This window comes from Xyrauchen texanus, chromosome 30, assembly GCF_025860055.1.
Source record: "Xyrauchen texanus isolate HMW12.3.18 chromosome 30, RBS_HiC_50CHRs, whole genome shotgun sequence".
Lineage (NCBI taxonomy): Eukaryota > Metazoa > Chordata > Actinopteri > Cypriniformes > Catostomidae > Xyrauchen > Xyrauchen texanus.
The window spans coordinates 15,779,467-15,923,645 of NC_068305.1; the positions used below are offsets into that span (position 1 = coordinate 15,779,467).

The 144,179-nt window shown below is 38.8% G+C and overlaps 7 protein-coding genes across 10 annotated transcripts in view; 2 read left to right on the forward strand and 5 right to left on the reverse strand.

The window, feature by feature from the left end:
• The window catches only part of pcsk9 (proprotein convertase subtilisin/kexin type 9), a 20,329-nt gene extending 9,662 nt beyond the window's left edge, over positions 1–10,667 (reverse strand). Inside the window, exons 1-11 of the mRNA XM_052098353.1 lie at positions 10,287–10,667; positions 8,450–8,641; positions 8,181–8,304; positions 7,793–7,926; positions 7,537–7,678; positions 6,389–6,585; positions 6,125–6,308; positions 5,817–5,993; positions 2,924–3,072; positions 2,567–2,732; positions 1,660–1,832 (exon numbers count right to left, since the gene is read on the reverse strand). Of these exons, the coding sequence (XP_051954313.1) occupies positions 1,660–1,832; positions 2,567–2,732; positions 2,924–3,072; positions 5,817–5,993; positions 6,125–6,308; positions 6,389–6,585; positions 7,537–7,678; positions 7,793–7,926; positions 8,181–8,304; positions 8,450–8,641; positions 10,287–10,463 (1,815 nt within the window). The 5' untranslated portion in view covers positions 10,464–10,667. The remainder of the gene's footprint in view (positions 1–1,659; positions 1,833–2,566; positions 2,733–2,923; positions 3,073–5,816; positions 5,994–6,124; positions 6,309–6,388; positions 6,586–7,536; positions 7,679–7,792; positions 7,927–8,180; positions 8,305–8,449; positions 8,642–10,286) is intronic.
• A 688-nt stretch (positions 10,668–11,355) lies between these two features.
• Positions 11,356–15,447, reverse strand: LOC127624378 (barttin-like). The gene is made up of 3 exons (XM_052099174.1): positions 15,175–15,447; positions 14,828–14,910; positions 11,356–12,572 (listed from the first exon to the last, which is right to left on the reverse strand). The coding sequence occupies exons 1-3, from the start codon at positions 15,349–15,351 to the stop codon at positions 12,446–12,448; spliced, it is 387 nt and encodes a 128-aa protein (XP_051955134.1). The 5' UTR covers positions 15,352–15,447; the 3' UTR covers positions 11,356–12,445.
• A 143-nt stretch (positions 15,448–15,590) lies between these two features.
• On the reverse strand, positions 15,591–29,561 carry si:dkeyp-51f12.3 (uncharacterized protein LOC107988041 homolog). Its single transcript, XM_052098927.1, has 3 exons — positions 29,211–29,561; positions 24,975–25,428; positions 15,591–17,466 (listed from the first exon to the last, which is right to left on the reverse strand). The coding sequence occupies exons 2-3, from the start codon at positions 25,226–25,228 to the stop codon at positions 17,292–17,294; spliced, it is 429 nt and encodes a 142-aa protein (XP_051954887.1). The 5' UTR covers positions 25,229–25,428; positions 29,211–29,561; the 3' UTR covers positions 15,591–17,291.
• A 19,930-nt stretch (positions 29,562–49,491) lies between these two features.
• Positions 49,492–52,114, reverse strand: si:dkeyp-51f12.2 (uncharacterized protein LOC100151460 homolog). Its single transcript, XM_052098240.1, has 2 exons — positions 51,729–52,114; positions 49,492–49,732 (listed from the first exon to the last, which is right to left on the reverse strand). Exons 1-2 carry the CDS (start codon positions 52,019–52,021, stop codon positions 49,492–49,494), a joined length of 534 nt encoding a protein of 177 aa, XP_051954200.1. The 5' UTR covers positions 52,022–52,114.
• A 1,396-nt stretch (positions 52,115–53,510) lies between these two features.
• Positions 53,511–88,975, forward strand: LOC127624318 (delta(24)-sterol reductase-like). Of its 3 annotated transcripts, none has more exons than XM_052099097.1 (10): positions 53,511–54,057; positions 54,375–54,530; positions 55,097–55,202; positions 63,637–63,755; positions 64,183–64,446; positions 65,353–65,496; positions 71,656–71,853; positions 73,128–73,306; positions 73,501–73,665; positions 87,974–88,975. In XM_052099097.1, the coding sequence occupies exons 1-9, from the start codon at positions 53,827–53,829 to the stop codon at positions 73,652–73,654; spliced, it is 1,551 nt and encodes a 516-aa protein (XP_051955057.1). In that variant the 5' UTR covers positions 53,511–53,826; the 3' UTR covers positions 73,655–73,665; positions 87,974–88,975. The 3 variants fall into 3 exon arrangements, with proteins under 3 accessions (XP_051955057.1, XP_051955058.1, XP_051955056.1); XM_052099098.1 differs by having other exon boundaries at positions 53,512–54,057; positions 87,971–88,975; XM_052099096.1 differs by lacking the exon at positions 87,974–88,975 and having other exon boundaries at positions 53,514–54,057; positions 73,501–73,970.
• ftr85 (finTRIM family, member 85) lies at positions 84,307–94,244 on the reverse strand. 2 transcript variants are annotated; one of them, XM_052099099.1, is made up of 6 exons: positions 93,884–94,244; positions 91,030–91,125; positions 89,438–89,671; positions 89,180–89,339; positions 87,314–87,373; positions 84,308–87,178 (listed from the first exon to the last, which is right to left on the reverse strand). In XM_052099099.1, exons 1-6 carry the CDS (start codon positions 94,220–94,222, stop codon positions 86,640–86,642), a joined length of 1,428 nt encoding a protein of 475 aa, XP_051955059.1. In that variant the 5' UTR covers positions 94,223–94,244; the 3' UTR covers positions 84,308–86,639. The 2 variants fall into 2 exon arrangements, with proteins under 2 accessions (XP_051955060.1, XP_051955059.1); XM_052099100.1 differs by lacking the exon at positions 87,314–87,373 and having other exon boundaries at positions 84,307–87,178.
• Positions 94,245–137,255: 43,011 nt separating this feature from the next.
• LOC127624273 (adenylate cyclase type 1-like) overlaps positions 137,256–144,179 on the forward strand; it is a 62,703-nt gene continuing 55,779 nt past the window's right edge. Inside the window, exons 1-2 of the mRNA XM_052099017.1 lie at positions 137,256–137,870; positions 144,007–144,156. Of these exons, the coding sequence (XP_051954977.1) occupies positions 137,265–137,870; positions 144,007–144,156 (756 nt within the window). The 5' untranslated portion in view covers positions 137,256–137,264. The remainder of the gene's footprint in view (positions 137,871–144,006; positions 144,157–144,179) is intronic.

Genomic DNA, 144,179 nt, shown 5'->3' on the forward strand with positions numbered 1-144,179 from the left:
TCAGGTTTGTGGGCCTCCTTGTTCGCACACGGTTTTTCAGTTCTGCCCACAAATTTGCTATCGGATTGAGGTCTGGGCTTTGTGATGGCCACTCCAGTACTTTGACTTTGTTGTCCTTGAGCCATTTTGCCACAAATTTGGAGTTATGCTTGGGGTCATTGCCCATTTGGAAGATCCATTTGCGACCAAGCTTTAACTTCCTGGCTGATGTCATGAGATTTTGCTTCAATATATCCACATAATTTACCTTCCTCGTGTTGCCATCTATTTTATGAAATGCACCAGTGCCTCCTGCAGCGAAGCACCCCCACATCATGATGCTGCCACCCCCATGCTTCACAGTTGGGATGGAGTTCTTCAGATTGGAAGCCTAGTCATTTTTCCTCCAAACATAACGATTGTCATTATTTCCAAAAAGTTACATTTTTGTTTCATCAGACCAAAGGAAATTTCTCCAAAACTAAGATCTTTGTTCCTATGTGCACTTTTTTATGGTGGTTTTGGAGCATTGGCCAATATAGGACTCGCTTACTGTGGATATAGATACTTTTCTACCTATTTTCTACAGCATCTTCACAAGGTCCTTTGCTGTTGTTCTGGGATTGATTTGCACTCTAGGAGACAGCATGAATCTCCTACCTGAGCGGTATGATGGCTGCGTGGTCCCATGGTGTTTATACTTGCATACTATTGTTTGTGCAGATGAATGTGGTACCTTCATGCATTTGGAAATTGTTCCAAAGGATGAACCAGACTTGTGGAGGCCAACCTTTTTTCTGAGGTCTTCTCTGATTTCTTTTGATTTTCCCATGATGTCAAGCAATGACTTTGAAGGTAGGCCTTAAAATACATCCACAGGTACACCTCCAATTTAGTGTACCTCCTATCAGAAGCTAATTGTCTAAAGGCTTGACATAATTTTCTGGAATTTTCCAAGCTGCTTAAAGGCACAGTTAACTTAGTTTATGTAAACTTCTGACCCACTGGAATTGTGATATAGTCAATTAAAAGTGAAACAATCTGTCTGTAAACAATTGTTGGAAAAACTACTTCATGCACACAGTAGGTGTCCTAAACGACTTGCCAAAACTATAGTTTGCTAATATTAAATCTGTTGAGTGGTTAAAAAATGAGTTTTAATGACTTCCACCTAAGTGTATATAAACATCTGACTTTAACTGTACATATAAATATATACCATTTAAAACACAAAAAACACCTTTTATTATTTATAGGCTTAGGCTACACATGACCAGCTTTTTGAAGAATCTGCCCCATATTGTGCAATAACACCCATCAATTTTGTTGCTATAACATAAGTAAAAGGCGTTTTTGTGTTTCAAATGGTGTTGCAATTCAATATCTTTTAGAGAGCATAAGTATACATATGCAGAAAGTGATAAATGGCTGTACATGTGATGTTGTGTGGAAAATCCTTAAATGTAGATAGTTTGAGCATGTAATATGGTAATTAATTACTAACTATGGGCACACATAGTATGCCAGGTTCATCAGTATTAGAAGGAGAGTTAGAATTTTTTTTTTCCACACAAGTAAGAACACTTGTAGACAATTATTAGTATAAGAAACCCAATGATATTGGTTTTGTGTGGCAAGCTGTCATTGAGTGAATGGAAACTTCTTGTAAGTATAAGTGACCTGCTTGCTGAAGCCCGTGGGGTCATGTACTTTCAGCCGGCACTCCAGAGTGGAGGCGTGGCAACAGGTGGCATATGACATCACACCCCTTCTAGCAGGACATGCCCTGCGATTGCCATGTAGAGGTCGATCAGAGGCCGATATGTCTCCAGATTCAGAGAAAAAACTACAGCCTGTAGGGACAGACAACATGTGGGTAGAAATATAATAAGACAATAAACCAAAAACCTCTAAAATGCATGGTCGAACAGAGAAATTGAGAAAAACTCAACCTAATTTTAGCAAATAAATGGACATGACATATCCAGTACGTGTTTATATGTGGAGTAATCCACAGCAGCTAGGTGAACTCCGCATTACTCTTAAAATGTCCTTAGTAAAACTTTCTCTTAGCAGTTTCGTGAATAGGTTTAAAGCAAAAACTCTTGCCTAAGAACTCTTTGGAGAACACCAAGTGGTAAGACAAAAATCTGTGTAAATACGGGCACTGATTCTATTAATGACATAATTCCTATGGGAATGAATTTACTTTATGTCCTTTCACAAGTGGATATCATGCAAAGGTTACTGAAATTATGTGGTTATAATAAATGCATTACTGTGCATGTAATTTGTTTGTTTTCAGTAATGCAGTAATGCATCAAAATTTTGCATTGTATGGACCTACAGAGCTGAAATATTCTTCTAAAAATCTCCATTTGTGTGCTGTAGAAGAAAGAAAGTCATACACACCTGGGATGGAATGAGTGTGTAAAAAAAAAAAATGAATTTTCATTTTTGGGTGAACTATCCCTTTAAGTGACAGATGCTGTCAGTCGACCTTACCTCTCATTGAATCTGAAACAATCCCTTAATTAATTTTCACCACAATTTGCAAACACTGCTGTAAGACATTGGCAGTTGTCACCTGTTAGCTGTTGGTCTGTGCTAGGACATTCTGCATCCATTCCCTTCTGAGGACTCTCCCAAATCTGGCAATGACCCTTATGCCCTGTGCAGCAGCGAGCTATAGCATACACACCTTGCCCTCCATTCCCATTGACAGCAACACACTCTTTCTGTCCATTTCTCTCCTGTTGGAGAGAATTAATAAATCTATCTTATATAAGCTGGTGAGATAAATTTTATTTACTTGAGGTTGACAAGTGAAACTTGTTGTGTGCATATACCTGTAAATAATCCATTGTCTCTCTATCACTGATACAATGATGGAGTAAATATGCACTGTTCAGAAATCATCACTGAACGAATCGGTGATACATACCTCTATTCTCTCTCCAGCTCGCACACCGTTTAATGAGAATGTAGAACAGCTCAGCATCTCTTCACCGGGCCGACAGTGGGCACCAGCTGTTTCAAAACTTGTAGCCCTTGACCTCTCAGACCAAATGGATCGACAGAGAAGCTCCTCACCTATAACAAAACACACACATCATCAACCTCATGAAACATACTCCAAATTATAAAAGAGTTCCATTCCTCGAATCTGATTGGAGGAGCAGGGTTCCAAGAGTGCTGATATACAGTCCAAAAGCACTGGAATGCTTCATCATTAGTGTCACTTCGGTTCTCCATGTTCTTGGCTTTCCAAGTAGTATTGGGGATTTTGATTCTGAACATTGCATATTTACTACAGTAGGTGTAAACAATTCAATTGAGTGTCTTTTATATTATAGTTCGAGTGAATCATTCAATCACCGACTCAACTGATTTGTTAAAAAACAAAGACTCGTTCACAACAGAAAAAATGGAAGTGAACAAGAGCATTTTGTACTCTTAAAAGATTTCTTCAAAAACATTGATTCATATACGAACAAAATTTAAAATAGATTTTTGCCTAAAACATACGTTTTTGGTTCATTATTAAAGCTTTCTGTTAAAAAATAACAAAATATTATTAATGAGGGAGTGCAATAAAAATCATGCATGTTACATCTTATCTGTTCACAGAGAAAATAAGCTCTGGCTACTGTAGCACATCTGTGGGAGTAGTGTCTGTGTGTGGAGTGAAATACAATAATTATACTGTAATCGGTGCAGAACTTTTCACTTGCTTGCACACATGTGTATTTTTCTTGTTGAACATGTTAACCACTGGTTGGTAACAATGACAATCTATAAATTTGTTACTACCGTGGTCTATTTGCCCAGAATATCCTGCAGTAATAAAAAGTTTACAACATTTGACCTTATCAGACTAGCAATAATTGTGTCTAATGCTCACGACCTTTGCCTAACTTTTGTAACGTATTTTATTTAAAAAAATTCATGTTTATAATAAGTCAAAACAACAGCATAAGATATGGCACTTACCTGCTCAGATGACATGTTTTCGGATAGCCATCTTTTCCCTTCTTTCATTATTTATTTGTCCTTTCGCTATGATAAGATGTCCTGTATCCAGTGGACACCGGTGTCTCGATCCACATTCATCCGTGCAGAGGAGCAGAGCCGATGCACAACTTACGTCATTACCGAAACAATGTTCTTCCGCAAGACACATACAGTTTTTTTTTTTAACCACCACAGGGCCAAAAGTTACATAGGGTAGCATTACCTTGTTTGATGAACTGTTGTATAAAAGCAATATCACACTTGCAATCATGCTGTTGTTTCATATGTATTAACTGTGGCACTGTACGGCCAAATCACAGCCATGCTGATATATGGAACAACAGCACTCTTGCTAGATTATTTAGGATGACTACATCAACCTGACCGCATTAGGTTATGCCACAGGGCCCGTACTAGGATGTGATCTTTGGGGGTGGGGTGGGGGAGTGGCTTGCACTTTGACCTTTAGTGTGGTGTTACGGTCCTGTCAACTTGTCAGGTTGGGTTTTTGTCTGGCGGGAACATGACATCATACAATGTCTTGTGTTTTGTGTACATTCTTTGTGTGATTGCACGGGTCCGGTTGTGAGTTATCGCCATGCACTCTTCGGTCGGTCTTGTACCATGTCTGGAGCATGGTGTCTGGATCCTGACAGCCTGTATGGTTCGGTTTTGGTCTGTGTCGGGATCCGGACACTCATACTCCATGTTCTGTATGTTTTGGTCAAATGGTGTTTACGTTTCTCCATTAAGTGTTACAGGTAACTTACCTCACTCTCTCTGCCAAGTTGGTCATGTCTTCTGTATCTGTTTGGTTGCCCGTATCTGCCCGAGTGCCGGGAGTGTGTGAGCTGCACACATGACTCTTCAGCAGAGGTTTCCTCACGGATCTGCCACTGGCATGCAGGAACACTCTGCATGTAGGATTCCTCACATTTTGCTGAGGTGAAGTAACTTACCTCACTGTCTCTGCCAAGTTGGTCATGTCTTCTGTATCTGTTTGGTTGCCCGTTTCTGCCCAAGTGCCGGGAGTGTGTGAGCGGCATACATGACTCTTCGGCAGAGGTTTTCTTGTGGAATTGCCACTCACCTGCGGGTGTGCTCTGCACGGAGGATTCATCACGTTTTGCTGAAATGCTATAATTTATTATAAATAAATCCTTTGAACTGTTCCTCTGCTCTTGTGTCTCTGTCTCGCTCTCGTTTTGTCTGACAGGTGGGCAATATGTTCTGTCTTTGTCTGAGGGTGGGGGTGGAGGGAGGGAGGGTCTTTAGTCATTTCGCGATCCAATTGGGGGAGGGGGAGGGAGGGGGGGTTCACAAGACAAATATGCCCCCCATAGCCCCCTCTGAGACCAGGCCATGTTACATCAACAATGTCATTTTCAATTGGGAGTTAAAAAAAAATCCTTTGTTATAATTTTAAGACTATTGTCACTATGGCTTCAACTTAAGTGGTTTCTTGGAACTGGCATCAGATCAAGACCAAATAGCATCTTATGTTAACAACTGCATGTAACTACCTCATACAGTTTAAGTCTTTGACCATTGCTCTATGATTTTTCTGTGTCTAATACAGGAGTGCCATGCCGTGTTTTTTAGATACCGTGTTAAGTTTAAGAGCCTAAGCTGGTTCAGCTTTTAAATATACTATAATTGAATAAATCTGGAAATAAACCAGACTCTTCAATAAGCGGTAAATGTATTTGCAATGAATCTGCTAATTACAGAATTAAACTCATCATCCAACAGACTGTAATATAAATAATTACTGTTATTATTCTGCAAGCTACAATATTCAGTCATTGAACCCCTGAACTGACCTGTGAGTGTGGAGGCTGGGTCAGGCAGGGCGACCACCATGTTGGGTGTAGTGAGACGGTGGTACTGGGGCAGAGACTCTGGGTTAATGACCTGTTTCAATGAATGATAGAGGAGCTGTTGCAGAACCTCAGCAGAGCTGGACTTTGGATTAAGATTCAGGAGCACCGCAGCTATACCTGAAAACACAAACAATGACCAGAGGTGTTTGTGTGTGTGTGTGTGTGTGTGTGTGTGTGTGTGTGTGTGTGTGTGTGTGTGTGTGTGTGCGCGCGTGCGCGCGTGCGTGCGTGTGTGTGTGCATGCTAACCAGTGACATGTGCCGCTGCCTGCGATGTTCCGCTCTTTGTGGTGAAGCAGGTGGGGCAATCACTGGATGCACTGATGATGTCATCACCAGGTGCGAACACATCCACACAACGGCCAACATTAGTGCCGGTCGTCCCTGTACTAAGCGGCTGATCAGCAAAATTAACTGCCCCTACAGTTATCACCTGCAGAAGGACATTAAATCATATTAAAGCCAACTCATATCAGTTGGAAGTTATATACCATTGGGAGTTCAGACTTGTACCTCAGGCTCTGAAGCTGGTGAGTACAGGCAGGCATCATCGTTATAGTTACCAGCTGCAGCAATAAGCACTGAGCCCAGTTCAACCATTTTCCTGCAGGCAGCATTAAGGGTGCGACTGAATCCCCCCACAAATGGAAGCAGTAGGATCACAGGTCTAATAGGCTGGGCCCTCAGAGATGACTGAATATACTCCAGACCTGAAACATAGTTGTGTCACACAGAGCTGAAGATCTGCAGAGATCTTTAAAAGTATACTCAGTAATTTTTTGTTTATGTTGCAATGGCTGACATGGCATTAGTCTTGGACTTACTGCCATACTGACACCTAGCAAGTAGACACAGCATCAAGCAAAAAAACGATTTGATTAACAGTGCCATTGTAGAAAACTCTATTCGCAATCAGCCGTGATTTCAGTTTTTACGTGGGAAAAATAGTCCAATAACAAGGTGATAAAATGAGTAGTACAAAAGACCCTTTCAAGGCAAGTCAGTTTACTCAGAGGCCATCTTTGGAATGCTCTCGGGCAGTTAATTTCAATGTAAACAAACTGCATAGAAGCTCCTATCTACTTGAAGCGGAAAGATGAACAAAACAATTGTTCAAGATTACGATCAAAGAACATATTTCAAATCAGCAGTTAAATCTGACAACAATGTTATCATAAATTGTGTATCATAAAAAATGTGCTTCATTAGATCAGATCACGCTAAAAATAATGCTATTTTTCAGGCTGATACAGCTAATGCACATGCGCGTCCTCGAGATGACTGATGATGTCTGTATCTGGTGGGACTTTCTTTTCTACATCCGCCATATTGGGCGCTCCAATTTCTCCCATTTATTTATTTAAGTGGTCCGTCTTGGGCTAAACAGTCTTTCGTAGTTCTTAGCTGATCATTTGACCTCAACATGAGGCAGCTCATCTCTGTGTAAAATAAAACTGTTTTTATTAGTCTACACAACCGATATGACTGGAGTCTTCATCTCATTTAAGTGTACATCCTTTTTAACATTTTCTTTTTGACAAAAGTCAAATCTTTTGGGGTATTAGTTTTAAATGAGAAAAAAAAAATTAATAAATATAGTAAACAATGCTGTTTCTGGCTTCATAAATGTCATATCTTTGTTTTTTTATTTGTCAGTTTACCTGCCAAAGCTCCCGATATGGTACCCTTGCCTTGGCAGTTCAGAACTCGAACACTGTTTACACTGGCACCTCGAGCCACACCCGAGTCCCGCCCACTCACCACGCCTGCTATGTGCGTACCATGACTGTCACACTGACTAGCCTGTGGGTAAAAGACTGTTGGAAGTGATGGACATATGATACTCATTAATTTAAGTTGTCAAGACTTCTGATTCTGACTTCTGATTCTCTAATTTTTTTTATCACTTTCACCTACCTGCCTGTGAATCCTGACCCCATCCTCTTCTGGCACGCTGTTAAAGTCGGTCACCATCACTCTGCCCTCAATCTCACGATGGCCCACTTGAATGCTTGTGTCCATGAGATACACTGCCACCTGTGCACCATCATCTATATATACACACAAATATGCTGGCTCAGATCAGATACCAAAGAAGAGAGAATACAGTACACTGGGGATAAAAGGCGCCTTGTGAAAAGTTTCGATACTTAAAGGTTCAATATTTTGGTTCCATAAAGACTTTTAAAAACAAATTTACAGCAGAAAAAAAGAATCTCTGTCTCTTTTGGATATCAAGAACATATTTGTGCAGAAGAAGTTATATTAAAGTGCTTGAGGGGAAGAATGTAGATCAAGAGCTCACTGAGTGGTGAGTATTTTCCAGTCTCATGTTTGTTTTGAATGATGCGCTCAAGGTTCCAAGGGATGCTCTGAGCAAAGATTGAGGAATCCTCTTCAATGTATTCCACATGGGGCAGCTTTACTGCCTACCAAAAACAAACAATGCAATTAGAGAGGCAGACATTGTACATTTAGACAGCTCTGACATGCGTACCTGAAAATTCTTAAACTAGAACATTCCTTAAAGGATGCAACAATGAGCTTTATTAAGCAAAAATGTGTGCAGATTACCATGTGAAGAACATCACTGCTCATTTTCACCAAAAACCCACGGAAGGCTCCAGAATAGGTCTGAATAATTTCGATCAGGTATCCGCGCTTTGCAGCATTAGCACGGAGTCTGCGTGCTGTGCGCTCCACCTGGTTCACGTGCGTCCCGTTCCGCATCACCACTATATATTGACCTGGCATGCACCATGCGTCCTGTGCATGAAAACATGAAATGCACTTGATTCACAATAAGTTTTACAGTTAATCAATTTAATGTGAATATAAATATTTCCCCCATATTTCTTGTTAATAAAGCTGGAAATGGGTCTAAAATTCAAGTTAAACACAGTACCCATAGTGTGCTATTCAGTCTCTGAGCTTCTAAGGCACAAATAATTGCTTTTAAGATGAAGGCTATAGATGCAACAATTTGTCTAATATGTCAACATCTTAGGTAAATCTATAAAAAGTGTAGGGTACAACAAGGCTAAAGGCGCACCTTAAGGAAAATTAGCTTTTTCTGGTCACAAAGTGCATCAAGATTCAAGAAATATATTAATTTTTATTGAATACTGATGGAGCAACATAATTTGTGAGAAAAGAAATAACAACAGAAGGTTTTTTTGAATATTTATTTATTTATATATTCTTATTTTTTAATGATGGCGATGGGACCTTTTACCCCACACCAGGGGTAAAAGGACCCCAAGCAATAGTTATAGGACACAATTTGTCAACTTTTGCAAATAGTGATTGGATCAGTCAATGTGAGCCCACATTGAAAATGTTTTCATAATAAATCTATTTGCTCCATGAAAGAAAGACAATGTGTTTAATAGGGTTCTTTAACCCCTACTATAGGTGGGCTTTTTACCCCAAATACTATCCTTTCATTTACTGGACAGTTATTGAAAATATATTTATATAATCAAGTTTAACTAAATTTAAAATGGTAAATAGATATTAAGTCTCTAAATAAATGTGATAATTTCCAGGAAATTCATTTACATTCTGTAAATTAACATTTAAAAAATTATTAAATATTAGATAAACTGACCTTTAGACATTACAGGCAATGATCTCAAGTAACAGCACATTTTTGCAGTTCATAGTGGAAAGTAGTTTAGCTCTGGTAATTTTTCTTATGCTATTTAGTGTTTTGGGAGAAAATAAAATCAAAGGAGCCTTTTACCTCGTGAAGCATTTTGCTCTGTTGTACACTATAAAGATTGGGAAAAATATAGATGTCTTTTATTGAAAATTGATGGAGCGCCATAATTTATATGAAAAGAAAAAATATCAGAAGGTTGTTTTGATTCAAATGTAAAAATAAAAATGCGAGGGAGCCTCATTTAGGTTAATAGTGATGTTGTGTAGATAAAGTGGTAAACGGTAAAGTGCATAATTTGTCATTTCTTTTTAATTTCAATCACATTTGGCATTTCAGAACCTTTTAAGTATTCGTTAAAAAAATGAATCTATATTGTTACTGGCCCCCTTTAGCCCTGCAACATGGGACTTAATTACCCCAAATACTTTTCACAGTTGAAAAACCTTTGATTTAATCAAAAATTATTAAATATTAGATCAAACTGCCTCAAAATCAACCTTTAGACATTACACACAATGATCTCATGGATCAGAAATATATATATATATATATATATATATATATATATATATATATATTTTTTTTTTTTTTTGCATAGTTACAAACAGGTGTTTGGAAAGTCCGAGGGCAGTTTAATCCCTGTTGTACCCAATATTTCTTTAAATTGAATAAATCAATGTCAATATCAGTTCAATACAGTTTATAGAGTATAATCAATATAAGGAATGTATATGGTCGTGAGCTTACCTTAGAGCACCTGTAAATCTGGGCGGAGGGTTCGCTATCTGCTTCAGGCTGGTTGTCATCCTGCAGAATTAGGGACAGGATCATCTCATCATCTTCAGTGTTGTCCTCACCCCCCTCAACTACAGCCACTAGGCACAAAAGTAAACTCAAACAGCATACTGTCACGACGCCCCTCATTTTGTGGTCACTTTGTACTTTAAAATAAGTAGTTTATGTGATGTTGCTTAAAAATCTCTTGTTCGGACTGTTCTTCGGCATGTAATATCGCAAGCGTTTGTGGCAGAGAGATTTTGAGTGGAAATGTGTCCTCATGTCAATCAACATTTCACATTTGAAACTCTTTGACTGAGTGAATCTTTAAGGTGGGGCCTGGTGGGTGACGTTTCACTGCACTTATATCGAACGATGTCTTGTAAATAAATACTGCAGGAGAGGAGTCAGATTACAGCGCAGCATTCCACCCACACAAACATCCTTAGGGGCCGTTCACACCGAACACGTACTAGAGCCAATAAGCTAGACGCAGCGCCGCGAATAGAGCAGAACGCAGGTGTCTCGAGACGCGTTTGACGTTGTTAAGTTGAACAGATGCTGAGAAAAATCCGCGGGACGCGGCGTAACGGTCAAATACGTCAGTCTTGCGAATGTTTACGTAGGCTGGGTAAACGATAGCGCATACGAACGCTAAAACAAGTTCGGTGTGAACGGCCCCTTAGAACGTTTACTACTGCGCGGGCTTTTAAGATTTGTTGATATGTACACTGTAAATTAAAGTTCATTAATTTTTAGTTCACTCAGACTATATTTTATATTTATAGTAGCCTATATTGGGATACTTTATTTATAATTGTATATCGATCGTTGTCAGAAATCAGCCTCAGCAACGGATTCTTCAGGTTGTTCAAACTATTGTTTGAATCTGCTTTTTTAAAAAAAAAAAAAAAAAAAAAAGCCTGCCTAAATTGAAGTGAGATGCTAGTTTTTATGTCATAGGCTAATTAGATCATATGCCATTTAGGCTACGCACTATATGCGAGCATCTGCGCAATTAGTTGCGCATTTCGGATGCTGAATGGTATTTCAAATTTGACCAAAAATGGCTTCACGTCGTCCTCTGTTGGTCAGATATAGTGGTTCTAGTGTTGGACGGCTAAAAGAGTCGTAATCAACTTAAACGAAGCCTACAAAACACAGTCTTATCCATATTGTTGCATATGCGTGCATTCATTTGTAAAAGATGGGAAGGCTCTGACATTTTTATTTTGCAATTATATTTAAATGATAGTAAAGCCACCAAAACATACATATATATAGGCCCTATATTTTTTCTTTTTTATTTAATCTGATTACTTTTTTGAAAGAGACAGACATTTTAATCTGGGTCTATATACAGTCTATGTGTGGTACGTAGCACATCATTTATGGATGGACTGGATAAATATGATTCACTGTTCAGTCCATATTTTAACCTTTATGCATTTGGCAGATTATTTTATCCAAAGCAATTTACTGTACACTCAAAAACTTTCACTAAATGTTTTTACTTAATCCTCCCATCCTCATATTACTGGGAGTTTAAAGTAATACAGTTCTACAAATACTGCATTTAATTGGTCTGAAAACAGATTTCAAAGCATCATTTCAAAGAAATTTGTTCTAATATTCCTGCTTTCTATGAGAGCTTGTGCTGAAAGTCTTTTATTTGGAAACAGCACATTCACATATAAATACCCAGAGCTGGACCTTCCAGGTGGTTCCTCTCTCAATGTCATCTCCATGGTAATATATGAGTAAAGGTCACCAATATATTTATTTTGTCAACTGATGTTGAAACTTTCCAGCCTTATTTTCCTGAGAGTGGAGCATTTATCATAAACTTGTGAGAAAGTCATGGCCAGAACTTGAGCCATAAACATGCCTCTCATAGGCTTATTTCTTATTGTTATCATTAAAGGGACAGTTCAAACAAAAATTTAAGTGCTATATGTGTCTAGCAAATGTTAAATAATGTGGTTGTTGATTTAGACATAGCAACAGGAATTATTCACTCATGAGTCCTCTAGATTCCCAGAGTATATATCTTTTTCTGAGTCTAGTCCTGCAGTTCTTTTATCTGGCAGTGGGGTGCTGGAGCAGGTTAGGTGCTTGCTGGAAGATCTTTAAGGCGTGTGGAGGACAATGGCATGCTCATTATGTTTGTTCTCTGCATGGAGTTGTGGATCTTCTGATATTTCAACTTCTTCATCAGAAAAGCCAGCCAAGGGAGCTCTTACTGGTTTTGTTGGACTGTAACAGGAAAAAGAAATGTCAGGCTTATGTATATAAGAGATATTTAGACTAGATTTAGAAATATGATTGAGTCTGTCTGTGTAATTTCTTGAAGAAAAAAATGATGCTGTTTTTACCCAGTAAATATATATCTTATAACAGGAGGGCGGTACGCATATTTTTTAAAAGAAAGATTTATGTAGGCCTACCTACTATTATTTGTTATATTAAAATGATTATGTGCCTAAAATTGGTTTAAATCTGCATAAGGCCCAAATATGTTCAAGAGGATTATTCAACCGCAAAAAAACAATTCTAATTTACTCACCCATCCCAGATGTGTATGACTTTCTTTCTTCAGCAGAACACAAACAAAGATTTTTAGAAATATATCTCAGCTGTGTAGGTCCATACAATGCAAGTGAATAGTGGCCAGAACTTTAAATCTCCAAAAATCACATTAAGGCTTCATAAAAGTAATCCATACCACTACAGTGGTTAAATCCATGAACCGATATGATATGTGAGTGAGAAACAGATCAATATTTAAGTCATTTTTACTACATAGTATAACTGTCTGCTATGTGCATAGAACACTATCTCATAGTATGTTATGTTTACGTTTTTAGAAACTGTCATCTTTTTGCACTACTGTGTAGTAGTCTCTCACTGTGCCTATTGTCCTGTTCATTGTCAGAAATTTCTTGTACTGTCCTGTACTTTTTGCACATGTTTGCACATGCACTTTATATAGGTATATAGGTATATACAGGTATTTTATATAGGTATTTTATTTCGTTGTGTTGTCTCATGTGGTCCTGTGTTGGTCCTTTGTTGTTTTTATGTAGCACCATGGTCCTGGAGGAACGTTGTCTCGTTTTGCTGTGTCCTGTACTTACTGTATATGGTTGAAACGACAGTAAAAACCACTTGACTTGACTACAGATTTGACCAGCCCCAACTATTAGGTGGTGATATGCAAGAAGAAAGCGAATTGCCCAAAGAATTGTGTTCTGGTTACCATTCACTTGCATTGTATGGACCAACAGAGATAATATATTATTTAAAAAAAAACATTGTTTGTCCTCTACAGAAGAAAATATAGTCACACATCTGGGATGACATGAGGGTGAGTAAATGACGAGAGAAATTTCATTTATGAACTATCCCTTTAAATATGCCTGATTTTGGATTCAGATGTATTCCCGACATTGGCTGTTGAGTTTTAAAGTTATAGCTCCTTCTCATCAATCTTTTTACAAATATAATGCCATAATACACAGCATAATCAGATTCTCTGGCTGGGGAAATTCAATTAGCCAGTTGCAGAACCTAGTCAGAGAGGAAGTGATTTTAGACTTACAGTAGAAAGACTTAATGAGACTTGGTGGACCCTCAGAACACACGTAAAAAGACAGATAACCGCCCCATATCTTGTATAATAACAGAAAAAGGAGGAGGAAGCGATTCCCACAAATTGGGAACAAGATAGAGCCTGAAACTCTTAAAAATGTATTTGAATTTATTTTTAAATGTAAGTAATTTCTTTCTTTTTCATCAAATGGTCAGTGCTTAACCACCAGAAGATAAATATTAATATGAATATTACATGAGCTATTTAAATTTCCATTAATTAACAAATCATTTTTTCTGTTACCCCAAAATCTGGGAAACAAATACATTTTGTTTAAAACACTGATTTTACTAAAATATGTGCAAAAATTGAAAAAATAGCTTGTTGTTATTTACTTGTCTCCCCACCATAGCACAGGTCTAAATAATACTGCATCTTCAGTGTCACAATTTTAAGCAATTTTGGGAATAGGGGGTATCTTGTAGTAATAGGGCTTCACACAATATGTGGTATGCACAGCTATATATTTTGTTTTGGTGAACTATATCAGTTCTATAGATTAGGATTTTAATAGTTGGATGCAGTCAAGAAGGTCAAAACCTCTGAGGTGGGTTAGACCGAAATTATTATAAATATCATTGATGTGTTTAAAACTAGCTTCTTTACATGCAAGATTATTTTTATGTTTCATAATAGTTTAACTTAACTTACAGTTCTCACAGCAAAAACATGTTATTTGTGCCTCTAGTGTACTGTGTTATAGGAATGTGTCTAATCTGTTCCCTTCAAGAAGCGTATTTATTCTATATTAAAAAAAAAAATAATAAAAATTATTAAAGTGCTATACTGTTAAAACATTCCTAAAGAGATTTATAAAGGTTATTCTTCCTGTTATTCTGGTATTCAAAGTTATTCTGACCTTTTTTCATCCGAGTTTCCCGCACACCAATCCTGTTTTTCAGCCCCACAAAGCTCTTCCTTTTCTGGTACTATTAAAATCACCTAGTGGACAGCCCAGAATGCAATGCTTAACACTCGAAAATAATTCAAACACCATCTTTAAGCATTAATAACCTTAAATATGGTGTTATGCTTCGACAACTCTACACAAGTACAAACCATTTTGTTAAGGAATAATAAAATGGGTCAAAATCAAATGTTCTTCAAACACAGTAATCCAGATAAATGCTTCATTCTCTGCTATGAAACTCTATGACATTACAGATTATCCATTACCATTCAGTGGTGACAGCTGAACCTTCTTACCCTGGGGTAACATTGACACACGGACCAGATGACTCCCAAGCCCATCATTAGGACCCCTATAGAACAGAAAGTGGCAAACACCTGTAGCTCCTCCACAGCCATCAAGAACATACCCAACGCCACCAACGCCATCCCCAGAATGATGAGTCCATAGCGGTATGGCTTGATCTCTGCCATGGGTTGAGGATTGGAGGTCCAATGTTGGTTAACTAAGTTAAATGGAAAAGTGCAGGTGAAAATGTGGAGCTTTATGGCTGCTCCCCCATAGAGGTGAAGGACAAACTTGAGGGCAGGAGTGAGTGGCAGGACGCAGGACCAGTGGGAAACTACGATCTGCATCATTGAACCTGTAATGGGTATCGGTCAGTGACCTTCCCCCAGGCAAAAGTAGAATTGGCTTGAGCAATCTTACTACGTTTCTTTGCAGAATACTGGAATTTTAATGATTTAGCAGGTGAGAAATACAAGTACAACAACAACAACAAAAACAGTTCACAATGCAAATCAACAAAAGAGTTTTAGTGTCATCTATTGGTATTCATGATAAGGTGATAACAAAACGGACAAGTAATACACTTTAACAACACAATATTTAAATGACAAAATGCAGCATTAATAAATCAATGTGATACAACTGATACTGAACAGAAGTGGTTATAGTTGGCCTTAAAGTGACAGATATTAACTGTAAAAACATTGAACTGTAAAAACATATTGCAAGTTTCAGAGCTCAAAACATCCTCCTCACTGCAAAAAGAGCATTTGTTGAAAACGAAGGTGCCAAAACAACTTATTCTTCTTCCTCCACATTGTGATGTCATACTGTGGTAGACATTTGCATCTGACTGCCTCCACAACAACACATCAACGCTTACATTTTCCATTCCGTAGCCCCGCCCAGTACAGTGAACAGAGAGATGACAATGAGAGAGCCGATCATTATACAGTGGGCATTTACTGTCAAGTCTTAAAAGAGAAGCAGCACCAAAACTGGGTGTTTGGTGCTGCTGGGTCAGAATGGGCTGGAAAATTATCATGTTTCACAAATATATGACATGACCCCTTTAAATACTATTCGGTGTCATATTTAGGGGGCCAAAAAGTAAAGCTGCTGGAACCCTATTGTTATTGTACAGATTTTCTTCTTTTTCTTCTTCATTTAAACATATTTTCAAACATAACATAAGTTGTGGAGACACCAAACTTGGCAGGATGATCCCAAGTTTTTTCAGCCATTTTGAATTTTTTGAAAAACATACTTTTTTGAACTCCATCTAGACCATTAGTCTGATCGGCATGCAATTTGGTATACCTCATCTACAGACCCTCCTGAAAAAAAGTTATCAAAAGAATTTAGATACGTCAAATAGTTCGAAAATATTAACAATAACATTCTTTAGGTTTAATGCGATTTGAGTAATTGATCAATATCTACTCATCGTAAACTCCAAATGTAACCAAATTCGGTGCACATACTCAACAGGACGTTTAGAAGATGTCAGCAATGTTTCATACAATTCCACCCCTAGGGGCGCTACAGCTAAAAAACTGTCATAACTTCATAACTAGTAGTTACTAATTGGTAGTTACTGTTGATTAAGTTTTCAATTTAAGCATTTCCAAAAATGTAGGGGTGAAAAAATTACAAATTTTTGATGAAAAATTTCATGCTGCGTTCTCAACAATGTAAAAAGATTCCTGTCTACTGCATCATATCATAATGTTTTCCAAATTGTGATGTCTAAAACTAAATACTGAAGTTGGAATAATAAGCCCATAGTATAAGATTCTTGTCAATTAAGGCACTTAATTACCTTCAAAATAGGTTACAAACAGGTTACAAAACAAGATTCTAAGACCAGTACTTCATTTATATAAAAAATAATTCCTTCTTTCCTAAAGCAAAATTGTATTTAGGGTTCAGTCCTTCATTAACATTGGCTTTTCTCTATCGGTATCAGTGGTGGAGCTAGGAGGTGGACAGGGCCTTTTGCAATTTTTTGTCTTGGGCACAATTTAGTTAAGTCTTTCTACATCTTAAACCCCCCCGCTGGACCCTCCCAGCCACCTCTGTGTAAAACTCCTGGCTCCGCCCCTGGTCGTACCCACAGCAGTGGTTATAGTTGGTCGATAGCTGTAGTGGTCTTCATAACAGTCTCATAGGATGGTGGTGGCTCCATTTGCCAGGGAGGAGGGGTTCCTGGCAGGCTGAGCTCAATGGGTTCTGAGAGGGGAGGCGGCTGAACTGCACTGCTTTGCTCTTTTATAGCCCTGCGGATCCTATCCAGTCTCCTGGGGAAAGGGAAGAGCAATAACTCTTGAGTAACTTCATAATAGTATTAAGTATTAAAAAGTATTATATGTGGCTAAATTATGTGATTAGATATTTATGTAAATAAAGAATATAAACAACACCCTTTCTTTAGTAAAGAACCAAAGTATATTTATGTCTCTGTCCACCCATGCACACCTTCTGCATACTTCAGAACTACTGTAGACGATGGAGCCATGGCCTTGGCTGGTTTTGATTGAACTGTGCAGTGGAAAATGTGCATTGGCAGCTAGACACATTTTGGGATCAATTGTGATGATTTAGGTGTGGTTTCGCACACTTTAGAAATCCCATTCCTTATCTTTTGTAACAAAATGGTCACACGGGAAGACGACATGGTCACATAGGATCGGCCACATTACGCTGACTCACCGGCAAGCAACATCTCCTATCAGACATATTTACACTGGCTCCAGCATGTTTACCTTCCCCTGTGGCATGAACAGATGTGTGTTATGTCCAGCCCATGTGCTCAGATCTCGCGTTGAAACCAGGATGTATTAGAATTTGCATAATCGCATTCATCAGTGACAAGCGTGATTTGGCGCGATTAGCATTTTTTCCTTTATCATTACAATTATACTCCACTGATGGTTAGGTTTAGGTTTGAGGTTTTGACTCCCCTGTGTACATTTCACCTGGAAAATGGAACTCACATGTGCCCATATGCCAAGCAACACTTACCACTAGTTGCAGTGTTTCACATTAGGGAAAGCACAGACCGATTTTAGCTAAAAGGTCAATCCACTGTTTCTAATTTTACTGTGAGATGAAAATGACTGTCCAAACTTAATCATTCAATCAAATCAGTGAGAACTAAGTGACAGGAGGTCAAAAGATTTGCTGCTGAAATCTGTGGCCGAAGCTGTGGTGAAATGTCCATAATGTGGTACTTTTTGTAAATTATGTAACAGTCAATAGAAATGCATATTTTATTAACCGTACTCACTAACCCAAACCCCAACCCTAAACCTAACTGTCAGTGGAGAAAAGAAAGCAACCTCTGAATCACTTTCACCATTATTTATTTGAATGTGATTGCTTCCTGGTTTCCATGTGACCAGAACCCATGCCTCTAAAGTTGCTTGTGCAACGTGGTATCAGTATTGCCGTAGGGAAAGGTGATCACATTTGAATTGATGCGAAAATGTCTGATGGGGGGCGATGCTTGTCAGTAATTTGGCAGATTTCAGGGTACACAAACAAACGGAAGCATAATGTCAATTTCCAGTGTGATCATGAAGGCCTGTTCCTGGATGTCCACACAGGCCTGAACATTAGATGAGTTCCATCCTACTTGACAGCTGTTTAGGAGCTTTTATTCTGCTACAGGCTAACTTAACTGACTGTACAAAGTTTTGTAAGTTGGAATTTGGAATGATCAATGACGTAAAAGTTAAGTCAGGCTATACGGCCTATATTTTATATGTTAATTCATAAATTACTAAATAAGAATAACATAACATTCTTTCATTATTTGAAAGTATGTTAAAACACCAATAGTGTTTCTAAATGAAGTTCAAAGCAGAGAACTTCTTACACTGTTTTTGTTAATCTTTGAAAAATGTGGATCCAGCTGCGAGTTCAAAAACACGGCAGAGTGATGCTGACTAAGTGTTTACCATTCCCTTAAAACTATTGTACTCCGGTCGCCAAAAAAGGAGGGGTGGGGAGAAGGGGGGACCCCTAGGCACTGATTTGATGGCTTCAGCATGTTGCATGAAACCAAAATTCCCCTCTCAAGCCCTCCCTCCTCCTTTTTGGGCTTGTGTACAATGTTGACTGCTCTGTTAACGTTTATGCTCTCATCAAGCAATTCGAATGAGCCGCTTTGATTCCTTTGATGATTTGATTTCCCTATCTTCCACAGCATGATTCTCAAAAAATAAAAAATAAAACATTCTAGTCCAAACTATGTCTAATCATGACTTAGTAGTATTTACATGACAATGAACCCTTACTCTTTCTCTCATTCTCTCTTTCCTCATGGAACATTGAAAGAATTTGGAGCCAGCTGCTCAGTCTTTAACGTAAACATTAGCTTGCCATAACATTTTATCTTATTTTTCCCATGAATAACATGAAAGAACTAGCCTATATTTATAAGTGTTGAAACATTTAAAATTTAAATTGTTTCTGATTGCTTTGATAAAATCAGCCTAGTCTGATAGAATGAACATTACAATATCTACATTTTTGCAAACTGAGTTTTACATGCCATGTTCTAAATTTCATTGCAGTTTCCTGGTAAAATTTACACCAGAGGCATTACAACATCTGTGCATTTTAATCATTTTCACAAAGGCTGGGAGTTGTTAAAAAAAAATGAATTAATCATACAATTTTCTGTGATTAATCGCAATTAAATTATAGTACATGACACATAACAACATTTAAAAAATCATTATAAATATATTTACATTATACTTGGTATCCAAGAACTTGCAAGAACTTAATTAAAATAAATAAATGTGTACGTGTAACAAATCAGGTTCTTAATGTGGAAAGGAGGAAGCGGGGACCAGGTGAACAATCCACGTTAGACATTTAATGAACACTTTTAAGTGTGTAACAAAAGCTTGCTTTGCAGCAGACACGTTCGACATAAAGACACACACAGACAGCTTCGTGCCTCTCTCTCTCGAACTGCGACTCCGGCTCCACCTCATCCCTCTCCTGGCTGATTGCGATCATCCTCCCCCAGCCTTCCCCCTTGGCCTATGACTCATGAGCGCGCATCACAGAGATGTACGGAAGTGAACATTTGTAGTTATAAAGTATATAAGTATTGTTTTGTTTCTAAAACTATTATTTTGATGTACCCTAAATATGTATTTTGGACTGTCAAAGAGTACATTCACAAAGTTGGAGGCCTGAAATGAAATCCTAAAAATTTTAAATTCTGTTTTGATGAAGAAAGAAACTCAGATACATCTTGGATGGCCTGAGGGTGAGTAAATGATAGGGTTGGGCGATGTCCCCTAAATTGGCAGTTGACGATGTTGACAGTAAAACATTGCGATGGACGATGATATCGTCGGGGAGGGGGATTATATAATTTCATATAATTAAAAAAAATTATAATTTCGTTATTTTACTAACCCAACGAATGGCTCGTCGGCGCTTTATCAGTAGGTTGCACGACACGTGAAGCATTTTTTTTTTTTTTAGCTTTCACTTAAGAAGAGTTGTGCACTTTTTATTTTAATATATCTCTTTACATAAATATATTTTCCACTTAAAAACTATAATTTCGTTATTTTACTCACTGATGAGCAAAAGGTCGAGGCAGAAATGACCATGTACCTGCAGGAAATGGCCATTGATGGGGAAGAGGACCCGCTGACTTGGTGGAAAACGAACGACAAAAGGTTTCCGTTCATGGCAAGATTAGCACGGAAATATCTGTGCATATGTGCTACCAGTACTCCATCGGAGCGGGTCTTCAGCACAGCGGGGTAGTGTAGTTACTCCAATCCGCAGCTTATTAAAACCAGATAAAGTGAATATGTTGGTATTTCTGGCCAGAAACATCGAAATTTAAACATGGTCTATGGTGAAAGATATTAGACTTCTTTACGCATTTTTCAGCCATCCGTTATGGAGCTATTCGATTTTGCATATTATTTTTTAAACGTTCATTTGTGTAGTTCATATGACCACTTTACAATATTTCAATAACATAATTTATTTTGTAGCCTGTGCTGAAGTTAATTGTGCTGCTAATTATAAGTGAAATGTTAATGCCGAGTTTCGGTCTGAGTGTTGTACCCATTTCATTTGTTGTTCTTCTATGTTTTAATAAATGTGTGTTATTCATATTCACCTTGTTTCTTTCATTTGATTTGACATTATGGATTTATGGCCAAGGAAATTTTTCTTTAAAAGTATTAACCAGACAAAAGTTATTTGACGTTCGCTGGTCTGGGTTTATCTTAAACTGCTGCTTCAGTGTATACAAGAGCTGTGTGACAATGAGCAAGATTTTCTGAGACACTACAACTACTAATAATTAATTAATAAAGGCTATTTTCTTGTAGCCTACAACATAAAATATTTTAATCTAAATGTACAGTGTAAGACATGTAAAAAAAAAGACAAGAAGCTAACAATGTCAAGATCAGTATTTGTGTAGCCTGCCTGACACGGTATTTTCACAGACTAACACGTCACGTCTCTGGCATATACAGTATTTAAAATAGCATATATGCATTAGTTATATTCTCAATTTAATTTACAGAGCAATCCCTGCAAAGTTTTTAGGTTAACTATAGAAGAGACTAGGATTAGTGAGTCACACTAGCAAGACTCGCAAAAGGGGGCGTGGCATCACGATGGTGGCTCTACATCGTGATGTTGGTCAGCCATCACGATGGACGATGATATCGTCCATCGGCACAACCCTAGTAAATGATCAGCAAATTTTCATTTTTGGGAGAACTATTCCTTTAAGTATACATTGCCGATGCATTATTAGACACTATACATGCAAATATAAACGCAGTGAATGCTGAAGTTTAATTTGCAGTTTAAAATCTAAAAAACTATTATTTTCTATGGCCGTTGTTCAGTCTCTACAAGTATACAGTCCCTGTCTGCAGCTTGCTGAACAGTCAGATCCTTCTCAGTCTCTATTGCGCACACATGGACTGAGAAGGATCTGACTGTTCAGCAAGCTGCTTTCCCTTTTGACACAGGTTCAGGTGACAGTAATTGCGAATTTACAGGTGATGTGAAGAGATACAACAGCTTGCCCGTATCTCTTGCAAACCTGGTTTATCGCTTGCAGGCAAAATCTCAATTCTCCATACAGTAAATCCGCTGCCGTCTTTATTATGCAGGAGACATGTGTCACGTGTAATGAATAAGCATGCACTGCTTCACACAATCAGTTTCTGTGCAAGTATGTGCAGTCGTGTCGAGCGTGTACCTCCTGAAAATTTATATATGCCAATTTTAGCCACAGAAAGTGGGGAAAACATCAATGTAGTTTTGTTCCTGGCAGGCAGCAGATGCCCTAACCCCACACCCACCCTGAGCAGAGCCTGTAATACTGGGTAGCCTGCCAGGAACATTTCAAGACACATTTCTCCCATCGCATGAAGGCTCAGGGAGTAAAGAAAAAAATAAAACGGATATTAGATTTATTGTGTATTTATTGTGTGATTAAATAAAAACTATTAATCACAGAAATTAAAGTGTTTTATTTCCCAGTCCTAATTTCCAAACAAATCACAAATACAATGGCTGATTATGACTTTATAAACACTTTACTCACACACTGCTATGTAATGATGTCAACACTTTTACTCTAACATGCAATTTGAAAACCAATAAATTTTAATGCTTTTATTACAAACCCACTAACATTAACACACTTTTTTCTGTATAATTAACGTCTGCATTAGCTCACCTGATAGAGTGTTACATTTTGGACTTTAAAAACCAAGGTCTGAGTCCAGCCAAGCACACAAGATAACATTTCAGACGAAAGTGTCATAGAAGCGTCACAAAATGACGTGGTCGCTTCAGAAATTGTGCTTTTCATGTCACATTTACTTTTAGAAACCTATTGGTTAGGTTTAAGCTAAAGTTTTAGTTTAGGGAGATACATTTTACTCATTTAAACCTCTTATCTAACATTCACCTTAAAACCTCTTCTGACTAAGACACCATTTTGCTTGCTTTTAGCATCCCCCGCTGGACATTTCACTGGGAAACTGCAGCGAAATGTGTAAGGAAGCACAAAATTTTGTTTTGTAAAAATATTGCGATGGTAACTTAATCTTCATGAGATCAGGCTTGAGTCAGTAAGCTCAAACAAAAAATGAATCATTCAGTATAACATTGTTTATAGAAGGAGAGAAAAAACATTGTTGAATGTACAATGTAAAAAAGTATAGGCCTACACTTTTAATGCAGGTTCTTTAGTCAAAAACTTAAATTCTATAACACAAAAACAAGTTTTACTGTACTTGAGACACAATGGCAGAGGGCAATATTATCAGTGAATAACAACTTAAATTTGGGTCTGTTTATCATACAAAGTGATCATATGCCTTTAAAAGACTTTGAATTGGAGGCTCACAAGTCATACAGACTACTTTTATAATATTTGTAAAATAAAATTTAATCTCCTTTCATTTACATTTTATGGAAATTAGCTGCTTCGTCAATATGCATAAGATTCCCTTTTATTTTTCCACTGAAGAAAACTGTATTGGTCTGGACTGATATGAGGGTAATCAAATTATTATAAAATTATTATTTTTAGGTTAACTATTCCTTTAAGTACAATCAAAAGTGCAGACACATTGACAAATCCATGCAAATCTCTAAACTCTTTTTGACATTTTTCATGGTCTACACTCTTATATCACAAATCAGAATCTCATTATTATAAACATGCTGCATATACTGTTCCTCGTTACTCTTGCTATAAAGAGGAATATATAGACCTTCTATTCCTAATAGTACATAGTGTTCGTCCTAATTACAATATGTTTAAATAGTGACAGCAACAGTTAGTTAATGAACAGGGACTGTACATCATCTAAGGCTGCAAACTCTCCCTTTCTTCATTGCTGACCTACTTCTGTAATCAGAACATTTGTTTCTTCTGCTTAGCTTCGGCTTTCAAACTGAGAGTGGACGGAGAAGAGACAGAGCACCTCCTGAGTCTGCTTGTTTAACAAAACTGAGATACACTGGTTAATACGAAACCACCAATGAACGTATAATTTTTCAGCATTCTTATGCTTTCCATTACATGTTTATCTTTTTCAGCAATCATAGTTGGGGTTATTACTGGTGCTTGCTAAGTCAAGCATCACTAGTATTGCACATACTTCCAGTTAGGGTTTTTCAAAGCCCCTAATTATTACCTAAAGAATTTCACTTCGGTGAATAACCACATTTTTTTACGTGTTATGATTTGTTTTTAATAAGTTTTATGTCTACAACTCTGTCTCTCTGTTTGTATCTCGTCTACACAGTGTTCTGAAAACTTGATTTAATAATCACATACACCATGAAATGCATCTTGTGTATAACTGCCAGGTTTTTTGGCTTAACATCTCCATCTTTATAGTATCTGCTCAATATCTGGTGCAACATTATTCTATTAAAACACAGTTAAAACCCCTTTGATCTTTGCCTACACTATGGCTGGCTGGAATTAGTAGTTCACACAAAAATATAAATGATAAGATTCTGTCACCTTCATGTCATTCCAAACCTTTTTAACACAAAAGGTGTTAGGCTCAGTCACCATTCACTTTCATTGCATCTTTTTTAACATACAATAAGAGTGAATGGTGACTGAGCCATTCATTTTGTCTAACATCTTCCTTTTTGTTCCACAGAAAAAAGAAAAGTCATACGGGTTTGCGACAACATGAGGTTGAGTAGATGATGATTCCTTTAACGCTTACCTTTGCACAAAATTGGTTCAAAGTTTGAGTCTTACCTCTGCACAGCAATGGCTTGATGATGGGTGTAGCGGGTGCCTGTTCGAGGGTGTAGCAGGAAGTGAACTGGCACAGCGACGTGGCTGGATTTGATGACCATGCAGAGTGCATGGATGAGGATGAAGAGGCCCAGGCACACCATGAACATGCCAAAAAGAACAAGGTACAAATGCATCGTGATCATGGCGAGTAACAGGCCTGCCACCGCAAGCAAGATCCCCAATGAAACTTGCCATCTGTGCTGTAAAGACATATTGTCTGTTCAGGCTACACCATCACAAGTATTCACACGTCCACCTAGCTTATAATACCAGGCGTATCACTGGACATGTGTTTATGAGAGTGTGGGTATGTGTTTGAAGTCGTGATGCATGGAGAACAGCACAAAAGTCCGGTCCAGCTCTGGTGTGAGCTCACATCCCTGGAAATTCCACAAAGAGATTGCAGACTGCCCTACACAGAGAGCAAAAAAGAGTGTGAACATTATACATCATAGAAAAACACAAATAGAGAAGATAACTTATGTAATGTCACATAACAAAGAATTAAAACTTAGCATTGATTTTTTCCAGGATGAACATGCAATTTTATTTAAAAAAGAATAAACAAAGCAATGCACAGAATACAACAATAGGCAACAAATATTAAAAACAAGAAAACAAATATGCATGAAACATATTGAAATGTTTAGAAAGAGAGTAAAAACACTAAATCTGCAAGCCATTATGGTAAAACATTCCATTAAGGTTTAAGTCATCAACTTTAGTTAATTAAAAGCATTCAGTCTCATGAACAAACAATGAAACAATGGTTAAAAAAAGAAATCACATCTACACTCCATACCCCATAATGACAAAACAAAAGTGGTTAAAGGAACTCCCTGCAGAGCTCAGAGACAGGATTGTTTCAAGGCAATGATCTGGGGAAGGCTACCATTTTTGTGCTGCCTTGACCGTTCCTAAGAGCACAGTGGCCTCCATAATTCTTAAATGGAAGTCTGGAACAACCAGGACTCTTCCTAGATCTGGCCGCCCGGCCAAATTGAGCAATCGGGGGAGAAGGGCCTTGGTAAGAGAGGTGACCAAGAACCTGATGGCCACTCTGGTTGAGCTCCAGAGGTCATGTGTGGAGATGGGAGAAATTTGCAGAAGGACAACCATCACTGCAACACTCCACCAATCTGGGCTGTATGGGCTATCAGTGCAAGACACATGAAAGCCTGCTTGGAATTTGCTTGGACTCCCAGACTGTGAGAAACAAGATTCTCTGTTCTGGTGAAATGAAGAACTGTTTGGCCTCAATTCCAAGTGTCATGTCTGGAGGAAACCAGGCACCACTCATCACCTGCGCAATACCATCCCAACGGTGAAGCATGGAGGTGGTAGCATCATGCTGTGGGGGTGTTTTTCAGCGGAAGGGTCTGGGGGACTGTTCAGGGTTGAAAGAAAGCTGAACGCAGCAATATACAGAGATATCCTTAATGAAAACATGGTTCAAACATGAGGCTCAGGACCTCAGACTGGGTCAAAGATTAACCTTCCAACAGGACAATGACCCTAAGCACACAGCCAAGACAATTCAAGAGTGTCTTAGGGACAACACCATGAAAAACCTTAAGTGACCCAGCCAGAGCCCAGACTCTAAATACTGATGTCAATGTGATATTTCAGTTTTTCTTTTTAATAAATTTGCAAAGTTATAAAAAATATTATTTTTTTTGCTTTGTCATTATGTGATAAGGAGTGTAGAATGATGTGGGGGAAAATAATGTACAGAATTTTAGCATAAGGCTGCAACATAAAAGGGGTCTGAATACTTTCTGAATGCACTGAATATATATATATATATATATATACATGTACAGGTGCTGGTCATATAATTAGAATATCATCAAAAAGTTTATTTATTTCAGTAATTCCATTCAAAAAGTGAAACTTGGATATTATATTCATTCCTTACACACAGACTGATATATTTCAAATGTTTATTTCATTTAATAGTGATGATTAAAACTGACAACTAATGAAAATCCCAAATTCAGTATCTCCAAAAATTAGAATATTACTTAAGACCAATTCAAAAAAAGGATTTTTAGAAATGTTGGCCAACTGAAAAGTATGAACATGAAAAGTATGAGCATGTACAGCACTCAATACTTAGTTGGGGCTCCTTTTGCCTGAATTACTGCAGCAATGTGGCGTGGCATGGAGTCGATCAGTCTGTGGCACTGCTCGGGTGTTATGAGAGCCCAGGTTGCTCTGATAGTGGCCTTCAGCTCTTCTGCATTGTTGGGTCTGGCGTATCGCATCTTCCTCTTCACAATACCCCATAGATTTTCTATAGGGTTAAGGTCAGGCGAGTTTGCTGGCCAATTAAGAACAGGGATATCATGGTCCTTAAACCAGGTACTGGTAGATTTGGCACTGTGTGCAGGTGCCAAGTCCTGTTGGAAAATGAAATCTGCATCTCCATAAAGTTGGTCAGCAGCAGGAAGTATGAAGTGCTCTAAAACTTCCTGGTAGACGGCTGCGTTGACCTTGTACCTCAGAAAACACAGTGGACCAACACCAGCAGATGACATGGCACCCCAAACCATCACTGACTATGGAAACTTTACACTGGACTTCAAGCAACGTGGATTCTGTGCCTCTCCTCTCTTCCTCCAGACTCTGGGACCTTGATTTCCAAAGGAAATGCAAAATTTACTTTCATCAGAGAACATAACTTTGGACCACTCAGCAGCAGTCCAGTCCATTTTGTGTTCTGACGCTGTGTCTTGTTCAAGAGTGGCTTGACACAAGGAATGCGACAGCTGAAACCCATGTCTTGCATACGTCTGTGTGTGGTGGTTCTTGAAGCACTGACTCCAGCTGCAGTCCACTCTTTGTGAATCTTCCCCATTTTAGAATGGGTTTTGTTTCACAATCCTCTCCAGGGTGAGGTTATCCCTATTGCTTGTACACTTTTTTTCTACCACATCTTTTCCTTCCCTTCGCCTCTCTATTAATGTGCTTGGACACAGAGCTCTGTGAACAGCCAGCCTCTTTAGCAATGACTTTTTGTGTCTTGCCCTCCTTGTGCAAGGTGTCAATGGTCGTCTTTTGGACAGCTGTCACGTCAGAAGTCTTCCCCATGATTGTGTAGCCTACAGAACTAGACTGAGAGACCATTTAAAGGCCTTTGCAGGTGTTTTGAGTTAATTAGCTGATTAGAGTGTGGCACCCGGTGTCTTCAATATTGAAACTTTTCACAATATTCTAATTTTCTGAGATACTGATTTTGGGGTTTTTCATTAGTTGTCAGTTATAATCATCAATTAAAAGGAATGAACACTTGAAATATATCAGTCTGTGTGGAATTAATGTATACATTATCCAAGTTTCACTTTTTGAATGGAATTACTGAAATAAATCTACTTTTTGATTTGAGTCAATAAATAAAGAAAATATCAGAATACAGATTGCTGCTTGTGCTATTACTCACAATTCCTAATTTCAAATGTAACACTCCCCTCCAAGTTTTTATTGATGGAAAATCATCAATGAATTTGTCATATCTGCCCCGCAATCACATGGTTATTTTCTCAAGACCACTGAATCGAACCTGTGTCACTGTGTGTCATACTGTTGATTATGGTTATCTGTTTGTTAAGAATGCATTGTGAACATCCATAATCCTGACCATTTAGAGCCTTTTAGGCTGAGTAGCCTGGCAGGAACAACTCGGGGCACCTTCCCCCCATCGCGATCATGCCAGCTCGGGGCTGGTGGCACAATTCGGAGAACCTTTCTCCCATCGCGAACTTGCGAGCTCTGTGCAGAGGCGATCGATCAGGTACCCTGTTGTGCCACCCCAGAGAGCGTTGCCGCCCTATAGGCGCCTGCTTATATCCCCTATGCCAGGATCCGCTACTGACCAGGATTACTAAATGCTGTAACTGTATTATTCATAGATCAAATTTATGTTTTCTATTGCGTTAATCTTAAGGTGAAAAAGTTCAACCTTACAGTAAAGTATTACCATTTTACTATTAATTAATTACTATTAATTAAAATAGACCCAATAGTCTTACAAAATATTACAGCCAACAACAAAAATAACATTACAAATCAATTGAAACAATTACAATTAGCTATCATATTCGAACGTTATTTTATTCCTATTTTAATAAAGATCGCAACCAATTTTATTCATATTAATGTATATTCATTAACGTCTTCGTGTGAAATGCATACCTTGTCTTGTTGACACAGTCTCGAGATGCATTTGTTAAAAGCATGAGGTTAATCATCAGTAGATGATTGTCAGCGGCGTCTCCTTTTCATATAATGAACTTCAACAGATCTAAGCGCAATGAATCTCTGCTTGTGTCATTATAACTCAACGTGGATAATCATTTCCTATGCACTCTTCCCTTTATCACGGAATTCCCGACGCGGTCAGCCATTTCCATAAAGAGAACGACTCATTCATGGAAACACGAAGTCGTCTAATAGCCTACCCATCAGTGTCAGTAGATGTGCAATCTATTTCTTCTGTTTCGAAGTGCATGTAGATATAAAGAGGAAGTGGCAGAGTTTATGGGCGGAGGTCGAGAAATCCTGGCCGGGCGTGGAAGAGTCGAGAGGGATTTTTAATGACATTCCCGTTCTGAGATTTCTAACATCAAGTTGCATTAAACATAATCAAGTGTTGCTGTCACAGTGTGCGAATTATAGGACGAGATGGGGCAAGACAATCCGTGAATCATTCGTTAATTTCATCACTTTGCAATTAAAAATTGTAAAAACAAAAACCGACTTATTTCATTGTTCGTTTACAAAACCAATATTGAAAAAAAAAAATAAATAAAATAAAAATGAAATAATGTCTTGTTTTTCGTAATTTTGATTTAATTGTCAAGATATAATTGGAAATTGAAAAAAATAAAAATAGCCACGGGACACTGTGCGTTTTGAATATTTGATTTCACTAATATATATATGGCTTGAATATTTGATTCGCACATATGGGTGGACCTGAAACACCCCTTTCTTCTGATTGGTCAACCGCCACCGTCAGCTTCCTCAATTCTGTGAGACAGAATAAAAGTTCTCTGCTGTTTAATTGTTCAGATTAATTCGTCTTAGTTAATATACAATTCGTTACCATTTGTTGGGACAGCACAACCAATCAGAGTGTCAGACTGGGTGACGTCATTCGATTCAATTTCCTGTGAGTTGAGAGCAGGATTATAGAGGAGGGTGGGCTCATGCTGTTTGTAGATTTTTACAAAGCATTTGACACCGTTGAACATCCATTCATTTTACAGTCCCTTAAAAAAATCGGTTTTGGTGAGTTTTTTTCCTCAGCTATTATAAGTCTATAACAATAGTAATAGCTCAATTAGACTAACAGGTGGTATGTCTCCCAGGTTCAATGTCTCTAGAGGCATCCGACAAGGGTGCCCGGCTTCGCTTTACCTCTTCCTATTGGTAGCCCAGCTTTTGTCTGATCATATTAAATCAAGTGAGATAAACGGCATCAATATATTAGGTAGAGAGCTTATTATATCTCAACTGGCGGACGACACCACTCTCTTTCTTAGAGATGAATATCAAGTCTCTGTTGCAATAAATACCATAGAAAAATTTTCCATGGCCTCTGGCTTAAGGCTGAATATCAATAAGTGTGAAATCATGTCTATTATGGACTGCATGAAATCTTCCATTTGTAGTATCCCAGTCAAAAGTGAACTTGTTCACTTAGGTATCACAATTACCAAGGACTAACAAAAAAGGACTTTATTGAACTTCAACCCTATTATTCAAAGAACCAGGAAAAAGCTGAACCAGTGGCTGTTACGGGATCTCTCCCTCAGAGGCAGAACCCTACTGTCTAAGGCAGAAGGTTTATCACGGTTAACATATCCAGCTCTATCTCTGTATGTGGACAAAAAACATATTACTGAGATTGACAAGCTTCTTTTTAACTTCTTATGGAAAAATAGAACTCATCATGTGAAGAAGTCTGTTCTAACAAACGACTATGGAAAGGGTGGATTAAACTTTATCGATTTCTGTACTCTTAATAATACTTTTAAAGTAAATTGGTTGAAACATTTCTTTAAAAACCCTAATTCTATTTGGAATGTCATACCATGTCATATGCTGTCAAAACTGGGTGGGTTGAGCTATTTCTTAACCTGTAATTATAATATTGATAAAGTCCCGATAAAAATGTCAGCCTTTCACCGCCAGGCCTTCCTTTCATGGTCTCTTATTTTCAAACACAACTTTTCACCCAACAAATATTACATATGGAACAACAAAGACATATTGTTTAAACACAAATCTTTATTTATTGATTACTGGTTTAATAATAACATTATTTTTGTTGACCAATTATTTAACAGGGATGGTTGTCTTTACTCTTATAATGAGTTTCTAGAAGAATACAAAATTCCTGTGTCTCCTGGAGATTATGCCAAAGTCTTTAGAGCAATTTCTTCTGGTGTTTGCATGTTATATAGAGCTCAACCAAGATTGGACACACAACAGCTAACTTTGTTATCGCTGACTAACACTTCAGTTGGTAAGATTTGTTTTTCTTGTAACAATGGTAAGAACAATAAACTAATTAAAGCCCAGTTCAAAACAGATATTATCACAGTCCCATATGTGGTTCCATACTGGAATAAATTTGTGAAAAACATTGACTGGAAGAAGGTCTGGCTCTTACCCAACCGATATTTGCTGACCAACAAAATTAGAGAAATATCGTTTAAAATAATTCATAAGTTTTACCCGTCTAATGATCATATTGTTAAAAAATGTAAAAAAGACATTGATGTAATGTGCACTTTCTGCTCTATGAGTATTGAAACAGTTACCCATTTGTTTTGGCACTGCCCTTTTGTCCAAAGTTTCTGGTCTGATATTTGTAATTTTATTGCAGAAAAAATTGAGAAAGATTTCAAGTTGTTTTGGAAGGATGTTCTTTTTGGCCTTTATGACCTCAACAGAACTAAGACTAGGCCAAATGAAACTTTCATTATTAATCTCATTATTCTCTTGGCAAAATTTTACATTCATAAATGTAAGTTTGCGCATTCCAAAACATCTTTTATTGCTTTTAACAATGAGGTCAAGCAATATGTCAACACGCTTAAGTATTCTCTTAATCAAAAGGCAACAAAAACTGTGAATGTGTGTAAACAATTTGATATCTTTTTGTAAATCCGTATGTACTTCCCCTAGCAAAATGTGATGATGTGAGTCTTTTGTTTATGTTTTTGTTTATGTTAAAACACCCGCAATGTTGGAAACTGCACAATGTATTATTTTTATAATGGAGATGAACGTTCCTGTAAACTGTGCAATTGTTGAATAAAAAAAAAAAAAAAAAAAAAAAAAAGAGAGCAGGAATATCACTTAGTCTTCCTAGCACATGTACTGAATTTAACTATTACTCCATTAAGGTGAATATGTGTGGAGTTTGTGCATCATTGACAACATGTAAGTCCTTTAATGAGTGTTGTTTATTGAATGTCATAATGATAGCAGTGGTTAATAAGTTCCCGTGAATTTGTTTGTTCGTTAAGTGATGACAGTAATAGTGCCTTGACTAAGCTGTTCATTAAACTCATATTTAGGGTATACTTGAGTTTATTACAATATTGGTTGTTGATTGATGCTTCCAGTACTTATACATTTATATGTTAGAATATTGTATAAATCCGTTCAGTTATATGGTTATTTATCAGATTGTGCAATGATTTAGCAAAGACTTCTGTACAGACAATTCCGTTTATGAGCGCCATGCGCCATCTAGCGGGGAAAGGTGGTACTAATGCCAAAGAATTCATGTTCCATTCAGTGTTATTGTTGATGGAAATTGTTGATATTTGTCTAATTATTATCTATTATGTATTATTTCAGAACACATACACTGCACTACCTCACATAGCACTACTGTGAAGATTATTTCAAGTAATGCCCTGTGGTCTGGCTGTGCTGTTTTTAAATTAAATGCTGAACATTTAATTAAAGACTGTTCATTTTGATATCCTGCCTCCTGTGTTCTGACCGTCACACCAGTGCGAATACAACTACCTTTAGACCAATGCAATATAGTCCCGAGTAAACTCGGTCACTAAATCTGATCCTTTGAGCTGGATCTGTGTGTTTACACTGGAACAGAATGTAATCCTAAACGTTCAGTCTGCCATCCAGCATACTTGGAAGAATTTGAAGTTCAGCATCCAAATCAAACTAGAGCTTCTTTGACTGCACAGCAGCCACATGGGCGAGAATATTACCAGCATAGTGATAAAAGGATGGCTCACAGGCAGGATTTCATCCATTATGTTTCTGATGAGGGACCTGGTAGGAGAACACCTGATTTGTTAGAAGCAAGGGGCCCACAAACAGAGCCATGGTATCTAATAAAAGACTAATGGAATGAGAGAGATAAATATTCTCCACAGATGGAGACCTATTCCTTACCTCTGGAATCCCAGGAAAGAGTGGATGTCCTTGAAAGAGAGAACAGATAGCTTTGTCAATCTCAGCCATCAATGTAGGAGGAAATCGGACAACTGTTGGAGATCCAAAAAGGTATGCAAGAGATGCAAATGAGAAACCAGCCAAGTCAAGCTACTACACTTTCTAAGCAACAGCCCTTAGCTCCAACACCTCCATTACACTCACCTAGAACTATCTACAGAGAGCCAGAGTAACCGGTTCCCAGACTAGCCCCTAGAGATCATCCGGTACCAGCCCCACATAAACTTCCTACACCATTTAGTAAAGAACATATTGATGCTACAGATATTGAGGCTCACCTTGCTTCATCATCAGCCCAAAGTCATTACCCTGACAGTTTTGCTCCTGAAAGATTAACACATGTCACTTCAAACACACTAGATCCCTTCAGAAACTACCTGGACTCACAGCAGGTGAAGACAGAGATGACAGCACCATCTACTTTAATCCCTGCTGCTCCTTTCCATTCTCAACCTTACGGGACACCAGCACACCCCATGGGGTGGCAGACAAGTGTAACTAGGCAGGAGACAACCTATAGGGGTACTCAACAATCCAACAATCCTTCATGGTGCAGATCAATCAACTCTAGCTCAATCAACGTTAAGACCGCAAATGAGGGCACATGTCTGGTGAGTTCTACCACTAAACCACTATACATGGACGGACCTCAAAGTTCTAAACGAGTCCCTTTAAAGGTGGTTAGAGTAATCTTGCAGCATAATCGTCAGAGTTTGGACACATATGCAGTGCTTGATGATGGCTCTGAACATACCATCCTCCTGTCATCAGCAGCACAAAACTAGGACTCGCAGGAAAGGCAGAGGTCTTAGCCTAGAGGACTAAAAGGTACAGAAGAATCTTTCAGAATCTCAAAACCCTTCCATCAAAGCTGCTGCATAAAAGGAATAAGTAAAAAATATTAAAGTCGCTGGCTATGCTGTAAAACTTTCTCCTGGAAAAGTCAGCAAAGAGGTTGAGGCTGGGTTCCTACCTCACCATCTTGTTCAGCATAATGGTAAGACCTGTGTAGACTTTAACTGCTCTTTTCAGTTTCAAGGCCAAATTCTGAATGATTACCGGCTGCCAGGACCAACCCTAGGTCCATCCTTACTTGGCGTCCTTCTATGCTTTCATGAGCATAAAGTAGCAGAAAGCTGTGACATCAAGGGGTTGTTTCACCAGGTCCACCTATCCCTAAAGATACACATCTCCTTCGCTTTGTGTGGCGTGACCTAGACAAAAACTGGTCTCCAGACATGTTTGAGTGGCAGGTATTACCCTTTGGTACAACATGTAGTCCGTGTTGTGCCATTTATGCTCTACAGGGACATGTCCTGGACCATAGTGAACCTGGAGATGATGTCAGATCCACAGTAGAGAGAAATTTCTACGTGGATAACGGAGTCTTCCATCGCCTCAAGAAGCTTAACAATTAGTGGATAAACTCTGTGGACTTCTGGCCACGGGAGGTTTTGATCATCATCAGTGGGCAAGTAATGTGCCCAGTGTGATTTGAGAACCTGCCAACAGAAGCACAATCTAAAAGCACTGAGCTGTGGTTGTCCCAAGACCGAACTGACACACAGGAAATCACCTTATGATTGAGATGGCACTGTCAATCAGATACATTTGGATATAAACATGTATGTAGCCCGTCGTTGTATGCCTTGTGAATTATTCTCAGACCAGGGCACAAACTTCCATGGTAGGACATACATAAAACATCTTTCCAATTTAACCCTCCAAATGCTCCACACTTTGTTGGTGTCTGGGAAAGAGAGATTCGCTCTAAAAAATGCCCTTCGTACCACCATCGGCTCGCAGTTAGTAACCGAAGAGGTACTCCAGACGGTCCTCATTGAAGTGGAAGGGATCCTGAATAGTAAACCTCTGGGGTACGCTTCTTCCAATGTAACTGACTTTGACCCTGTTATGCCCAGTTACCTGCTCATGGGGTGGCCGGATAGTTCACTACCTCCAGTTGTATATCCAGCAATAGATCTCATGCAGCAGAGGAGATGAAAGCAAAGACAGGTGATCAGTTCTGGTCAAGCTTTATTCGCCACTAATTACCGACACCCTAGTATGCAAGTGGCATTCAGATGTCAGTGCCATTTCCACTTGCTTGTAGACCCACAGCTTCCATGTGCCATGTGGTTATGGGGCAAAGTAGTTAAGACATTTCCTGGTTCAGATGGTCACATCAGAGCAGTGGAAATCCAATTGAAGGATAAAATCTATATCCGGCCAGTCGCTAGACTAATCCCTCTTCCTGCCCTAGCGAATGATGAACCTGCCAAAGATTCAGATTCCCCTAACTGACCATGCCATTAAAGTGGCAAATATGTTCAACATATTTGATGTGGCAATGTTGGGAAGGCACAATCAATCAGAGTGTCGGTTACTGGGTTTAGCATTAAGACAATCATTGCCACATTAAGCTATTGATTAGAGCGACACACACATGCACACATTATTAAATTGTTTATTTAGATTAATCCCTTGCTCTGTATGCCAAATGCCTTTTCACATTTATAATTCTTTGTGCCACACAACTTGTTTTACTCATTTATAAGTGGTACCATGCAGTGCAGCTGATCAGTTGGGCACTGGTGCTCCACACTGCACTGGAGAATCGGCTGCAGTTAGATCTGGCATTCGCAGATCAAAAGTTAAACCAGGGACCGTCACGATTTTACAAATCATATGCCATGTCACAGTAGACTTACAGTTGGGACAACTTTTGTCCTAACAGTTGGGACACCTTTTGTCCTAATAGTTAGTCTAAGGCAGCTATAGTTTGATTGCTTTAAGTGTTTTAAATTGACCTCTGTGTTTAGTGCATTTGTGAAATGAGAAATCATCAGAGTATTGAAAGAATCGTTTTATTTTCATTTATACGTATTGCAGCGCAATGAATAAAGCAAGATGCGGTTGAGGGAATATACAGACAACATAGGATGCATCCAAGACAGATGAGCATTCATGTCAGGGAACTATAACAGCTACAACACTAAATAACAAATGCTAAATAATAAAAAAAAAAATTGAAGATATTATTACATTTTATATGTAATATAAGACAAAACTAATTTACATGGCAGTGAAGAGTACTTATTTCAAGATCAGATCATTCTGAAATATGGAAAGCCTTTACCTACTGGGTCGTATTTGTTGCAGTTTTGTGTGCATTTCATTATTGGATAAATGTGAAAGCTATGTGTAAATGCTGATATTAAATTCACTACTTGCTCATTGACACCATCTTTAATGTGGAACACAGGCAAGAAAACAGCAATGCCCAATTACCCCCTGTGGCGGAGGCGGTAGTGGCAGCGGCACATGGAAATCACGCCCCATACATCTTCCAAACCGTGTTGACAAACGTTCGCACTGGTAGGAAAAGCTTACTTGGTGGCAGCACAAGCTGGATCAGCACTCCACGCAATGGCAACGCTCCAGGTATTTCAAGTCAAGCTCTTCAAGCAAATGGAGAAAAGCGTGGCTTCAATCCAGAGACATTCAAAGAGATCTGCAATGCTACAGACTTAGCGCTGCATACCACGAAAGTCACTGTGCAGGCCATCGGCAAGTCCATGCGTAATCTGGCTGACCCTCACAGAAATGAGTGATAAGGGAAAAGCCACTCTTTTGGATGCTCCAGTGCCTCCAGCTGGCCTCTTTGGCAGCTCTGTGAATAAGTTTGCTGAGCGTTATGTCGTGACTCACAGCAGTAACTGGCTATGAGACACTTTATACTCAAATGGAGTATAGAACTGCCAGTTCGACCATGCTCTGTTTTGAGCCAGTGCCCGACTAAATGCCCCATACCTGTTGCATCACCAGCACCTGTGTATCAGCATACGTAGCAAAAAGCGCTCCTGATGGGCACAACACTTTGAAGCGGAAAGCAGAGCATGCGGTTCCCTCTGGGTCTGCTCCAAAAAAGGCTCGATTGGAGGCACAAAACACTGTTCCTCATCTCCCCACTACTGGTTGTCGGGAAAGGAATATTGTTGTTTTCTATATTGTTCAAAATGTTGTTTCGGTGTCTTATACTCATATAAATGCAATAAAAAATACAATAAGTGCAAAAAAGAATACAGCAATCATTGCAAATGCACGAGATGCTCACACATTCTCAAAAAGAGCCCTTTTCCTCTTCAAAGCACACACATTATGCACAACCACTTCCCTATAGTGAGCGTCACATCATATCATACAGTGAGCAAACCAAATTGCCCTCTGTCCTATTACATGAACACGTGGCAAGCCCTAATGGGTATTTCAGAATGGGTGCAAAAAAACGATCAAACGTGGTTATCTGATCCAATTTGCATGCCAGCCACCACGTTTCAACGGTGTTCTGTCTTCCACGGTTTTGTCCAAAGGCATACCTGTGTTATGAGCAGAAATGCACAATCTCATCATGAAAAATGCAATGGAGATTGTGCAAAGTTGTCAAGCACAAAAAGGGTTTCACAGACATTATTTTCTTGTTCCAAAGAAAGATTTGGATCTGAGACATTTAAATCATGCACTCATAAAGCGCCCATTCAAAATGATTACTCAGAAATTGATCTTATCGCATGTATGCCTACATGATTGGTTTGTGTCAATAGATCTGAAGGATGCGTGCTTTCATATCCAAATTGTATGACATCACAGGATGTATTTGAGATTTGTGTTCGAGGGAACAGCGTATCAATTGCCCTTTGGACTGTCTCTGGCTCCTTGCACATTCACAAAGTGCATCAATGTGGTTCTTGACATTCTGAGACGGAGCGGCATATGCATCTTGAACTACCTTGATGATTGGCTGTTACTGGTGCAATCAGAGGCTCTGTTTTGCCAGCACAAAGACTTAATGCTTCAGCATCTTAACAGTTTGGGCCTCAATTTGAACTGGGTGAAGAGCATGCTCTTCCCCCAGCCAACAAATCTCCTTTTTGGGAGTCCACCTTGACTACATGAGCAGGCGCACTCACCTCACGAGTGAGTGCGTTCATGCCATTCGACAGTGTCTGTCTCAGTTCAAACTGAGGAGAACACTTCCAATGAATGGATTTTACCTGTGAGGTGTTGTGCTGGGTCAAGTTGTCAGGTGGAATGTGGTGACCACGAATGCTTCTGAAGGGTGAGGGTCAAAATCCCTTGTCTCTTCAGATATATCAATACATATATATATATATATATATATATATATATATATATATATATATCCTTTTATATCAATATCTATCTGTATTCTGTTGCTTAACTTCTTTAATAAAGTGATGAATTAACTATATGCATGATCACATAATCAATTCTATTTTCTTATGCATAACTGAAATATACTTTGAATCATATGTGTGTTGAACGCTAACTAGTCTCTTTTAGGAACATTCCAGAGTCTTTCTCTCTGTCCTGCACGTAGGCTGAAGGTCTTTTGGGGATAAGCTTATCTGTGATGCTTTCCAGCCTCTCAGGGGAGGGGGGCAGGGGGAATGCGTTAAACATAGGTTCCAGATGTATTCTCTGTTTGATTGTTATAATTATATGGTTTAAAGTCCTATGTAATAATACCTGAATAGTAGAAGTGTGATTTTCTCTTATTATTTCTTTAGGGAAGAAATGTATGTTATTTCTACCCCTCTCCTCTGCCCGAGGAGTGAATATTTTATCTCTCTGTTTTGGTTTAAATGGCCTGATAATGTTGTGCTCTGGCTCTCTTGTGCCCAGAGAAGAACTGTCGTTCGTCAGTGTTTTGTGTGTGCGTTTGATTTTCTACCCAGGTTTTGAACACAGGGATGCACACCAGGCCGACTCGAAGACGCCCCGCGAACATCTGCGAGGTCACTTCAGATGTAAATCTCGGGCTCGGACGACAAGTGCGCTGATTAATGTTGATAGGCCGCATAGCTGTCTATATGTTGTGACTTTATGGTCTTTTAGCCAATCAGGAGTAAAATAATGGAATGTACGTCCTTGCAAATGGTATAATTGATGTAAGATTTTGTGTAAGGTACGAGTTGGCTTTCGATCTCCTCGTGAGACTTTGCCGCTGGCTCTACCAATTTCACTGCAGACTATACTTCAGTAAATTTTTGATTCTTTAATTGAACTTCTCGACTCCTGGTCTTCTTTCTCCATATCTGGTCCGGGTCATAACTGTTATACCCCTAACACTTCCAACACAGGTTGGGGGTGCGGTGTGTGATGAACGCCCGAATTTTGGCATCTGGACGGGTGCAAATGAAGCATGGCACATCAACTGCCTAGATCTATCGGCTGTATTTCTAGCTTTAAAGGCTTTTCAGTCAGAAATAACGAGCGTTCATGTCCTGGTTCGCTCAGACAACATGACAGCAGTGGTATATATAAACCGTCAAGGTGGAATTCATTCACCACTGTTGAATCTGAGGCGTCACCTCTTATGGAGCGAGCATCATCTCCTGTCCCTGAGAGCGACATATGTCCCTGTGACCTACTGTCACGCCAAGGGGTGATACAGAGCGATTGGAGACCTTATCATCAAGTTGTTTTGAGGAATTGGGAAATATTCAGCAAAGCTGAAATCTATCTATATGCCTCAGTGGAGAATGCCCACTGTCCCCTCTGGTAGTCGATGTACCAAGCCCCGCTGGGAGTGGACACAATGGCACACAAATGGCCGGCGAAACACAAATATGCGTTTCTCCCTGTATGCCTGATTCACTGTGTCATATGCAAAGTCCGAGAGTACAAGGAAACGGTCCAATTAGTTCCAACAAACTGGCCCAACTAACCATGGTTTCCGGAAATGATGGAGATGCTGTACAGCTCCCCATGGGAAATACCGCTGAGGAGGGATCTCCTCTCTCAAGCGCATGGCACAATCCCTACCTGTGGAACCTGAATGTGTGGCTCCTGAACGGGATGCTCTAGATGTGCCAGAACTGATGCGTTTAGTCTTGAACACCATTTTACATGCCAGAGCACCGTCAATGAGACGCCTCTACACGCTAAAATGGAAAGCGTTCACTGATTGTGTGTCTCTTACATGGGAAAGACCCAGTAAACTGTCCCATATATGAAATTTGAATATTTCTTCAAGAGCAATTATACGCAGGACTCACCCCGTCAACACTCAAAGTGTATGTGGCAACTATTTCTGCATATCACATACATTAAGCTGGCACCTCTATAGGCATGCATGATTTAATCATAAAGTTCCTTAAGGGAGCAAGATGATTAAACCCACCTCAGCTGGCTACAGTCCCGACATGGCACTTAACTTTAGTCCTAAAAGCTCTTGCAGGGCCCCCCTTTAAGCTTTTGGACTCTGTTGATTTGTGCATGCTCTCCATTAGCAGTCGACAACTCATGTCTGGAATTTGGCTCCAGCCTTTCAAGAGCCACTGTTAAACCCAGGAAAGGCTATGTGCCTAAGATCATAACCATGCCCTTCAAAGTGCAGACGGTTCACATTCAGGCCTTCTTCCCTCCTCCATTTAATTCAGATGAGGAACCATCATTGCATTTGCAAGTCCTCTCTGTTTAGATCACTTGCTATTCATTAGCCAAATATATATATATACTAATGCCCCTCCCTTTAAGTACGGGCTCCCCATCATTTACACAACCGCATGCATGCAGGCCGTTATAATTTACCATAAAATCACAAGCACTTTCATTATAAATATACTCCCTTCCCAACTTGGTTCATAAGAAGTTAATTCATACTATATGACTATAGTTCATATATTGTTATGAGTGCTCCCCTCCTGGCCAGCACAAGGATCGCTCACTGTGGCATACTCATGTTGGTCGCTGTGCCATGCATGTTCCTCTCTGGGAAGTTATGTCATGTAGTGCCGTGTGATGGTATTCTGTTCCCCATATGCGTTGCCATGCAATGTCTTGGTTACTTATGTAACCTCGGTTCCCTGAGACGAAGGGTACGAGCAATGCGCTCCTTGTTCTCAGTCAGAAATTGAGGAAATTGTGACAGTTTCAGGCCAAAACACTATAGCCTAATATTCGAATATTGGCGTTATTGTAGAGAGGTTTCAACTAGGTAATATAAGAAGGTATTCCCCATATGCTTGCTACACAATGTCTCGTTCCCTTTGTCTCAGGAAACCAAGGTTAAGTACGTAATGAATATTTTTGGATATTCAATTTCTATACCCGCACTCACTGTTGGTGGCAAATTTGCTATGATTTTGCATACTTGGCTTGATGTTATGGTATATAAATTATATATAACTATAATATACAGACATAAAACACTGCACTCAGAATTGTCATTTGGTGTGGATGCAGAAATATGACTGAAAATGCTCCGATGCGCTTTCATTGGTTAGCGTACTTAAGGGACCATCTGAAATTTCCACTCACTATTAAACACAGTCAGTGTCCAATCACTCATTCAGTTGATATGCAAGTTAAATATTAAAAGTACACTTTTACATACCAAATGTTGTAGTAGGTTGCCAGTTAATAGACTGCGCTAATACAAGTGAGATTTTTACAATACGTCCAATAATATGAATACAGTATTAGATTTAATATAAATAATATTTCACCAAAATGTTATTTCACATTCCAAAGGTTATAGTTAATTCCCAGTGGATAGACTGGCATCCTACAGATGAGATGTTTAGAGTAAGACCAATAATGAGTACAGAATTTGATTATTTTTGAGAGAAAAAAGTCACCAATATGTTATTTCACATTCCAAAGGTTGTAAGTTCCCAGCAGATAAACTTAAAATAATCTAATGCTACACATATTATTGGACATACTGTAAAAATCTCACCTGTATTAAGTCAGTCAGCTCACTGGGAACTTACTACAACCTTTGGAATGTGCAAATAGTGGTTTTTGTTCATTTTAATGTGCTGAAACTTAGCTTGGTGCAGAACAATCTGGAAAAATATGAAACACTGCAACAGTCCCCCTATGCAGCCTGAACTTGTTTAGAATGTTGAATCTTTGTGACACCTGCACTAAAAAACAATCTAGAGAAAGCACAAAGAATGAAACAGGCACGCAGGTGTCTCGACAAGCATTTTTGACAATTTTAAGTTCTTTTTAACTTGACACAGTGTTTAAAAATTGCTGAGATTCTGACAATCTGTGCTACCTGTTTAGAATGTGCTACCAGCAGTAAAAACAGTGATTATGTAAAGTTAAAACATAGGTAGCATATGTTGAGAGGCATGGGAGAACCTGTCGGTATGTACTACAACAGCATAAAATGTGTTAAAAACTTAGGTAGCACAGCTTGTCAGGCAGATAATGGTGTGTGCAACCATCATAAATATCAGATAGTGTGATATGGTGTGAGGCTGTACTAAGCCCAAACCCCAAAACTATGCGAATATAGCATGCATTTTTTTTTACAGTGTCCTGCGCGAGACACTGAAGAAACAGCGAGACACGGCACAACAGTCAAAGACATTTGTCCAGCATGGGTCTACATATGGGGAAACATAACAAACGAGTGCAAAAACACTGTCTGGTTTCCATAGGCCCCCCCAACCTGCTCCCTGTTCAGGGTTTGTACGGGTGCTGGAAATCCTTGAAAATGCTTGAATTTGAATGTGGTGTTTTCAAGGTTTGAAAGGTGCTTGGATTTTGGATATAGTGCTGGAAACCGCTAGAAATTGTAATTGCATTGCTTTCATGATAATTCGATATCTTACTTAATAGTTTGCTTTTTTAGATAAAATAAGTCAGAGAGGGCCTAACTGCTTTTGCCATTTGCATAAAATAAGGACGAATCCGCTTGAGCCTCGCTCACCACTCCAGAGTCTGCGTGTGTGGCTTTAGTGTGATCTGCTGGTCTTTTTTGATGAGTGGCTTCTGATGGAACAGAGTAGGAGATGACAACATGCTTAGGTTGTCGCTTCAATGAGCATTGGCTTGAAAAGAAAAATACAAGTCATGGTTGAAACTAGGACCAAATCCTCGAGTAGCCACCTGTAAAGTCTGCAAAAAGAATGTGCATCTTTTCACCATGGAGAGTCTGCACTTTCGAGCCATGTAAAAGGTAAGTCGCAGGGAATTTTCGATTAGACCAACGTTACACGTTACGTTTGTTTAAGCTAGCTGGCTAAATTATAGTCTATTTTCGGTAGGTATGTAAACTCAATTTTTTTTGCTAGACAGTCAATGAAGAGAGTAAATGCCATTAATTGAATGTTGATGAACTGAATTTAATGAAGCAAGTTAACCTGGTGCCAAAAAACATTTAACTTTTATTAACATGCATCAACACTAGTAATCGCACATTATGTAAATCATTTTGCAATTTGCAGTTGCTGTTCTGCTTTCATGCTTCCATGAGTTCACGCACAGAGAGTTTGTGCCTGATTCATCTGATTCCTGCTCCAGTATATCTGTCTGTAACTGCGGTCCATGATTCGTTTCCATATCAAAATCCAGACCTTTAATTGTTATAGATGCAAAAAGCTGACTAGATTTGTGACTGCAGACATTTTCATTCATGGCATCACTGGATGCGTCCAAGCACAGAGAACATATATGATTTGATGATGATGATGTGATTATATATTTAAAAAGATGTTGTAAATAAACTAAGATGACATTCATATGCACATTCATTCACGAAGTGATGAGTTGACACTGGTGATTGAATGATTATTGTAAGTATATTTAAAATGCGACCTCTCATTGTATACAGTTAAACGATGTGGTCAAGGCTGCATTTTCCAAAAAGCTGTCGATCGTAAAAAGTATGAAACAGACTTTTCAAAAGCATTGTAACTAGGGCTGTCAATCGATTACATTTTTTAATCGAATTAATTACATGGTGTCTCAATTAATTAATCACGATTATTCACATATACAAATATTTGCTGAGAAAGCCCCTCATATAATAGTAACTCAATATATAATGATTATACATATTTATATCAATATATAATTATACATAGTTATCTTTAAATATTTAAATAAAAATTGCGTAGTTGTCTTCCTACTGAAGTGTTTTCTTCACTGTATAAACTGTGCATTGCTCATACAGCTGAAATGCCACTTACTGCCCTCTGGAGTAAACAGGTGATACTACAAGCTTTCATTTCTCAGGAATCTTACTTATTATGGTCTGGCGGCATTGTGATTAATTGCGCTAATTGTTTTAACGCGTTATTTTGTTATAATGTTATATAACATTATAAGATCTTGAAAATCGGCACAGATCTACAAACACTGAAGCAATCGTGGATTGTCAAATGCATCTTCAAGAGACAGACTTGTGAAGGACACCAGCTGGACAACCGCAAAACTTTTAGCATGGCCGTAATGAAAGAATACTTTATATTCTATTAACTTATTTTTTATGTATTATGTAATTATTAATATTACATGAAGTATATTTAAAAATAAAATAAAATTAGAAGCAATAAATATTATTAAATAAATAATGAAGCTGTAAGATGCTGGAAAAGCTTTAAAATACACCTTGAAAAGTGCTTGAATTGGACTTTAGAAAAGGTGTAAGAACCTGTTGAACTTATTTTTTGTCGTTTTATGTTGGCCATCGGGAGCCGCCCATAGAGAGGGGTATATGTAACGTATGTGTATTTTGTTCATGCTTTGATCCATGTCTTTTATTTTGAAGTTTAGTTTCCTGGTCCCTGTCATTTCTTGATTTTGTGTTCCCCTAATGTGATCCCATCATGTCATGTGACTGTTATGTGTCATATGTTTATTAGTCTTGTCCTCTCATTGGTTCATGTTTCATTGTCTTTCTTTTTTTTATCTCGTTATCAGTTCTAGTTTATTATTGGTTATCTTGTTTGCCCCAGTCTTTGTAGTCATGGTTTTTGTTTTGGTTTATAGATTTAACACTTTCAATTAATTTTAATAAAACTGCACTGTTCTACTTCATCTTTGTCTCTTCATCGTCTCGTTTTGCACCTGCCTGACTTTGATACAGACACTTTTTGCATTGTTGGAATGCTTAACTTGTCTGCTGACACAATATACAGTAAGTATACGAGGTACTGTATTTAAATTATAAATTATATTTATACTCATTTTAATTATTATATACAAAATCATCTTTATTTGGGGGGCCTTTCTCAGTAAATATTAACATAAGCGATTAATTGAGTTAATCTGCACATCATTTAATACATTTGATTTATACATTTTACCAATTGACAGCCCAAGTGTATATTATGGTACAGTATTCCATTTTGTGCCAAATCTGAAACGGAAACAAGAAAAATGTGTCTGGTTGATCATTTATTTATAAAAAAGGAAGGTACAGCATCTCAATTAAACATGCACACAAACTGATGGAAACAGATTATTAATTGTCCTTGATGTTCAAAGGAAACAGACGGTAATGGCAAAGCATGGGGAAATACCCAGAAGTGCCCTTATTAAAAGATGAATATCACTGGCTGTGAATGCATATTTATTTTCTTTTTTTTTCTGTGTGTTCAAGAGAACATTAGTTCATCATTAAACCCAGTAATGTTGGCTGTGTGGTTTTCTCCGTAAAGTTGTGCTCCCATAATCAGGCATCACAATATTTTCCTTATTCGTCTCATTGGACAGATCTCTGAAGAGATCACCCTGACATTTTCAAAAATAAATAGGACTTGATATACAACAAAATGCTTTTTCTTCAGTGTCACTAATCTATGTCGTTATCAGACGTGTTTAAATATCAGGCATTTTACAGTTAAAACAAGGTAAAGTTGGCTGCAATACAACAAATGAACATTTAACCTGGCATTTTTTGCAGTGGCTATATGCTTCACACATACAGTAGAAAATCTTTTTAGAATTTGAGCGATCAATTTCAGATGCCTTGAAGTCGAGGTGTTTTCACATGTGGGTATGTTTTGTTGATGTTACTTCCAAATGTGTTCCCAGTAATTTGTTTGTTGATGTTGCGCTGATGGATAGTCCAAGTCATCTTATACTGAAATCTAGCAGCACAGAAGTATGTCACACTGTGAATTCGGCAACAAAATCCAGAAAAATGTTTTTCATCCAGAAAAAAGTTTTTGTGCTGAAATCAGTCCATGCTTCCTAAAATTCAAAGCACTGCCCCCAGTGGCTGAACCTGGAAGTGTTGTTAAATGTACACGTGATCTCAATTCTCGAAGTGAAATGTTCACAGAGTGGTGCCAAAAGCGAGATGTAAATGACGTAATGCAGTCAACAGAAATGCATATTGTATTAACTCTATCACCTAAACCTAACCACCAGAGTAAAATGTATTCTTAGAGGGGAAAAAGCAAGTTGTTTTTGGCTAGTCCTGTGATCTCAACATAGCAGCCCCAGAATTAACATAAAACAGCTTTCATTAAGCTAAAAATATGATTGGAGTCTTCATCTCATGTGAGTGCACATCATTGCAAATATATAAAAAAGTATTCATTTCTTTATCTGTAAACGATTTGAATGGGGGGAATTACTGAGTACATCTTTAAAGCCTCCCTCTTGTAATGCATTTAATTTCATGAGCAATTCATCATTTGTTTGTGTGCTTCTATACATATTTATTTTCTAATACATTTTATTTGTGAAAAAGCATATTTTCTTGGTATTTCAGTCTGAATAAGGCTGTAAACACACAGTTAAAGGGATATTTCACCCAAAACTATCAATTATGTCATCATTTACACTCCCTCATGTGTCTCAAACCTGTGTTCAAAAGACTGGCTTTCTTCCATGGAGCACAAACGAAGATATGGCAGTATGTTAGTTAGTCACTATTCACTTGTATTGACTCATACAATGAAAGTAAATGGTGACTGATGCTGTCATTCTGCCTAACATCTCCTTTTGTGTTCCATGGAAGAAGAAAAGGCAGTGGTGAAATCTCAGGGCCAGCAAAGCATTCTCTGCTGGTCTAACATGCCAAATAAATACATATTTTTCATCTTTTCATTTTCAATCACCTTTTTGCCTTTGTATATTTAACCACTTTCCACTCTTAGAAAAACTAAAAGTTTATCCAGTCAGAATTTATTCCTTGATGCTTACAAGCAAAGCGTGACACATATCGCATGCCTGAAGTAGTACGCGAGTCTGAGCTCCACCCCGTCAGTAATTTGTTCTTGGTGGGTGTGATCTTTAGGATATGTCCCTGTCTTTTTTTTTTTTTTTTTTGGTAATGCAAAAAGGTTAACAATTATGTAATTATAACTGCATATACATAAAAGGCATTGATAATAGAGAGAAAAAATAAATAAAATGAAGAAACATGAAAAAAATGTAATCTTAATATTTGTCCTGGTTCATGGCACATACAAAAATGTCATCATAATATCTTAAAAAAAGAAGAACATTTCTTATTCACAAGCAATCTTAAAGACTTAACTAAGTACTCCACTTCAATGCATTCTTAATGCAAAAAATAAAACATGTTTCAATTGTAGAAAAACAATCACACAAAAACTTTGAAGACATACTACAAGAGAAAAATATGTGGCTTAAGGTGCGTGCACATACAACTTAAAAAAAAAAAAATTAGGAGGAGGGGCTTCAACCATGGCCGAGATCACAACAATTGCTGTTCTGTATTTGTTGTATAAGTATCAGATACGTTGACGTTGTGTCATACAATTCCGGGTGCCCACACACCGCTACAACCATTTTCTCATCCATTTTTTCCTGATTTCTTCTGCTACTACTTCAGTGACAGCCGGACAATCTCAATGCTGATAGGCTTATGTGACAACGAATGCGAAATAAGCGATTTCACGTTTTCGCTTCGCGCCGTTCACTTCATTCGCAAATTCGTGTCTTTGCATTGACTTTATGTAAACGCGCTGTGCGAAACGCTCGATTTGCGTTGTATGTGAAGGCTTCTCTTTCATTATAACAAAAAGTACACATATCACTTACAGCACAATATCTCGCCAGGTGTGCGTTACATTTTCACACTTTGTGCGAAATTTTCAACATTCCAAATATTTTTGCATTAAATATACCAGCACGCTTTAATATGCTTAATATTTATGCAATATTTTTGGCATATTTGCATTCATTACATGAATTAGAAAGAGGTGGAGATTATTGGAGTCTCGGACATAAATGACACATGCAACCATAGACCATATCTATTGTGGTAGCGTTGACAGTCTAATACACATTCTGCCATGAAAATAATTATAAGGCACATCAACCAATGCGTAATACCTGTGGATTCAGTTCAACCATAATTATAAACATGTGCAGTGCAGTTTTTTCATGTTGTATAAAACGTCATTTTATACAACATCAAAAGTACACCTGTAGCACAAATCTAGCGCTGCAGCATTGTTTATCACTTAGGTTGATAGGAGACATCTTGATATCAGTAGCATTGCAGTTCTGAATATCTGGGAATGGAGTGCATTTATGGTCGGAGATATCAAGTAAGAATATCCCACATCCAACTTGAATGTAGCGCAGCATAACCGTGTACTCTAGAATCATAAATATTATGAAATAGACTTTCCAGGTATTATAGACCTCCTTGGTAGATTCAAATGAAAATTATGATTTTTGAATATCTGTTCGGGAGACATTCATTTTACAAAACAGTCATGCTGCAGTTAAAATTAGGCTTGCTTGAGCATTAAGTGCCATTTCAAGTTCTGGCTTTCGTGTGTTGACGTGTTTTTAAAATGTTAGTTTGTATTATTAATTCGCTGCGACAATGTATGATGCCCAAAGGCATACGGTGTCTAATTCATTGTGAAACTGTGTTTTCTTAATGGCATGAATCACACTGAAGGCCTAGAATTTTAATGCATGGCCCACCACTGAGAAAAGGCATACATGTTTAGAAGGACATAAGGAAGAGTAAATTATGACAGAATGGTAATTTTTGGGTAAACTATCCTTTAAGAGGCTCAAAACACCCTCTCAATATCCTGCGGATTGTTGATGTCTGTTTTATAAGTTCATCAGCACCTGTGTGTAAATACATTCTGGTGGGTATTCAAATGAGCTTCTTAGTTCAGGCATCAAAAGATGACAGACGTTAAACCTCGAAACTGATCTCTCGTGAGCGTCCAAAGAGTGGTTCAGTGATTAGCTGTGTATCCGAGTAGCTGCGTCTCAGGTGTGTGGAGCTTCTAGTGGTTTTGATGGCCACCTCATAAGGTGGGGGAGGTTCCATGTCCCAGTGAGGGGGCCGAACCCGGCTGGTAGGGCTAAAACATGTTGGCTCCATGGGGGGATAGTCCAAATCCTCACCATACACACCTCGCCTCTGCACAGTCCTTCAAAATACAGACACACTTTTGATAAAAAGTTTAGATTACAAAATAAATAGGGGACACCAGGCTAGTACTCACACTTTTAACCAAAATGAATATTTTTTAGGATAGGTTTATTTTTTATTTATGTCACTTACTGTATAGGAACCTACCTTAAAGTCTTGGCTACAAAAAGCTATTGAACATTTCTACTGTTATTACCAATAAAAAAGATTTTTCATTGACCACATGTTGACCTTTTGTGACTGCATGCCCAATAGCTAAACATATTGTCACAATATATGGGGAAGTGGTCACAAAGGAACCTGCCATTAAACAGCCTATACAGCAAAATTATGCAATTATGAAACAAAAAACAATGAAGAATGTGAATCTCCAAAAACAGAAGAAGGTGAAAGTGGAAAATGGACTTAAATATTGATCTGTTTCTAACCCACACCTATCATCTCTGTCTGGAGTACTTTTATGTTGCCCTTATGTGGATTTTGGAGCTTCAAAATTTTGGCACCCATTCACTTGCATTGTATGGACCTACAGAGCTGAGATAGTTTTCTAAAAATCTTTATTTGTGTTCTGCAGAAGAAAGTCATACACATCTGGGATGGCATGAGGGTGAGTAAATGATGAGAGAATTTTAATTTGAGGTGTTCTTTGAGAAAACTAATTTCAAACATGGTGAATCATGTGGAAAAAACATTTCTGTTCAGCCAATGTTTTTTTTTAAAGAAAAATCAGAAAATCATGGCATTTGCATAATTTGACTTCATAGTTACTGAGATATAGCCCTGTGTGACAAATAGCCCCGTATAGTATATACAACTGAATTTTATGGTGATTCCCTCAGTTTAATATTAATGTTGTGGAAAATGACACTGGAACAGACTCCTGGAAAAAAGGTGGTAAACGTTCTGTGACCACAAGAGGGAATTAAAAGGATTTTCAGTATCAGATATCAGAACTGCCGAGCTCAGCTGAGTGGCAGCAGTTGCTAGACTTCTCCACTAAGTGATTTTTAATGGCATCTGAGGTTGGGAGAGAGATAGGAAAAAGGAAAAGAGAGATGGAGCAAATCCGGAGGGATGTGGGGGGTATGGATTGAAAAGTAAAATTATGACCATAGTTGCTCCTATCAATTCCATTTAAAGTGTGCTAAAACATTTAAAATGCGAAACTGTGAATTTCATTCAGACTTGGAGAAAAGTGCTTCATGAAAATGCATGAATCAGTTAAGTTTCTACTCTAGATAGATATTGACAGCTATGCAAATCACATACTCGGACTATAATTATTTTCTGTATGTTTCATCCAAACAGTTATTATTAAAGGGATAGTATCATCCAACTCACCCTCATGCCATCCAAGATGTGACATTCTTTCTTCCGCAGATCACAAATGAAGATTTATGGAGGAAAAAACTTCTCAGCTCTGTTGGTTCATTCAATGTAAGTGAACAGGGTCCAAAACTTTGAAGCACCAAAAACACATAAAGGCAGCATAAAAGTAATTTTTATGACTCCATTGATTTAATCCATGTCCACTGAAGCAATATGAACAGCATGTTTTACTATAAATCTTCACATTCACTTTCACTTCCACATTATTTTGTTTTTGACGATTCACATTCTTCCTGCATATTGCCACCTAATGTGCAGGGAGGAGAATATATAGTAAAAAAAGAATTGAAATATTGATCTGTTTCTCGCCCACACCTATCATATAGCTTCTGATGACCAGGATTAAACCACTGTAGTCTTTTGGATAACTTTTATGCTGCTTCTATGTGCTTTTTGGAGCTTCAAAGTTCTGGCCAACATTCACTTGCATTGTATGGACCAACAGAGCTCAAATATTTTTCTAAAAATCATAATTTGTGTTCTGCTGAAGAAAGAAAGTCATACACATCTGGGGTGGCATGAGGGCGAGTAAATGATGAGAGAATTTTCATTTTTGCTTGATCTGTTCTTTTAATGCAGACATTATAAAGTGATACTCCACTTACCGGTGCAGAAAGATGGACTGGGGTTCAGGGAAGAGGTTTCCGGCCGGTGGTGTGAATAGGGCTTGACTGTAATCTTGGTTATATTCTTCATTATAAGGCACAGGGTTTCTCTGACTGTTCATCGCCCAGAAGAGTCCTAATATGAGCATCACCGCCCCGAGCACCACACAACACATACTGAACGCCTGGAGTCTACTTTGACTAGAAGTTAGAAACGTGGTGGAGCCGCCGGTGACAATGAGAAATACTCCAGTAAAAATAGCGCCATGATGAAGGGAAGACATAGTGTCCATTCATATAATGTTGCCGTTTAAAGCCTTTTTCCTATCTGGTAGGATCAGCGCGCATCGTCCAGTTTGTCTTTAAGAGGAGATCGAGATTCAAGAGTAAAGAAAGTTCCTCAATCGGCGAATGTTTACAGAAACGAGTCTGCATTGGGTCACTTCTGAGGGAAATCGCATGTCCTCGATGTCACAATATTCGCATTATATGACTGGTGCTACTTTCATATTATTGCCAATTGTCTTGATATAGTAGTGACAAGTTCCCAGAAAGAATATTTTTCCAATAAACATTTTCAGTCCCAATTAAACCAACAGACTCTTCTGCTGTTGCTTGCTAGAAGCGATGTTTTGCTGTGGAGCATCTGATACTGTCAAACTCCTCTATCATTATGAGGATCACTAGAGTTCACGCCCCACCCAAGAGCCGTCTGTAGGCCAGATGCGTACTGGCATGACTTTAAAGAAGACTTATAAAGGTAATCATCTCCTTATTTGTTTTACAGGCGATCCCTAACCTTTTCAAAATAGATTTTCCTCCAAAAAGTATTTGCAGGTTAAAATGAAAACCCAGCAGAAAAATACATTCGAAGTAGCCTAAATCGATGTATGTTTATTTTGCCAGTTAAATAGTTTAAAAAGCCTGACAGTTAAATGTAAGTCACCGGTCCGTAGTAGTGTGTAATTATGTAGCCACTCGCCCCGATATTCAACTGCTGCATGATAATGATCATAATCACTAAGGTGCGTACACACTGCCAGCGACATCGCGCGCGACAGCGACTCAATACCATTCATTTTCAATGAGAGCACAGCGACTTCCGGCGACACGAGCTGTCGCGACCGTTGGCGCTAGATGTGGGCGTGTCCAGCGACGCGACAAAGTTGAGAAAAGTTCAACTTTGGAGCGACTAACGGAAGCGACAGCCAATAGGAGAGACGACGGGAGAGCTCACGTGATCCTTCTCTCTCTCTCTCTCTCTCTCTCTCTCTCCTGCAGTAACGGAAAGATGGATGAAAGGCTAATTCTTGCTGTTAGAAATTTTCCAGTGCTCTATGATATGGCTCTTCCCACGTACAAGGACATTTTAAAGAAAAATACTGCGTGGAAAGGTGTATCTGAGATCGCGGGGATTTTATGGACCCAGACAGACCGACATTTGCATTTTCGCCGCAGATAAACAGCCACTCTGGCAAACAGCACGACTTGTTTCTCATTCATCTTTGATATAAAGCATTTTATGTACTGATTCCATTTATATTTAGTCTTTTCCCTCCAAAATGTTTGTTTTTAGTGGCAAGAAAAGAGATTCGCTGTCAACAGCAATGGAACGACATCCGTGAATGTCATTTATAAACGTTACTAGGCAACCAGTAGTGGGAACACCCACTAGCGACTTCACCGCCAGACACTGGCGACCTGCAGCGATAAAGTCGCTGGCAGTGTGTACGCAGCTTATCAGTCAATGGTGTGACGGGATTTCTTTCTTGTGATTGGCTGAAGAGGCACCGCGCAACCACTGGCGTCATGTGAATTGACGCGCCTTTGACCAATCACCGCATGTTAGGGGAGGGCCTTCGAAGACCACCTGGGCACGTTCTTAAAAGAATCAGAATTTCAAGGGGAAACCCCTGCGTGCGAGGAGTACGAGAAATGGCTTAAAAGAACAATATATTGGACCGGTGGCAATGCGTGTGTTTGACTTTTTTATTCGTCTGTTGTGAACACAAATAACAAAAGGATTTGTGCAATTAAAAACAAGCAACAAGCATTTTCCGTTTTTATTTAGACATCTCGCGATTAAAAAGGTGTCAGAATGGACCCGTTATTATATTTGGGTGGGTTAGTCGTGTTGTTTTTAGTATGGATAAAAGTGAAGGGCTTAGAGTACGTGATAGTACACCAGAGATGGATCTTCGTTTGCCTCTTTCTGCTGCCTTTATCCGTCATCTTTGATGTGTACTATTACCTGCGCGCGTGGATGATCTTCAAGATGTGCTCAGCACCCAAGCAGCACGACCAGCGGGTCAGAGACATTCAGAGACAGGTAAGTGCACAACCTCTACTCGCATGCATTCTGCCAGTCTGTAAAGCATTATGTGATATGTTCAGCTGTTAGAGTAAGTGCTTTTCATATTCACATAACTTGCATCTTACAGTTTCACTTTTGACTAATTGTTCACTCTGTAGTGTTGTACAGTATTTTGAGTGTCATAGTAATGCATCTGCTGTTGGAAAATGTAATTGCATAATAGAGTATAATATAATATTATATATTATATAGTGGAAAATAATACACTCTGCATACTTATGAAAAAATGCATGCAGTGCAATGCAAATTAAAATGGCATTTCAATTTTCCAGGTGCGAGAATGGAGAAAAGAGGGAGGGAAGAAACATATGTGCACAGGTCGTCCTGGATGGCTGACTGTGTCCCTCAGGGTGGGAAAATACAAGAAGACGCACAAGAACATCATGATTAACATGATGGACATCCTGGAGGTGGACACAAAGCGACAGGTGGCTGATATGCTTTTCTTGATATCATTCGGAAATGTATTAGAATTGGAATCTTAAAGATATGAACAATACGAATCCAGGGCGTGCTGAGTGACTCCAGTCAGGCTTCCTAAGCAACCAATTGGCCCGGTTGCTAGGGTGGGTAGTCATGTTGGGTTAACCTCCTCGTGGTCACTATAATGTGGTTCTCGCTCTCGGTGGGGCGCGTGGTGAGTTGTGCGTGGATGCCGCAGAGAATAGTATGAAGCCTCCACACCTGCTAAGTCTCTGTGGTAATGCGCTGAATAAGCCACTAGATTAGATGTGCCTATTGACAATCTCAGATGCGGAGGCAACTGAGATTCGTCCTCTGCCACCCGAATTGATGCGAATCACTATGCCACCATGAGGACCTAGAGTGCATTGGGAATTAGGCATACCAAATTAGGAAGAAAATGAGAGAAAAAAAAGATGTGAGCAATAGAATTAATGCAACATAAAGTTTGCAAATATGAAGTTTGTAATTGTTGCAAACAACAAAGCAGCTTTATATGTAAATATATTCATATACAAGTGCATCTTTTCAGGTGGTGCGTGTGGAACCTTTAGCTAACATGGGTCAGGTGACTGCTCTACTTAACTCTATTGGCTGGACTTTGCCTGTGTTGCCTGAACTTGATGACCTCACAGTAGGTAGGTTGTGAGAGCCAAACACATAAACCAATGCTAATTATGTCTGCAGCATGCACTGTATGAATATATAGGGTACAACAGTGCTAAAGGTCCCCTGGTGTAAGAGGCACTTTTGTTTTTATCTTCTCCCAAAAGAGTAAACATCTACAAAAACTACCCTAGGACTTTCCTTAACACATGTTTGTCACTATACAGGTACACTGCAAAATATTCCTGATCCATAAGAACATTGTGTTATGTCTAATGTTTGATTTTGAGGTAATTTTATCTAATATTTGATCCTTTTTAAAATGTTGTAAATTTACAGCTAATGAAAATCATAAAAATATCATATTTATCTTGAGACAAAATACTTATTTGTAATTTTTTAAGGTGATTAAATCAAACGTTTTTCAATAACTGTCCAATAAGTGAGAGGATAGTATTTGGGGTTGTAGGGGCTAAAGTGCCTGCATAAAACACATTGTTTTTCTTAATTGAGGCGAATAGATTTGTAATGAAAAATGTTCAAAGAGGGCTCATATTGACTGATCCAGTTACAATGGAGATTCATTTGTTTATAGAATACTTGAAAATGAATTTTTATCAAACCTTTATTACTTATTTTCACACAAATTATGTTGCTCCATCAATATTCAATTAAAATAAATCTTTTTTTTTAAAGTCCTGTAGCACTCTGTCTTTACATTTATCCATTTGGCATATGCTTTAAAAAAATCTGTGGAAGTCTAGTTATGCATGTTTGTAACCAGGTCTCAGATTAAGACACAATTTCATTCATGTGGCAAGACATATAATGCTTAGATCAGTGGTTCTTATTTTTGTTGTCACACCCTCCTCTAAAATTTGCATTTAGTCATTTAGCAGACACTTTTATCCAAAGCAACTTAAAATATGAGCAACCCAAGCAAATTGCAAACAATATCTGCAGTGTAGCACTGCCAAGTTCCAATAGTAGCTGAAGTAATTTAGAAGTTAGAGCAGAAGTGTAACCCGTTTCACAACATGGGCAAAGAGGAGGCGGGATCCGGCTGAACAGCAATGTAAACTTCAATGACAGAACATAACTCATTCATAACATAGAAGTGCTTTGCAGCAAACAAAACAAAGATGTATACACACAACATGTGCGTCTCTCTCTCTCTCGAACTGGCGTCCTGGCTCCTCATTATCTCTCTCACACTGATTAGACAGTTCAGTGCCAGGCTTGTGTCATTATGGGTAAACCTCCGGCCTGACCTACCCCCCCTCCTTTCGGCCGTTCTTCCTCCGGCCGGCCTTCCCCATCTCCTGGAAACTAAGAGAGAGATGAGGGGAGAGAGAGGAGGTAAAGAAATAGAGAGTTGGAGAGACAGAACGAGAGAGGAGAGGGAAAAAATGGCTCGCCATTCCTCGGACACACTGTCGCCTGGTCCTCGGCCAGCAGGGCAGAGGTCCTCCATGACGCAGTGCAGTGGCACTGGACATTGCCTCCTGGCAGACGGCAGCAGGCTCCTCCGCCTCCCGGCAGACGTCAGCAGCTCCTCCGCCTCCTGGCAGTTGGCAACGAGCTCATCTGCCCCAGACAGTGGCTCCTCCCTCCAGGTGGACAGCAGTGAGCTCCTCCACTCCCTGGCGGACGGCGGTGGCTTCTTCGTCTCCTGGCGTGTGTCAGCAGGCTTCTCCGCCTCCTGGTGAACTGCTCCAGTACCACGTGCCATACCTCCTCAGCTTCGCGACCCTCCAACAGCGGCGAGGGCTCTGACAGGGCATCCTTCCTCCCTCCCTGGTTTCGGCACCAATATAATGTGTTTCACAGCATGGGCAAGGAGGAGGCGGGAACTGGCTGAACAGCAATGTAAACTTTAGCACTGTAAACAGCAATGTAAACAAAGACGCACACACACAACACGTGCGTCTCTCTCTAACTGGCATCTCGGGCCCCTCCTTATCTCTCTCTTGCTGATTAGACAACTTAGCACCAGGCGTGCGTCCTCATGGCCCAGCCATGCAAGTTTTTGTAATGGGAAGCATTTTGTCTGTCAGAATGAACAGTAGCTGTAGCTTGCTTGTTTTTTTCTGTTGTATTGTATTAGAAGCCGTTGTTAGCTGGGAGATTTAACTGCACTTTGCTGACTTGTAAATTAGTGCTACTTCAAAGCAATTTGGAAATGGAAAAAGAAATTGGAAAAATGAAATAACTGATCGATGCACTTAAACTCGATCACCTATTCCCCTGGTATTGGCACATAATAATACAATTTATAATTTAAAGTCTTTCATTTACAGTAGCAGATGCTTTTATCCAAAGTTTCTTACATGAACTACTTAAGAACTCATGAAAGTTAACATACAGGATTCAACAATGTTAGCAGTGAAGTTATGTTAAAAGATCTTATTGAAAAACATTAATGGAATTGACTAATGACAACTTTTTTTAATGAAACATTTGGCAAACACGGTATTAAATAAAATATTAAATTTTTTACAATTTGTGCATTGGTTAAAAGCGATTTGGAGGCGGACTGTAGGTTGCAAAAATTGAGGGTGAGTTGATCACAAAATATCACCAGAAAGTATTTTTCAATTTTTGTAATTCACCTATAGCAACGACACACTCACAGCTGCTGCAAACCAGAGAGTCAGAGAAATCACGCAAGCGAGATTGGTGATACGAGATATTTTTGTGTGATGCATAGATTTTGGTGACCATAAAGAAGCCTGCAGTGACTTTAGCCTTGACCATGTGACTTATTTTAATGTACTACAGACTCTCTTCACCAGCTCCTTATCAAATATCTCTTTCTACATCCACCTCAGCTCCCCAAAATCACACAGCAGGTATTAATGAAATACTGGACCTGAATTGTAAAGCACTATTCCAGCCAATATTAGCTGATGGTATCGTTCGTGACCATGGCTGGATACAGTTTGTAAGTTTGGTGGTGATGAGAGATGCCATCTTCACCTTGCGTCTTACATCTCCTTTATTTACATTGTTTTACAGTGCTGTAAAAGTTGTTTTTTGTAATTGCACTTTAAACTACTCTGTTATTATACTTTCCATCCAATTATCCATCCATCCATTTCCTGTATATTTACCTAAATGACTTTACACTAGAGCCAGACCGATATATCGGTTTTGCTGATTAATTGGTTAAAAATATTTGCTGATAGATGACAATAGTTTTAATCTAGTGAATGTAGGCTATAAAAAGCTTAATTTGGTAAATACTTAAATATAGATGATTATAACAGTTAAAGGACATGCAAGGAAGAGGTGGAAACCGGCTGAAAAGTCAACATAAATTTGAATGTCAAAACTGAACTTAAAACAACATAAAACAAACATGACGAACACCCATGCAGCACGGCCGCAGGTGCCTCTCTCTCGAACTGGTGCCTCTGGCCCCCCTTATCTCACTCTCCCGCAGATCATCTGATTCTGTGCGGCACGGCCACACCCTCCTCCTCGTCACAGTAACAGAGCCAAGTCCTCGTCATTTCAGTAAGTGTAAGTCCCGCGTTATGCACCAAATCTATGTTGAATTCTAGTGGCCTTATAGTTAGGAAAGACTTTTTTTTTTTACATTCTATACATTTATTTTAAAAACTATTGACCAATTAATTTACATTTTGCATGACCTTAGTAAAATCGGTCGACCTTTACTTTACACATTTAGTTTCACTGGTAAAAAATATAAATTCCCTTTCCTACCCTACAAAGGCCAAACTCAGCAACTACCCAACACTGAAACTGAGAATTTTTTTTTGTTTTAATTGATTTTGTAGTTACTGCATTTTCACATCAAGTTTTCTCAGAAACTTTGCATATGAGACAAACTCTTCTGTGAGACAAATTTGTCTGTCACAGGACAGAACAGTGTCAGAGACCTGATTTCAGTCATATAACTCAGTTTTGCGTTTTGCCTTTGTAGGGCAGTATATAAACATTTCCATTTAACCAAATTAATAATTTATTAATTATGTTCAAATGTATGTTAAAATTTTAGGTTCTTAATCTTATATGTTATTGATCTCCCCATCGAATATATTTCTTTCAATTCCATACTTGTATTCATCCTTGATATTATTTCTCTCCACCTCATCGTTGCATTCATGTGGACACTGATTTGTCCTTGTAATTTGCTTTAAGGCTGGAAGTCTATTTCTATCGGGAAGACTTGAGTGAGGTTTAAGATGCCATTTATTTGATGATTGTAAAACAGAAAAGTAATGTCTCTCTTTGGCATAGGCCCTGTATGGCGGTCCGAGGGAGTTGTACTCAGAACCATCATATCCTGCCGGAGTTAGGGGGCAGGGGTGAGGAGCCTACCCCCGTGCGGGACGGGGCTCAGATCATTTGGGCCTTACTATCTTAACAATTTTGCCATGTTACGGCAATTACAGACATGAAAATAAGTAGTCTGAGTTTGAATGTGCTGAAATGAACAAGATATGAAAGTTTGGGCTGTCTCTATTAGTGTTGTCACAGTACCAAACTTTCAGTTGTCGGTACCAATACCAGTGAAATTTCACGGTACTCGATAACATTTTCGGTACCAAAGCAAAACACAAAAACAGGTTACTGAACAACACTCTTTTAATAACAAAGTTAACAAATTAACAGCTGAACTAAGAACAAAAATATACCATTGAGCAACATTTCAAGTTAAATATATTATTTTTGAATTATAACAAAACTGTACAATGTATGCTTAAAGTATTTTTTAACACTTATATAAGATTTGCTTCAACTTTTACTTTAAGTTTTTACCAAGTACTAAAAAAAAACCTAAATAGTACCGACTTGGTACCGAAGTACCAGTATTTTTGACAACACTAGTCTCTATGGAGACATATCCACCACCGATCTAGATGCATTTGAATGTTTTCTTGAGGACCACGTTCAGCACAAAGTAACCCTTCTCTCCATTTACTGTAGATGAAGACTGTATGTCATTTCTGACCTTTAAACATCTTCCTTCTTTCCTCTTTCTCCTTTTCTTTCTACAAGCCTCGCAGGGAGTTGTTTCATGTCTCCATGCATTTGTAGATTCCCTTTCTTTAAATCGAGCATAATATTCTCTCCTGATCGATTTTGCATGTCGTGTGTGGTGCATCAGAGGCTGCTCATAATTAGGTTTTGGATGAGCACAGTCCCTGCTTCAATGAGGCAGATTAGATTAAGATGGATATGGTTCCTATTGCTGAAAGTGTTTATAGATCCCAGAAAAGAGTGCTCAGTGACTGAGAAATGTTTTACACTGGCCCTACTTCAAATTCATTTGTAAGTCTGCAGAGACACAGTACTTAGTAATATGACTAGGGAAACTTATGTTGTGCTTGTGAAGAGTTGGACGATAAGAGATATTTCTGGCCACATGTATAGATTCCTTTATCTTGGAAACATTTGGTAAAAAAAAAACATTAGCTTATTACAATGCCATTCCTAAGGGAGCTGCTTTAAGTTGTGCATCTGAAATCAAAGGTCAGTTATTTGGACTTTTGACTTTGTGCTAGATACCGCACAGATATGTTTGTCCCCAGTTTGTTGGGCGTTTCACCTCTAGTCAAGCGATGAGCTTTAAGACATTTTGTTGATTTCTATTTCTACAGTGTCACACTGAGTAGCCTCATCCACTGTGATATCTCATTGGCCCAAATTCTTGCTCCTCATAACTTATGTACATTTAAAGACCTCATGAAATCAGAATTGACCCATCGCTAAGCTCCACCATCCTTGTTTTCCATTGCTTGCTCTGACAGACTCAGAACTTCCCATAGGAATGAATGAGAGATGCCCATGAACGGTGCAGTTTTTTCTCAGAAACGAAATTGATAGTATTCTTACATTGGTTGGAATGAAGAGTGACAAGTGAACGAAAAACAACTTTTTTGCATATTTTGGATCATTTCTATAACATTTCACTCTAAACTACTCAAATACACATTACTCCCTAGACTTTCTTTGGGAAAAAGCAAATGCGGATGGCAACAGTTGCTAAGATAGTATTGGTAAGAAATGCTTTTAAGGTGGGGCTTAACAAAAGATCAATTGGAGATGTGTCACAGAAAACAACAAATTGCTTGTTAATGGAAACTTGTCATATCAAACCTGGTTGGAAAATAGTGTAAACCATTACAGAAAAGACAAAAGTGTATTGGAGCTACAGTAAGTCTACACTGAGGGTTAACATTGCTCAGAGCTTTGGAGTCAAGAGGAAGGCTATGTGAATGAATATTAAATCAGTTTCAGTTAGAGATATAACAGTAAAAACAACATATCGGCACCAATAGTAGCTTTTTAGATCTATCGGCTATCTGCAAAAATCAGCGCAGACAGTTGCATTTATTATTATTATTATTGTTTGATTTTAAGAGTGCATGTTTTGTTTCCATTATGTGTTTGTGTGATCTGGGAGTACAGACATTTCAAAATATTTAACAGTGTAATGTGCCAAATCTTTTTTGTAGTTTTGGTTGCACAATAAACTGAATATAGGGTTTTATTCATTTTGGGCTCTTATTGTATCTGTCATTGCCTGTCACTGTAAAGAAAGACTGTGGGTCAGATTCACTAAACAGTTGTGGCACTTTTGTGTGTGGTATTTATAATATCTTATTCACTAGCCATTGTCATTTCTTTCTGGGCAAACACGCCTCCTTTCTGTGTAAATTAGGCTCATTGTAGATCTAGCACAATTTAAATTGCTCTATTACCATGAATGAAAGTTGGTGGTAAAATGAGTTTTATTTAAACAGATGGGTAGCACTTTACAATACTTCTATTGCACTAAATAAATGCATGTATGTAAGGAACCTTTAAGGAATATCTTGGAGATCCAAATAAAGGTCCAAATACAAACAATTTTCTAGGGCTGTATCTGCATTCATTCTTAAAGGAATAGGTCACCCAGAAATGACAATTATGCAATTTCTATGTACCTCATGTCATTCCTTCAACCAAGCAAATCATAATGATTAAATGATGGCTTGAATGAAGGCTTATTATAAAATTGCAAACTCAGTGCTTCAGACCAACAAACACATCATATCTACCCCTCTTTTTTTAATTGTCAGAGATGGCACAATAATCAGGCTTGCATGTATATGACAATATATAACTATACGTTAATGCATTAGGTATCATGAACAAACAATTAGTAATACATTTTTTACAACATTTGTTAATGTTAGTTAATAAAAATACAATTGTTCATTGTAAGTTCATGTTAGTTCATAGTTCATTAACTAATGTTAACAAATACAACATTTGATTTAAAAAATGTATTGGTAGATTTTGAAATTAACATGAACTAAGATTAGTAAATGCTGTAAAAGTATTGTACATTGTTAATGTTTACTGATGTTGTTAACTAATGTTAACAAACGGAACCTTATTGTAAAGTGTTACCAAGAGATGTTTGTAAACATTTCAATCAACCAACCACATCAGCAGTAATTAATCAAAAGAATGATCAAATGATGAAAAAGGTAATTATAACCTGGCATAATATATCCAGATGTGCGGTGTCATCAAGCACTCTTTCGGTATGTGTAAGAGATTAACAGGTGTCTGGATCACAGTGATGCTGTACAGTCAATCCTGGCAGGGTGTGTTGATTACGGTGGTCTGCGGCACCCTACGCTATATAGCGCTCAGAATCGGGCCACAAGTTCAGACCTGCACATGCAAATTGCGTTCAGCAGCGTTTTTATAGGTGCGTTTTTGGTGTTGCCTGATCTGCATGATTTCTTTAGTGAATCGGCGCTAAACCGGTGCAGAGAGCGTGTGGAAAAAAAGCTACACTTTTACAGAGCGCAATTCATTCTTAGTGAATCTGCCACTTCTGTTTACAGAATTCCTGTCATTATATATATATATATATAATTTGTTTTTTTGTTGTTGTTTTTTTAAGTTGATTGTTGAAATCTATTTACTGATAGTTATCGGCCTTTTCCACCAGCGTAGTTACCGGTATCAGCAAAATCCACTATCAGTCAACCACTAGTTTCAATAATTGCTATGTACAGTGGGTACGGAAAGTATTCAGACCCCCTTAAATTTTTCACTCTTTGTTATATTGCAGCCATTTGCTAAAATCATTTAAGTTCATTTTTTTTCCTCATTATTGTACACACAGCACCCCATATTGACAGAAAAACACAGAATTGTTGACATTTTTGCACATTTATTAAAAAAGAAAAACTGAAATATCACATGGTCCTAAGTATTCAGACCCTGTGTGTACAATAATGAGGAAAAAAAATGAACTTAAATGATTTGAGCAAATGGCTGCAATATAACAAAGAGTGAAAAATTTAAGGGGGTCTGAATACTTTCCGTACCCACTGTAAATATTACATTTTGCATTCAATATTCTTAATTGTCATATACTTATTTTATAAGTCTGTCAAGCTTTTGGTCATGATTGTGTCATGTTTCTTTCAGGTGGGCTGGTTATGGGAACAGGCATTGAGTCTTCATCTCATATCTATGGCCTGTTCCAGCACATTTGTGTGGCCTTTGAGCTGGTGTTGGCTGATGGTAGTCTGGCCCGATGTACTGAGGTGGGTTATTTGTAGATGGCATATGTGATAAGCTGCATACACATAGACTCAAGTAGTAATTTATCATTCCTGTCAATGTATTTGGCATCATATACATGTAAGCCTGATTATTGTGCTATCTCTGACCATTAAAAAAGAGGGGTAGATAGGATGTGCTTGTTGGTCTGAAGCATTGACTTTGCAATTTTATAATAAGCCTTCATTCAAGCTATCAATTATTCATTATGATTTGGTTATGTATGATAAGGAATGACATGAGGTACAAAGAAATGGCATAATTTTCATTTCGGATGAACTGTTTGTATTTGGACCTTTATTTGGAACTCCAATATATTCCTTAAATGTTCCTTACATACATACAGTACATTTATTTAGTGCAATAGAATTATGTTTGTAATTTTGTCATATTTGTCTTGCCTGCTCACAGAAAGAAAACCCTGACCTGTTCTATGCGGTTCCTTGGTCCTGCGGTACTTTGGGGTTCCTGGTGGCTGCAGAGATCCGGATCATTCCAGCTCAGAAATGGGTGAAGCTACGCTATGAACCTGTACGGGGCTTGGATGCTATCTGCAAGAAGTTTGCTGAGGAATCAGCCAATAAGGAGAACCAGTTTGTGGAGGGATTGCAGTACTCTCGGGACGAGGCCGTGATCATGACTGGAACAATGACTGAAGATGCAGAGCCTGGCAAGGTGAAAATGAATATTCATGAATAAATTTCATGTTCATTAGGAAAAAGTTTACAACTACAACCATAAGGGCTATCAACTGAGTAAAAAAAAAAAAGTATATTTTTTGCATTTAATTACATAAAAAAACAGCTAATGAAGATAATTCAAAGACATTACTTTATTGTGGCAGATAAGGCTGGGTAAAAATATTAATTGTCATATAATTTGCGATCTTTATCTTCATCCTGTGATTAATTCTTTAAATCCTAAGATCAATCTTTTACTCTATGTGAATGTAAATCACATAAGGCTGAATCCAGCTTCTTATTCGCCCGTAAATCACTCACATTCGTGACCAAAATTTGTGTTATGCAACTAAAATGGCTGATAAAAAAATTAATTAAAATAATATATATATATATATATAAAATAAAACATTATATTGAGAATAACCATTACAGTTATTTATATATACATTTGTTAATGCTTTTAATTGTTAAATGCTGTCAATTAACATCATTAACTTTCAGATGCAAGCAAAACGGACATTATAATTTAAATATATCCAAATGAATCAGAATTTAATCGAGAAATCTTTATCAATACCCAGCCCTAGTGGCAGATCAGCAAAGCATTGAATAGACATTACAAAAAGTGAATATAGTCACTATATTATTGAACATAAGCCTGTCACTGGCCTACAGTCCACAACAATCAATTTTTTTATTGTATTTGTCAATCTGTCTGTGGTAGACTTTGGGGCCATACAGATTGTGTTCTCACATTCTGCATGAATAAATGTGTTAACTTTATTATAATTTGTAATATTATTAATTGTACTAAATCAGCATGTTAAATTGACAGCCCTAATAATAATATTATATTATAATATTTCTCTTTTTCTCTGTCTTTCATTTTTTCTATTAGACTAACTGTATAGGTTACTATTACAAGCCATGGTTCTTCAAACATGTGAAGGGGTTTCTCAAGGAGAACCGTGTTGCTGTGGAGTACATTCCTCTCAGACATTACTACCACAGACACACCCGCAGCATCTTCTGGGAATTGCAAGTAAATGACTGGAAATCTGCACTCACCAACAGTAACATTCAGGACTTCTTTTAATACAGCTTGATGTTGAAGATATTAACTTTCAATTATCTTTTTGGTTTGTGGTGTAAATTTGATTCTCAGAGTTTGAGACTCTTATGGGGCTTTTCCACTGCATGGTACGACTCGACTCTGCTCGCATTTTGGGAGTTTTCCACTGTGGATAGTACCTGGTACCTGCTACTTTTTTTAGTACCACCTCGGTCGAGGTTCCAAGCGAGCCGAGCTGATACTAAAATGCGATGTCAAAACTCTGCAGATCACTGATTGGTCAGAGAGAATCGTCACTACCAGCATCACTGGATTTTCGACACAGACCCGCTAGATTTAAAGTTAGCTTGCAGTATCATTTGTTCACGCGATTGTATGTTTTGTTACGTTAACTCTATACTCTGCTTGAAAGCTTCACTTTATTTAGTTGGCCAGCTACTGAAAAGCTTGCTTCTAAAACAACAAGGCTAACTTATCTGTTACACTTGTGTAAAATCACCATGCAACAACTGCTTTATGCAGCACAATGAGCTGGTAGCTAACGCTAGCGGTCGTGTTATTGTTTATTTTTTGTGTCGAATTTAAGATGATGTCACGGCAGTAGAGGCGGAACTAAACAGCAGTGGAAAAGCAAACTCAGAAAAGTAAAGCGAGTAGAGTTGAGTCGAGTTGAACCATAACGTGCAGTGGAAAAGTGCCATTAGTGGGACAGCCACTTCTTCCTCTGTGGGTTCCATAAGCTTTAGCAGTGTTCACTTGTCTGATAATGTATGGTTAAAGAGAAGTATATCCTTTTCTATATTAATCAGGCCACATATCTCTCTCTCTCTCTCACTCACTCACTCACTCACTCACTCACTATCTCTCTCTCTTTTTATCACTCAAACATCCTCACACACAGATATGAGGCTAAATATCTACTAAAGAACCTCCATCATTACATTAGCTACTGGATATTATACATGGCATTTTGATTAGCTATTCCATTCTCACAATTATGTTGCTAAAACTCAGATGGGTAATGATTCAAGTAGGAGTGTACTTTCAAACATTGACCTTTTTGATGATGGTGTACACATAAAGTACACTTAGTGGTTCCTGTCAGCACTTCCTCTGATAATTGTGAAACTATTGATTTATCAGCCCATTTCCTTTCTCTCACACAGCATTTTAGTGCTTATTGCACTTTTTCTTCAGTGGTCATCCATTTATGAACTCTCTCAGACCCACAGACTTTCTTTCTTTTGTTGATGTTTTTCCGATTGAAACAGGACATTTGTGCTGGACATATCATCCAACTTTTTTTTAATATCCAATCGGCTCAAATTACGACTATGAACATGATTTGCTAGTTGGTTGCAGCTGATATTATGGGGAGGGACATTCTCATTCTGAAGAGTATTTGATTGGACAAAAATCTGTGAAGTTCAAGATAAGTCATCAAAAGTTTGTTGTGTTTTCCCAAAAGAAGAAAAATGATGCGTATGTCTGCTGCTGTATATAGACTAAACATACAAAAAATGTACTTTCACCATCGTCCTTTTTTCTTAATTCTTCCATGTTCATACTACTCAAATCCCGTGGGTCCTTAAAAGGTCTTAAATTAACTTTTTAAAATGTAAGGCCTTAAAAAGTATTTAATATCTTCAGGCCCTAAAAAGTCTTTAATATCTTAAATAAATTTCAAGAAGACTTACATTTTGTTTGCTGAGGTATTACATTTTATAGAGGTGACACTTAAAACAGCAGAATTTTCAAGCGAGTCAAAATCATCTCTCTCTCTCTCTCTCTCTCTCTCTCTCTCTCTCTCTCGTCCATCCGTCATTTAGCAGCTAAAGCTTGAGTTTAGTGTGAGCACATGCAGGGAAGTGCATTTTTACTAAACTTACGATGTTAAACATGTATAAACCTTCATAAACTCATTAATCCGAAATGCAAATGCCGTTATTCTGCGTCTCTAACACTGTCGCTACTGCTTATAATCGACAAAGCGATCAGTGTTACAATTTGCAAGCGTGCAAGGTTGGAGCGGTCATTTGACGCCTTTCAAATCATGCACTTCCTTATTTCACATCACCTTTTACAATAATTGTAAAGCTACCAGAACTACTCAGCTGCAGAGTTACATCTGTTACGTATCTCATCTCCATCTTGGTAGAACTAGGGCTGCCAAAGCAATTGACACTCTTCTTCTCACGCTCTCACGCCACACGTCCCTTTTCTTACGCAGTGATAAAGAGCAAAGAGGACACTGACAGCGCACGGACAAGACAGAGCAGCCTTCATGATGCTGCCAGTTAGTCAGAACAATCAGGGGGAATGCAGCAGCACCGCATCTCTCCCTCTCCTTCTCTTTTATAATTTAATCTGTTAACATTTACAATGCATCTTGTCAATTTAAACATCCATTTTTAAGGTAACTGATGAGTTTTTATTTGAGATATTTCACAATTTTTTTTTTATTGTCTTCACTTACTTACCTTCATGCTGTTGCAAACTTGTATGACTTTCTTATTTCAGTGGATATCAAGAGGAGACATTAGGGAGTGCTGCACGATTAATCATATCGCAATCGCAATGTCAGCCTGTATGATTATATGACGGCAAAATGCTGCGATTTTATTAAATAAATAAGTGCATGTGTGGACGTGACGCCCATTTTCTACACAGCTAATAAAAAGATGACCAGTCTATATTGATGACACGCGAGATGAGAGGAGCACTGCAGCTCGAGTGTCTGATAGAAACACAGATCACAGCATGGCGATATATCTTTATTTCATCCTTAATTAAGCTTCAAATAATACGGGAGTGTGCCATGTAAATAAGCACAAACTCCAAAACTGTCATTCTCTGTGCGGTCAGAGCTGCTTCAACCAGTCGCAGAAGAGACCCAATCTGAGCGGGAGAGATTTAAAATTGCGCACTCTAACACGGAGACGCTCGTCTCTCACCACCGCTGTCTGCAGCTCGCAAAGTCATCATCATGATAAGATCAATCTTGTGTGAAAAATAACACTAAAATTACAACAACAATAATATATATATATATATATTAGACAAGATTGACAAATGCTTATCAATAATACTCTTATGGCTAAAATGTTTACAGTGTTCATTGACTAAAATATCAATATGACTAAATTTTACAAAAATTTCAACAGTTTTCCTTGACTAAATCTACATATAAAATGCCCAACAAAATGACTAAAAACAATAAATAGAAATAGGATAAGTTGACTAAATATGATAAAAACTAAAAAGGACATTTGACACAGGATTAAGACTAAGATTAAATAAAAAAAACAGATGACAATATTTACTCTAGTATTCAGTTGCCAGGTCATTAAGAGTTTATTAATGCAAAGCCAACATTTACATGTTTTTAACGTCACTTTTTTGATCAGTATGGTACCACCTCCGCCTCATTTTAAGCCAGGAAAAACTATGGTTATATGGCGATATTTTGACTTTAAGATAACCGACACTGAGCGGAGAGAGGTACTGTGCAAAATTAAAGTTGCTACATCACGTGGCAACACGACAAATTTATATCAAACGGCACAGAGAAAAGTAGAAAAGTGAGATTTCAGAAAATGATTCACACACTGGCAAGAGGTACCAGCGATAAGTAGAACTTTTTTGAAAGATGATTTGGAAATACCAGTTGTCATTTAACAAGCAAGCAAACAAACAAACAAACAAAAAACAACAGTTTTAGTGGTTTGAGTGAACCACACTTTTATATCCAGTTTCCTTTTCAAAAGAGTTTATACAAAGTACATGCTACATCCTGATTAAATGTCCCTGTTTGTTTGAACAATCTTATTTTCATGAAAATTTGTATGTTCTTATTTATTGTTCTATTTTATTTAGGTATAATATTGAGAAAATAACAAGTTTGCAGTAATGCAAAGATGTTATTATTTAATTTAGTAAAAATATAATTTGAATTTGAATACACTGTTCATTTATAGTGGTTTTTGTTGCTAGTTTGTGTTTGAGTTGAGACATTATCAATAATCTATTTGTGCATTGTCCTTGATAACCAAGCAAGTTGACTCATGATACCATTTGTTTATTATATTGCAAACGCATATCACAATATTAGCCTCAATAATCGCAATATGACATTTTCCCCAAATCGTGCAGCCCTAGTCACCATTCACCGTTCACATACATTGAATGAAAAACAAGATGCAGTGACAGTGAATGGTGACTGAGACTAAATATTTTGCTTAACATCTCCTTTTTTGTTCAATGGCAGAGAAAAACTCATTCAGACTCAAGGGTGAGCAGTGATAACAGAAATTTTATTTTTAAACAAACTGCTCTTTAACTACCTGTTAAAGTATTTGTTAAAGGTATCTACCAAGAAAAAAATATAAATGTTATTCAGCACATTCTAGACCTTATTCACAGCAGCTCCATATTTGATTTTTAATGACACTGACAACAAGGCTGTGTGGGATAGACGTACAGTCTCTTCAATGAGATGTACTGCAGTTTAAAGTGTTTTTGGATCGCTCCGTGTACAAAAATTTTAAAAAATATATTTTCAAGGACACTCAGTAGACAAACTCCAGACAACATAATTTGTGGAAAATCAGATGGGATCTAGGAGCTTTTTACAGATTTACACCGTATGTGCCATTGAAGAGATGGTAAGTCTATCCCTCGCCTCATTTCCATTCCCATTAAAACTCAAAGATGGCACTACTGTGAATAAGGTCTATAGACCAATCCTCTTATTTACAAAAATGTCAGCGCATGCGCAGTAAGTGGTGGCAGAAAGCCCATTGACTGTTGTTAGTTTTGACAGATTAGAGGATTAAACAAAGTTATGACTCAAAACCATCATAAATACAAACATATTCTTAGCTTTACAATTACTATAATTAAATATGTTGATAACAAACACGTAATCATGTTCGCTGCAAAGTTGTGATTTGAAATGATCTCCTCAGTCCAGTCAGCTCTGTTGATGATCTTGAAACCGCAGCAGTCAACAAGAACCCTCAAAATCATTTTTCAACAACGTAATCCATGCGCATGGTTTTTGCCACCACTTCCGTGTTTGATGTAAACGGTGATGTTGCCAAAGGATTGGTCTATTGTGTCACGTCTTGCTGGAAAGCAAGTAACTAAAGAATATTTATAAATAAAATAAACAAACTGATTCTATATTGGACTGTATTGTATGTTACAAGTTTATATTATGGCTGTTTATAAGCAGATATAGATTTTTTAACTTTACTTAAAGCATGCAAAGATCACTTATAATATGATAACATCATAAATCCTTTTGACTGTTGACACTATGCAGCACTTACACGATTAACGTCTGTTGCATTAAAATTGGATGTTGCTTGTGTTATAATGCATTATACTCTAAAATATATCTATGAATAGGGGAAGTCTTATAATGTGTTATAACTGTAGTTATTTATGAGAAGTTATAACTTATTATAAGGTATATTATAGACATGCATTTATAATGCCTTTACAATGCATTATAAATGTGGGCTTCAAAGAAAGTGTTACATAGTGCTTTATCCATTGAGCAACTGCTGTGCTAACCAGAACATTTCCTGTCACTAGGTAGCATATCACTAAAGTTGAGTTATTTTAACATGTAAAATTTTGTTGCGTTTTGTAGAGGATCCCTCTACTTGAAATATTTAAGTTGAAATTTCATGACAATTTTAGTAATTAAAAGAAAAATTCAAATTTCAAACATATTGAACCACTATCCGTGACTGAATCAAGTTTAGCCAAAGAGTATATTTTTGAGTGTGTATTTGGCATGCCAGCATTTCCTGTCACTAGCTAGCATATCACTTGAAGAGTTTTGTTTGAGTTATTTTTACATGTTAAAATTTGTTGCGTTTACTTGATTAAGTTAGGTTCCCTCTACTTATAGTGTTTAAGTTGAAATTATATGGTTATTTTAATTTAAGAAAATGTGAAACCACTGTCCATGATTGAATCAAGTTCAGCTTAAGAGTTTTTTTGAGTGTATCTGAGTTTATTCTGTCAACTTTTAGGATAACAATAGCAGATAATTGGCTTTAAAGCTGATTGAGAGACTAAAAGCCACGAAACACTTGTTTTACTTGTGTTTTTTAGGATATCATTCCATTTGGGAACAACCCGTTGTTCAGGTATGTGTTCGGCTGGATGGTTCCTCCTAAGATCTCTCTGCTGAAGCTTACTCAGGGAGAGACCATCCGCAAACTGTACGAGCAGCACCATGTAGTGCAGGACATGCTGGTCCCCATGAAGCACATTAAAACTGCCATCATACGCTTCCATGATGACATACAGGTGAGAAAATCAACAATACTCATGCTATACATTTATATAAATAGAGTATTACACACAAACAAGGGAGATGCACTAATGTTTAAATGATGTCTGATACAGACAACTGATAATTGTTCATTATAGCTGACACTGAAATCTATGCTGTTCTGTCTTTTTATTTAAAAATGGATCCTTAATCTAATCTTTAGTCTAAAATGTAACATGTCAAATCTTGTATTGGTTAGTAAGGGGTAATGTACAGCCAGCCATTTGTTATGTCAGTCAGTTGCAAAACAGTCAATCGCAAAATAAAACCTGGTTAACACGAAGCGTCAACCAGCTGACTGTACATTACCCCACTCATTACACGGCTACTAATCAAATAAATAAATACAATCACATAAAATATTGATTTGTGTTGAAATTATTTACATTTACATTTACATTTATGCATTTGGCAGACGCTTTTATCCAAAGCGACTTACAGTGCAATTATTACAGGGACAATCCCCCCGGAGCAACCTGGAGTTAAGTGCCTTGCTCAAGGACACAATGGTGGTGGCTGTGGGGATCGAACCAACGACCTTCTGATTAACAGCCCTGTGCTTTAGCTACTACGCCACCACCATCCCCAAATTATATAATTATGTGACAAGAAATAAATCACTGAACAGCTGAAATACACCTTCGGAATGTATCACAGTTCTGTTAGTGTTTATTTTGTAATTCATGAACGTCTGACTGCTCATTGTGCATCTTATTACAGGACTTCTTGCCAAATAAAGCTGTACATGCACATGAAATATTGATCTGAGTTGAAATTATTTTATTAACTTACTTGTAGAGAATGCACAATGATCCGAGAAGCAGGAAAGATGGCTCATAAATACCTGGATGAGAGATCAGATGCGTGGATGTACGGTTGTTACTGAAACATATCAGACCACTAGATAGCACCATTGAGCAATCAGAATTGAGTGTTCCAGAGAACCGTGTAATAATAATCAGTAATATACAGTAGAAAAGATGAAAGGTATTATCTACTTACAATATTGGCCAAATCAGACCAATAGCAATCATTTGAAAAACAATACTGGCCTATATCGTTATGGTCATGATGTACATAATATACATCCCTAACATAAACCTTAATACGTAAAAATAAAAAGTACTGCTATGCAGTGACACACATGAAAAAAATTACACAAGATTGCCCTTTCATTTAATTAAATTGCATTCATCTCAAATTCTTAGGCCTCCATCAAGAACTTTTGTTTTTTTTATTTGTGTTGTAGGTGTATCCTCTGTGGCTGTGTCCCTTTCTTCTGCCCAACCAGCCGGGAATGGTGCATCCTAAAGGAGCTGAAGATGAATTGTACGTTGATATCGGAGCATATGGGGAACCCCAAGTCAAACACTTTGAGGCCAGCGCTTCCACACGCCAGCTGGAGAAGTTTGTCAGAGACGTTCATGGGTAAGTTACCACTTTTCATCTGTTCATTGTTTGGTAAGACCATGTTCGTTTATGCACAGCTGGACTAAAATTTCTGCCCTAAATTTCAACATACCGGTAATCAGATTGTGAAATTCAGTAAATTTCTCACATTGTAGATTTAATAGGGTATTGTGTAACACAAGTCTCTGCCTTACGATTTGCTCCATCTCTAGATTCCAGATGCTTTACGCTGATGTGTACATGGATCGACAGGAATTCTGGGAGATGTTCGACGGCACATTATATCATAAACTCAGACAGCAACTTGACTGTAAAGATGCATTTCCTGAAGTCTATGACAAGATCTGCAAGTCTGCAAGACACTGAATTCAGCACATGTAAGCAATTGAATACTTGATAGAACTGAACAAGCCTTAAATTGGGGCAAAACCAAATGCTTCCAACTCTTAAAGGAATAGCCAGTTGAAATTCAGCCCTTTTTGTAATATACTGTATCTATATTTGAGATCAGTTAGCCAAATATAAAGGCCCTTATTTTGTTAAGGTGTTTTAAGACATGATTAAACAAACATTATATAATGATTAACGGATCAGTAGTTTATGTACAGTCAAATATGAATACTGGTATATGAATCAAAGTGTCACATGTAACCATTTTAATCTATGTTAACTAATTATCTTAACATAATTATTTTTGTTAATGTTATTAAAAAAAGTTGAAATTAAAATGGTTATTTTTGATGATTTAAAAAATTATATTCATCATTTTTTAGAAGTAAAAAAAATTAAGTTGTTCACTATTTTTCTACATTGTGAATGTTGGCTACCTCACATTTGAGTGTCTTAACAACACCAAACATAATGATTTAATTTTTAGGCATGTTCAAAGGAATATTTTGTCTACCAAACAACACTAAAGCACTTCTCAATATGAGTATGACACAAGTTGTGAATGTATTTGCCATTCATTTCTTAGTCAAATACAAACTACCTTTCAAAAGTTTTGAAACACTTACTCATTCTTTATTGTAATTATTATTATTATTATTTTTCACATTTTAGAATAATAGTAAAGTCATCAAAATAATGGAATAACATAAATGTAACTATGGGAATTATTTTGTGACTAAGAAAAATCCAAAACAAATCAAAACTGTGTTAAATTTTAGCATCTTCAAAGTAGTCAACCTTTGCCTAGAATTTGCAGACATGTACTCTTGAAATTTTTCAACCAACTTCTTGAGGAATCACCCTGGGATGTTTTTTAAAAGGCATTGAAGGAGTTCCCATAGTTACATCACTTCCCATCACTTATTGGCTGCTTTTCTTTATTATTTGATCCAAGTCATCAATTTCAAAAACGTTTTTTTATTGATTACATTTTTGTTTTATAATGAAATAAATTCATATAGTGGCACAATTATATTTTTGTCTACAAAACTAATTTCAAACATTTAAGCATACGCCTTCAGATCAAAAGATTTTTAAGTTTTCAGTCAAGTGTTTCACAACTTTTGACCAGTGGTGATGGAATGACTTTTGTCATTTGTACAATTACAGTTGCAGTCAGTCATAAGTTTACATACACTTGGGTTGAAGTCATTAAAATAATTTTTTTTAACCACTCCACAGATTTAATAGTAGCAAATTATAGTTTTGGAAATTAGTTTAGGACATTTTTGCATGACACAATTAAAGTTTCCAACAATTGTTTAGAGACAGATTGTTTAACTTTTAATTGACTATAACAATTCCAGTGGGTCAGAAGTTTACATACACTAAGTTAAGTGTGCCTTTTAAGCAGCTTGGAAAATTCCAGAAAATGATGTCAATCCTTTAGACAATTAGCTTCTACTAGGACTGTGGATGTATTTTAAGGCTCAGTGCCTCTTTTCTTGACATCATGGGAAAATCAAAAGAAATCAGCCAAGACCACAGAACAAAAATTAGTTGACCTCCACAAGTCTGGTTCATCCTTGGGAGCAATTTCCAAATGCCTGAAGGTACCACATTCATCTATGCAAACATTGCAAGTATAAGCACCATGGGACCATGCAGCCATCGTATTCGCTCAGGAATAAAATGCATTCTGTCTCCTAGAGATGAACGTAATTTGGTGCGAAAAGTGCAAATCAATCCCAAAACAACAGCAAAGGACCTTGTTAAGATGCTGGAGGAAACAGGTAGACAAGTATCTATACCCACAGTAAAACGAGTCCTATATCGAGATAACCTGAAAGGCTGCTCCAAAACACCCATAAAAAAGTGCACATGAGGACAAAGATCTTACTTTTTGAAGAAATGGCCAGACTGGTTCAAACTGACAAAGTCTACAGTAACTCAGATAACTTCTCTGTCCAATTGTGGTGAGAAGAATAGTTCTTGGCACTGTTTTGGCAGCACGAGGGGGACCTACACAATATTAGACAGGTGGTTTTAATGTTGTGTCTGATCGGTGACAAACTGACAAAAGTTTGGAATAATGTACAGATTTTGCTGTTTCGGTAATTGGTACTTTCATTCATCAAAGTAGCATTCAACTGATCACAAATTATAGTCAGGGCATTACTGATGAAAAAAATCTGTTTTGATCAAATTTAGCCAGGCCCAATTTCCTGCAGCCATCACTCCAACACCTTGTCCTTGAGTAATCATGATAAATTGCTAATTTGGTACTAGAAAATCACTTGCCATTATATCAAACACAGCTGAAAGATATTTGGTTAGTTAAATTAAGCTTAACATTGTTTTTGTGTTTGAGTTGCCACAGTATGCAATAGACTGGCATGTCTTAAGGTCAATATTAGGTCAAAAATGGCAAAAAAGAAACGGCTTTCTCTAGAAACTCAGTCAATCATTATTTTGAGAAATGAAGGCTATACAAAGCTTGAAATTGTAAAAAACTGAAGATTTCATACAAAGTTGTACACTACAGTCTTCAAAGACAAAGGAGAACTGGCTCTAACAAGGACATAAAGAGATGTGGAACACCAGATGTACAACTAAACTAGAGGATAAGAACATCAGAATCTCTAGTTTGAGAAATAGACACCTCACATGTGCTCAGCTGACAGCTTCATTGTTCTACCCGCTCAACACCAGTTACATGTTCAACAGTAAAGAGAAGATTCAGGGGTGCAGGCCTTATGGGAAGAATTGCAAAGAAAAAGTCACTTTTAAAACAGAAAACAGAAGAAAAGTTTAGAGTGGGCAAAGAAACACAGACATTGGAAAACAGATAATTGGAAAAGAGTGTTGTGGATCTTAACCACATTGAGCTTTTGTGTAATCTCCAGTGCTCCCAGTCCATCTCTGGGAACCACTAATTTTGTTCTTCTTTGGTTGTACATGGTAATTGCTCTAATTGTATGCCCAGAACAATCGTTAAGCAAAGCAGCGAGGCAACAAAGGTGAAAGCACACCAGAGAATAACCCTGTCCTTTGCTCAGTCACACCTATTAATCACAGACCAACGGCATGTTGTACACTAATTAATCCACTAGTTTGAACATGCCCTGTGAAGAGAAAGTTTATGTAGAGACTGTGAATGTTATGCTTATTTTCTATGATATTTAAATGTATTTTAGTAAATAATGAGAGGAGTTTTTAAATAATAATTATAAACACACATAGAAAACATCCATATACTGTATAAAGAATAACCTGGCCGCATGGGTTCCAAATAGGGCCCCTAAAATGCATTTTTTAATCACCTAAGAAAGAGAGGAATTCAAAACAAATATAAAACATTAAAGGAACATGCAGCAAGTTTCTCCTCATTTAAGTTGTATTTAATAAAAAATCAATTGTGATTTTGAAGCGTATGTATATATTCATGACCACTCACATGATATAAAGACTCCAGCCATATCAGTTACCTTATAAAAGCTGTGTTATTCTACATGGAGAGGGCCCTCTCATGGGGGCTGCCATGTTAAAATCACATGACCAGCTCAATCTCAGTAACTGCCCAGTTATAGGACACTCACTCATGGATTAAATTAAACATAGTTGACAATGGCCTTGCTTACTGAGATTTGGTACATTCACACCACCAGGTGTTAGTTTAAGTCTAAAATGACATGCATAAAAAAAAATACTGAGTGGGGGTGGAGGGGGTCCCCTTCAGCATATCGCAGCGCAACTTTTCTGACCTCTTCAGCCAGATGCGGATCATTCGGCATAACACAGCAGCCTGTTTCAGCTCAAAAGAAGAAATTACAGAATTACAGCCTCAATCACATTCACTTTCATTGTATGTAAAAGATGACTGAGGCCAACATACACCATATATTACATAACATCTTATATATTACATCATAAGTCATATGGGTTTGTAACACATAAAGGGTCAATAAATAATGACAGAATTAATATTTTTGGGCAATCTATCCCTTTAACTCACGTGAAATTGTATACATACGTCATTCGCCCGTGTGTGTCACGTCATATCCGTACACAGAAAATAAGCTCTAGCATGTGTATGGGAGTAGCTGAAGCTGAAAGTTTGTTGCCACAAAGACCGAGAAAAAATTCTGCAAAATTTACCATGTATAGTTCAGTACGGCAAACCTCTGAGAAATCACTGGTTGTAAAAACAAAGAAACCCCGAACAGAGCAGAGTCTACAAGCAAAATAATAAAGAGTCCGTAATAAAACCTGAATCAACATCGGCTTGGCTTTTCAGAGGTGGCGACAACTCCAAGATCTGAAAGGATTTAGGTAAGATATTTTATTGATATGGTTTATGTATAGTTGTGTAATCACACACACAAATGTCTGTATGTGAAAACACTGCAGTGAAAGCAATAATTCTACTTTAGTTAGTGCAGAAATTTTCACTTGTTAGCACACGTGTGTATTTTACTTCATAACAATCATTTTTGTCAATTAATCCTTTAGTCCTAGGCTTGCCAAGGATATGTGAGTTTTGAAATTATATTGACCACTGGATGGTTACAATGACAATTTATAAATTAGTTATTGCCATGGTCTATTTAGCCAGAATATCCTGCAGTTATAAAAACTTTACAACGTTTGACCTTAACAGACTAGCAATCGTTATGTCTAATGCTCACGAACGTTCCCAAACTTTTGTAACGTCATATATTTCAAAACATCAATGTTTCCAATAAGTCAAAACAACAGCATAATGGGGCTTTTCCACTGCACGGTACAGCTTGACTCGACTTTTCTCTCTTTTTGAGGGTTTTCCACTGTGGATAGTGTCTGGTACTCTTTTTTTAGTACCACCTCGGTCGAGGTTCCAAGCAAGCCCAGCTGATACTAAATGTGATGTCAAATCATCACTACCAGCGTCACTGGATTTGCGACACGGGACATCAACCCGGTAGTTTTAAAGTTACCAATAGTGATAGCAGTATAATTTTTTCACACGTCTTTCGAATTGTGAAAAGAAATGGTTATGTGCAAAACCACGCCGTGGTCAATAAACGAGGTGCAGACGTTCCTCTCATTAGCGACGAACGAAAAGACGCGAAACAAAAAAGTCTTTCAGGAAGTGTCTCAGCTGTTGGCCGCACATGGCTACCACCGGATCTACCAACAGTGCAGGGAAAACTAAAAAAAAGTCACACAAAAAAAGTGACTCCAACAGAAGAAAGTGGATGTGGGTCTACCAAATGGACACTATGTATTGCAATAGACCTGCGAGCAATGGGAAGGGGAGTCACTTCACTTCTTGTCACCTAACTGGCTCATATTACACACAAAAATGATCTTTTACCACCACCAGCTGGATAACATACAGTGGGTACGGAAAGTATTCAGACCCCCTTAAATTTTTCACTCTTTGTTATATTGCAGCCATTTGCTCAAATCATTTAAGTTCATTTTTTTTCCTCATTATTGTACACACAGCACCCCATATTGACAGAAAAACACAGAATTGTTGACATTTTTGCACATTTATTAAAAAAGAAAAACTGAAATATCACATGGTCCTAAGTATTCAGACCCTTTGTTCAGTATTTAGTAGAAGCACCCTTTTGATCTAATACAGCCATGAGTCTTTTTGGGAAAGATGCAACAAGTTTTTCACATCTGGATTTGGGTATCCTCTGCCATTCCTCCTTGCAGATCCTCACCAGTTCTGTCAGGTTGGATGGTAAATGTTGGTGGACAGCCATTTTCAGGTCTCTCCAGAGATGCTCAATTGGGTTTAAGTCAGGGCTCTGGCTGGGCCATTCAAGAACAGTCACGGAGTTGTTGTGAAGCCACTCCTTCGTTATTTTAGCGGTGTGCTTAGGGTCATTGTCTTGTTGGAAGGTGAACCTTCGGCCCAGTTTGAGGTCCAGAGCACTCTGGAGAAGGTTTTCATCCAGGATATCCCTGTACTTGGCGATTCATCTTTCCCTCGATTGCAACCAGTCAGTCCTGTCCCTGCAGCTGAAAAACACCCCCACAGCATGATGCTGCCACCACCATGCTTCACTGTTGAGACTGTATTGGACAGGTGATGAGCAGTGCCTGGTTTTCTCCACACATACCGCTTAGAATTAAGGCCAAAAAGTTCTATCTTGGTCTCATCAGACCAGAGAATCTTATTTATCACCATCTTGGAGTCCTTCAGGTGTTTTTTTAGCAAACTCCATGCAGGCTTTCATATGTCTTGCACTGAGGAGAGACTTCCGTCGGGCCACTCTGCCATAAAGCCCTGACTGGTGGATGGCTGCAGTGATGGTTGACTTACTACAACTTTCTCCCATCTCCCGACTGCATCTCTGGAGCTCAGCCACAGTGATCTTTGGGTTCTTCTTTACCTCTCTCACCAAGGCTCTTCTCCCCCGATAGCTCAGTTTGGCCGGACGGCCAGCTCTAGGAAGGGTTCTGGTCGTCCCAAACGTCTTCCATTTAAGGATTATGGAGGCCACTGTGCTCTTATGAACCTTAAGGGCAGCAGAAATGTTTTTGTAACCTTGGCCAGATCTGTGCCTTGCCACAATTCTGTCTCTGAGCTCTTCAGGCAGTTCCTTTGACCTCATGATTCTCATTTGCTCTGACATGCACTGTGAGCTGTAAGGTCTTATATAGACAGGTGTGTGGCTTTCCTAATCAAGTCCAATCAGTATAATCAAACACAGCTGGACTCAATTGAAGGTGTAGAACCATCTCAAGGATGATCAGAAGAAATGGACAGCACCTGAGTTAAATATATGAGTGTCACAGCAAAGGGTCTGAATACTTAGGACCATGTGATATTTCAGTTTTTCTTTTTTAATAAATGTGCAACAATTCTGTGTTTTTCTGTCAATATGGGGTGCTGTGTGTACAATAATGAGGAAAAAAATGAACTTAAATGATTTGAGCAAATGGCTGCAATATAACAAAGAGTGAAACATTTAAGGGGGTCTGAATACTTTCCGTACCCACTGAATGTAATGTAACAAAAAAATAGAAACATTGATTGGAAGTTTTGATTTCTGTGTCTCAAAATCTAGCGAGCTACCTACATAGACAGCATTTTGGGCATCACAGGCCCATTCGCTTTTGTGTCTTTTCTATAATCTACTGATTATTTTAGTGTTCTACGGAGGCACAGAGCCACTGAGCCGCAGCAAAAATTGGCTCAATGTCGAAACTATCTGCTCACTTGCAGTGGGAACGGTGTAATCTGATTATGTGTGCACCAAAAACATGCCGCTCATGCCCCGCTCACAGAGAATGTGTGAACCCGGCGTAATAGTGAGCAGCATGAACATTCTGCTATAAATAACTAATTTTGTGTTCCAAGGAGGACGAGAAGACATACATGTTTGGAACAACATATGGTTGAGTAAATGATGACCGATTGTTAATTTTTGGTGATCCTTATAATTAAGCAATATCACACGAGCAAGAGTGCGATATGGCCCTACATCAGCACTGCTGTGATTCGGCTGCATGTCGAGTGTCATAGGTGATCACAGCAGTGCTGATTTAGAACCATACAGCACGATTGCGAGTGTGATATTTCTTATATACAACAGTTCAATGAACAAGTCCATTTTAAAAAAATCTGAATCTTCCTTTGCTGGTTCAAACCAAATGATGCGTCCATACCTCCATTAGTAATTAAAAAACGTCACTTCAGAAATATTATCACTACTTTTGTTGTTTCTACCAAGTTATTGGATAAACAAGGGTGTGTTTGTGTGAGGAGGAGAGAGAGAGAGAGAGAGAGAGATTTCATAAAGAAATAAAAATGCATTGATCCCCAAGATAACAGTTTGGTCCCCAATAAGAATGTTGAGAAATAAAAACTTCGACTCAGGTTTGTAATCAATTGTGAGGCAAGGAAAGGAGTTACCATTCTAAAACGTTCACAAGCAATTATAATCATATGCAAATTGAACTTGAGGTGTCACAGTACAACACTTTCTAAGATTTTGATAGGTCACTTACTGTTCTACAAACATTGGTCATTTGATTTTCAAAGGACAGATTGGTATCAAATGTAACACATAAGTTCTTAGCTGTTGAAGATGATGTAACATTACATCCATCAAGAGACAAATTATATTTTAGCGGCTTATTTTTAGAGGTTTTTGGTCCAATAATTAGTACCTCTGTTTTGTTGTAATTGATTAGAAGGAAATTTCTGGCCATCCAATCTTTTATTTAATTGATACACTCTGCTCATTTGGAGAATTGTGAAATCTCATCAGGTTTTAAAGAAATATAAAGTTGGGTATCATCGAAATAACAGTGGAAACGTAGTCCACGATTCCTGATAATATCTCCCAGAGGAAGGATATACAAGGAGAAACGCAGAGGCCCTAAAACTGATCCCTGTGGCACTCCATACTTTACTTTTGTCTGGTTTGACAATTCCTCATTTACATAGACAAAGTGGTAGCAGTCTGCTAAATATGGCCTATACCATGCTAATGCAACTCTCAAATAATTCTCTAGCCTATTCAAGAGAATGTCGTGAGCTATCGTGTCGAATGCAGCACTAAGATCTAAAAGCACTAGAAGTGAAATGCAGCCGTGATCAGATGATAAAGAGCAAGTAATTTGTAACTCTGATAATTGCGGTCTCTGTACTGTGATGAGGCCTAAAATTGACTGATTGTTCATATATACTATTTCTCTGTAGGATGAACATAATTAAGAGGAAACTACTTTTTCTAGTATTTTTGATATAAACAGGAGATTTGAAATATGTCTATAATTAGCCAGTTCTCCAGGATCAAGCTGTGGCTTCTTAATAAGTGGTTTGATAACTGCCATTTGAAAGTTTTTGGGACATATCCTAAGGATAGCGAGGAGTTAATAATATTAAGAAGAGGTTCTGAGATTACAGGGAATACCTCTTTTAAGACTTGTTTGGTATTGGATCTAACAAACATGTTGCGGCTTTTGATGTTTAGTTAAGTTTAGTTAACACTTCATGACCTATGACAGCGAAGGATTGAAGTTGCACGTGAGGAAAATTATGAGACACTGTTTTCTGAGGTACTGTGACAGATGATTGTATAATTCTAATTTTATTTCAGACTATTTAAATTTTATCAGTAAAGAAATTTATAAAGTCATTACTCTTGTGCTGCGATGGAATATCTGGTTCTGTTGAGGCTTTATACCTAACCAATTTAGCCACAGTACTGAATAAACACCTAGGATTGTTGTGGTTATTTTTTATGAGTTTGCTAAAATATGCTGACCTGGCAGCTTTTAGTGCCTGTCTGTAGCTACAGACACTATCCTTTCATGCACCTCGAAATACTGTATTAGTCCTCACATTGATCACAGCAGGTAATTGAAGTCTGATATAAGTTGTCTTGAAATTGAAGGTGCTGCTTTGAGAGCAATACCAATGGTGTTTAACATGGAAGAATTAAGAAAAGTAAAGTTTACCGCGCTGACAGTCTAATAGAACGCTGAGGCACAGTCGGCTCACTAAAATCTCAGAGAAGTTGGAATCTGTGGTGGACAACTAGTTGCATTAAATTAATGCTTAAATGGTGTCTCAGCACTGCTAGTTGCTCTACACAATGTGGTCATGCTTGTTTTACAGGTGGTCAGTTTTCTCCCAGCTGCCTCACTTTTTTTTTTCTTTTTTTTTTTTACTGAGATTGACAATGTAAGCAGTGTAGTTTTATGTATATATTCTGTATATATGTGTGCACGCGTGTGTATGTGTGTGTTAGCCTGATTTATGAATTATGTACAGTACAACTTTTTAAAATGAATTAATTTGCTGTCAAAACATTTAATTGCACTCTATATGCATCACATTGATAGTCCAACCAGTTTCTGTCCTGTTTGACTGCTTTTGCATACTGTGCCTTTGCCTTTAGCATGTACTAAACAACAGCAAACCGAACTGCCGGGGTGTGCCTAACAAGCATCATAGTCATTAAATATGCATTTATTTGTGTGCCGCTACACCTTGCTTTGGAATGCTCCATCTTTATTCAGTCACTTTGCACTTGTTCTCTCTTTCTATCTGTGTCCATGTTTCTCTCACTACATCCCATAATCTTTGTGTATTCATAACAGTTATGGTGTGTTGCATAGTTATCCTCCGGGGCTTTTTCTATTGTATGACATAATTGTCCTTTAAGCTTTGGGTTTGTCCCTTTAATTAGGGTTTGAAAAACTAAAGTTCTGGCATGAAACTCTGTTCTTTGAACTTCTTATCTGTTAGCATATCAACTCGCTCACATGTGAAATGTTAAACTAATCGGCTTGCATGTTGTAAGCTGATAGGTCCTTAGACATGTAATCACCTCATATACTCTCTCTTTGTCTTGCATTTGAATTTGCTCAGTTGCAGAGAAGCAGTTATTATTGCAGTGCAGATTTCAATGAAAGCCTCCTCCTCCCCAGTGCCACCTGATTTGTTACATGGGGATTGTGTATTTGTCTAATTGTGCCGTAGCACTTCCACATGCTTAACACATCAGTCTGTGTATGTTATAGCAGTAGCTATTCTTTGTACTTGCTCTGAAACTGCAGCAGTGTAACAGATCGACTCTGCCAAGACCAAAATACTATCAACATGTTATACCCACATTAGCATGCTAAACCTTTCCAAGAGTTGTCATGACTGAACTACATTTAATGACTGTATGACCGCTCCATTGACTCCGTGTTAAAAGTTGTATTTACTGTTTTTGTGCCTTATATTGTTACTGAATTTCCAGGAATGAAGTCTCATTCCCTTTCTGGGTATGATTTTAGAAGATGAAGAAATTTAGCGTTAAAAGGTTTACTGTCTGAATGAAAAGTAGACAACTTACATCATGTCTAAACGTAAAGCTATTTATTTGTTATTGTGCTGCTTAATGGAAAGAGGTGACATGTTTATTTTTAATAAATGTATGAAATTGTATATAGATTGTTATGTTTTGTTTAAAGAATATTCAGGGTTCAATTCAAGTTAAGCTCAATCGACAACATTTGTGGCATAATACTACAATTATTATAATTACCACAAAAAAGTATTTTCACTTGCCCTTTATTTTAAAAAGGCAAACATCTGGATTACAGTGATGGGTTAAATTTTTTGGTGATAATCAACATTATGCCACAAATGCTGTAAATTGAGCTTTACTGCTATTGAACCTGTAATATTTCTTTAATATGTGAATGTAAAATGAAGTCAAAAACACTCAACAAACATTCCATGTTTTCTCAGAACTACAATAGCAATGTGTTGAACAATTTGTGGTTATAGGTTTGCATCATTTTATTAAATTAATCATTCTGGTTCTGAATGCTGATTGGTTAATGCAGTGTTCCAGCCATGCTAAAATATAGGATCTACTACCAAGCTACGCTGTACAGATTGATGCGAATACATCCCTATTCAGCTCCAATAGTGGCCAACTATTAACCTTTGCGCTATGTAGGGACTATATTTTCTAGAGGAAGGATAATTAATATACTTCATACAAACATATTTTAATAAAACTGTGTGTCCTTAATATTTTTACTGTAGGAACAGTTTTTAAAACCATCGTTTTGTATGAAAAATTGTATTTTAATTTATTATATATTGTTTTATTTGATTTTAATCACATTTTAGATATTTGTAAAATATACAAATTCCATAAAGCCTATTATATCCATCTGATGTCATATTGCATGTGTAATAATGATTTGACTTGTCACTGTCAGTGCTTGAAATTTCTTGTCAGTTACACACTTTTACACAAAATGTGCAACACTGGAACTTAAAAGTTAAAATACAATTCCACATTTGTAATATTGAAAAGAAAAAAAATACAGCTGTATGAATATGACCTACAATCTCTTAACACTGTGGCCATGCGAAAGGAAACATTTACAGTGAAAGTAAATCATTTCAATTCCTTTTTCACGTGTTGTGCAATGACATATATTGGCAGCTTGTTGAACATGCAATTTCATTTGGGCATTTCTAATTTGCATTGGATGATGATTGAGAGCAGCAGAGAGCGCCAAGTGCATGAGTCTTTGTCATGGAAACCAGATTGCAGCAAATCTAGTATGAAAGTATCGTCAAATCATCATATGCAATACAATATCTTCCCTTCCCTGAAATCGACACCAGACATGATAACCAGAATGATTTCATTTAAAAGAAGAAAAAAAAAAAATCAGTGAGGCTAAAACCAGGACATTATAAAATTCTTTGAGAAATGACAGGACACCGAGACACATCTCGTAAAACTGGGTCCAACTTCTGGTCACCCTAGTTTTTTACCTGCATTGGTTCTCTCCATGATGTACTGAATTGTTTCCCTCCTGCTCTGTCTTTGCTAATGTAATGAGGGCAATAGGCCATCTACTGGCACTATAGCCACCTAGCGGCATCTTCATGTTAAGGTGATAGCGGGTAAAATCATTTCATTATGTGCATTCTTCCATAGTGAACACGACAACGATGCAGGTTGAATGTTAATAAAATCGAATGTCATTCATTCTTGCATGTCTTGTGACCAGACATCCATACGTCCAACCTGCACCGTAGACGCCAAATTTGCATATTGGCCACATACTGAATTTATCAATGATTTGATTTGAGAGTGAATTACATCTTAAATTTCAGTCTGTTAAAGGATGTGATCGTATGGCTTCAGAAGTCTGGGATTTTGTCTGGAATATAAACTGGAATTGTGGAAAATAGTGCACGAGTCGTATCTACTACTTTGACTATGGTTTTATTTTTATTTAATGTATTTCCTTTTTTGATCTTCACAGCCTAGAGTCACTATTCACCTTCATTATATGGCAAAAAGCCATGTAAAGACTTTTCCCCCCTTTTGTGTGGGTTTGGAGCAGCATCAGTGTGAGTAAATAATATTTAAACTTTAAGCATAATAACTGTTTAGACACTGAATAATCAAAATTTTTGCAGTTAAAGTGGATAGCAAAGTCTCACACTTGTCCCAGAGCTAATCCTAAAGCCAGGATAGAGCGGTTGTGTGAATGTAGTCCGAATTGTGTGGATGAGATTCAATGTGTCTGTGATGCTGTAAAAGGCCAAAATTCCAGCGTAGAAATCAACATAAACGCCAGTCCTATGAGCATAATGCATTTGGGGAATCTTAGTCTCTTTTCCACTGTGCCAGAATGCATATGAATCCTCAGAGCACACCAGACTCCAGGACTGGGCATTGTGTCCAAATGCACATAGGGTACTCTTTCCTTTCCGGCTGATCTCCTCATAAGACACGGCTATATGCACCGGACCCTTCCCGCTCCACTCGGCCTCGAAGTAACAACGACCAGACACGCTCTCTCTGCACAGGACTTGGTGATGGATATCAAACCTTTCGGGGTGATCAGGAACAGATGCATATGTCAGTATTTTACTGAATGTCACCTCTCTGCTCTCTGCGCTCACACTGAGGTTTCTGTGAGCTGTATTAAGGTCTAGAGTCAGAGGACCTGAATCTGAAATGCAAAGACACAAATTGCAGGTCATATTAAGACATGGGTGAACTATGCAGTTATTTTATTGCAGACTGTACTGATTTTTTTTGTATATCTGATTGCATGTGTACACGTGTATGTGTCCATATTACTCACATTCCAAAAACTGATCTCTGACTTTGGGCTCAGGGGTTGGAATAAATTTGAGGTTTGTCACTAAAAATAATTATAAAAGGTAAACAACTATTATAACAGTACATATATTACTAGGTACATATGGATTATTGGCATTCCTTTCATCGGAAATGCCTGTTTGTTTTCAAAACTGCTCCAAAAGTGGCGAAAACACACTTTAGAGTAAGTCAACGTAAACACACTCATACTCTCTCTCTCTCTCTCTCTCTCTCTCTCTCTCTCTCTCTCTCTCTCTCTCTCTCTCTCTCTCTATATATATATCCATTAACTTTTGAAGCAACAACTAACATATTCAGAATGGGACACAGCTTCCCATTTACTGATTACTGTGCCGTATATATACTACATACTATTCTTAAAAATATAGCAAGTGACAAAGAAACAGCAGGCATTATTCCTTGATAAACATTTCAAACCATTATATGCATACTGTTGTCACATGACCTACTTTCGAGCAAATTAAACTGTTATTTTGCCTTTTTCTTAAAGTAGATTTTGTGGAAAAATTAGGGCTTTCAATTGGACACATTAATTCAGTGTGATTAATTCTATATATAAAAAATAACTCTAAAAGATTAACCCAATTAATCATGCAATTAATTATCTTCATGTTTTCAGCAGGGGGCAGTAAGCACATATCCATCTGTACAGATAACAAACCACATAGAAGACAGCAAGTTGAGGAAGCTTTCTTCCATTCAAACACAGCTGGATGGAGCACAACTCCAAATGCAGGGGTCTGAAGACGCAGGATCCTGAAATGCTGTGTTTATGATGTGATGAAACCAAAGTGTAGACGTATTCTTAGAAAATACCTTTTTATAAGTCTACCTTAGAAAGATTGACATATTTAATTGCATAATGAATTGCTGTGGACCGTAGACCAATAGGTTTATGTTCAGTGATATGAAAATTAACAAAATATTGCCTTCTAAAGCCACTTTTTTTTATTGTTTAATCAATGATTTGCTCGTCTGCCACAATAATGTAATGTATTTAGAGGAATATTCCGGGTTAAGTACAAGTTAAGCTTAATTGAAAGCAAAATTATGCATAATGTTGATTACCACAAAAAAGTTTTTTGAGTCACCCCTCCTTTTCTTTGCAAAACTCTTGTTTCCAGTGAGGCACCTACAATGGAAGTGAATGGGGCCAATTTGAACATTAAAATACTTACTGTTTTTAAATTATAGCTACAAGACATAAATAATATGCTTGTTAACATGATTTAAGTGTGATAAAAACATGTACCTTTTCTGTGTAAAGTTAAAGCCAATTTTGTTACCATGACGATGTAATGTCAACAAACATAAACTCTAAAATAACTGTAAAAATGACAATTTTAACAACTTTACAGCTCAAATAAAACATGCGTTTTAACAGAATAATTTATGCAAGTGCTTTTATAAAATTATAAGCTTCACATTTCTGCCTTTAAATGCTGTCGATTGAGCTTAACATGTATTGGACACAGAATATTCCTTTAATTAGCTGTATTTATTATACAGTATAAATTATAGTAATACTTATTTAAATGTGATTATTCTTGAATGAGTCCAATCAACAGTTATTTGTTACCAATATTCGGGTTCATTCATCTCACTGGGTATGAAAGTTCAAGTTGAGTGCATTGCATGGGCTACAGTATTCTCTGTTGTATACTGCACATTCTGGCAAATGATCCTCTATACTGTCTGCATACAGAACATTTGCATTCTGTGCATGCACAGTATACTGTACATACTGCAGGAAAAGTATGAATAGTAGTTGGTTTGGTAGGACATCTGAAGACACTTCTATCCACCATATATCCAAATGGTGACTTACCTTTCTCAGATAATTTCTCCAGTTTCTTCTGGCAAAGCTCTTTAATGTCCTCATTCAGATATGTGAGTTTTCTTGACACCATCACAAAAGAAAAGTCTGGATTGACTAGAACTGCAGGAGAGGTCTCCACCCCCAGCAGACTACACAGTGACTCATAACGCTACAGGAATATAGCAAAATATACTTAGACAGAAATCAAATCACAGACGTTTTCATAGACAAGTACTTTGTGCAGGTGGCCTGAAGCATTGCCATTACCTTCAGGAACTGAGTTTTGTCTTCAAGGTGTGAAAGCATGTCATATTCTGCATCTCTCCTCTTCAGTTCTGCGATCTCCTGCTCTAGTTTTTCCATAAACCCATGTGCCTCGTCTAATTCCGCCTGCTCCTTCACTTTGATCATCTCTGTCATCTCAGAGCACAACGTCTCAATGGACTTAATCAGCTCAGTAAAGAGCCTCTCCGTGTCCTCCACTGCAGCCTGTGCAGAACTCTGTTTGAGAACATATAACACTTAGCATATAGCACATGCAGAATTTTTTATAATCCTAATTTTTGTTTATTTTTTCAGTAGAAATATCTAAACATCCTTATAACATGTTGAATTTACTTGATAAGCTAAATATATTTTGCTAATTAAAAATATATTGAAGGAGAACTATTATGCCCCTTTTTACAATATATAAAATTCAGTTGTCCCCAGAATTTGTCTTTGAAGTTTCAGCTCAAAATACCCCACGGATCATTTATTATACTGTTATAAATGCCTCTTTTTGGGTGGAATCATAAACAAGCTGATTTTGTGTGTGTCTCTTTAAATGCCATAGAGCTGCTGCTCCCCGCCCCCTTTCCAGAAGAGGGCTGTACCTTTACAGCTCATGCTTCGGTTACTACAGCAACAACAAATCAGATCCTATAAGACTGACAGCGTTCAGGCACGGCTGGACTGGGAAGAGTAATTGGCCTGGGCGGGGGGTCCTTTTCTGCATATCACAGTGCTGTTTTGTGGTCCGTTCTGCATAACACGCCGGCTCATTTTAGCTTATCGCGGCCCATTCGGTCCATTTCGCGGTTGACCCACCGGCCCGCTCGGTTCTCCCGATGGCCAGTCCACCCCTGATCGACCCCAAAGTGCATCAGCCCACCGGGAAAATGCCCGGTATGCCAGATTACCAGTCCATCTTGTCCACTGCGTCTTCAGTGGCTCTGATACCGGGAATACATGAAGACTCTTATGTTCACTTTTACAGCCAACAACAGAACAATTATGATGCCTACGAAGCTGAGACATTGTTCTTCTCACTGTATCTGCTCCAGCACAGAAAAAAAATGGCGGACTGTGTGTAGATCACTCGGGGGAGGTGGGTGGAGTCCATCAACAGTCGTGGGCGAGGCCTGCTCTAAAGTGACGTAACTTTAGAGCAGAAACAATATATATCTTGTTTTAAGTATCAATCTTTATTGAACAAAATTTATTGAGGTTTATGCTCAAGGCAGGAAGAAAAACTTTCAATGGTGGTTAGAAAAATAAGCTTAATTCGAGAAGATATATTCTCTGAAAAAAGGTCTTTGTCTTGAATTTTATTTTACTAAATTTTTCTCAAGTAAATTCATCCTGTTTTAAGGATGTTTAGATAGTTTTACTGAAAAAACAAGACAAAATTATTGACTAAGAATACTTTCACAGTACAATTATAAGTCCAAGAACTATTTTTTTTTTATTATGAATTGTTTTAAATTAATTTAATTTAGATTTCATGATGCATCATAATTGATAGTAACTAATCATTTTCAACATGAATCGCTGTCAGTGCAAATATTTACACCACTACTTGAGAGTTCTCGACTCACCCTGAGAGACAGTGTGGCTTCACTCAGCTGCTGTAGCTCTGCCTCGCGGGCCTTTATTACTTGCTGGCATCTCCTTTGAGATTCCTTAAGCTCTTTCTTCAGACATATACATATATAACAAACAAAACACACAAGTAACTGAATACATTCAAAATCTTTGGCTTTTCACTGTGTTACAAAAACTGTAATTTATGCAACAACCACAACATTACCAATCAATATATGAGTAAATGTTAGTTTTAGATTTTTAACTGACTGCTCAAACATCCAGTAGTATTTACAGATCATAGTACAACCTTTAAATAGTTACTCATATGTTCAACTACACAGTCAGAGTGATTACATTACAATAACAACCAGCCTCAGCATTTTTGAGTACTTCGGTACATATTAGGTACAAGTTGAAAGTGCATAGGCTACAGAATGTAATGATTTATATAGCATAAAACAAACATTGCATTATATAGTGATTAACAATAGATTGTTACTTAATGTACAATACATTCAAAGACTGCCATGCCACAAAATTCTGATTAATATATTTTCATACATTGGCAGCCAACATTTTGGAATAATGTACAGATTTTGCTGTTTGGGAAGGAAATTGGTACATTAATTCACCAAAGTGGCATTCAACAGATCACAAATATAGTCGGGACATTACTGATGTAAAAATACAGCACCATCACTATTTGAAAAAAGTCATTTTTGATCAAATCTCTACAGGCCCCATTTCCAGCAGCATCACTCCAACATCTTATCCTTGAGTAATCATGCTAAATTGCTAATTTGGTACTAGAAAAAAACTTGCCATTATATAAAACACAGCTGAAAGATATTTGGTTTGTTAAATGAAGCTTAACATTGTCTTTGTGTTTGTTTTTGTGTTGCCACTGTATGCAATTGATTGGCATGTCTTAAGGTCAATATTAGGTAAAAAATGGCAAAAAAGAAACAGCTTTCTCTAGAAACTCCAGTCAATCATTATTTTGAGGAATGAAGGCTAAACAATGCTTGAAATTGCCAAAAAAATGAATATTTCATGGTGTACACTACAGTCTTCAAAGACAAAGCACAACTGGCACTAACAAGGACAGAAAGAGATGTTGGAAGGACAGATGTGCAACTAAACAAGAGGATAAGTACATCAGAGTCTCTAGTTTGAGAAATAGATGCCTCACATGTGCTCAGCTGACAGCTTCACAAAAGAAACACAAAAATAAAAGATTAAAGTGGGCAAAGAAACACAGACATTGGACAACAGATAATTGGAAAAGAGTGTTATGGATCTTAAACCCATTGAGTTTTGTGGGATCAGCTAGACTGTAAGGTGCGTGAGAAGTGCCCAACAAGACAGCCACATCTATGACAAGTGCTACAGGAAGTGTGGGGTGAAATGTCACTTGAGTATCTGGACAAACTGACAGCTAGAATGTCAAGGATCTGTAAAGATTTAATTGCTGCACATGGAGGATTTTTTGATGAGAACTCATTGAAGTAGTTCTGAAAATGTTTTTCAAATTGTAATAGTAATTTTTCACATTATTAATGTCCTGACTGATACAATGTGATCAGTTGAATGCCACTTTGGTGAATAATACAAAATGAATTAAATAATTATTTCCATAAGAGCAAAATCTGTACATTATTCCAAACTTTTGGCTGCCAATGTATGCATTAAAATGTTATTGTAAAGTGGCCCCAACAATTATTTGGACACTTACACCATGCTTCAAATTGTACGGATGTCAATGCATTATAGTGTCATCTGCAAATAAATCATGCTGGACATTTTCTCAGAACTAAGTTAACTTTTCTGAGCCATTTTTGCAACTTACTTCAACTTTTAACTAGTCTCAATGTTATAGTTTGTAAAGTTACAGTAGTTCCATTAAAATAGTAATTTGAATTAATATTTTTGTGTTTTGCTTAAAAAGTGTGTCTGCCCTATATTTCTTCCACTCGTTTTAATATTTTGTTATCTAATGTAAAGGGATACATTTTTAAGTGTGGCTTAAAGGGATAGTTCACCCAAAAATTTCCTCACCCTCATGCATTTCAGATGGGTATGATTTTTTCTTCTTCTGCTGAACACAAACAAAGATTTTTAGAAGAAAATTTCAGCTCTGCTGGTCCATAATATGAAAGCGAATGGGGACTAAAACTTTAAAGCTCCAAAAATTGCATAAAGGCAGAATGAAGGTAATCCGAATGGTTAAATCCATGTCTTCTGATGCGCTTTAATCGGTTTTGGGAGAGAACAGACCTTTTTTACATCTTGTCATTGCAGTAGCATGATCATATTTTTAAAGCTCGATTACACTTCCTGGTACATGATGTATGTGCAGAGCATTAGATAGTGCTATGTAAGTGTAATCGAGCTTGAAATCATGATTGCCAAGGAGACTGCTGATGTCAGATTTACAGTGAAAAAGGGATTATATTTTAAACTGCTCTCAAACAAAATCGATTGGATCGCTTCAAAAGATATGGATTAAACCACTGGAGTTGTATGGATTGCTTTTATGCTGCCTTTATATGCTTTTTGGAGCTTCAAAGTTCTGTTCACCATTCACTTTCATTGTGAGAGCTGATATATTTTTCTAAAAATCTTTGTATTTGTTCTGCAGAAGAAAGAAAAACATACACATCTGTGATGGCAAGAAGATGAGAAAATTATGAAAGCATTTTTATTTTTGGGTGGACTATTCCTTTCAGTCTCGCAAATACTGTTGGGGCCACTGTTCTAGAGATATACTGATCTATTTTAGCATTACACAATGTTTGGATTATTCAAAAAGGTACCACAAAGTTTTACCATCACATAAAAGTTAAGCTAAGAAGTCAGACGCACCTCACAGAACATGACAAGGTCCTGCTTTTCGTTTGCAATGTCTTCATCTGTCATAACTCCATGTATGGAATGGGAACGGATTCCTGTGTGTCTAAATTTCTCGACAACTTCAGCAAACAGTGTGTTTTTATTGAGCGTAGGTCTTGGGGAGAAGGTCTGTCTGCACTGTGGGCAGCTGCATATCTTCCTCTGGTTCTTCTGCTCCCAGTAGCTCTTAATGCAGTCCATACAGTAGTTGTGTCCACAGGGAATGGTGACAGGCTCTCGCAGAAGTTCCATACAGATTGGACAACTGAACAGCTCCTGGTTGACAAAAATACCTACCTCTTCTTCTGCCATTTTTTTACTTCCTGAGACATACAGTCTGTACAACAGATATATGTGGAGGGAGAGTGCAGTGTAACTTGAGATTTCATATGAGGGTGTGACAGGAGGAGTTAGTTTATTGTTCATGTGTCACTGTGGGCATGTTTCTGTTGAGCACATGCTTGAAAGTATACAATTCTGTTTAGTGTTCTTTTTTAATCTTTTTTTTTTTTCTATTCTACTTCAAGCAAACTCTACTACAAAAAGTAGAAATGCACAGCTTTGAGGATGAACGTAAATATTGTAGAATGGTCCAGAACTCCAGGCTCGCAAAGATTATGCCGCTGGTTGTTCCAGAGCATGTCTGTACATGTCTACTATATGAATGAATGCATTATGACATGTCAACACTGAGGTGTCTCACAAGCTGTAATTTTGGGATTTTCTGTTGTTTGTGTATGTACTGTTCGTTGCATATAAAGAGGGAGTGGATATGTTGTAATTGATGTATGCAGTGTGAGACTGTCTTAGTCTGAGAGCAAATTATTAAGAAGGGAGAAACATTTGAAGTAACAAAGGGCCAAATAAGAGTTTGAAATATGCCAGAGAGAGATTTTAGGATAGTAAAAGCCCAAATCACCAAAACAGCTTAATAAACATACTGAATAATAACTTAATTAATGAAAAAATGGGTAACACTTTAGAATACTGTATCTTACTTAATGCATAACTAATAAGGAATTACTGCAGAACTAATAGGTAATTCTTCATTAACACTCAAGTCACTACTATTAACTACTAAGGAAGATGTGTTAACTAATCAGTATGTAATAGCATTTTATAATTGTGTTAAGTAACAATTAACTAATGAATAACTATTGAATTCAGTCATGCCTCCTGATTAACTACTTTTAATTATCTACTAATTCAGCTTCAGGAGAAATAACTATTGAGTAACTACTAATGAACAGTCGATTAATTACAATTACAATAATATCATAACAATTAGCCATTACAATATTCAGGTTGTGGCCCTTTCTTCTTTCTTACTTCTAATGTCATTATTACTATGGAAATGCAATACACATTTCGTGGAATTATTACACTCCCAAAATGAGTCATTACAGCGAATTTAGTCGTTTTGGCCTGTATGGTCAATTGCTAAAGTATTCAGTATTTTGAAAATGGAGTGGTGGTGGCGTAGTGGACTAAAGCACATAACTGGTAATCAGAAGGTCGCTGGTTCGACCCCCACAGCCACCATCATTGTGTCCTTGAGCAAGACACTTAACTCCAGGTTGCTCTGGGGGGATTGTCCTTGTAATAAGTGCACTGTAAGTTGATTTGGATAAAAGCGTCTGCCAAATGCATAAATGTAAATGTAAAGTGAAAATACAGGGAACCCATGATTATTTAATACAGAATTACCAGATAATCAATCATTAATGGGGTTCCCTGTATTTTCACTTTAGAATACTGTTCCAGGTTGTAAGTGATTCCCTCATAATTATGTGGTAATTCTTTATTAATTACTCATAGGTTCCCTGTATGTTCCCTTCCCCTCAGTCATTGCCTTACATACAGGAATAATTTACCCAAATGTAATGTGATATGTGCTGAGGAAAACAAGAGACACACACACACTATAATGTATATAAATCATAAACCTGCCTGAGGTAAGTTGGCTAGTCACTTATAGTGGGCATGGGGTTCCATTCCATTGTTGATTTCTGGTTACAGACCACACTCACAAAGCAATTGACCATACAGGCCAAAACTACTAAATTCGCTGTAATGACTCATTTTGGGAGTGTAGTAAGTCCACGAAATAAGTATTGCATTTCCATAGTAATAATAAAATTAGATATAAGGAAGAAGAAAGAGCCACAACCTGAATATTGTAATGGATAATTGTTATGATATTATTGCAATTGTATTTAATCTACTTTAATTAGTAGATAATTAAAAGTAGTTCATCAGGAGGCATGATTGAATTCAATAGTTATTGATTAACTAATTGTTACTTAACACAATTATAAAATGCTATTACATACTTAGTTAACACATCTTCCTTAGTAGTTAATAGTAGTGACTTGAGTGTTAATGAAGAATTACCTATTAGTTCTGCAGGAATTCCTTATTAGTTATGCATTAAGTAAGATACAGTATTCTAAAGTGTTACCAAAAAATGTCCCCACCATGATGGAAAACAAGAAAATGAAAGTTCACTTTTTTAGCATGGAGAAAAAAACATGACGCAATGAAAGTGAATGGAGACTGAGGCCGTCTGTCCCTAACATTCTGCATAACGTCGCTTTTTGTTTTCCACGGTGGTCGCTGTTTTCAATGTAATTACAATAAATGGGACTGGCATTTTCAAGCTTCAAAAAGGATTTTAATTCACCATAAATTCACAGTAGCCCATATCTACCTGTGTGATATTTCAAGTCTTCTAAAGCCATATGATAGCGTTGTGTGAGGAACAGACTGAAAACAACCTTTTTCCACCACCAGCCATAGACATGGTAAATGTGCATTTTCTTGATTTATTTGTTGCTATTTGCTTTCAGAACACTTGATGTAAATTAAGATGACTCTCAATTTTTATGATTTTAAACCTAGCATACAAGCTCTTTAATACAAAATGACAGCGACTCTAAAAACTACATTATTAAGGCAAAAGAGAAAACATTAACACATGTTGGGGGTCAGCAGTATGGTAAATTAGACCTGGAAATAAGTTTCAACCAACATGGAAAATTCCATAATCATTTACTCACCATCATGTCATTCCAAACCTGCATTTTTAAGTGTATACTGACCCCTTTTTTTTTTCTCCAAATAATGAAAGTGATGGCCATAAACACCATAAAAATATCATAAAAAGTGGTTCATATGACTTGTGTGCTTTATTCCAAGTCTTCTGAAGTGGTATGATAACTGTGCAAGGAACAAATTAAAATTTAAGTCATTATTCACTGATAGTCTAACAGTTAACCGCTACAACTGGACCTTTGAGTTAATCAGTTGAACTTCAGAACTACCTCTTAATGTTGCATCACTCCATATGAAATCATAGGATCTGTTTCCCTTTGATGCACATTCTCTGAGGCCGCATCTGTAGATCAGTCGGATTTGTTAATAAATAATTCAGACTGGATTTGTGAACTGGATCAACCAATTAATCTCAAAAGAATTATTTGTTCATGAATCTGACATTTGCTGCTTCTCTCATTAACTCCAAAGAGAGCAAGGGTGGGTTTTCTAGATTTGTCTTTTTCAGTCTGTTCCTCACACAAAGTTATGGTTTTAGACTTGGAATACAGCACTTGAGTCACTTTCATGATACTTGAAGGGTGCATTTTTGCCATTATGAAGCTTAATATCCCCAGTCTTCATATACGTTCACTCAAAAAAGTGACCAGGCTATTCTGCAACCATACAAGGCAATGGTTGTCCATGTTAGACTGTTTACCATTATGGCCAGGAATGCTTGTAAAGATGTTCTTTAGTACATGAGCGTGAAGTGATAAGCCTCCTAAAATGCAAAGGTGGGTTTCTCTTAGGTATGGTAGTTTTTGCATGTTTTAAAAACAATATCAGTTGTGAAGTATTACAGGAAAACAATATTTTAACAAAAGAGGATTGTCGTTTGAGGTAGCTGAAACACTAACCACCATTTTGGCAAAAGGTGCCTCACTTACAGTGCTGTGAATAAGTAAGTACACCCCATGAAAATGTTTTATTTTTTCCCTCTCTCTCTCTCTACATTTTAGGACATACAGATATTATTACATTGTCATTTTACCAATGTTGATACTAGATAAAAAACAAATGACTAACAAATGGAATGTACATTTTGTAATACCGTCTTGTAGGACACATCTTTCATAAACAGACATGCCTATATAGTTACAGTAATACACACCCATATTTATCATTCCATCGAATGCCTAAAATTAGAATCAGAAGCACAAATTTAGAAGCAGGTGTAAATTTGTAGAATATCATCAAAGATAAAGGCTAAACCTTAAATTTGCCTGAATCAAGTGGTCTGGTTTGTTCATAAGCATTGAAGTACATCATGCAAAGGTTAAAAGAGCTACCTCAGAAGGAAGGTTGTTGAGGATTATGAGTATGGAAAAGGGATTTAAAGCCATTTCCAAGCTATTTAAAATCAACCATCCATCAAGTATATGCATTTCCATTATTATTATTATTATTATTTATAATATTATTATTATTGTTTCTTTCTGGACAAACTTTATTAGAAACATACTGTAAAGAACTATATTTCCAAAAATAGAAAATATCTTAACTTTTGAATTAAAAAAAATCAATTGTTTATATTATACATTTAACATTTTGGTGGGCTAGAACAAACTCAGTTTTACCTTTTTATACTTTGGACAATGCTTATATAAATATGCTTTTAAAATGAGCTCATTCTACCACACCTGGAGTCACAAGATCAAATCCAGGGTGTGCTGAGTGACTCCAGCCAGGTCTCCTAAGCAACCAAATTGGCCCAGTTGCTAGGGTGTGTGGAGTCACATGGGGTAACCTCCTCGTGGTTGCTATTATGTGGTTCTCACTCTCGGTTGGGCGTGTGGTGAGTTTTGTGTGTATTTATCTGTGTCACTCAAAGGTGCTCTCGATTAACAATCCGGCACAACAATGTTTTCGTATTTTTGCATGTTAGGCTACCTTTTCTAATTGTGCTGTTTCATGAATAGTTTCACAGTACATATTCCTGAAATAGCCTATAATGCATAATATCTCAAAATACATTGTAAGTACAGATATGTTGTGGAATAATTATTTATTAGAATTTTGTTGCTTAAGATTTTACTTACAAAAAAGCTTATCAAAACATTCTTCTCAAATCACTGTCAATAAACAGCAGCTTCCCAGGATGACAAATTACTCCACACATGTCCTGGTACAAAATCATGAATGAACAGAATTTTGTTCTGTTCTGTTCTTTAGTTTTTTTCTGAGAAAATTGAGTGAAACTTTGATGTATAAATATGCATATATACACACACAGTTGAAGTCAGAAGTTTACAGACACTTATGTTGTTATTAATGTCATTAAAACTCGTTTTTTAACCACTCCACTGATTTTATATTAGCAAACTATAGTTTTGGCAAGTTGTTTAGGACATATACTTTGTGTATGACACGAGTAATTTTCCAACAATTGTTTACAGACAGATTTTCACTTTTAATTGACTATATCACAATTCCAGTGGGTCAGAAGTTTACATGCACCAAGTTAACTGTGCTTTTAAGCATCTTGTAAAATTACAGAAAATTATATCAAGCCTTTAGACAATTAAGCCTAGGGTTGCAAAGGTGTTAAATGTTCACGGTACGATAATCGTCTCAGAAACAGTATCAAGGTATACATATTACACAATTATAATTATCGGTTACAATGTGTAATGCTTAAATAATAATGCTTAAATAATGTAATGCTTATCGGTTACAAAAATAATGCTTTATCTATTTCGTCCACATTGTGATGTCATACTGTGGTAGACATTTGCATTTGCATTTGCATTTACATTTGCATTTATGCATTTGGCAGACGCTTTTATCCAAAGCGACTTAGAGCCCTTATTACAGGGACAATCCCCCTGGAGCAACCTGGAGTTAAGTGCCTACCTGACCACCTCCACAACAACACATTAATGCCTACTTTACTTTATTACTTCCATAGTTCTGCCCAATATTGGTGAACAGCAAGAATACAATGAGCAGGTCAGTCAAGAGCAGAGATACAATCATAACAGTGGGCGTTTACTATCAATTCTGTAGAAGCAGCACCAGAACTGAGCATTTCTGACAGAGGGTCAGAATGAAGGTGGAATATGTTCATATTTTTACAAATATATGACTAATATTATAAGTGAACCCAAAGGAGCTTATTTAGCTGTTTCTTTTATTCAATTCTCAGAGAGCCTGACCCCAGGGCCAAGGATGCCAGAATCAATGGTGTGTGAATGGGTGAATGAGATACAGTGTAAAGTGCTTTGAAAACTGCTAAGGTTAAAAAGGCGCTATATAAGTGCAGCCCATTTACCATAAAAGTAATCCAGATCTTCTGAAGCGATGTGATAGGTGTGGGTGAGAAACACATCAATATTTAAGTCCTTTCCCTCCTCACTTTTACTTTCTCCTTCTGTTTTTGGTGATTCACAGTCTTCATGCATATCACCCCCTACTGGGCAGGAAGGAGAATTTATGACAACAAATTACTTTAATATCAATATGTTTCTCACCCACACCTATCATACCTTGTCTAAATACATGGATTCAAACACTTGAGTCATATGCATTACTTTTATGCTGTCTTAATGTGGATATTAGAGCTTAAACATTTTGGCACCGATTCACATGCATTGTAAGGACCTACAGAGCTGAAATATTCTTTTAAAAATCATAATTTCTGTTCTGCAGAAGACAGAAAGACATACATACCTGGGATGCCAGGAGGGGGAGTAAATCATGAGTGAATTTTCATTAGTGGTGAAATATCCCTTTAAAGCAAATATTATGCTCATAATTTTATAAAAGGATGTACATTAATTCATCTGTTTAACCTGTATTATTTGAGCTGTAAAGTTGATTAAATAGTCATTTTTCCAGCGTTACATTTACATGGCAACAAATATGTACAATTTTATATAACTTTACACAGAAAAGGTTAGTAAGTGTTATCCATTGTGCTTAACTTGTATTCAACCTGTAATATTCCTTTAATCTTAATGTTCATTTTTGCATATACTAATACTTTTTAACATTTAAATTATTTTTAGATTAATGCATTATAAATTCACATGAACGAACGATTAACAATTGTATATTTAAATAATATTAACCAAAATTAAATATTATTAATTGTTGTTTCATTGTTGTTAGTTCTTGATAGCTTATGCATTGACTAATGTTAACATACAGACCCTTATTGTAAAGCTTTACAAATGTGCAGTAGAAGGCGCATTTCTTTATAAGAAATTGAATGTGCATTCAAAGACTGACACTGTGGCTAAAAATTTCGTTTTAGTAACAGTGTGTATAGGTGCAAGATGGGAATGTAGGGGATGGAGGGTTATATCTGTGTTTGTAAATGCTAAATGAGTGTGTAGTTTTGAGGTGCGTGTAATAGAGAAAGAAGCTGTTGGTGTGTGCGCATTTGGTCTCCTGTAGACGCTGCGGCTCATTAGTCGATGAGAGTGGTCTGCTCCAAAAATAACACACACCATTTCCTGTCCATTAAACCACAATTTCACACCAATCTGAGCTTAACGATGTACACGCAGAATAAATATCTCCCATGACATATGCTTAGTCTCTAAAATCCTTTGAGACACACAACATCAATCCTACACACACAGTCCCAAATAGATTTCACACCAATCTGAGTGTTTCCCCAGTCAGGGCTTGTCAAAGTATGGGGATGAAGTGATGGAGGAGGGAGTAGGGAGGAGGACAGGGATGGAGCATTGGAGAAGAGGAAGCAGGCAGGAGAAATGTATGGTGTGAAATTAGTTACTTTTCTTTAATTACTCTGCATGAAAATGTAATTTTACATTTCCTTAAACATTTATTTTCCTCTTTTTGCTTATGTGACTTCTCAATAGTGTATATAGTGGTTTTATTCTATGGTTCTGTGTTCTATGGTTCTAGTAGATTTATGTTGTCCCTACTTCCTTCCAGGACAACTTTTATGAGAACATTTAACTTAGACAAGTTCAGGCTGGTTTTAACAGTTTTTGGGGTGGTCATTTTCAGACTGATAATACTGTGAATGCAGCAACAGTAGATCAAGTGCTCTACCGCTAAAGTCAGTCTGTGCATACCGAAATGCAAATCTCTGGCCCCCAGTAGCCGAAGTGCTGAACTTATGGGCTAGCTTCAGTTTGTTGGTGAAATGTCCAAAGAGTGGTGCCAAAAGTGAGTTGTATATTTTGTTATAAATTATGTAGTACAGTCAACAGGTATGCATATTTTAAGAACTTATGAACAGTCAGTGGAGCAACCTCACAAATGTCACTCGCAATTGTTTTTGTAAAAGAGATTTCTTCCTGGTACCCACAGGACCAGAACCCACAATGCTATCAGTAGTGCTAGAGGGAAAAGTGATCATCTTTTAATTGATTCAAAAATGTCTGATGGGGGATTGTGAACTTTCGGAGCCAACATGCCGATTTACGGTGTGATCCTGTTGCAATTTCGCACACAATAACTGCTTCATCCAACTACAGCCATTAGATGATTGCAGAGGTTCCTGCATAAGCATGACCTAGTTTTCAGATTCTTCAAAGAAGTGGTGCTAATAGACTATAGTCAGGGTTGACACCATATTTAATTTTTCATGATTGAAAACAAGGGAGTGAGGCATAAACCTTCCAATACGTTCATTGGGGATGTATTGGCTAAATGTTCTAGATCACATCTAATTATCACAACACATGTTTTCTGAAGATTCTTGTCATCTAATTATATATTTTTATATAATAATTCTAATTCTGAATTGCGCTCATCACTGATTATGTGAATACGATTGCTTCCTGGTTTCAGCACGAGATCTGAACCAAGGTCCTATGCACTTGACATAACACATTTCTTGTTGCGCCACAGGGGAAGGTCAACACACTGGGACATGGATGTGGTGCTTGTTGACAAGTCTGCATAGTGAGGTCAATCCTAGGGTACTGGAACCCTTGATAACAGCATGCTAACTTCCTGTTTGATAATGTTGGTTTTTAATGTTGTGTCGGCTGAACAATCGATACCTAAGAAATCAACAGTACAACCCATTAAACAGACTGTACATCTATTCATCAATGCCTTGCTTTCATTTGTAAAAAAAACCAAATATGGCATCTACCCTTACTAAGTTCTATGGCAACAAGGAACAACATCAACATCATGGCAAAAATAGATAGAACATCAACATCATGGCAGAAATAGATAGGACATCCTGGAAACTCTATTTAAAAGCACTACAGCTTTAAAACCTTGCTTCCTGCTGACAACCAGGTGCTCTTTGTCACAGAGGATGTCATCCTTGGCTGGGTGCTGAAGGGGTGTACAACCCAACTGACCAATGTCCTTCTAGATTTTTTACATTTCACTGCTCTTGGCTACTTAATAAATCAGAGCTGTAACCATCATCAGTATGCCCTAGTAGTCACCTGTCCCCAATGGGTTATTTATTGTAGCGTCCTAGCAAACCTAATTTGGTGGTTTTTTTAGCTGACCCTCATGCTACATATGACAATATGCAGGGAAAAATTCCACAGGGTTCCCTGCACATGGTATTTTTTTTATTTATTTTTTTAATGACTCATTCATTCTACTTGACCTGAAGATGTGGATCAAGAATGTGGTCAATCAATGGCTAAAATTTCCTCCACAATCATTTCCAGTGAAGTGCGTACCCTGATTTCAGTCCGTGTGATAGGGGCACTCCAGTGGTCCATGGTAAATCGAGAGGGTGTAGGTGTAACGCCCCCTACCTGTCTTTAGTAATCAAGTAGGACAGCGCTCCAGATTCATTAACTATATGCCTACAGATGTTGAAGTTAGGCCCCTCTGGTGTCACTAAATGAATTAATTTACCTGAATGAAAATTATAATAAAAATCTATACTCACGCTTAAAATGGTTCAGTATAAACTGTTTATGAAGGAATAAAACTGTTTGAAAGTAACAAAATGTAAAGAATTTAATTTGTATAAAATAAAGAAATATCAAAATGTGGTCATACACAAAGTAACAGTATGGGATTAATTCACGAAGTACACTTTTTATCTCAAATCACACCAATGGACACAATATTACACCAAATATGCAATATATATTGAGTCAAGCTTGACTGGATGTGTCTATCACACTTTCACTATAAATTAACTGGTCAAAAATCACAGGTTTTAAATGCACTGAATAACCACATATGAATGATAAATAAACACTGTGGGCCCACACACACACACACACACACACACACACACACACACACACACACACACACACACACACAACAGTTAGTCCCCACACACCCACCGTTGCAGGCCTGAGACGTTGCTGGAGTTCGTGGTGGCCTTTAAAACAACAAACTGGCCGCTTCACTCTCCTGAGCGGGAAACAAACACACAAAGGTAACTGAATTCAGCTTAGACCAATGAGTGACTCAGCTGCACTGAAGAAACCGAAGGAAATCTTCCTCCTGTCGTTGCTGCGCGACCTCTGAATACGGGCCACCGACTCCGCTGCGTGATAATCGTCCTCCAGGATATCGTCCTCCGGTGCGCGGCTGCGCTCTCGCTGATGACGCGCCACAGACTCCTCTGTCGCGGCCGGCAAACTCCCGATTCTCGCGTTAAACTGAGCACTAGCTATTCCTCACAGACATCAACAAACAACATCTGAAGTGAGTAAGTTCAGTCTCTGAGTCTGCCACAAGTTATCTTTAGAATAACTTGTAACACTGCGATCTGTCCCCCAAAAGTGAAGGGAGGAAAAAAAAGCTGCGATGTCGATCGAACATACACAGAGAACTCAGTTACGCTACAAAATAACCCTCGTTAACAAACGTGTGTGTCTTACACACGTTACTATGCTTGATTAGTGTTTTAATCAGATGAATAATCTATTTAACAACTTTTTGTTACCGCAATCTCTCAGTGTATTTCCGATCGGCTGCACTTGTCAACATCTTCTTTCGTCTCCTCTCGAACAACCACTCACGTTACACAAAAACACCCGTGAGGGCGGGACTTAATTCCCATAAACCAATAAATTAATGAAAACCTAACTTGTTTGTTAATGCCACGTTTTTCACATGTACATAGCAATCAAACTTGACATAGGAATGACGTTCTTAAAGGAACACACGCATCTTTATACATCACTATATTGAGAGGTATATTTATACACATTTTAGCTCTGGATTAGCGCCAAACAAAAAACAAATAAATTGAGATAACCCATTACCTGAAGAATTGTATTCTACTGGGTTACATGCTCCCTCTTCTAAACATCTCAGGACCCCATGAGATTACTTCTCAACACTTTAATGGTGACTTTAGGCTCAGTATAAGAGTTTACTTGAGTACAATGAGCACACTGTGCCATAGGGTGACACCACATGGTGTTACACAGATTATTTTCTGACTCTTCCCCACCCTCTACATTTATGACCATCCCTCTGTGAACCAGAGTTAAGGGTCGGTTAGTGGGCTGGCCCAGATTATCATAGCTCAACTTGACTACTGGCCTTATTTCTCTTTTTGGGCGGGAATGAACAGTCTCTACTACCTCTTTAGTAGCATTAACTATTTCAGGCTCTCCCCCTCCTAAACCAGGATCTCCCATTTCATCTGAACTCTGAGCTGAGAGCTCTCCATGGCCATCTTCAGTGAACATCAGCTCTGCCATTTCTGCAAAGGGTTGATCCAATTCACCTCCCCAGTTAACAATGTCCTCCTCCACAGTAGATTCCTCCAGTGTAACACACTCTGGCCTGGGCTGTCTCTCCATCCTATCCGAGTAGTAATACCACAGGTCATCCTCTTCACTATCAGAGTGGTTCCTCCCTTCACTTCCTATCAGGGCCACATTCCTTTCTCTTAATCCCCTTCTCCATTTTTTCTCCACAGATCTTGACCTGGTCTCCGGCGGAGCATAAACTTTCGTTGGTTCACCAGGATCTGCCAACCTCACATGGTCCCTGTGGCAGCGGGGGCGTGGTCAAGCGCCCGTCCGGGAGAGAAAAGCGGTAAGGGCGCTCACACCTGAGCTAAATGATGACTAACACCTGTGTCTAATTTCAGTAACATGAGGAGAGCGGCATAAAAAGGGCAGCAGTGACAGAGCAGAGGGGAGAGAACCCGAGCAAGGAAAAAGGAAAAAAAACCTACAATAGTGTTGTTAAAAAAGAAAAATAAACAAAAGCTTACCCTTTAAGCTGACACCTGTTTCCGTCCCTTCTATCATAGAGTACGTTACAGTCCCCAACTGGTAAGAGATGGTCTCGGTGTAATGTTCTTATGCTTCCCATACCGGATTCAGGTTTCAGGCGATACACCGGTAAGTTCTGTAGATTTTCCACCACCAGGTAAGGAACAGAATTCCACTTGTCGCCGAGATTGTTCTTTCCAGACGAAGCCAGATTTCTTATCAGCACTCGATCTCCCACAGTCAGACTCTGATGTTTCACACGCTTGTCATACAACCGTTTATTCCTCTGTTGACTTTTCTGGGCAGTTTCAATGGCTAACTGATAGGCTCTCTGTAACTCTGATTTCATTATTTCCACATACCGTCGATGGCTACCCGCTTCCTTTCCATCAGGCGAAGTCCCGAAACACACATCCACCGGCAGACGAGCCTCTCTTTCGAACAGCAGATAATATGGGGAAAACCCGGTTGTTTCATTCTTAGTACAGTTGTAAGCGTGTACTAATCTGTTAATGTGTTGACTCCATCTGTTTTTCTCTGCGGGATTTAGCGTACCACGCATGGAAAGAAGTGTTCTGTTGAACCGTTCGGGCTGTGGGTCTCCTTGTGGATGATAGGGAGACGTTCTGGATTTTCGGATTCCCAGCATGCTTAGTAGCTCTTTTATGAGACCACTCTCAAAATCTCGACCCTGATCTGAATGGATGCGGGAGGGTAAGCCATAGTGAACGAAGAATTTGTCACACAGTATTTTGGCCACCGTTAGAGCTTTCTGGTCCTTGGCGGTGAAAGCTTGAGCATAGCGTGTGAAATGGTCTGTTACGATGAGCACATTGCCAATACCTTTGGAGTCAGGCTCGATTGACAAGAAGTCAATGCACACTAAGTCAAACGGCCCACTGCTGGTTATGTGGTTCAGTGGTGCAACCTTCTTGGGTAATGTCTTTCTCGTCACACAACGGCCACAATCCTTAACATACTGCTGTATGTAAGCAGACATTCTAGGCCAATAGAAGCGATCTTTCAGGAGTTCCGTAGTTTTCTCTACTCCCAAATGACCAGAGTCGTCGTGCAATGAGTGCAGCACATGGGACCAGTACCTCTTAGGTAAGACGAGTTGTGTTTTTTCTCTACGGCAGGACCTTTTGGTGATTCTGTACAGAAGGTTACTCTTTATCTTTAACTTGGGTCCCTGACGTTGTAACAGAGCAATGGTAGAATCGGAACTCCTAGCGACGTTAAGTATATTTCCTGACTCCACTTCTCGCTTCACTTCACCCACAATCCGGTCTTCCTCCTGAGCTTTCCTCAACTCTGCATTAGTCAGCTGTTCCATTTGACCAAGACCCAAAGCTGTGGGACAAGAGAATGCATCAGGAATACTCTGAGGTAAAACACCTAAGTGATCCACCAGTCTGGATGATGAACCTTCACCTTCAGTACCTACAGCTAACTGACAGATGGCTCTTACTCCTGACTTGGGTATTTCCTTCCATTCAGAGCAAGCAATCGATTCGTAGGGGTAGCGAGACAATACATCCGCGTCAATGTTGTGACTTCCCGGTTTGTAAGTCAAGCTGAAATTATAGGTAGCTAATGCAGCTAACCAACAATGACCCGTCGCACTCAGCTTGGCACTTGACGAAACATAGGTAACGGGATTATTGTCAGTCTTAACTACAAACTGGGCTCCATATAGATAGTCGTGAAACTTGTCCACAACTGCCCACTTGAGCGCCAAGAACTCTAGCTGATGAATGGGGTAACGTTGCTCGGATGCACTTAGTTTCCTGCTTGCGTAGGCTACGGGTCTCAGTCCTCCAGAATGTTCCTGATTTAAAACGGCACCCAGTCCGCTCAGACTGGCGTCTACATGCAGTACATATGATTTGGCAGGATCAGCGAAAGCCAGTACTGGGGCATGTGTAAGACAGTAAATTATTTTATGGAAAGCTGCTGTACAGGTGTCGTCCCAACGCTCTCCAAAGGGCTCAGATACTCTGTAGTATTTCTTGCCATCCATTGACTTTCTGTTTTGCCCAGATGTTGGTGGGTAACCTTTGGTGAGCTCCGTCAAAGGCCTCACAATGGCGGAGTAATCCTTTATGAAGCGCCGGTAAAATCCACAAAACCCTAGGAACGACCTCAACGTCTTTAGATCGGTGGGCCTTTTCCAGCACGTTACGGCCTCAATCTTGGCTGGGTCTGGTGATACGCCAGCAGCTGACACAATATGCCCCACATACCGAACTTGAGGCTGGCAAAACTGGCACTTGTCAATCGACACTTTCAGGCCACACTCTCTCAGACGGTCCAGGACTTTTAACAGCCTCTCTTCGTGTTCTTCAAGTGTGCGTCCGAACACGATGATGTCATCGAGGTAGACTATTACTTGGAGGAGGTGCATGTCGCCAACCGCTTTCTCCATTAGTCGCTGGAATGTGGCTGGAGCTCCAGTAATTCCTTGAGGCATCCGTTCAAACTGGAAGAACCCCAGGGGGCAGATAAACGCAGTCTTCTCTTTATCTCCCTCTGCCATGGCTATTTGATAGTATCCACTGCGGAGGTCCAATACAGAAAACCATTTACTACCAGCCAAACTGTCCAGGGCATCGTCGATCCTGGGCGTGGTGTACTGATCAGGGATGGTACGAGCATTTAGAGTTCGATAGTCGATGCACATTCTGATTGCCCCACTCTTCTTCCGTGCTACTACAATGGGCGATGCGTACGGACTCCTTGACTCCTTAATTATTCCTGCTGCTAACAGGTCTTTGATGTGACGTCGTACATCCTCGATGTCCGCAGGAGCAATGCGTCTGGAGCGTTCTCTGAATGGTTTGGTGTCTTTCAGTCTGATGGGATGTTCAACCCCGCGAGCTAATCCAACATCCCATTCCTCTTTAGAAAACACATCACCTCTGGTTGACAACTTTTGACGTAGTCTCCGTTCCCAGGCCTCAGGAATGGATGACTCACCAAATTTAAACAAGCTTGGGTCTATTGCTTGGGAGCTCTGTTCTCTAGAACTTACGGCGAGTGTGTCTGTCAGATACACATTGGCAATTAAGGTTCCAGCAGGAATGGAGATATTTTTGGATGTTTCATTGTGGACCAATACTTGGATATTTTGTCCTTCTACTGCTGAAGATGGGAGTACCACTGGGGTTATGAATGTTCCAGCTGGAAGACTAGCGTCCTCAGGCGTGTCTACCACAAAGATCTCTTTTCTTAAAGGATTGTCAGTCTCCATTTTACAGATAGCACATACTTCTCCCCGTGGTGGAACTATACAATCACCAGGTCCTATCCATCTGACTTTTCCTTCAGGTTTATCAGGAAGAGTTTCTGTCTCTTGCTTCTTTAGCAGATGGATTGCAGGGTGTCGAGTCTGGATTCTCAAGGCACGTGCAACACTGGATCCTTCTGTATCATGACTAAGAGCAGCAAGGCGTTTGAAAAAACTGGCATTGGTACCAATAATAACTGGCAATTGGGAAGGACCTTGAGGTTCAGGACTTATAAGAGCCAGGATGGACAATGGCTCCTCCACTGTAGTGACGGGAAAGGTGACATCCACTATGATATAGCCTTTATAAGGGTAACTGGAAGAACTGAGCCCATATGGATAATCCGCAACTGGTGAATGGGCACATCAGGCAGGTCTGGAATACCAGCTTCAAACACAATGTCACTTGTGATCCACTGTCTAACAGTGCTTGACATACGCCATTAGCTTCACTTCACAGTGGATGCGTCCCACTAGTCCTTTAGGAAGCGGCTGGATTCTGATGGTGGTCTGGCTTTTGGAGAAACAGGCTTGGTTTGAAGCAGTGATATTGTCATCCACCTCGTGTTTCCCACTCTTTGCCTGCCTTAGAGAACGAATCAGCTTTTGAATCACCTGATCAGAATTTGGTGGAGATTGACACTTCGTTGCAATATGACCATCTTCTCCACACCTGTAGCAGAAATAGTCCTCTCTTGTTCTGGAGGGCTTGTATCTTAACGGCGTTGAAACAGACTGGGACTGTGATGGTTTTGGCCGCTGTTCTGGACCCTGAGGTGAGTATTGAGTAGAACTGACACTCAGAACTGCCAACTGCTGTTGTAAGTGTTGAACCTGTTTCCTTAACTCATTAACCTCTGAATCATCATTTTTTTCAGTCTTCTTGATTGGTTTTTCTTTTGTTTTAATCGCTAATGATGAAGTAGAAACCGTTTGGTGCTCACCCCCGCTTATTTGAGTTCTCAATACTTGAAGCTCGGCCTTGAGTTCCTGGATAACCGACGTGCTGGCTCTTTCCTCTTCGTGGAATTGTATGGCCTTAGCTTTTACACACATTCTGTGGCGAGCCGATTCATTCTCCTCTGCCTCACGTATTTCCTTCAACAGACTCAGAAAAGACGGTGGGTGATTTTTTTCTTTCTCTCAGCCTCAGTTGGAGCAACATCATGTCAGAATTCACAGCCCCTCTAATCAGCTGTTCCACTCGTACTTTATCAACCAGACTGAGGGTCAGTCCATCTCTTTCCACTACTTTGCTGAGGGTCTTCTCCATCCTTCTCAGGAATTCAGACAAGGCCTCACCTGTTCCCTGGCGCATAAGACGAAACTTGAGGTATAAATCCTCACCAGACTCAGATGATCCAAAGGTGCTCTCCAACGCTTCCAAGTACTGCGAAGCACTCGCATCAGGATCAGAGAATCTGACCGCTCTTACAATATCCATTGCAGGTCCCTTAAGGCTTTCCACAATTCTGCGTCGTTTTTCTTTTTCAGAGCAGTCACACTCAGTTATCATCAGCCTAGCTTGGTCAATCCAATTTTCCATATTCTCCTCCCCCATGGGGGTTGGTACTACGGCTGAAAATGTGCGCAGGCGTCGGTATGTGCTGCCGTCACTCAGGTGCTTTACTGTCTTTTCCAGAACCTCGCCCATGGCGCGTATAATTGACTCAGGGGAACTGTCTGTGGCACTGTGGGGAGCAATCAAGGCTTGTACCTCACTGAGAGACTTTCCTTCTTCCCTCAGGAACTTTGCAAACTTTTCAGTAAAACCTGCAGAAGTAGTGTCAGACGTAGATTCCTTTGTCTGGATTACTATGACTGACCATGGCTCTTCCTTGTCTCCCCTTGACACTTCAGGAGGTATGCGCTTTGGGTCAATGGCTTGTCTGCACTCACATAACACCAGCAGAGAATGTGAAGTAGGTCCTTCTCTCGTGTCTCTTACACGAACTCTTCCTAGAGCTTTTACTGCTTCCATCACCTCTTCAATTTCGGACCCGTCTGTGTGAACAGGTACGTTTAACAGCATTAAAGCATGAGTCTCATGAATGTTAGCATCTTTGCACCAGTTGGCCAACTCTGCTTGGAGACAGGGGTCTTTTGTTAGAGCCAAGATAACACTTGATGCAATCTTCAGTTACTTATAATGCAATTACAGGGTATTAGGCGTTGAGCTTAATTCTTCTATTCCTTCTTCTTCAGCAACTATTTTGAAATGAAAATTATAATAAAAATCTATACTCACGCTTAAAATGGTTCAGTATAAACTGTTTATGAAGGAATAAAACTCTTTGAAAGTAACAAAATGTAAAGAATTTAATTTGTATAAAATAAAGAAATATCAAAATGTGGTCATACACAAAGTAACAGTATGGGATTAATTCATGAAGTACACTTTTTATCTCAGATCACACCAATGGACACAATATTACACCAAATATGCAATATATATTGAGTCAAGCTTGACTGGACGTGTCTATCACACTTTCACTATAAATTAACTGGTCAAAAATCACAGGTTTTAAATGCACTGAATAACCACATATGAATGATAAATAAACACTGTGGGCCCACACACACACACACAACAGTTAGTCCCCACACACCTACCGTTGCAGGCCTGAGACGTTGCTGGAGTTCGTGGTGGCCTTTAAAACAACAAACTGGCCGCTTCACTCTCCTGAGCGGGAAACAAACACACAAAGGTAACTGAATTCAGCTTAGACCAATGAGTGACTCAGCTGCACTGAAGAAACCGAAGGAAATCTTCCTCCTGTCGTTGCTGCGCGACCTCTGAATACGGGCCACCGACTCCGCTGCGCGATAATCGTCCTCCAGGATATCGTCCTCCGGTGCGCGGCTGCGCTCTCGCTGATGACGCGCCACAGACTCCTCTGTCGCAGCCGGCAAACTCCCGATTCTCGCGTTAAACTGAGCACTAGCTATTCCTCACAGACATCAACAAACAACATCTGAAGTGAGTAAGTTCAGTCTCTGAGTCTGCCACAAGTTATCTTTAGAATAACTTGTAACACTGCGATCTGTCCCCCAAAAGTGAAGGGAGGAAAAAAAAGCTGCGATGTCGATCGAACATACACAGAGAACTCAGTTACGCTACAAAATAACCCTCGTTAACAAACGTGTGTGTCTTACACACGTTACTATGCTTGATTAGTGTTTTAATCAGATGAATAATCTATTTAACAACTTTTTTGTTACCGCAGTCTCTCAGTGTATTTCCGATCGGCTGCACTTGTCAACATCTTCTTTCGTCTCCTCTCGAACAACCACTCACGTTACACAAAAACACCCGTGAGGGCGGGACTTAATTCCCATAAACCAATAAATTAATGAAAACCTAACTTGTTTGTTAATGCCACGTTTTTCACATGTACATAGCAATCAAACTTGACATAGGAATGACGTTCTTAAAGGAACACACGCATCTTTATACATCACTATATTGAGAGGTATATTTATACACATTTTAGCTCTGGATTAGCTCCAAACAAAAAACAAATAAATTGAGATAACCGATTACCTGAAGAATTGTATTCTACTGGGTTACATAGGGAAAATAGAGTCTGTGGGTTTATGGGTTTTTCTGTGAATATATTTGTTTAAATAAGCAGCAGTGGACTGCTGATAAGTCTGAGGAGTGTCTGTCACACTTGCAACAGTTGCTCAAAGGAATGAAGCTTGTGGAAATCTGGGGCATACTGTATCTTTTAAATGCCAAATTGGGCAAACAGGTTTTTGAGTTTATGCTGCCACCTTTCAGAGCATCATCAAAAGGGTCTGATCAGACCTTTCCGTAAGTCTTTATCAGTGTGATGGATGTACACAAAGGTTTTGCATGCAGAACATGCACTGTTCTGCCATTATTAAGCGATCCCCTTGTGAACTGGAGGACCAGGACTTTTGCAATATTTTTAGAAGCTTCTTTCTGGAGAGGAATTGATTCCGTATAGGGGATAGCGTAATTAAAGAACCAGTGTATACAAGATATTTATGACCCTGAGTAGACTTTGATTTCCGCCCTACATAGACCCATCCCAATAAGCTGGAAGGGCATCTCAGTGGTGAGTAGAGGGACCAAGGTTTCTGGCACTCTTCATAGTACTGGCAGAGCTCTTTATCTAAAGGCTAATTTATATTTACTGGGCGACCAGGCTTAGTTTGCCTTAAATTATGCTGAAATGCACTGACATTTTTGTTCTACTCAGGTGCTCTTTGGAGATATTTCTCCTGTTTGCTCACATGGTTGAAATCCTTGGCCTAGGAAGTTGAAGAAGCTTGATTGGGTAAAACTAATCATGGGTGTGGTTTGGACGCAATATTCTTAATTTGCAATCACACGTGCCAGCTGACCAGATTGTTGCATACAAGGTTTTCTATCTCTGCATTATCCATCTCAATGGATAACTTGAAGCCTTTCTCTTTTAGGTTGTTTAAAAGTGCACTCTTTTAAGATTCTAACTAACTTTAAAACAATGCTTTTGAGTGTGTCAACTCCATCAATATCTGGATCTCAATTTTGGGAACCACTTAAAACTCTTTCCATACTTGAACAACACTAAAATTATTAGGCCATTTTAAAATTTTTGAAGTATAAAACATTGCCCTCGTACCAGTCTGACAAAATGCCTTGTTGTTCAAAGTGATTTACACATTTTTATTACTTTTTCAAATTTTAAAGTAGAGTCAAGTGTCAAAACTGATCTCAGTTGACCGGTGTGCTCATAAACTCAAAAACGTCTTTATTCTTTAAAAGTACATTATAGATTTTTTTAAAGATGTTACATTAATATGAATAAGATTTCCATTTCCTGGCCGGATTGTTTTATTTATCAGCATTTCACAGGCAGTGTGGACAGATCAAGTTTTTAACTCATTGGATTTGCTTCTAAAAAAATGTGCTGTATTGTGAGTAAATGAATGGGCATAAATGGAATATATTCAGAATACTTGGAATTCTGGGCACTGACTGTTTCACTGAAATGGATGTTGTTTGGATGTCACCAATGGCAGTGTGGTGCATGTGCATAGAAATGTACACCGATAAGGTTAGTAAACAATTTTGTCACACTAAAATCATTCTAACATGTATAATGTTTATGACTTGTGGCTATACTGTGTTTTAGAGTGTTTATGGTCTTTCCCCTTTCTCTTTCATTGTAAGTGCCTTATTGTAAACACAACTTGATTGGTAATCGATATTATGCCACAAATGCTGTTGATTGATCTTAACTTATATTGAACCCAGAGCATTCAAAAAGCAGAGCATACAAAAGCAGTACAAATAAAGCATCACAACACTTTGTCAATAATCAATATTGAATATTGACTGTAGCAGACCAGCCAAAGAATTTTTCACATGACTGATGCAATGACAATCCATAGTCCTTTCTCAAACTACTGTATAATCCTGCACAGTCAAGAGAGGGAAGTAAGGTAATGATTGAATAGATGAATTAGAGAAAGCTTGTGAAATTCTCTCACGAATCTGGATGGGTGAGGGAAAGGGCAGGTGGTGGTGAGTGGGAGAGAGTGTGGGACTGAGATAAAACGTTGCAAACTGAAGAAGGGTCACAGTGACTGAAGAGGAGGGGCAGATTCTAGTAAACACAAGGTCAAGCTGTTTGCAAGTTTTGTGTGTAGCAGGAGCGAAAGGCATGATGTGTTGAAGCAAACTGGAGAATTGAGCAAGTTGTGTTTGAATTTTAAAACTGACAAGTGAAAAGTGTGTGTGCGTGCTTGTGCGTGTGAAAGAGAGCCTGAATATTGCCCCTCTTGTTCTCTATTTGGACAATGAGTTTGATCTCACTACTTCTGACATGGTTATATAAAATGAATAATCTGTTCAATCAGACACACAATCACATATTTTGTTGAGCTGATAGCATAAGCTAATATGTGTAAAGGCTTGAACCAATCAGTGATCTGCAGGGTTTTGACGTCACATTTAGTATCAGCTCGGCTCGCTTGGAACCTCGACCAAGGTGGTACTAAAAAAGTTATTTATCATTTAAAAAATAATTCTAAATAACTAATTATTTAATTTATTGATTTAATTGTAATTTATAAATTATGCACTATAAATAACTTCAATAAATACATTAAAATAAACTTCACATGAGTTTATAGAAGTGGCTACTTGTAATAAACCCACTGAAATAAGCAAGACACATCTATTAATTCTATAGACTCATTTACATTTACATTTACGCATTTGGCAGACACATTTATTCAAAGCAACTTACAGTGCACTTATTTCAGGGACAATTCCCCCGGAGTAACCTGGAATTAAGTGCCTTGATCAAGGACACAATGGTGGTGGCTGTGGGGATCGAACCAGCAACCTTCTGATTAACAGTTGTGTGCTTTAGCCCACTACGCCGCCACCACTCCACTATAATGAGCTGAGAAATTGAAAAGTGACCAGTCTGTGCAGTTTCCACAATTTGGATCTCCTTTCTACTGTAATTTTATTTTAGTATTGTAACGGATGAAAAAAAAACCTACGAGCCAGGGTAGGGTTGCACCATCTGTATGTAAGTTCTCATGTAAGTTGGGATGTAAAGTTCACACTAAGGGCTTAGTAACTACTAGTTTGCTTGTAACTAAGTCAGTTCTTAATTTGGTTGCACCACCAGTAATGCGTAGTCGCATAATATGTATTGATCCAATCAGCAGCCTTCATATTTGTACACAGAAGTGTTAAAAAGCCGCAAATTTCAGTTTGATCTTGTTACGGTTGATGTTTTGCTCATGTAACTGTCAGCTGTAATCAATTATATCCCCATTAAAATGTGATACGTAATAAAACAACATTTAGTTAATGGTATATTTAAATAGCAATATTTAATAACTGTATCTCAAATGAATAAGGGACAATAAATACATATGTAATAATACAACAGACTGGAAAAATAGACATTTATTAATTTTAATATCTATTTTGTATGCTGAAACTTGACATCGGGTGGAGTACACAGGAAAGTGCACCGTTATATCGGTTTCATGCTGAAGAGGTAAAATATTTTCTCCCATAAATTTAAACGTGTGCTATGCAACCTAATCATATACAGTGAGTCAAAAGGACTGAAGCCTGTCACGCAAAAAATGAGCTCATTGATGTCTTCAAATATCAGTCTGATGGGATTAGATTTCTCAGAGGACCATTGAGTTAGCCGAACAGTAGGTAATTTGCTCTGGAATGTTTCAGATTGGAACAGAATTAAAATCATGAAGTATGTCTTTGAAACACAAATTTCTCTGATCTCCTCAGAGAAAACTAGTCCTATCCGAATAGGGCTTAGGATAACTATTAAGTGAACATGATATACTTAACGGGAACTAACAATGAATAATACTTTAAACTTATTTATTCTTAGTTCATATACATATTTAAATATACTCATAAATCTTTTACACTAAAGGATGTATGCGTCAACATTATTGATAACACGGCTCTTTGGAATACTCATTTCTGATTGGTCAATGGTGCCATCCAGTGGTCCGATATTGCTCTGTAACAACCGCACATCCATGGATCAGACCACTCATCCGGGTACTGTGATCTGTCTCACCTGCTTCTCGGATCACTGTGCAATCTCTACAAGTAAGCTAATTAAATAATATCAATTTAAAATCAATGTTTCCTGTGCATTTATTTATTTGGCATGTAGTCTTGTAATAGGCTGAATAATGATGGCAATTTTCACAAAATAAACACCAACAGAACAAACAACGAACAATAGTATTTTGACAAATTAACATTATCCAAGATAAATAAATGCTGTAAAACATATTGTTCATTGCTTGTCTATGATACCTATTGCATTAACTAATGTTAACAAATAGAACCATAATGTAAGCTCTTACCATGCTGAACCTTTTATACTGTATATTGAAACAGAGTTGTATGTAAATCTTTTTTTCACCTGTGCCATGAAACTCCAAGCTCTGTCTTTTATAAATTCTGCTTTTAGAACTTCCCTAAGATTTTCTTCTCATTTTAAAATGCTTTAGCTCAGAGGATGCAGGTCATAATGTCAAGGCCCACGTTAAAGGTCACCATGATCCTGCTTTGATGTAACAGCTTGTGTCTCTAAGCATCAAGTGAAAGTACACAATAACTGATGTCTCTTTAAGAAATGTTCCACAGAGCTGCACATAAAATGACCCTCGTTTCTTATTGAATTCAGGTGGTGTGCACTGCGTCTGCATTTAGAAGAGGTGACACACTGCTCCATACTCTTTTATTGCACACACACACACACCATGTGTGTCTGTATTGTGTTTCACAGGGCAGATTAAGAGATTTATAAATAGAGGAAAAAGCTTTGCTTAGAGACTCAAATCTCAGAGCCATGCACGGATTACTGCATCTCTGTGGGATTTTAACTCAAAACCCGAGCACACACACACACACACACACACACACACACACACACACACGCACACACACACACAGACCCTTAAGTTCTGTACAAACAGAAGCGTTAAATATTCAGTTATTCTGACACTCCAAATATACCAAAAACCAATTCCACATCTTCAGAGTACAGATCTCCCTTGCTGACTGTCTTAATCTTTTCTCTCTCTCTAGCTCTTACTTCCTCTGATCATTCTAATTACTAGTTCCTTACTGATGTCCTTTATCTCTATCTCTCTCTCCAGTATCTTTTCAGCAAGTCCTTCATAGTCAGGTCCATATACTGTAAATCCCCCCATTATCTTTCTTCCCCATTCTCCCCACCCGTCTCCTCTACATTATTACTCACTTTCTTCATTGGCCTGGATGAGGCTGGTGCTGCTGGTTGGCCAAACTGTTGGACCATCATTCGGCTTGCAGCTAACATTTAGCTAATTATGCTAAAACCCTTCATCAGATCAAAGAAGCTTTCACACTAGAACTTTTGGTGTGGACCTGAGTCTGTTTGATAGAAGAGTCCAGTTTGATTGGTTGGTGTGAAAGCTTTTTTTCAAACACCTGAGTCTGCATAAAAAGGTAGTTGGTTCCAGTGTTGGGGAGCTACTTTGAAACGGTTTAGGTGACCGTGTTTATTAACTCTGCCGAGATTGCAGATGCTTGACAACCCTTACCAGAAATCTAGAGTTCTGGCAAACTAGCTGCAAACTTGCCGCAAATTTTCCACTCATTATTTTTACATGCAAACGAGCTTATGGTTTGCAGAACATTTTTGCCAGAAGTTTGCAGCTCTTCACCAGTAGTGGTGAACATGCAGCAAACCTTCGGAAACAATGAAGGGTTTGCAGCAAAGCTCAAAATTTGCATGTGAAAATAATAATTGCTGAATTTCCGAAAAGTTTGCTGCAAATTTGCCAGAACTCCTTTATTTTAAAATAATATAATAATTATGAGAATTGTAGCATTTTGTGGGACTACAGCGCTCCTCCTTGAAAAATTTAGCTTATTAAGGAGCCACACTATTTTATATATAGGTGAACGGGAGTTATATAGGATACCATAGCTTATGAGAGTGTTGGTAGATTTGAGATTGATAAAAGAACACGTACCATCAAGATCTACCCTAGAGAAGATGATGATGACTCATTCGACAATCCTCCTTTGTTTTTCACGTAAAAGGATTGGTGTTATTTCTATAATTACGTCTGAAGACTTTGACGGCCATCCGAGACACACCTCTGTCCATTATCGTATGGAATGGCATGACCCCAAATGTCTGATTCAGAGTGGTTGGTGATTTTATGAACAAGAAGTCAGACAGCTGTCTCCATAGGCACTTCGGGGTTAATACAGAAGATTCTTCTGATGACGACTCTTCCTCAGGAGACAGTGATAAATTAACAATATGTGCATACTATGAAAACAGAAAGAAAGATATCTGTAAAATTCATACAGGGTTGCAAGGTAGGTTGTGCTATACAAACCACACCTATATTTAACAACAATCCATGGCTTTGTCATCAGACTGAAGATTGTTTTATTGTCTATTTAAACAATATTGTTTTAGTTTTGTTGCATATCTTGCAATAAAATACATTTTTGTATTTAATGAATGGTGCATCTTTAATATGTAAACATTTGAACTAGGATAATTGAAATACATTAACAATGAAACGTGATGTATGAATTTTACAGATATCTTTATTTAGATCTGTTTTCATAGTATGTACGTATTGTTCATTTGTTCTAGTTAAAAGTATTGTAAATTTAATAATATAATCGTTTAATAATATCATACATTTTAAATTCTATTGGAGTTCACACATTTACATTTCACTTCTTCTTAGAGATTTTAGAAACTGAAAGTGAGTGAATTTACCAAAAGTTTGTTATCTTACAGACAAAATATCTGCCTGTACATTAACAAATTATTTTATTTCAAGTTTTATGTTAACATGATTGTAATTATCAGCCGATATACAGAAAAGTAACCGTGTCTATCTGGAATGATAATCTGTGTCTTTAGTTCTGGTTTTGAAAACATTCTGTATGGGATTAAATGTCTTAAACCTGACTGATTTCTTAACTCTTTGAAAACATGATTAAAAGATCTTTAAACATGTATTTACAATCAAGAATTTACAATTTACAAATGAGCAGAATTGAACTGACTGAAATCAACTTATGTCACGATAAAAGCAAGATACATCTCAACAAGGATAATACAATATAGTCATAGACGTATTTCCATTGCGTTCCTTGTTAGTTTAAACATATCAATGATCCTGTGTAACGGGAGCCAGCTGGTAGATAGCTGTGCAGTGTGTAAACCTCACTCTCCTGACCTCAAGAGGTGCACTAGCGACTGATGCTAGAGTCTTTAGTCTCCTTATTAGTGCACCCGCCTCCCACGCCGGAGACGCCGGTTCGAGTCCCGTTCGGAGCAGGGCGAGCAGGGCCGGTTACAATTGTGCTGTGACCCGAATGAGAGTGAGGTTTAGGGGGGGTGAGTGTAACGGGAGCCAGCTGTGCGGTATGTGTAAACATCACTCTTCTGACCTCAAGAGATGCATTAGTGACTGATGCTAGAGGCTGTAGCCTTTAGCCTCCTTGTTAGCGCACCCGCCTCCCACGTCGGTTCGAATCCCGTTCGGAGCGGGGCGAGCAGGGCTGGTTACACCTGACATAGGGAGAATCTGCCCAGTTAATCATGGTTTGTGTTAGGGGTGAGTTACCGGACCTTATGCTTTTAGTAAAGCTTTGTTTTCATTATCTTGTAGGCATGTCAAAATACTTTAGATATAATAGCAGTGTCACTACACCATTGATATAACCAAATGACCACAAGTTGACTCGTGGTGGTTTTTCAGCACACATGTACACTCGTGGTGTGTGTGTGTGTGTGTGTGTGTGTGTGTGTGTGTGATCAGAAAGTCTGTGAGAAAAGGAGAGGAAAGGAAGCAATAAACACCAGCTATTTAGAGACAAAAATACAGAATACAATACATCAATGCTCAAGGAATTTGCAAACTTTTCAACAAAAAAAATATCTTTTAATAACACTTTGGCTAGTCCAGCAAATACGTTTTAATAAAAACATATTTCATCATATTTAATGGACTCGTAACTTCTAAACACACCCAACAATTCAATGATTTCATACCGTCAATTGTACACAATGTGCATTAAACTATAGAAAGAATCTGTTTATATTGCATGCTCAGTATTGGCAGCAGGTTGGTGTGAGTGCATCTGCACACACAGTGAGGCGAAGACTTCTGATCAATGTCCTGGTGTCAAGATGGGCAGCAAAGAAGTCACTTCTCTCCAAGAAAAACATCAAGGACAGACTGAAATTCTTCAGTAAGTACAAGGATTGGACAGCAGAAGACTGGTGCCAAGTTATTTTCTCTGACGAAGCCCCCTTCCGACTGTTTGGGACATCTGGAAAATCGATAGTCTGTTGAAGAAAAGGTGAATGCTACCATGAATCCTGTGTCTTGCCAACAGTGAATCATCCTGAGACCATCCATGTGTGGGGTTGCTTTTCATCCAAGGGAGTGGGCTCTCTCACAATTCTGGTCAAAAACACTGCCATGAATAAAGAATGGTATCAAAACGTCCTGCAAGAGCAACTTCTCCCAACGATTCAGGAGCAATTTGGTGATGATCCGTGCATTTTCCAGTATGATGGAGCACCATGTCACAAGACAAGAGTAATAATAAAGTGGCTTTGTGATCATTACATTGAAATTTTGGATCCGTGGCCAGGCAACTCCCCGGATCTTAATCCCACAGAGAACCTGTGGTCAATCCTCAAAAGGCGAGTGGACAAACAGAAGCCCACAAATTGTGATAAACTCCGAGCACTAATAAGTCAAGAATGGATCGCCATCAGTCAGGATTTGGCCCAGAAGCTGATATCCAGCATGCCAAAGCGAATTGCAGAGGTTATGAAGAACAAGGGTCAACACTGTAAATATTGACTCTTTGCATATATTGAATGTTTTTGCCAATAAAAGCCTTTAAAACTCATGAAATGCTTATCATTGTTTTCCAGTATGCTTATCATAAATTGGTGTGTTGTTCATTAACATCTATTTTCTTACTAATTTAAAATTTTTAATTTAGCTTAATGGTTTTTATGGTCACTGAATATAAAACTTGTTTGAATTAAAACTATAAATTTGACAAAAGTTAACATTCCTAATATTTATTCCTAGTTGTAGTGTGATACAGGGGTTTAACCTTCCTCTCTGTTTTCATAAACACCCGGTGCAATGACTGTATCAGAAGGCTAAGACTATATTTGGTTCAGTGGGATGCTATGATTGATTGAGCATTTATGATCAAATAAAAAATATTTAATGTCTTTGGTTGAGTTCTACATCTACTTGTACTCACTAATTAAGTGTGACTGTTAATTTTACAGTGTGCAAGAGAATGTTAAGTGCTTATCCCTCTAGGTAATAAGAGAAAAAGATTGCTTACTCGTGTTTTGATAGTTACTAGGCCTTTTAAAAGTTGTTGTTTTATTACCAGAGGACATTGTTGAAAGACTTGTGGAATAGCATGAATGTCATGGTTACTGTTGTAACCTTGACCTTGCGTCGAATGAAGTGACACAAGGGGTCCCATTCAAAAACAGCACGCACTAGTCCATATTACGTGAACTGCTGAGACAGGTGCAAGAAGGCTGCTGCATGCTAGAGGCAACTGTGTCGGCTACACGTAACCCTCCCCAACGCCCCCAAAAGAGATGTCATATATAGACCTTAGGTTCCCAGCACCCCTGAGGGGGGAACAGGTGCTACATGACTAGCACAGCCTTTTCTCTCTCTATGTCTCTCGCATAGGGTTTGAAGCAGCTGGGGCTATCTTAGCGCTATGAATGTGTCGGGGAAGGTGGTCTTTCCCGGTCCTATTCTTTCAGGGGGAAAAGACCCTGCGGAGGCCACATCCTGCCCAGGCTAGGGGGAGGTAACATGTGGCAAATACACCACGAGTGTTGTGCAACCGTACGTGGGAGCGGCGCGGTGGTAGGTCCTGCCTAATCAGGGGAGAGCTCTAAAAGCACAGTGACCGGGAGCAGTGGGACTGCCCAAGGGAGACGCGGGTCCTCCGACAGGGGGACCGTACCATGGAAAATACATCACGGGGAGATGCCTGAGGAGGGATCTAAGCCCTTGGAGCCCTACCTTGGTACATAGCACCTGTGACTCGTAGTGGGTCTGGACGCGAATTGCGCCACTGAATTCACAGGCCAAAAGGCTAGGGAGGAGAACATCCAGGAAGCAACGCTTAGTGGCTAACCTGGGAGAGAAGGTGCACTGGATCAACTTGGTGAAGGGCGTTGTGTGCAAGTGGAACACCCGGTCGGTTGTGCCGCGTTACCGAGTTATTCCGGCTCGGACCTAACAAAACACGAGACGAGACTGACTCAAACCTGAGATTGTAAAATGTATTGGGTGTTGCCCAGCCCGCTACTCTACAGATGTCTGCTAGGGAGGTGCTGTTGGCCAGTGCCCACAAGGATGCCACAATTTTTGTTGAGCGTGCTCGGACCCGCAAGGGGGCAGGCACGGCCTGGGTCTGGTAGGCCAGTGAGATGGCGTTAACGAGTCAGTGAGCTAACCTCTGTTTGGAGACGCCGTTCCCTTTCCGCTGTCTGCCAAAGCAGACAAAGAGCTCAGTCACACTAATTAGAATTCTAAGTAGATTCTCGGAGATGCTTGTTTCTGAATATATTTTCTTCAGAGGGCAGCACGCATTCTCTTACTGATACACTAATCTCACTGTGAATTCAGCAACAGTAGGTCTAAAGTTATTCAGCTTAAATTGGTCTGTGCTTACTGAAATTCAAACCACTGCCCCCAGTGGCCAAAGCTAGAAGTGTTGTTGAAAGTATGGGCATGTGTGTGCTCCAGTTTCCTGGTGAAATGTCCACAGAGGGGCACCAAGATGGAATTGCTTTTAGTTGTAAATGATGTACAGTCAAAAGGAATGCATGTTTTATTTACTCCTTAACCCAAACCCCAATTCTAACTTTCATTGAAGTAAAAATGTAATTTTAGGGTGAAATTACAACCTCTGAATCATGATTATCATTCATTATGTGAACGCAATTACTTCCTGGTTTCCATGGAACCAGAAGCGGTGTCTCTGAGAGTTCAGTCTCAGTTGCACTATAGCAAAAGGTGAACATAGTTGATTTGATTTGAAATGTCTGATGGGAGATGGCACTTGTCAGTATTCGGCGGTACTGGACAGTCAGTAGAAATAAGTCAAGTTCCCATGTGATCATGTTGCTTGCAATGCATACACATCAGACAAATGCAAGTGCCTTTCTGTTCATACAAATTTTGCTGGTAATTCCAAAGATTCATATAATTACAGTGGAAATGCTGTGTTCACTTCCAGAGATGTTGCCTAGATACAGTGGTAAACAGGTGCAGCTTACAGTAGAACTCAAGTTGATGATGCAAATCTACCACGATTCAGACCAAAATGATACAATGTGAAAAGAGACATTCTGGGGCAGGGGGGTTTGGCAGGAGGGTTTGTAATCAATATTTGCTCCGCACAGTGAATAACTGTAGTAGTATCTGCTCCCTCTTCGAACATCAGTGCAGTGAAGCCATACATACGGGTAAATCTATGAGAGAAATTGTTTAGACAAAGTGTACATATCTTCACTTTAGCTGACCCTTTCATTATAATCTGATATGCAGCTGTAGTCTCTTATTGAAGATAAACCTGGAGTCAACTATGCTCTCCTGCTTGAAGCAAGCACTGCTTTAGGATGTCTCTAATCCCTAATCCCACTGCATACAGGTTTTCAATGGTCTGTTTATTGAAAACCTGAAGGATCTAAGAATTAAAAAAAAATCTCTTTGGGGATTACATTTTCCCTCCCTCCTATTTTTTTTTTTTTCCCCTTTGGAGAAAAAAAATGCTTTACCAGGATTTGCTCACTTGTCTGAATTTATTCCCTTAATGGCATGTATTTGATTGTGAATACAAATGTGAATATGCATGCTCACTGAAGAGTTGTCCTTATACAGTGATTTAGACTTAAAAAATAATGATATGATAATAGTTTGTAAGCTTTGCTTTGACCATGGCAGGAAAATAAAAGACATTATTGAGGAAGAGGATTAAAGCAATAAATAGACAAGCCAAAAGTGGCTTTAGAAGTCAATATATTGATTGTTTTATTTTATTATTATTAAAACATTAGCCTATCCAGTTTACAAAGTTTGTCCATATAAATTAGACTAAAAGGCTGTTCACACAGAATGCTTTATTGCATTCCATCTGCACTATTTTTAAATTTTTTGGTTATACATATGCATTAAATTGATTTCTTTTTTCTGCAAATTGTGCCATGAGCGCAACATTTTTAAGATGCTGTTTTAAAGATTCCTACATTCTGTTGTATTCAGTTTTTGAGTGTGAGAACACGTCCAAAATGACATGCTCCTTTTCTTTCCAATTCTGTGCTGCCTGCCAGTGGCATGTCATTTTTTTGTCATGTTATTCTTGATCAGAGTCATGTGTAGCGAAGCGAGTGGAGAAGAGATCACAGACTTTGCTTTAGTTTACTCCCAAATAAGAGAAATCAACCATCTATGCCACCCTTAGAAATTCCCCAGGGAAATAATAACCCAAGAAGGGTTTGTTACCAGAGAAAGGCAGGAAACACAGTAGTGCAAAAGATGACAGTTTCTAAAAATGCCAAATGTAAACATAACTCTGAGATAGTGTTCTATGCACATAGCAGTTATTGAGGTAGCAGCCAGTTATAAAGTGACAAAATTAAAGTGCAACTCAGGACATGTGTGTGTGTATCAATCCAGTCTCTGAGTATTGAGGAGTCTGATGGCTTGGGGGAAGAAGCTGTTACACAGTCTGGCTGTGACGGCCTGAATGCTTTGGTACCTCTTGCCAGACGGCAGGAGGGTGAAGATTTTGTGTGTGGGGTCGTCCACAATGCTGGTTGCTTTGCGGATGCAGTGTTTTTTGTAAATGTCTTTGATGGAGGGAAGAGAGACCCCGATGATCTTCTCAGCTGTCCTCACTATCCTCTGCAGGGCTTTGCGGTCCGAAATGGTGCAAGTCCCAAACCAGGCAGTGATGCTCAGGATGCTCTCAATAGTCCCTCTATAGAATGTAGTGAGGATGGGGGTTGGGAGATGTGCTTTCCTCAGCCTTCGAAGAAAGTAGAGACACTGCTGGGCTTTCTTGGCAATAGAGCTGGTGTTGAGGGACCAGGTGAGGTTCTCCACCAGGTGAACACCAAGAATTTGGTGCTCTTGACGATCTCCACAGAGGAGCCGTCGATGTTCAGTGGAGAGCGGTCACTCTGTGCTCTCCTAAAGTCAACAACCATCTCTTTTGTTTTGTCCACATTCAGAGACAGATTGTTGGCTCTACACCAGTCCGTTAGACACTGCACCTCCTCTCTGTATGCTGACTCGTCATTCTTGCTGATGAGACCCACCATGGTCGTGTCATCGGCGAACTTGATAATGTGATTCGAGCTGTGCATTGCTGCACAGTCGTGAGTCAGCAGAGTGAACAGCAGTGGACTGAGCACACACAGCCCTGGGGGGCCCCAGTGCTCAGTGTGGTGGTGGTGGAGATGCTGTTCCCGATCTGGACTGACTGAGGTCTCCCAGTCAGGAAGTCCAGGATCCAGTTGCAGAGGGAGGTGTCCAGGCCCAGCAGGTTCAGCTTTCCAATCAGGTGCTGAGGAATTAGTGTGTTAAATGCTGAGCTATGAATAGCATTCGAGACTTCAGCTCAGCATTCAACACAATAATTTGGAAATAATCTGTCATTTGGAAATCAAGGTCCCAGAGTCTGGTGGAAGAGTGGAGAGGCACAGAATCCAAGTTGCTTGAAGTCCACTGGGAAGTTTCCACAGTCAATGATGATTTGGGTTGCAATGTCATCTGCTGGTGTTGGCCCACTCTGTTTTCTCAAGTTGAGAGTCAATGCAGCCATCAACCAGGAGATTTTAGAGCATGCCCTGGGCTTTAAGGCTTGCTTGCTTGATCTAGTATGGTGTTTCCAGCCCCCCCCCCCCCCTGCTTAAAAAACTATTTTCATGCCCAAAAGGGTTTTCAATCGGGGGGGATCCAGAGGATGCAGCCTTCCAAACAAGACATAGCCACAGAGTGTGAATGCCAGGGTCCGGAACTGAACTAGACAGGAAGTCAGGACCCAGACACCATATTCAAGACATGAAACACAACAGACAGAAGAGCGCCTGGCTGGAATAAGTCAGCACGCACACTCACACAAGACAGATAGAAGAGCACACGGCGAAGACAGACATGGGCGGATGATGCCAAAACCCAGACTGACAGAGAGACAGGGCCGTGACAATCATAGCCAATTAGATTCAAAATGTTTCAAGCACAAAGTAAAATACAGTAAAAAAAAAAAAAAAAAACATCTAGTTAAAAGAATCAAGGCATGTTTTCCATACTGTTTATAACTAAATGGACACAAGAAAGAATACTATTTAACCATTTTCATTTAGATGCACCAATACAAATATAAACAATGATATTTACCTAGAAATCTATATATATTTAAAGTTTTTACTGAAACTTACAGAACATGTTTATAGCACAATGGCCTCTAATACAGTATTTCAAAATATCTATGAAGATTTTACCCCTTTTACACATAAACCTAACAACCATAAAGTCTAACTCTTTACACAAACCCTGAAACTAAACCAGGGTTTTAATAGGAAAAGAAAACATCAGGGTTTGCAACAAGATGAGGGAAGCGTATTGAAGGTTATTTACTTACATCAGTTATATAAATAATATGGCATGAGTAATATTCTATCGTAAAATAATGTGTTTGATTGGAAGCTGGCTAAAATTTGATGCCTGTATTGTATCTATTTGAAATCCTGTTAGTTGATTGGTTGTTCTCTCTTTGTGAATTAAGTCTGTACCTATTCGTATGAGCCTTAACTTAAGTTGTATGATATTTTATGATTTTCCCATCTTGTACAAATTATTTTGAGTTGTTGTGAGACTATGTTGAATTTATCTAATTTATCCATGGACATCTTTACTTGTATTGAAGACTTTAAATGCTTTAGTGTTCTACTTAGCAAGAGAGAAAATTACATGTTTTCATTGGCTAGGTAACATAGCTGTGAGTTTATGGGTTTTTGTGTGTATGTTCTATAAAAGGCAGGTGCCACATGTTTGCCCTGTTCAGAACATGAAGTGACCCATGTAAAGGCAAAGGAAATCAGTGGGAAGTTTCTGGGTAAGCTAACCCTTTTATTAAGGTGGGCCTAAAACTCTTTTTGACATTCTTGAAAATTGTGACTTCTTTGCACACGTGTATGTGTGTATGCAACTTGGAGAAAAAGCAATACCATCATTAATGCCATATTGCAATTGCATTTTATTTTTCATGTAAATAGTCTCTGTATTTTCTGTCTATTTTAGGTTGTTAAAGAAATATTCGACCCAAAAATTATCATTCACTCATCATTTGCTCACATTTTTCCATCTCAAACTCGAAAGAATTCTTCTTTGGAACACAAACAATGATATTTTTGAGGATATAAAGTATGATGAGTTAATATCCATATAATGCAAGTCAATGTGGTCCAAAACATGCAAGCTCCAAAAAGAACATATACTGAAGGTAATCCATACGATTTGAATGGTTTAATTAATGTCTTCAGATGTGATTGTTTTGGGTGAGAAACAGACCAAAATATATCTTCTTTTTCTCAATAAATCTTGACATCTGCAGTCTCCTTGGCATGTTAAACAGCGATACCATTGGCTTGAATTGCATGGACAAAAGCATCTTTGTTTGTAAAAAAAATTATTGTGCTCCTCAGACGAAAGAAAGTCATAAAGTCTGAGATGGTATGAGGGTGAGTAATTGAGGAGAGCATTATCATTTTTATGTTAAACAATTATTTTAACACAGAACTGACTTCTGAAACTGCACAAGTCAATCCACCTCATATCTAACTTAACAATATGAGAAAATATTTGTATGTGTGCATGTGTAATGAACTTTGGCACTTAGTAGGGACCTAGGGAGCTCCCTTTTCTGTTACTATGGAAACACAACCCTTGCCCACCAACCAGAAGGTGGAAACGAGGTTTGAATCTGCAGGCTGCCATTGTGCCTCTGTTTTGCTGTGTAACAGTGTGTGTGTGTGTGTGTGTGTGTGTGTGTGTGTTGTTACTAAATAAATATAATGTAAGAGGACTGGTGCGTGTAAAGCTGTCTGTTCTCATTTCTCTCATTGCTGTCTCTCTTACTCTTGACACACACACACACAGCGGAACTCCTTTGGAAGCAGCCATTTGAGGTGTTAATAGACTGACTGCTATTCTTCGAGTCTCTATACTCACAAAGGACCTGGCAGAGAGGAATACACTTTGATGAAAAGGAAAAACATGTGTGTGCATACGTGTGTGTGTGTGTGAGTGCTTGTCTCAGGAAGGGATGCCTCCTGGCGTCCCTGGCAGAATTACCTTGCCGGAGGTGAAACTGATCTATGAGGGTGCGGTCCAGGATGTCCCGAGCCGGAACCCAACAGCTCTCCTCAGGACCATAACCCTTCCAGTCAACCATGTACTGGAATCCTCTGCCCCTCTGCCTGATGTCAATCAGTGTATGCTGGAGAGCCCTCAACAAGACACGAAGAAGGTGGGACAGGTGTGGCGGGGTGTAACTCAGAACGTAAAATGGGTTTCATTTAGGAGACTTGGAAAACAGGGTGAAAACGTTTGAGTTGAGGAGGTAGTTTGAGACGGACTGCCACCGGACTAATGACCTTGGCAATGGGAAATGCCCCGATAAACTTGGGACCGAGGGGAGTCGGAGCGGGATGTCCTTAGAGGACAGCAAAACCTTGGGGGCCTTAGATCGGTGCCGGACCGCCGATCTCTTAATGCGAGCACCAGTCCATATGAGGGCTTCTCTGGTGTCTTTCCAGGTGCATTGGCATCTCTAGATAAAGGTGTGGATGGACGGAACCTGTATGTTGGGTTCTTGTGCAGGAAACAAAGGGGGCTGATAACTGAGTCTGCACTGGAAGGGTTATAACCCCGTAGATGATGACTGTTAGGAGTTGTGGGCGTGCTCGACCCAGACTAAATGATTGCTCCACGAAGAAGTATGGGTTCACCCCGCCCCTGCCAGAGAATCAATGATACACCTGTTCAATTCCTCCCTCTCAAGAGCTGAGAGTAAATACAGCCATCCCCAAGGCGGCGAAGTGCCAGTAAGCAGTTCAATCGCACAGTCCTACAGCCATGATGAGGAAGGGTCATGGCGTTGGACTGGCTGAACACCGCCCTCAAGTCATGGTATGTCAACAGTATTCTGGATCAGTCCGCTGGCATAACAACTATACATAAGACTGGGCAGGGGAAACAGCAGAGTTAAGACAGTACGAAAAACAATAAGGTCTTCAAGCAAGAACAGTGTTGTTTGACCAGTGTATGTGTGGGTTGTGCGTTACCAGCCAAGGATGGTGATCCTTATCAACACTACCGGTGCTGATGGAGATTGGTTCAGATAGAAGAACAACTGCTCTGTATGATTACCAGAGACGAAGATGACCGGCTTTGTGGATTGAGTGATGTTGGACAGCGGCGTGCCACTGAAGGTGTTGGTGGTGATGGGTTTATCCAACAGGACCATTTAGAAGCCAAGTCGAAATCCATAAACTTCCCTTCAGCTCCATGATCAACCAAGGTAGAAACCTTGTGACAGGCAGATCCATACTGCAGCCGGTTTAGGAGAAGTGTCTGAAGTCCAGGGGATGCGCTGGCCAGTAACCCCTTTCCTACTGACGAACAGTGTCTTTTACCAGACAGGAATCATCAGAAAGAGCACAATGAAAACATAGTACATTAACGAGATGGCGATTTGGGTTCTTCCAATTTGCATCGGCTCAGTGTCGGGCTGTGATACTGGTGACTTGGCTGAAGAAGCAGAGTAGGAGGATCAGCCGCCAGGGTAGGTGGAAAGCTGCAATGGTGGCGATGACGTAGGGTTAGGCGTTGATTGACTCGGATAATCCAAAGAGTACATCTCGTCCAGGATGTCTTCGGAAAGCCCATGAAGATATCGATTCCACATGCCATGGTCATTCCACTCTCAAAAAGCAGTCAGGATGCGAAAATCAATTACATAATCTGAGAGTCGTCGATCTCCTTGAGAGAATCCAGATAAGACCCTCGCCGCATCCCGACCTTGAGCTGAGCGTTCAATCACTTGCTAAAGCTCTGTGGAAAAGGCATGATAGGAAGTGCAGCAGGGATGTCTGTTGTCCCATTTGGCAGTGCCTCATTTTCCAGCTCTTCCTGTGAGGAGCGTGATTACACAAGCCACCTTCATCGTATCCGATGGGAAAGTAGAGGGCTGTAACATGAACAACAGGGAACATTGCGAAGGAAATGCACTAAATGATTTAACTGAATACGGGCTTTAGGGGGAATATAGGCTTCAAAGTGCCTAGAAACAAGGGGAAAAGACAGAGCTGGTAAGGATGCTTCCTGAGAGGGACCAGCATCGGGAGATAGGCGGAGCTGCTGCACGATAGAATTAAGCTTGGGGAGCTGCGAAGCCATCATCTCTAGAGACCAGTTAGATGTGGAGATTTGATCCTGCTGACGTCCAAGCAAGGAGCGATGAGCGATAGCGATACTAACAGATCAAAATGCAGAGGGCCGTTTCAAAGGATTTATTAACAATAAATGTGAGCAATCACTGTGGGTGTCGAGGATCCCGGTACCAGTTCTAGCAGCAGGGAGAGATGACAGATAAGTGCGCGCGCTGTGGCCATGCAGGGGCAATCCATGAGGAGTGTGTTCATAGAATGAATGTGTACCTTGTGGAAGACAGGAATAGATTCGTGGAATCCCCTGTTTAAGCTTAGTGAGGTGCAGAACGATGCCCAGCAAGGTAGAGCGATCTAGCTCCTGACACGCAGGCTTAGACAAGGTATCCTCCTTGGATACCCAGTTGACATGCAGCGAACTGGAAGGCAACCACAAAACCGACACGCAGGCAAGCAACAGATACATGAGACAGGGCCAACTAGGCAGAGAGAGGTCAGGTTAGTTACTTCACACCAAACAACAATCTAGCGAAGATAGAACATGAAGGACTTAAGAAGGGAGTTAATTAGAGGAGAACAGGTGTTGCTCAACACACTAATAAGCGGCATGATCAGCTTTCCCCTGGGAAAAATCAATGTTCCCATGGAAATGCTGATCATGCATGCCGTCCGCACCCATGAGACTTGAGGGAGAGAAAATAACAAAACAGACAAAACAAACCGGCAAACTCACCAGAGCCATGACACCTGTATGGCATATGTTGAAGTCAACATCAACCAAGATCAATAAATGCTGTAAAAGTGTAGCGAATTAGGTAAATCAATAACAATAAGAAATACATTTTTGGATAAGGTCAAATTAATGAGTTAAATCACATGAGAATAAAGTGTCAAACGCTGAAAGTTTGTAAAAGTAAATTGAAAATCATCAATAAAATTGAAAAGGCACAGTATGGATTCAGTTTTGAAGAAGGTTTTGGGGACTGCTGAGTTGATTACTGGGAGATCTCTAACAGCTACCAAGAGCAACTACAGTACTACATGATATGCCTTGATCAAAAGCAGGCGATTCAAGCAAGACATCCCAAAAATATACATGAACTGAAACAGTTTTTGAGATATGGACTAAAATAGCTTGTAACTGCCCTTTGGGTCTCAGCACGACAGACTGTGTTTGGATTAGGTTTTGGTGATTGCCAATGAAAGAATAATGTTGTAAATTGTGTTTACACACCTGGTCCACAGAGAAAGTGTAAAAGAGCATCACTTACAACATACAAGAACCTCGAATCCTTGATTTGATGTGAGCCTTTAATTATCAAGTTTATGAGAAAGGATGATTCATCAAAGGTGCTAACGATTACGAATTGTGATAGTTATGACAGTCCCCATTATGTTGAATGTCAGCTCGTTTTATGTGAAATGCATGCACTGAGCATAAACAGCGTCTTCACAATAAATCTGAGGAGCGGTCGAACTAGGCCTTTCAAAAAAATACGCCCTTATCACAGTCCACCTGTTGTCACATCCGGCTCTGAATAGTAGCGTAACCAAACATCCACCTGTCGATCTGTCTATGGATGCTAGCAGTTCTTCTAAATAAATGTAGCCAAATTGGATCCACTTGGCAGTAAACAACAGATGTTTAATCGTTTCTTTGGATTAACACAGCACTTCACCATGTGTTATCAACCACTTTAATGTGTAATAGTATCTGAGCGAACTGATTATCAGCCCAAAGTTTTCCCAGTTCTTGAGGAGCTGTGCGTGCTGTGAAAGTGCTCAACTCAAGTCCGAAGAGACAGCATTTAAGTGTTTTAATTTTATTGTTTTCACTATTGCAACATGCTCACCTCCCGTTTGCAAATATTATCATTAATCAGACTCTGGGATGAAAATTTTCTTTGTTTGAACATTTTTATGGATCTTATGTCATACATGGAGATTAAAATAAGTATGTACATGAAAGCAATGTGATCATTATCATCGCAAATATTCTAAATATATAGTCTTTACTCGGAAAATACATATTTCTTTGTGACATACTGTATACCCCTGTCTTGTTCTAACGCTCTTTAATGTGTAAAGGTACTCTTGTTTGTATATGTGTGTATATATATATATATATATATATATATATATATATATATATATATATATATATATACATACAGTGGGAACGAAAAGTATTCAGACCCCCTTAAATTTTTCACTCTTTGTTATATTGCAGCCATTTGCTCAAATCATTTAAGTTCATTTTTTTTCCTCATTATTGTACACACAGCACCCCATATTGACAGAAAAACACAGAATTGTTGACATTTTTGCACATGTATTAAAAAAGAAAAACTGAAATATCACATGGTCCTAAGTATTCAGACCCTTTGTTCAGTATTTAGTAGAAGCACCCTTTTGATCTAATCCAGCCATGAGTCTTTTTGGGAAAGATGCAACAGGTTTTTCACATCTGGATTTGGGTATCCTCTGCCATTCCTCCTTGCAGATCCTCTCCAGTTCTGTCAGGTTGGATGGTAAATGTTGGTGGACAGCCATTTTCAGGTCTCTCCAGAGATGCTCAATTGGGTTTAAGTCAGGGCTCTGGCTGGGCCATTCAAGAACAGTCACGGAGTTGTTGTGAAGCCACTCCTTCGTTATTTTAGCGGTGTGCTTAGGGTCATTGTCTTGTTGGAAGGTGAACCTTCGGCCCAGTCTGAGGTCCAGAGCACTCTGGAGAAGGTTTTCGTCCAGGATATCCCTGTACTTGGCGCAATCATCTTTCCCTCGATTGCAACCAGTCGTCCTGTCCCTGCAGCTGAAAAACACCCCCACAGCATGATGCTGCCACCACCATGCTTCACTGTTGAGACTGTATTGGACAGGTGATGAGCAGTGCCTGGTTTTCTCCACACATACCGCTTAGAATTAAGGCCAAAAGTTCTATCTTGGTCTCATCAGACCAGAGAATCTTATTTATCACCATCTTGGAGTCCTTCAGGTGTTTTTTAGCAAACTCCATGCAGGCTTTCATGTGTCTTGCACTGAGGAGAAGCTTCCGTCAGGCCACTCTGCCATAAAGCCCCGACTGGTGGATGGCTGCAGTGATGGTTGACTTACTACAACTTTCTCCCATCTCCCGACTGCATCTCTGGAGCTCAGCCACAGTGATCTTTGGGTTCTTCTTTACCTCTCTCACCAAGGCTCTTCTCCCCCGATAGCTCAGTTTGGCCGGACGGCCAGCTCTAGAAAGGGTTCTGGTCGTCCCAAACGTCTTCCATTTAAGGATTATGGAGGCCACTGTGCTCTTATGAACCTTAAGGGCAGCAGAAATGTTTTTGTAACCTTGGCCAGATCTGTGCCTTGCCACAATTCTGTCTCTGAGCTCTTCAGGCAGTTCCTTTGACCTCATGATTCTCATTTGCTCTGACATGCACTGTGAGCTGTAAGGTCTTATATAGACAGGTGTGTGGCTTTCCTAATCAAGTCCAATCAGTATAATCAAACACAGCTGGACTCAATTGAAGGTGTAGAACCATCTCAAGGATGATCAGAAGAAATGGACAGCACCTGAGTTAAATATATGAGTGTCACAGCAAAGGGTCTGAATACTTAGGACCATGTGATATTTCAGTTTTTCTTTTTTAATAAATGTGCAAAAATGTCAACAATTCTGTGTTTTTCTGTCAATATGGGGTGCTGTGTGTACAATAATGAGGAACAAAAATTTACTTAAATGATTTTAGCAAATGGCTGCAATATAACAAAGAGTGAAAAATTTAAGGGGGTCTGAATACTTTCCGTACCCACTGTATATATATATATATATTGAGTGGTGGTGGCGTAGCACATATCTGGTAATCAGAAGGTCACTGGTTCAATCCCCACAGCCACCACCATTGTGTCCTTGAGCAAGGCACTTAAATCCAGGTTGCTCTGGGGGGATTGTCCCTGTAATAAGGGCTCTGTAAGTCGATTTGGATAAAAGCATCTGCCAAATGCATAAATGTAAATATATTCTTGCATTCATCTAATAAAAACTGAAGTGTTCCCTGCTCACATACATCCTGTTTAAAAGTGGGCATTGCCATTGAAACAGACTACACTACTACTCTGCGAACACGGAAGTGTGACAAAGGCCTATATAGATCACAAAAGCATGGTCATTGTTGTGTTTAATCAAACGATTCTAAATAACTCACACTCAATACAATATTCTGACATGTCTAACCTCTTTGATGTCAAGATAATTCAATTAAATGAATGCTGACTTTTTGATGCCAAATCTCTCATCATTTACTCGCTCTCATGCCATCACCGATGTGTATGACTTTCTTTCATCTGCTGAACACAAATAATTTTTTTTAGAAGAATTGTTAAGCTCTGTATGTCCTCACAATGCAAATGAATGGTGTATAGAACTTTGAAGCTCAAAAAAGCACATAGATGCAGCATAAAACTATGCCATATGACTCCAGTGGATTAATCCACATCTTCTGAAGCAATATGGTATGTATAGATGAGAAACAGATCAATATTTAAGTAATTTTTACTATAAATCTCTCCTATCTCTTCTAAAGACACAGATTAATCCACTGGAGTCATATGGATTACTATTATGCTGCCTTTATGTGCTTTTTGGACCTTCTGAGTTCTGGTCACTTTTCAGTTGCATTGTATGGACCTACAGAGACATTCTTCTAAAAATCTTCGTTTGAGAAAGTCATTCACATCTGGGATGGCATGAGGGCGAGAAGCTAAATGACGAGATAATTTTCATTTTTGGTTGAACTCTTCCTCTAAAAAGAAGACGGGTTTAGGGTCCGAGAGGGATTCCATCGGTCCCTTGGCGGACCAACAGACTCCAGCCAAATAAATACAAGAAGCTCGTCGTCAATGGAGGAGCAAGTACACCTCCTCAACCCTATTGTACCAACGTAAAAACCCACTTAGTCACCCGGTGGTAATCAATTTAGCTGCAGATGCTCACGAATAAAAGATGAATGCTTTCTGTAATCCGAAACACCTGCTTTACAGCCGGATCGGTAACGGCACTCGGCGCGAGCTCTAACGGCACTCGAAACAAAGGCTCGAGCTGGAATTAAAGTGCTCAATTAAAAGGCCACTGATGCGGCGCCTCTCATCAGTTTGCTGTTTATAATCGCGTGTCAGCACGGCGGGGAGAATTTATGAGTTATTCATCTCAAATCTAGTGTCACAGAGGCACGTCAAAATAAAAAATAAATAATAAAAAAACATTATTTGTTCTTTTAATAAACAGAACTGTCCAAGACTATTGCCTAGGACCTTTAGATTGAAGATGAGCCTCCGTCAGAGTTGTGCTGTCTTGTCTCATGTTTTTTGAGGGCTGGGAGACGTGCCTGGTTTCTTAATCTCGGGGAGATATTGCGCAGGCGTGATCTGGACGCGTTGCTGCTGAGATGCAGCTGTGGGATGCGTAGAGGGGACCGAACAAACGCCGCCGCTACGGGTGGTCTGCTTCCTGGAGACCGTCTCGAGGAATGAGGAGAGAGAGAGAGAGAGAGAGAGAGAGGGTTGTTACTTTTTCCTCCACCACCACCGCGCGCGCAGCAGACAACAGTCAACAACCTGCGGATTAGAGACAATCTCGCGCTGGTGTCGGTCAGCGAGTTTGTCCGTTTCCCTCATGACAAAACAAGCGCTGGACATGCGGTGTTTGTGAAGAGTGCGCGCGCGGCTCTGGCTGTGTGAATGGCCCCACTATGGATGAAGTTCCGTTTCCCCGAGTCCGCACACGGTGGAGGAAAAGTCGCTGCCTGGCCGGCACGTGCGAGCTCGAGTTTGACTGCAAGGAGCTCGAGACTCTCTTCCAGAAGTACAACCTAAAGCTCGAGCAGACCGCCACGCTCAAAGCGCTGGCCATCCTCATTCTCGCCGCGTCCGCGCTGGCGCTCGTTGAGCTCCTGTCCGCCGGTTCGCGCTTCACCGTGTCCAAAGGCTCGCACCCGGTCCACTGCGTCATCTTCACCTCCCTCTTTATCGTCACCAACGTCAAGTATCTCCAGGTCACGCAACTGCAGCAGATCGCGCGGCTCGCGCTGCTCTTTAGTTTAACCTTCGCACTCCTCTGTTGCCCGTTTCCCCTCGCGCCGGGGCACGGCACGCCGTCAGGGACGCAGGGGTCTGACTCGACGAGCACAGCACCTGAGCAAGGTGTTTGGCAGCTGATGCTCGTTACGTTCGTTGCTTACTCTCTTCTACCGGTAAGGACGCTTTTGGCCGTTTTATTCGGCATCGTGGTTGGAGGGATCCACTTCATCGTAACAGCAACATCTATAACGGCCCGCAAACCTCGCCTGTGGACACCGGTAAGTTTTGCCATTTAAGTTTTCGACCTAAACACGTAAAAAGGTTTTTACTATTGATGATGTGTCAAACTGAAGAAGAGAGACGCGATTCTTAATTTGCTTCATGGAGCATGAGGATCATGAGCGCACGCAATGCACGTGCACACAGGTGGAGAGAAGCGTCGCGAGAGGGCTTAGGTTTCAGCACCACTAAAAGTGGACAGCGCCAAGGGAAAGCAGAAACGACAGCACTCGAAATAACGAGGAACAATGCACAATAGATACATAATTAAACACACACACACACACACACACACACACACACACACACACACACACACACACACACACACACACACACACACACAATTATTATAGAAAACACCTTCACTGCAGTCACATTCATAAGTGTATAAAACACCATACATGCATACACACTGAGATTCCTTTGTAATGTTTTACATGTTGAAATTAAAAACCCTACCTGTAAGGTTGTAAACACATTGCTATGGTTTGACCTTATGTTTACTCTTGTTAGGGGCTGTCAGTTGGAGCACACTGACACATTTCAGTGCAGCTTTTAACCTCTATAACACTGATTTACTGAGCACTGTGACAGTTTCACATTTCTTGCTTGAACATGCTCACTGGATGTAAATGGTGTTTGTGATATACAGTCACAGGAATTATAGCTTCCATCATCAGCAACCAAACCTGTGAGACCGGGAATGGATTTGGTGAACTGTTAAACCTTGATTTTATTGAAAAAGATTGATAGAGTGCCAAAAATCCAACCAAAATGCTCAAAAGACCATAAGCAGAGTGGATAAACAAACTCATCAAAATCAGCTGGTCTAGAATTCCACTTCACATTAAAACAGAAGCACCACAGGTCGCAAGAGCACATAGGATATACGGTATTTCATTATTGTGCTCCAAACTTCAAGACTTCTTCAAATCTAGACTCAAGTGGCACCATTCATGTTGAGATGATTCGTTTTTTCGCCTCTTTCAGAGTGTCATAGCATAGTATTTTTGCATTTTGCAAACATTTAAAGTATAGGTTGTTCAGCCACCTGCTGGCCCCTCACATGACTTAGAAGGCTTAATCACTGACTACAAATCAATAGCCATTACTTATTAACCATGCTGGCCACTTTGTTTATTAGACTTGTTACATGATTTGCAAGTCTTGTATCCTTGCTATTGTAACGGGAGCCAGCTGGTAGATAGCTGTGCAGTGTGTAAAACCTCACTGTCCTGACCTCAAGAGGTGCACTAGCGACTGATGCTAGAGGCTGTAGCCTTTAGCCTCAATGTTAGCGCACCTGTCTCCCACGCCGGAGACATCGGCTCGAGTCCCGTTCGGAGTGGGGCGAGTAGGACCGGTTACAATGGTGTCGTGACCCGGGTGGGAGTGAGGTTTAGGGGGGTGAGTGTAACGGTAGCCAGCTGGTAGATAGCTGTGCAGTGTGTAAAACCTCACTCTCCTGACCTCAAGAGGTGCACTAGCGACTGACGCTAGAGGCTGTAGCCTTTAGCCTCAATGTTAGCGCACCCGCCTCCCACGCCGGAGATGTCGGTTCGAGTCCCGTTCGCGGCAGGGTGAGCAGGACCGGTTACACTAAGGATTATGAATAATGCTAAGGCTTTGTCTGCATCCCATTAATCTTTTCAGCAAATGGCCTTTACTTTCATTTACAAAGGGCCTGTTTAAAGGGAACTCTGTAGAAAGGATTCTGCTTAATCTAATTTTATGTTCCTCTATGAATGAACAATACAAATCCCTTATTATGTGTCTATATGAAGTGCCATGTCTCAAAAGCCATAAAATGTCGTATTCGTCCAGTCACTGAAGCTTTATCCAGATAGCTTCTCAAGCTAACTTGTTGGGGGTTGTGTCCATATCTGGAGTTTATCATCCCAGGATGGATTAAAATAATGAACCGGTGCCCCCTTTCTTTGCTTCTGTTTCCCACACTCCTTTAAGCTACTCTTGCTCCATGCCTTCCTTTCTCTCTTGTTAACATAATATGCCACTCCTGATCACTGAAGGTTTATTTTCAGTCAAACAATGTTGTTGTGGAATGGCACACAGAAATAGTTACTATCACCTGAAATATAACCTGCCCCTTTGACAGCCCTAGGCACTGTAAAGAGTGAACAAACATGGGTCAGATTCTTCGTTTAGCCAGATGGAAGCATTTAAAGGGTAACTTAACCCTAAACCAACTTTTTTAGTTAATGATCTGTAAGCATGGGGCTTTATTAGTACTGGTCATTGATTCAAGTAATTGTTTTGACATTTGTGTATAAAGTGTTTTAATTCTACAATATATGGTGTAAAAACATCTGAGTGCTGCCCTCTTCAGGTTGAACGGTGGCTACTGCAGTTGAATTTTCCTATTGGCTGTTGCGGTACTTCGTGACGTAAGCGGTGACAGCTGATGTAAGCAGGTTCCAGCTCACCACGCCAGATTCATGTACATGTCGTCTTATTATTAATAATAATAACATAGAGTCTGACAGCAGCTGCCAATTAATCCGTCACTACGAGTCTCAGGTGCCCCCCCCTCCCCCAGCTCAGCCCCGCACTCGGTTCGTTCCCTCTATCCCCGCCGGGGTCTGTCCACTTTTCCTGCATTTTCAAATATTTCTAGTGGGTGGAGTCAGACTCTGAGCAGGTGTTTAGTTACCCTTTAAGGCACTTTCTGCCTGTCAGTCATTTTGCATGTTCACAATGAAGTCCATATATGAGAAGTAGGAAGCTGAGCAGGTAGTAGTTTAAGCGGATTATTCAAGTCAAACGGCATGTTCAGCTTCATAAGCCACTGCCAGCTGATTGTTTGTTGTGCGAGTAGGTGTGGGAATTGCAAGGAATTAAACGATTCTGGTTCTGATTCCGCTTAAAGATTCAGGTTCCTTCACGGTTCCATTAATGTTTCTTTTTGTACGTTTAGAGGAAGAAATACTTAGGAACAAGAAAAAACAATAATTATTGCATTTACATACTGCTCTGAGCAGCCTGTTGCCAAATGATAAGATCATTTCAGATTTTGACAGAGCAGAAGACAGGCTATAACAAATTATAAATAAAACTGAATACAATTCTTGCTGAAAGCATGTTTACACAGACATTTTAGAGAGATTAATGCAATCCAATGATTGATCCTAACTATATAGCTATTAAATTAATAGTCTAAACAAACAAAATGATCAAAGTTCTGCCATGCAACACTATGTGGTGCAAGCTGATAGGTTCTTTGACTTGTTATCTCTTATCTTGTTATCTTTGACTTGCCAATCATCTTGCTCACATGTGACATGTTTAGCCATTCTGCTCGCATGGCATAAGCTGATTGGTCCTCTAACTTGTTATCGGGTAGCCAATCAACTTGCATCTCTCTTGTCTAACATTTAAATAGCTCAGTTTTGTAGTTAAGAAGGTTTCTCTGCAGTGCAATGTGAGTTTTTTTTTATCTGATAATGCTATTTGCTCAGGAGGTTTGCTGGGGCTTTTCTTCTTTCAGCTTGTATGGTAAGGTCTTGTAACAGTTAAAGGATGGACAAGGAGGAGGCGGGAACCTAAACAACATAAAACATAAGACAAACCGACACATATGCAATGCGGCTGCATGCATATCTCTCTCTTGAACCCGAGTCTCCGGCTGCCACTTATCTCGCTCTTCCACTAATCAGCTGATTCAGCGCCGGCCGTGCTCAGTCACAGCCCGGCCACACCCCTCCTCCTCGTCACAGTCTGCTTTGGCCATGGCACATAGAAGCGCATATTAACAAGGTAAGATTTTGTCAAATCTGGCTGGCTCATGTCGCTATCTTAGGTCATAAGATTAAATAAATTCAAGATTCATTAAATAATACTAATCGGCTAAGCTGGACAAGGCACACAAATACATTTATTTCAACCAACATAACGCTATTTGTCCTGCAGCCTAGGCACACCTAGCTAGCATACACTCAGTGCACATGGCTCTTCGGAGCAGCAGCAGTACATAAGTTTTGGCCTATATCTGCGTGTTGCATTTGTCTCATTCAGCAGCAACAGTAGCATATCCACATGCTAACCCAGTCTTTATGTGTATTTTCAGGCAATAGTAAGTTTCTGTACTTGCTCTGCAGCAGCAGCAGCAGCATAGTAGATCTAGTCTGTCAAGACCACTATCCTATCAATATGCCATACCCACATTTACATGCAAAATCTTGGCATGACAAAAATGTGATGACAATTTTCATTTATAATTTTATTAAATTCCAAACTACACATCGTCATATGAACAACCAGCCAGTAATTGCACAAGCCTTATAGGCAGTTTTACATTAGACGTGTTGGGCTGCTGGCAGGCTTTGTTTGCATTCTTGCTGCAGGCGTTTTCCATTCACATGAGCAGCGGTGCGAAACACGGCAGTAGAAGTGCAATAATGCCTCCTACTGCTTCAGCTCAGATACAGGGTCTCTAAAACGATTACAGTAAATATTGTATTAACTTTTATATAAGTGATTGCACATAAATAACATGGCACTTATTTTTTCATAAAATGTTTTATAACTATAAATATTGTAATAAGCTATTTTTTTCTTCATATATTCATATAGACGTTCCATGGCCCGTTTGTATACATCGCACAGTTGTCTATCTTCCAAGAATAAGCTATACATGTTTGCGCAGTCAGTTTTCACTTGGTACACTGACTCTTCCACTCACAGCTTCCCATGAGGCTGTTTATAAACAATCAAAGAATCGTTATATAGGTCAGGAATTTCAGCAACAGCAAGTATTTTCCTCTCCATTTTGTTTTTGACTACATAAAGCTAAATGTTGTTTGATTGGCTGTGAATAAATTCAGCTCTGATTGGTCAATGACAAGCAGTAGCCACAGAGAGATAAAATATTTGTATCTTGCCGGGTGTGCACCGCAAGCAGTTGTGCACAACAAAGCGGCAGGATTCTCCTGAAAGATCTTGGAAAGAGGCAACGCTGCTGCCTCCATTTTGCCACCTGCTGCCTCTCTCTCATTGAAAATGAATAGGGAACGCAAGGTGACATTGTTGATTCAAAAGGACTGGCTCAAAAGAGTCATTCGTTTGGGAATCAGACTAGACTTGTTTTGCTGCATGTTTTGCAGTGCATATTCATAAGAATCAGCTCAATTAGGGTGATTTGCATGGGCATCGGATTGCTACAGTGGCCACAATGCATTGTTTCATGTTCTAGATTCAAAAGAACTGTCTCATAAGAGTAATTTGTTCTGAAATCCTACAAGACTGGTAGTTCTGTATGTTTCACATTATAGATTAAAAATAACTCAAGCTCATAAGAGTCATTAATTTGGTAATTGGACTATATTTACTATACTGGTTACACTACGTGTTTCACGCTGTAGATTCAAAAGAACTGTCTCATAAGAGTCATTTGTTTAGGAATATGAATACACAGGTCACGCTGCATGCCGTAGATTTAAAAGAACTGACACATAAGAGTCATTAATTTAGGAATCAGAAAACACTGGATGCACTGTGTATTTTGCACTTTAAATTCAAAAGAACCAGCTCATGAGAGTCATTTATTCAGGAATCAGACTACACTGTATGCACTGTGTGTTTCACGCTTTAGATTCAAAAGAAAAGGAGCGCTGCCATTGAATAGCAACACAGGAAGTATTGTCATAATATTAATAGTAAAGTGTCCCATCCGTATAGCTGGAAAATTACATGTTCGGAACCTGCTAACCGAAAATCAAACAATTCTGTTATTTTAAAAAGAAAGGATCCAGTTCTGAACCAGAACATGCATGAACACTATTTTGCCACTGTTGCTTTTGGCAACTTTAATCACACTAACACCAATTTAATAATACAGATTGCTCACCGCTGCTCTCCTGCTCCCTCTCTGATTACAGTGGTCTTAATGGTATGACAGCATCTTTCTTTGCAGGGCGGATTTTCAGAAAGGGCTGTGTGTCAAATTTAGTGGCTAAGTATGGTGGAAGTCCCAGAATGGCTAAATAATGCTTACAGCATTTTTAAATGTCAGAATCTTTCTCCATGGTCCAATAAACAGAGATGTTCAACTCACACACACAGACCTTGTTGTCTCTCTCTCTCTCTCTCTCTCTCTCCCTCTCTCTGTGTTTTTAGCTGGTAGCAAATGTAGTGTTGCTGGTTGGTGTGAATCTGTCGGGTGTGTTTGTTCGAGTCCTTACTGAGCGTGCCCAGAGGAAGGCCTTTCTACAGGCTAGAAACTGCATCCAACAACGCCTGCAACTAGAGGATGAGAATGAAAAACAGGTCAGACTCAAACAACACATGCT

What these genes read in the sequence shown, in the direction of transcription:
- LOC127624318 (XM_052099097.1), top strand. Translation starts at nt 53,827, where the DNA reads ATGGACCCGTTATTATATTTGGGTGGGTTAGTCGTGTTGTTTTTAGTA. An exon ending in ACTTGATGACCTCACAGTAG is followed by an intron (nt 55,203 to 63,636) that starts GTAGGTTGTGAG and finishes TGTTTCTTTCAG; the next exon opens with GTGGGCTGGTTATGGGAACA. An exon ending in GCTTCCATGATGACATACAG is followed by an intron (nt 71,854 to 73,127) that starts GTGAGAAAATCA and finishes TTTGTGTTGTAG; the next exon opens with GTGTATCCTCTGTGGCTGTG.
- LOC127624378 (XM_052099174.1), bottom strand. Translation starts at nt 15,351, where the DNA reads ATGGCAGAGATCAAGCCATACCGCTATGGACTCATCATTCTGGGGATG. An exon ending in TGTGTCAATGTTACCCCAGG is followed by an intron (nt 14,911 to 15,174) that starts GTAAGAAGGTTC and finishes GCTGTCCACTAG; the next exon opens with GTGATTTTAATAGTACCAGA. An exon ending in GGAAACTCGGATGAAAAAAG is followed by an intron (nt 12,573 to 14,827) that starts GTCAGAATAACT and finishes TTCCTGTTACAG; the next exon opens with TCCAACAAAACCAGTAAGAG.
- si:dkeyp-51f12.3 (XM_052098927.1), bottom strand. Translation starts at nt 25,228, where the DNA reads ATGTCTTTACAGCACAGATGGCAAGTTTCATTGGGGATCTTGCTTGCG. An exon ending in CAAGCCATTGCTGTGCAGAG is followed by an intron (nt 17,467 to 24,974) that starts GTAAGACTCAAA and finishes CCCTTTCCCCAG; the next exon opens with GAGACTGGATAGGATCCGCA.
- ftr85 (XM_052099099.1), bottom strand. Translation starts at nt 94,222, where the DNA reads ATGGCAGAAGAAGAGGTAGGTATTTTTGTCAACCAGGAGCTGTTCAGT. An exon ending in GGAGAAATTATCTGAGAAAG is followed by an intron (nt 87,374 to 89,179) that starts GTAAGTCACCAT and finishes AATTATTTTTAG; the next exon opens with TGACAAACCTCAAATTTATT. An exon ending in CAGAGATCAGTTTTTGGAAT is followed by an intron (nt 87,179 to 87,313) that starts GTGAGTAATATG and finishes TTTGCATTTCAG; the next exon opens with ATTCAGGTCCTCTGACTCTA.
- si:dkeyp-51f12.2 (XM_052098240.1), bottom strand. Translation starts at nt 52,021, where the DNA reads ATGGACACTATGTCTTCCCTTCATCATGGCGCTATTTTTACTGGAGTA. An exon ending in CAGTCCATCTTTCTGCACCG is followed by an intron (nt 49,733 to 51,728) that starts GTAAGTGGAGTA and finishes TGTATTTTGAAG; the next exon opens with GACTGTGCAGAGGCGAGGTG.